The 144,179-nt window shown below is 34.3% G+C and overlaps 1 protein-coding gene across 4 annotated transcripts; it reads right to left on the bottom strand.

Moving 5' to 3' along the window:
* Positions 1-60,464: 60,464 nt before the first annotated feature.
* LOC106135268 (uncharacterized) lies at positions 60,465-143,909 on the bottom strand. Of its 4 annotated transcripts, none has more exons than XM_013335516.2 (8): positions 143,680-143,909; positions 115,439-115,889; positions 69,832-70,040; positions 65,763-65,898; positions 63,195-63,328; positions 62,716-62,831; positions 62,312-62,415; positions 60,465-61,533 (listed from the first exon to the last, which is right to left on the bottom strand). In XM_013335516.2, exons 2-8 carry the CDS (start codon positions 115,488-115,490, stop codon positions 61,439-61,441), a joined length of 846 nt encoding a protein of 281 aa, XP_013190970.1. In that variant the 5' UTR covers positions 115,491-115,889; positions 143,680-143,909; the 3' UTR covers positions 60,465-61,438. The 4 variants fall into 4 exon arrangements, with proteins under 4 accessions (XP_013190970.1, XP_013190971.1, XP_060807819.1 ...); XM_013335517.2 differs by lacking the exon at positions 143,680-143,909 and adding an exon at positions 126,675-126,754; XM_060951836.1 differs by lacking the exon at positions 143,680-143,909 and adding an exon at positions 124,142-124,193.
* Between the last annotated feature and the right edge of the window lie 270 nt (positions 143,910-144,179).

Raw genomic sequence — 144,179 nt, 5'->3', positions numbered from 1 at the left:
AATAAGTAACAATCGTTCTTATGAAAAGATTTGTTAAGTCTTCGGTATCTTATTCCTTGTATGTAGGATCATCAAACATAACAATGAATCGTATGAATACGTGTGTGATGAGATCATGTACATATCACATGATCTCATCACAGACGTATTCACACGAGCGAGCACACAAGTGCGCACACTCTTATAGCACACACACTCACATACATAAACACACTCGCATATGCATACACACACACATACCTTACAAATTATTTAAGTATTACTATTTGTAAATTTTTAAACATTCACAAGTATTTTATAATGTTTGGTAAGAAAAAGCAGGAGTTTCTGATACAGGCATATTTTGCTTACTAGAAAGTCCCAGCAATATATTATAAATTTGTAAATTTTGCAGTGAACGACATAAACGCATTTTTATTTTGATCAAATTATTCGAATCTTCAATTTGTATCTTCAGTCACCATTAATAATACCTACTCCTTTTTCTCATTGTCTCCTAAAAAGCATATCCATCAATACATACAAAGGTCAGGTAGTACTCGCTTCATGAGAAAATCTGACTCACCAATCATGGTCAAAAGGCGTACTCTAAGCTCCACTCCATAGAGGTGATAAATAAGACTTAATTAATAGCAACTCTTAGAAAACATTGACGTGAAACGTCACATCCACGCAATAATTACTCAAAAGTTAGTCCACAGTTAATTCTACCCTGGAAAGACGAATACATTTTAACGTATATCAAAGAAGTTAAAGCAAAATATTAATTCTACCTGCAGGCGAAGAGACTTTGTTTAGAGTTCCCGACCCAGTGATACAAATCGTTGAATGTGCAGAAGTGAGTTTTTTCTTCTTGACTGTAAGCGGCTTTTGCCTTTTATTCTACATGAATCAAATTTAATAAAAAATTATTAACAAGATTCTGAGTTAATTTCTATAACCAAAAAACACAATTATTTCATATTCATAAAATTTATTTAGGTACGGAAATAATTACGTATGTTTGTTACAAAATATATTTCTTAAAAACTAATTCATTATGACAATGTTGTTTGCTTTAATATTTTCTTTCGTAAAAAAAAAGAAATATATAAAGATTTTTTATTTAAGTTAACAATCTAAACTAAGGAAATTGTAAGGATTTATTGTTGGCACGGTTACTATACCTATAAATAGGATAATACATGTAATATAAAAAAAAACTTTTTATAAAAGACTAATCACTATGTCATATCTACGAAAGTAGTATAAAACTAAACATGCACAAAGTTTAGTCTATACCCAGAATAAATAATTATAAAATTGATCAAATGATTCTAATTTGGCCCTGAAAATATTAGTATTTTTTGACAAATTCATTTTTTTTTTGTAAATATTCCTGAAACTTTCCTTCTATACCCTAATCATTTCGTATAGTACGTTCTGAACTTCTGCTAATGTCTTGTGACATACGTATGTTTCTCTAAGAAATATGTTGAAATGGGAAAGTTTGACAAGGTAGGGGTTACATCAAAAGCCTTAACCATTGAAAACCCTGTTCGGGCGTGCCAATACAAATGAAGTTTTGTGAATATGTAATTTGTTGGTTGTTAGAATTTACGTTATTTATTTTACAGAATAAATGAAGGTTCTTATGTAGGTTTTTGGAAAGAAATATTTCTATGAACTCAACCTTACATCGCTCTGTGAATAGGACCATAAACTCCTTTTTTCTTATTACGTTTACTAAATCGATGTCTACAGCATACATTATCACGATTCATCCATTAGGAGATAAATGAAGCCAACAGTCTTGAAAATACTGTAAGGCCACATTAAGTTTATCACCGGGCAGGTCAAAGTGGCACATTCAGAATACTTAAAAATTTCTTATGCAGGGATTTCATTTTATTCCCTTTGGATTATATTCTTAAATTTTAAAGTAATTTTGAAGTACTTGTCCTGCTTAGTTAATCGAATTCCCAATTTTGTTACAATTTTATTCTAAGGATTAATAACATCATTCACATATATTTAAAGAGATATTTTAGCTGTCACTGACGTTAACACTTTCTACTTACAAAATTTTGACTAGTTACTTTTTTTCATCTATCATGTTGCTCACTTTTTCCTTTAATTACAGAATTTCCAATCTAGAGACTGTGGCATGATTTACATAAACATAAAAAAGAATCGCATTGTTTTATGAAACATTTCAAATTAAAATCAGAAAGCTTTTGAATTCAGAATTACAAGGAATTCAAAACAAAGGAGAATTTTATCGAACAGAGAAACGGGGAAACCGCACTACACCTAATTGAGGTGGTGTTTTGTTAAAGTTGGATTTAACCAGTTTTAACCGGTTTTAGCCGACAAAATCCTTTTTGTTGAACCGGTAATTACCGGTGCAGTTTACAAGCAGTTTTGGATCATTTGTTTTTAGAACTGATTGTATTAAACTAAACATTTGTTTTCACTTACGTGCATTTCAAGGTTTCTTATGCTACAACCGTACTGAATTCAACAAATTGGTTAAGAATTAAGCTATGTCAAATTTAAAAAAATATCTGTAAAGACTTCTTTTGTGAAACCACAAAATTATTAATGACTCTTTAATAAATAAATAAAAATATACGGGACAAATTACATAGACTGAGTTAGCGTCGAAATTCGAAACTTGTGTAACGAGATACTAACGCATACTATATTTAAAATAAATACTTACAAAGATATCGTTTTTCATCATACCCTGGCCAGGATTCGAACCCAGGACTATAAATACGTTCCCTATATAATTTTGTTTTACCAACTTTATCACATCGATATATTAAAAGCCTTATTTGCATGCAAAAGCAAATTTATTCGATACTAAAGCCGATAGTGGAACTTTGTAGACGTGTCGTACGTTAGGTATAATAAAATTTATAAACTTTTCATAGTAGATATGTGTGGTTCCGGAAGTGCCGTGTGGTTCCCGGCACCAAACCAAAAAAAATATATAACCACTCCATCTCCTTCTCATGGATGTCGTAAAAGGCGACTAAGGGATAGGCTTACAAACTTGGGGTTCTTTTTTAGGCGATGGGCTAGCAACCTATCACTATTTGAATCTCAATTCTATCATTAGGCCAAATAGCTGAACGTGGCCATTCAGTCTTTTCAAGTCTGTTGGCCCTGTCTAGCCCACAATGGATATAGACGTGACCATATGTATGTATTACTATGTATAGACATATAAAAAATATTCAATGTCACACTTCAATTTCTTACAGAAAATAGATTTAAATACCGAATAGAAGTCCCAAAAAAAAATCCATTGCAACTTCAACAAGCCAACCAGTCGGGCAATGTAGGTTGTACTCGTGAAATTGGTGATCGATGTCGGAGCGCCGCGTCGCGAATTTGCATAGTGATCTGATTCTGGTGTACTGTTACTGATGAAATACGAACCACACTATGTTCTACTACCTTTGTAAGGCTATTTCTATTTTCTAATTGTCATTCCTGTTAATTTAAAAATAAATCTTTGAGAAATTAATACATAGTCATTTATTCATATCCTTGTCCCTTACAGGGTAAACACATCCAAAAGCCAAAAGGCCGAGTTTAGTTCGTAGCTTAATGGTTAAGTGGTTAGCTAAATATTTCACCATGAGAATTTAAAAAAAAAATTGTTTATGCATGCCCTCCGATAATGAACGACTTAAGATTTGATAGAAGAATCTGACAAAGTCATAAGAGTTTTTTTTTAAACATTTGAAAGGGTACCTAAATATTACCAGTTCAATACCCAGTATTCCTATAGGTATAAGTTGTAAATGAAAAAAAAAAACAAACAGCTGAACATGGCCTATCAGTCTTTTCAAGACTGTTGGCTCTGTCTACCCTGGTAGATATATAAATATAAATGTAATTATATGTATGGTCACGTCTATATCCCTTGCGGGGTAGACAGAGCCAATAGTCTTGAAAAGACTGAAAGGCCACGTTCAGCTATTTGACTTGATGATAGAATTGAGATTCAAATAGTGACAGGTTGCTAGCCCATCGCCTAAAAAAGAATCCCAAGTTTGTAAGCCTATTTCTTAGTCGCCTTTTACGACATCCATGGGAAATAGATGGAGTGGTTCTATTATTTTTTGTATTGGTGCCGGGAACTACACGGCACTATGTATGTAGGAAAAAAAGATCCGATATGAGTAAATAAAACAAGGATATATTTATTTAAGTTATTGATGTGTTTGCTTGTTTGTTCTCATGACATATCGCCGTGGTATTACTGCCGTTTCCCTGTATTATAGTATATACAGGGTGTTCAGTTTTGACTCCCACATCATAACGTATTCCCACGCTTGACGGCTTCTGTGGCACAGCGGGAGTGCACCTGCCTGTGACACCGAAGGTCCCGGGTTCGAATCTTGGCCTGGGTCTTGGATGTTTATCTTTATAAGTATTTATAACTAAATACAGTTTCGTTGGTATCTCGTAACGCAATTCTCAAACTAACGTCGAGGCTAACTCAATCTGTGTAATTTGCCCCGTATATTATATTTATTTATTTATTATTTAAGCTTTAATTAGTTGGATCTAGCTAATCCAGCTTATAACTAAGCTGGATTAGTTGGATTTCCTTATTCACTGAGTCGCCTTTTACGAGATCCATGGAAAACAAATGAAGTACTGCCGGGAACTACAGGGCACAAGAAAGCACATTTGAAAATTACCACTAAACTTACTACTTATAATGTACGTATATTTTTGTTGGCGAAATCTAATCCTGATCATTTATCAAAATAACTATCCCAAATCTGAAATGAATCATCCTATATCCGTAAGAATTATAACAAATGACGTATAGTCAATGATGTATGTTCAGATTATGTGGCATCAATCTACTAGGATTGCCGTGATGTTAGGGCGCATGCACACTTTACCAAAATATATATACATAAAAGTGAAATTCTTTTCACACAAAAAAATTGGTCTAAATTAAACTTTTTCCCTGGTGTTAATAAATTATCGACTGAAATTTAATCAAATTAATGATAATTTGATAAACCGAAAAACTGGTATGGGTCTAATTTTGGCTGCAATTAATAGATTTTAAATACTGACACATACAAAACTTAACAGCGTATTACGTAACTTAACACCTATTAAAGTTGTGCACCAAATTAAATCATTGACTCGTAAAAATGTTTTTCACAAATAATGTGGTTTTTAATAATGTTGGATGCAGGTCGCCTTCATCAGAGAGAGGTGGAAATCATTGGGAGGCCGTTCAGCAATATTCATCATATCAGCTATATAATGATGAATATTAAAATACTGCAGCCCATTAATTAAAATTTATAAAATGAGAAAACAATTGTGTGTTTGTTTGTAACTAATAAAGTTAAAAATTACTGCACTGCATTTTTTATGATATTTGGCATCAAAAGAAAATACGTTCAGTATTTTTAATAGTAATTTTTAGCTACAGGTAGTTTCCAGATGAAAAATTAACTAAGTACAGTAGCTACACTCATCATCGAGTAATATATTTGCGCCAAATATAAGTGGTATGTGAACTTACCCTTAAATAACAAGGAGGGGGCTTCCTTTTATAAAACCTGACTGATTTTAGAGCCCATTTACACGGACGAAATTCTTGCAGTAAGTAAATTCTCTCCCGAGAACCATGTAATGAAAACGCAGACAACTTTATTCTTTATTTACATACCCTTAAGGACCATTATTCTAGATTTATAACAATGGTAACATGTTGTTGCGATGGGGTACAAGTGTAAGAGCAAATTGTGATGGAAAGCCATTTTTATGAACCTTTTTATATTTAATTTGTGGTATTAAGGTATAAATGTTTTTATTGTAAAATATTTAAAATTATGTATGAAGTAAAATACTAATAATAAGGTCACGCCACCTTCAGAGAGGGGTAGGCAGGGACTACGTTTTTTTTCATCCATGTATATTTATTTTACTTTATCCAATAACTCAACCCTTCACAATTATTATAAAACTAAATAAACCTGTATACACTTGCCTGTATCTATCGTTATTTCTGAATTTATAAACGTAATAAAAACGTAGTAAATATAACGTAACAAAATATTATTTAGTGGTTTAAGTTTTCATAAATCAGTAATTCAAGAAATTATTAATACAGCTTTGTGTTTCTTCTCACGGTCATTATGTAAAATACTTGCTAGCAGGTGGCAACTTAAAATAGCATTTAAGAAATTATAGACTAAGATCTTACAGCCTAGAAGGTTTGACAAAAAGATTGTGACAAGTAAACACCCGAGTTAGTCGCCTTTTACAAGATCCATGGAAATGAAATGAAGCCGGGAACTACACGGCACAATAAAGCACATTTCGAAAGAATACATAATTAAAATAATAAAAAAAATCACCTAAAATTACCACTGAACTTACTTATGTCCCTATATTTTTGTTGGCGAAATCTAATCCTGAAACGAGATGGAGTGGTCCTATTCTTTTTTTCTTGGTGCCAGGAACCACACGGAAAACTTGTCCACCTAATCTGGATAGTAAGAAACGACAACACTGCCTTCGAAATAAACAGGTTGAATATATTAAATTCACCCGAAAGAAATCGGGATCCTGGTCTATTTAAGAGACAGCCATTCTTCACAGTTCTCCTTGTGGACAAATGTGCTTTTGATATTTTCAATTTATGAATCGTAACAGCATTGAAATAGCGACCTTATAACTGAGATGAAAACATACATTGTTGCAAAATATATGGAAGAAATAAATCTAACTTATGAACCTGTACGTAGATTTAAGTAGCGATTACTATTAGGACTTTTTATTGTAGAAGAATGAGGAAATAATGTTTTACACATTTTGAATGAGTAAGTGACTGAGTGGTTAAGGTATCCGACTGATAAGCGATGGGTTTCCATGTTCGAATCCGTGAATTATTTCAATTTTAGGATGTAACCGAACACTGCATACAAATAAAGTGAATGTATATGTAGTTTGCACAAACGTATACTTAGAAGCACAAAAAACATGTTTATTTTTAATTTTTGATTTAAAATCTAATTGTATAAAGGTCTAAAAAAATGCTAAAGTATGACTTGCATCTGAATTTATATTCTATTTATATATTGAAAAATCAAATGCCTATCACGTCTGAACATCGTATGCACCTCCAGGCACAATGAACATTAAAAGTGACGGATTTCCACTGCTCAAAATGATCCCATAGGTCGCCATCATAGAGGCATAATTTCTATAAGAGTGCACATTGCAAAAAAATATGGATTTTTATTCAAAATGCAATAAAAATGTAAAATTATCTTTATAAAGTTGATAAAAATAGCGACATAGAAATAAAAATTCAGTAAATGCGGACTTATCCCTAAATGGGATCTCTTCCACCTAACCTTAGTCTTTCCAAGAGCCAACTTGTAAGGTGACACAGATAGGTAATTGATTTTACTCAGTTTGACGTTTCTTCTTTCACGCTTTGGAAGTTGTAGTAAATTTAGTTTTAAGTAATTTATCTGACGTCAACCAATGTTGTGAAAACAAAAGATATGACAATTATTAAGTGATGTTTGAAATGTCCCATGAAATTAGTAAAAGTTTTGAATTTGTGAGAAAAATAAACCTAAAATTCTGTAAGTAGAGACAGAAAGCGGTCTTACAATTATTATAATTATAATTATTAATACTAAATTCATATATAATTAATAATATCAGCTCTTTTTCTTAACATTTGTGCTAACTTTGTTTGCAATGCAGTCTCCGTTGCGCACTCTATGCATCAAGAAAACTCGATAGCGGCAATAAATCAAAAGAGATCGCGACCCAATATAAAGGAGTATATATCAAAGAAAGGGTAAAACAATCTACTGCTAGATCGAAGGGCCATAACTCAACATGGCCTTATCGACTTTTTGTTGATATGAACACGCCCTAACAATTTTCGAGTTGTTTTTTATAGAAACGAAATATGGAAGGGTCAAGTTCCATTATAATTTATCAGAGTTAGAAACGTATGGTTTTCTACAAAGCAAAAGAAGAGATCTTCTCCATATCTCCAACATTCATTTCCAAGTCTACGCTAAAAGACCTACATTTTTTTATCCTCTCCCGTATATATTGGCTGATGAGATCTGAGAAGGTAAATTGTTATTGTGTAATACTTTCATTAGTTTTTTCAGATATTTAACTCACTAACTTAATAACTCTTTGTTTTGACATTTTGGCGAGTACTATTTCAAAATAGCCACGTGCTCCATCAAATAGATGCTCTGACACCAAGAGGAACAAAGAAGTTAAAGACATTATATCTTCTACAAAAAATTTGCTTGATAGTTATGTCCCAAAGAAGGTCCGAATTTAAATTTCAAAAAGTGGAGTGCGACTTTCGAAAACATTTTTCAACTAAAGATACCCAAAGGAAACTTTCAATTTACTTTAGCAACTCAAAGTTATTAAATCCGCCGCACGCCAAATAAATTTTCATTTAACGTAATAAAATTTACATACCGAACGCTGGGTTGCACCAAACGGATTTTTGCGTCATGCCTGCATTTTTATACGAAAAAAGTACTTGATTTACACAGGGAAATATTATTTTTATTCACTGTTTATCTTTGCGAGTGTTTTACCAAATTCAGCGCTGCAAATTCGCTGTCTCGACAAAGTTGAGTTAGTAAGTTTTATCTTTGAAATGTAATACATTGTATTTCAGATGAGAAACTTCGAAAGAGGTTTTTCTGTTTTGATTATAACTGAAACGAATAGCAACTGGCCGTATCTAATAACTGAAAAAGCCATTTGCCGTAACACAGCGAAATATTTTCCATTTCGGTGGGAATTTTGAGAAATCTCTTTGTGCTCGCCAAGCTTTGTATTACCTATATTCTGGATGAAAAGCAAAGAAAGAACATAAAATTTGTGTAAATAAATAAATGAATGATTTGACGACAATACACAAACAAAATAAAAAGCTAAAACGTAATTTAAACAGCTTAAAACAATTTCGATATTGATCAAACCATAGACTAATCAGGTAACAGAATATTTAATGACAAGTCTACATTAAAATATTTTCTCTTCATTTGTTTAACATTGAAACCGTTACTGTATTGTTTCCCTTTGATACATTCAACTTTGACGGATCGGCTTTCCGTTTTAAATACCCTTTTTGTTTACCACAAAGCATTTTCGCGTGGATTTCACAGTGATTGACATATATACCTGGGTTTTTGTACTATTTTATAATGCGTCGCATGATTTTTCAGCGTTGAAAGGCGGGTTTTCAAGGGGGATGATGGATGGTCCCTCGGTGAGTCGAGTAAGGGCACCATCTATTGTGTAGGTGGCGGGGTCTAACAAATGGGCCTTTGTAAATAAAGTCATATTATTTTTATTGAAGTTTTGTGCCCGCAAAAAGGTACAAATCAGCGTGATAAATAATGCTTTTTTGTTAAGGTCGTGGGTAGAGCTTCGACGAATTTTGTGGCGTATTGATAAAGATAACCCGTGAGATGGCAATTGATAGAAGTAATTGGAAAAAACTAACATACTGTGCCGACCCCACGTAGAAAGTGGGAAAAGGTAACGACGAAGAAGAAGATTGATAAAGATAGGCTTGTATATTCAAATATTTTTATCCAAAATCATGTACGCCGTAGTCATTATAACTGAATTAGTCTTTTACCAAAATTAAGTCTAAACATGTAATTACATATCATATATCATGTTGATAACATTATCTTCTGTCTTAAAATTCCGTCAAAGTATGAGAATGAGCAAAAATGAACTAAGTTATACGTAAAGTTCGTTATCTTGAAGTAAATTCTGAAATAAATATGATAGCCTTAATATATTCATGGTAGGGTCGGATTCACAAATTTTTGTTCTTAATACAGCGACATTTTGAGATTAACAGAATTAAGTGGAGTGACAGAGTACATTGTAATAATGATAATTTATACTTGAATAATATTAAAATATCTACATTGGATGTCTTGAATAAAAGCGAAATAAATGTAATACATATAATCACGTCTTTATCCCCTGCGGGGTAGATAGAGACAACAGTCTTGAAAAGACTGCTAGGCCACGTTCAGCCGCTTGGATTAATGATATAGAATTGATTTTAAAATAGTGTCAAGTTGTTATAGTACTATTCATTTTAAATCAGCTTTTCAGTGAACTTTTACAACGAATGAAATATACAACTTTTATAGATAATTGATTATTATTCTTATTTAGTACTTTGTAACAATATTTAACCGAATAAATGATATGATTTTTTGGTATGATATGCTGTTAATAAATGTGAAAAAGTAAATGAGCTGAGAGTTGACTTAATTCGTTACAAAAAGGCCCCTAAAAGTATTCTACTTATAATCCTACTAAGACACGAAAGAACTACATATTTAAGAGAATTAAACATAAAGAGATTACCATTTCTGCGCGTGGTATCTTTCCTAGACCCTTAATAAAATCATAAACATGCGAATTTAATTCCAACAGAAGTTCACAATGAAATATATCTTCATTTGGGAGTCAAGCACCTCAGTTTGTCTCCGAACAAAGGCGTCCGATTTGAATTTGAATGTAAAGCTTTAGCTTAATTATAGTCTCCGAATACTGAATTGGGTGTTTTTATCATTTGAAATGTAATAGCTATATTTATTTTGTATTTAATAAAATTGTGACTGGTGTTTGTCAGTACTATTTAATATAAAATATTGAAGGTTGTCAAAGGCCACGCATCAGGCATAAACTAATGATATACAGTTGCCTAAATATTCGAGTTATGTTTGTGGTCATTTACCGCTACCGTCTGACCTTTCCAACATTTGCAGCGGAACATAATATCCCGTATTGTTATCAATTCCTGATTGTGCAATGCAGTTTTCCTTAGAAGGTTTTTCTATCATTATTAAGTACTATAAACTCCGAAAAGATTCATTTACACGTTTAAGTCATCCTACTAATTGATCCATTCATACACTTATATTTCTTAAATATTTAATCCCAACTTATATTATAAATGCGAAAGTAAGTTTATTTGTTTGTTTATTATCTCTTCACGCATTATCTTCTGAACTAATCTCCTTGAAATTTTACACATAAATAATTAAAGAGTCTGCATAAGGCATAGGGTCTTATTCATTCCAGTAATAACTACAGATTTCGTGGACAGAACCTGTATTAATTTGTAAGTGGCGCTAAATTGGCACGGCCGAAGCTGCGAGTAAAAGCTAGTCAGTAATAAAAGACACAAGTTAACAGACACGATATTTAGATTAATAGGCTTTGCCTCAGGGAGGTTCGCTGATATATAGCCTTATTGTTTTAAAGGACGCGGCTCGAGGGAAACACAATATAATTAATTTCCTTAACGCCACACGTGTTTTGTCTTTAACATAATTTTTACCTGATTTCCGAGAATTTGAAGCTTTATGGAATGTGTTATGGAATATATTCATAGATGCGATAATCATTTTACAATTAAAAAAAATGTTACATTCTTATCTACTGGAAGCAGTGCTAACAATAAAAAAAAACACAATTTACTTCTTCTACCGCATTGTAGTGCAAATAAATCTCGCATATTTTCATAATAATTCGTCAAGTTTAAATGTTACGTACGGAAGTGATACTTCCACTTAACTCAAAGTATGGTTCGCAAAAAAGTTACTAAAGAAAACTAAAATAAAATGTAGTTTATAAAAAACAGATATAACTTAAGAAAATGAATTATGAATAGTTGCACTTAGTTAGGCTTACAAACGTAGAATTTTTCTTTTAGACAATATCTCTATATTCGTGAAAGTCGCATTTTTACTCACCAACTGGCATTGTTAAATACCTATTTTGTAGGTAATTTATTTCTTTTACAGTATACAAATCAGAAGAGTGTATCAATGTCAATTTTGGTTAAACCTCATTTTCTTCTTGCAATGTGATTGTTCACAATATGATGTGTGTTTCCCGGCACTAATAGAAAAAGAATAGGACTACCATCTTTTTCCCATGCATGTCGTAAAAGGCGACTAAGGGATAGACTTATATTCTTGGGATTCCGTTTTTAGGCGATGGGTTAGCAACCTGTCACTATTTGAATCTCAATTCTATCATTATGCCAAACAGCTGAACGTGGCCTTTCAGTCTTTTGATGACTGTTGGCTCTGTTTACCTCGCAAGGGATAAAGACGTGATTATGTGTCATGTTTATGTTATGAAAATCCCTTTTAAAGAAAAAAGATTACAAAGTCATGATTTAAATTATAAGGTATTCGTTTTGCCGACGTTACGAATTCACGAAAATCTCTGTTGCCACGAAACTTCATTTCGGGGTGTTGTAGTGACGTCATTTTTTTGTAGTAAACCTGATTTAGAGTTCGCGGTATATTCTGCATATTTTCTTGGAAAACTCCTAATATGCTGAAATAACCTCATTTATTATGTGATAGAATTTTGGAGACACCAACTTTTGAAAATATTATGTAAATATAATCCTGCATTGTTCACAGAGGAGTAGGCAGGAATTATATCTTTCCAATTTCTCACAAGAACAACCCGAATTTAATTAGGAACTTTAATATCCTGACAGATTATAGAAAACAATCGATTGCATATTTTTTTAAACGCTGGTATCGTACTTATGTAAAAATAACATATTTAGTAATAAATTATCCTTGTGTATCACTTTCTATTTTAAACACTAATATATAATTTTGGTTAATTATCATATTTATATTGCATTGCTGTGACTTTATTAAAATGTCGCATCGCATCTAGTCCTCGGTGTGAACTGGCCCTAAGCTGCGGCTAGTGAGGAATGGCCTAACTGCCTCCAAATCTCAAATTGTATCAACTGTATAAATCCTATAATAAAACACAAGTATCGATAAATTCTCTGCACTCCAGATTTCCAAATTTACTTTTATTCGCTAAAGCAAACTTTACGATATCCCCTAGTTTACGAGTTTTCACATTTTAGACTTTGAAACTAGTTACCGGTTTAAAGACCCAATTTCATTTCGCTCATTATCAGTAGGTAAGTATGGCAGAACGAATTATATAATAAAAAGTTTAATCTTCTTCTTATTTTTGCAAACTTTTTATATCTTATTGTTACAAACTTTTTAGAACACATACCTACTTAGAATCTTGATGTAATATAGGAATTTCTACTTACCATGAATAGAATAGAACCTTTTCCCGTAAGAAATTCCAGAATCAAAAGTATGCCCAAGCCTATGTTACTTCTGAAGGTCTATTCTATATCTATGCCAAATTTCGTAAGAATCAGTTCACAAATTTTTGTGTCAATTGGTTACAAACAAAAATACAAATCTTTTCCCTTTATTATTAGTATATATACTTATATATTTTTATATTATGTAGAAGTAGCTCTCGTATTCTCTTTCCAAGTTATTAGTATGGATGAGATAGGCAAAGTTTATAAACCACTAGCTAACTGGTACAAATGCATTGATAACAATCATGTCACGTTTCTATTCAGTCAGTTAAGTTCGTGAGGTTACTGGATGCGTTGTGCTACTCGAAGTTTTAGGCGGGAGTCACATTGGGCGAGTAATACTTTATAGTATACTGGGTTCTGCTTTTCTGTGAATGGGAATTACAAAATAAAAAAAGGATATTAGTAGGTCACTTTTGAAGTTCTTTTCAATGAAAGATTTGGTAAAAATTGGTAATTTTCAAGTTTACTCCTTATTAACAAAATACCACCATTTATGTAAGTGGATATATGTATTAATGGAAAAAGCTACTCAATACTAAATCACTAAAATCGATGGACCAGGAAGTAAATATTTCTTGAGCTACATTAATAAGAGAGTGGCACTAACCCCCCACTGGACCCCAGACTCTTGTAATAAGCGGTCGCAACTGAGACAATCAGTGGTTAATGATGCAAAATCACAAATTATACCAACTTATATACTGTGAATTCCATGCAACTCGCATCGCGTACCTACTCGACCAATTTAAACATAAGTTATGGAGAATTTGCTACGTGGACATCGTGCAGATTTCAGCATTATGCTGATATCATCTTATCGGAGTTTCTGTCAATCTGATGATGTTACTGGTCTTTATTTAACAACGTACGTAATCTACTGTAGCCGTAGCTATTTATGAAAAAAGGCGTTCAGGTTCAATGAACCCTTAATATTGAATGGACCAATTTTAACTCAACGATACTATAGTTTGTAATAAATACTTATATTGATCACTTATTACAAACATCCAAGATCCAGGCAGAGAAAGTTCGATTTTTATCATACTCTAGTCGGAATTTGAACCAGGGACCTTCGGTCATAGTCGCGCACTGCCGCTGCGCCACAGAGGCCGTCAAAGTTTTCAAAAGTGAAAAATTAACTTATAAAATATCTCTCGTTGAAATTGTAAATGACTTTGACAAAGTGGAGTAACGTAGAAGCTCACAATAGCGAATGTGCTCCAGCTAACCGCTTTAATGCATTTATCTGCATTTAAGTGTTATTTAATGCAACATATTCTTATCTTAATGGCTGCGTATAAATTAAGGCATATGAGTTAATCTCCTTTAGGTTTTGTCCCAAATATGGTAAGTTAATTAAATAATTAACTAATACTAGCTTGTTTTGTACTAATCGATCATACGTCGAGGGAGAACATCGTGAGGAATCTCGAACGAACATGGTACCTACATCTTTATCCTTAACTTAGACAGAGCCAATAGAATTTTAAAGATTTAGAAATAATTACTGTTTTGATTAATAATGGAATTAAAGTTAAAAGCTTACGGCGTTAGATGTGTATTTGATACTTACAATGTAGGTTAGAATCCTCTGCAAAGAGTGCAGAGGTCATACGCAAGTTTAAAAACCTGATTTATCCAATTCAAGATCATGGTCAGGTGATAATGTAACCGAGAATTACGCCAATTTGTGACACGATCCATGATTCCCAGTACTTAAATAATTACCTGATTACGTGTTTAATCAACTTGTTAAGGTAGTCTAAGATTTCTTCTATTTCTTACTTGGCGTTTTTGTTCACCAAAGTTAAAGACATTGTATATTACGAATGTATTCTTAAAAGAGACAAAAGACCCCGAATTGGGTCCGCATTGAACCTCAATACTTTCAAACAGCGATGCGTCTTGTTTACCGAGTTTTTGACCAGTTAAATAAAGACGCCACGCGTTATTCGCTCACATCAATATATTTGTTTTGTAAATAACAACCTGCCTACTCCTTCAGGAAAAAGAAAGTATGTATGTACAAAATGACAATGTATTTAACTTACACTTACTTAATGACAATCTGTGTAACCACGCTCTTTGCAAATTGGCGTTCATAAGTAATTATCCTAATCCCAACTAATATCATAAATGTGAAAGTAAGTTTGCTAATTTGTTACCTCTTCACGCGTCATATCTATCTATACATATAATAAATCTGTAGAAAGGTCAATTCTGTACATTGAAAATATTGAAAAAATAAATAGCAGGGGGTGTTACTGGATCGATACCAAATACAAAAATGTGATAAAAAAAATTTTTGTCTGTCTGTCTGTATGTTCAGGCATCACGTGAAAACTAACGGTTCGATTTTGATGAAACTTGGTATAATTATACCTTATTATCCTGGGCGTAAAATAGGATACTTTTTATCCCGAAAAAATACGAAGAAAAAAAAATCTTAATTTTTCAGTTTATCCATAGACGTTGTTCTGTAGAACCGCGAACACACGTTGCGTTACCCGCAGTGGATTTAGCGCCGTAACCTGTAGCGCCTAAAGTCGGCTTTGGCTTGAACCGTTTGCTGCACAAGCGGGCCGCTACTAATTACTATGAAAAAAAATACTACATAGCTACATTAATTCCCATCAAGCTGAAAATGAGTATAATTATTTAAAACACAATCAAAAGCATTATTTCAAAATTCCCCATGATTCCGGTTTAAGGAAAAAAAAATTACTCACGGTCAAAGGTAAAAAATGGGTGTATCGCAATTTTCTTTAAAACGGTAAGTTTTTCAAATCGGAAAATTACCTCAGACATAAATTGTAGATCATAAAGTTATCTATAAAAAAGGTATCAATATTTTTTTTCAACAAAGCTACCGTTTCTGTGATATAACGATGCAAAAAGTTGCAAGCGTCATAATATGCATCCGTTTCCTTGCCACCTCTGGTAGTGTACTATTAGCGCGGTTTTTTTTTACATTTTTATTATTAAACTTGAAAAAGTCTGAAATAGGTTAGAATAAACACGTGTTTTCACTACGCAGTGGCACTCAAGACTAACTTTCGCATTTATAATTAAAAAAAAATAGAATAACCCTAAGTGAAGAAAATCATCTTAGGACAATAATAGAGATTACAATTATCAAATTCAATGCAATAATCAAATTAAAACTAAAACTACTTATAAAAAGAAAAAAAAAGGTGACTACAAACTAAAATTTAATTTATAAATTGTACAGTCCTTGCATAGCATCAACATGCGGGAATGTGCCCAGAAGGCTGGCATCATTGCCAATTCGAATGGCAATGCTGATTCTCTGAGCCAGATAATTTCCAGCCCTCCGGTCAAGAGATACCTCAATTAGCTTTTTCGACAATTGTCGGAAAAGCTGATGGGCAGATAGGCCCCCCGGTCCCAGAGTTTCTACCCCAAAAGCTGGTTCAAAAGTATAGATATTACCGATAACTACATACATATTTGCGCCTTTTGAGGTTTTTGGCCTCATTTGAAGCAGAACGGCCTTAGATTTAGTAACCTGAAGATGAGACGGCGCAAGTGTGTCGACACAAGTAGCATCCCACACCAAAGGCCGCCCCATTCTCCAGGGTACCAAAGTCATACCATCCGGTCTCTTGGCATCATCCTGAGCCAGACCGTTTGGTTCTAGAACGGCTGGAACATGGATGGTGGAAAGAGCACGGAGGATTATATCATTTAGGGCGGCATGGCGCTCTAAACGGCCGGCACTCCTAGGGCATGAGAGGCCGTGGTGTCCATTGCCGACAACGGTATCCCCGCAAGGACAACTATTATTAAAGACTAACGGTATTTCATGTGTTGAGCATTCTGAGATAAAGCAGCTATACGACCCTAGCCACGTACACAATTAAACAGAGAGACAGATGTTGTCTCAAGGTTTCACTATAGTATAAATGAAGGGACTGGGTTTCATTATACTTATGTATATTTTATATTTTGAATTCAAGTTAAAATTACCGACAGAACAATATTTTTACTTATATTACTGCTACATAGAGTATATACGAGACGTGCTTATGCATATTATGACGCTTGTAACTTTTTGCATCGTAATCATCATCATCTTCATTTTCATCTCAGAAACGGTAGCTTTATTGAAAAAAAATATTGATTCCTTTTTATAGATATCTTTATGATCTACAATCTATGTCTGAGGTAATTTTCCTATAAAACTTACCGTTTTGAAGAAAATCGTGAAAATCCCATTTTCTTACCTTTGACCTTGGGTAATTTTTTTCCTTAAACCGGAATTATGGGGAATTTTGAAATAATGCTTTTGATTGTGTTTTAAACAATTATACTTATTTTCAGCTTGATGGGAATTAATGTAGCTTCATTCCTATTTTTTGGTCTAAATTGACCGGACTGAAAATAAAATGGAGAAATAAACCATCTACGCGAAGACCGACATCCGCGCGGACGGAGTCGCGGGGGAAAGCTAGTATTAAAATAATTTTCTTGAAATTTAGCGTGCACATTATTAAGATTCTAAAGACGGACATAAGGCACGTTTCATAATGGTTAAAACCTGTTTTCGCATGCAGGTAGCGCTATATTTGTGCGGGTAACGCTGCAATTTAATTTAATTTAATAATCTAACATGCTTTTAAATCTCTTAAGCAAAATTTGCAGCTAGTATAATAACGTACATGGGTTCAATGAAATATATAAGGCAAAAAAAAATACATACATACATACATATGTTCACGTCTATATCCCTTGCGGGGTAGACAGAGCCAACAGTCTTGAAAGGACTGAATGGCCACGTTCAGCTATTTGGCTTAATGAAAGAATTGAGATTCAAATAGTGACAGGTTGCTAGCCCATCGCCTAAAAAAGAATCTCAAGTTTGTAAGCCTATCCCTTAGTCGCCTTTTACGACATCCATGGGAAAGAGATGGAGTGGTCCTATTCTTTTTTGTATTGGTGCCGGGAACCACACGGCACAAAAAAAAATATAATTAAATTAAAAAAAAGCAAAATTTAAGATATTTTCTTTCACGCTCATTTAATTTTAAACTTTCGCGTTGCATACTCCTGTTGATGTCGTGTCGCTCGGTGACCACGGATCATTTAAACAAGATCCGAAACGTCCGATAAAATAAAGGTATTGTTATATACTCCGTCTTTACTTTCATTGATCGAAGAGCGAGTTTAAACTTTTTCAGCTCCACTGCTTGGTTATTGAGTTATCGGGTAAACTTTGACGGTAGCTTAGTGGTTCTTGTATCTCGTTTCGTATCTACAGATTTTTGTGGTTTGTCTTCTTCTAAAACTTCTCTGCTCTCGTTTTAGTAAAACAAAAACGGCAAATAAGGCAAATTTTATGAAAATATAAACTTTAGGCAAGTCTACAATCTGACTTGAAGAACAGAAGATACCATTGACCGTGGTCGAGCCCATTGGATTTTGACCTCTTTCAATCAATCATTTTATCAATAAATCAACAATTTATAATAAATATTAATCTCTTGCTGTAATAAAAGTTACAATTTGGAATGTATGTATGTCATATGGGAAGAGTACTGGAAGGGAGAAATAGTCCTGAAATTCCCTCGGGAATGAAAAATAAACGTGCCCTTTCGTTTTACACGAGCGGAACTGTATGTACCGTGTGGTTCTCGGCACCTATAGAAAAAGAATAGGACCACTCCATCTCTTTCCCATAGCTGTCGTAAAAGGCGACTAAGGGATAATTTTATAAAACTTGGGTTTTATTTTTAGGCCACAGGCTAGCAACCTGTCACTAATTGAATCTCAATTCTATGACTGGGACTGTTGGCTCTGTCATAGACGTAATTGTATGTATGTAGAACTGTACGCGTAGATCTTAAAATAGAAAAAATTTTCGTTAATATTTTTACAACAAAATGCCTTAACAAGATTTTTTAGCTCAACAATTTTTTATATTGTTTGGTTTCAAAGCATTTTGCATCGCAAGCAATGTTTCATAGTTTATTTCCAATTACGCAGCGACTCTATGAAGCTATGAAATACATATTTGCGTTGTGAGTAGTAACGTAGTTTTGGATAGAATTGGTTCAATGATTTTGAATGTCTAGTTTCAATTATAAATCTGAAATTTCTATTGCTGACGTCATAAAAATGGAATATAATTTTGGTTCAAATAAAATAATCAACAGGGATCGTGAGAAGTGGAAAGATGTAGTTTCTACCTACCTCTCTAGAAAAGCGGTGTGCACCAATGATATCCCACACATATCTCTTTTTTATCCGATACGGGTTAGATAGAGAATGCCGTGTGGTTTCCGGCACCATTACAAAAGAAAGAATAGGACCACTCTATCTATTTCCCATGGATGTCGTAAAAGTCGACTAAGGGATAGGCTTATATAATTGGGATTCTTCTTTTAGGCGACAGACTAGCAACCTGTCACTATTTGAATCTCAATTCTATCATTAAGCCAAACAGCTAAACGTGGCCTTTCAGTCTTTTTAAGACTGTTGGCTCTGTCTATCCCGCAAGGGATATGGACGTGATTATATGTATGTAATATGTGTGGGATAGATAAAGCCACAGTAGTCACTAGTCTGAAATTTAGATACAGTATTTGGTAAAGGGAATATTTAATTTATACATATCTTAACTTCCCATACCCATTTTTTTCATATAATAATTGTCTTAGATTTGTAAACCTTTATAGGAAGTAACAGATCATTCCCATCGCTAGTATCTTTGAATTACTCACTGGGAAATCAAAGCATCAAGTTGTAATCAAGATTACTAAAAATAAATGATTTTTTTCTTCTTTTTAAGTAATAATACATACATACATATGGTCACGTCTATATCCCTTGCGGGGTAGACAGAGCCAACAGTCTTGAAAAGACTGAATGGCCACGTTCAGCTTAATAATAAAATACCTTAATTTACCTAAACATCTAAAAAGTAAAATATAAAAATTACGAAATCCCGTACGGCGAGGAACGAGACGCCGTAATATATTTAAGAGATTTAACTTTATGACGAAACTTAGAGATATACGAAATAAATTGACTTGAAGATTTCAGTGGTCGTTTAAATTTTTGCACCATTAAGTAAGAAATTTCATTGGGGAAACGCGGGCGGAATTTTAACAGAGCGATTGGACGAAATAAAATACTGCGGTATGTATTTTTTTACGCTAATGTTCTGGACTAAATGTTGATTCAGATCATTAATGAGAAACTGGATTCTTTTTTTTATTATTACTTACTCCAATTATTAATATCGATTTCTTGAAAGAGATTTTACTGGATAAAATGTTGAAAAAGACAAACAATTTAGAATGAACTAATATTGGTAGGTGTGCCGTGTTCCCGGCACCAATACAAAAAAGAAGGACCACTCCGTCTCTTTCCTTACAAACTTGGGATTCTTTTTTAGGCGTTGGGCTAGCAACCTGTCACTATTTGAATCTTAATTCTATCATTAAGCCAAATAGCTGAACGTGGCCATTCAGTCTTTTCAAGACTGTCGGCTCTGTCTACCCTGCAAGGGATATAGATGACCATATGTATGTATGTATGTATGTATGTGGTCGACTGAGTAAGGTGCCCGGTTAAAATGAGAGATGCGTATAAAGGCACAGGTTCGAATCCCACCTCGGATATACCAATGACTATTCAAAGTTATGAACCCACATAAGTTTTCATACTAACAGATGCTCTTACGATGAGGTAAATTAATCATCGTGAAGAAACCTGCACATCCAGGCAACTGGATTTGTAACCATGATCAATCCATTATAGGTCAGGTTTACCTGTAAAGGTTTAGGAGGTCAAATAGGAGTCACTTCGTATAAAAAAACATGCTTCACCCAATCCAAGATCCAAGCAACATTATCTTACTCACTATACAAAAGCAAGAAAACCACAAATCAATCACAACAACGCATAATATTGAACCAAATAGATATATAGTCCATAACTTGTCCGTAATTTGCATCACATATAATGCCACATCTAATATAACTATTCTAGCGATGACTTGGCACCTGCAAATGTATCACGGACTTTGAAAACACACGGAAGTATTTTTGGAACTGTTACGAACTTTTTATTTAAAAGATATTTGTTTATTTGACATTATTAAAACTTGCCATGTTTATTTTGGATAACACATCACTTAATCCTTCTCAAGAGCTTGTTTTTTTTTTTTTTTTTTTTTTAAAAATGTTGTTTTAAATCTAATTACTATCTGCAAATGTGATAAAGCAAATTGAGACTGCGAACGATATAATCAGACCTTGTAGAACGTTACAACTGGCCACTTAAAAATGTTTATAATGAGGGTGCACAAAATAATATTATCATTTAAAAAATAATAATAAACGACTTTTTTAAGCTAGAGACGCACGCGACTCCGCCCACGTAATATTTTAAATACTGCTAAGTTCGGGAAATGTCCTCTCTTGGTACACCCCTAGATCACATAAAAAAACAAACTTATCGATTTAGTTATGTCAATCAATCAGTCAGTCAGTATCCTCTTTTATATATTTAGACTAATATGCATAGATATATACACACAGACCCAAAGATTTACACACCTACATAAAAAATCCGTAGGCGTACTTCTCTTGCTGCGACATTCATGGATTTTAATAACGCCGCGTTTCGTACAAAATATACGCCCGTACGTCCCCAACTCGTGAGACATCAGTAATCGCTACACAGGCATCAATGTAACTAATTGGCCGTGTAATTCATGCATCGGCCGCTGACTAATGACCCCACTTTGAACGTAAACCATCCCTTGTGGCCACTTGCTGAGAAGGCAGGCCTTGGATATGCAGATTGGCATATTAGTTAGTTTGTATCGTAAGGAAACTTGCTTATCCAGGCAACTAGATGTGTTATTATGAGCTAATGTGGATAAGGTTCTCCTACAAAGTTGTGGAGGTTAGACGGGAGTCGCTCCGTTTTAAAACCTGACTAACCTAGTCCACAAAGGTGAGTTCTCAACTGTTACTAACGCCTATAGAAAGAGTTTTTTCATATAATAGGGTCACTAGACAGATACAATGTAGGTACCTTTTAAAACTGAAAATATAAATTTTGTAGTTTTGGTTTAAATTACAATAAATAACTGTAATTACAATTATTATTATTAGTTGAAGCCAATATCCCCAAAAACAAGAGAAGGTACTATAGGAAATTTAAATTTTAAGTAAGTATGTACATAAATACATATCATGTCTATATTCCTTGCACGGGATAGACAGAGCCAAAAGTCTCGAAAACATTGATAGGCCACGTTCAGCTGTTTGGCTATAGCATTGAGATTCATATAGAAGAATCCCAACTTTAGTTACGTTTTACGACGTCCATGGGAAAGAGATGTTAAGTAGGTAAGAAGAAATAATTGCATTAATTATTTTTCCTAATTCGAGCTCATTATATTGTTTGACGAAGCAAAGAAATCACTTTCGTTGATGATGTTCTGTCATCTGCATGCTAAAGTTCTTACAATGACGTGACAATAAAAAGTTATTGGCTTTCATTCAAAGCAATTTCCCTTTGTCGTTAAAGTTAATCACTCACTCGATTTCGTAAATCATTGGTTTAACGTTGCATGTCAGAAATATTTCTCGATCAGATTGCTACTTTGAGGGAATTTGATAAAATCTTAATTGTTTCATAATGAATATAATTATAGAGGTTATTTGGGTGTATTGTTTTGTTATCGCTTATTTTGTACATACATATAAACACGTCTATATCCCTTGCAGTGTAGAACCACACGGCACGCTTATTTTGTAAACAAAAAAAAAACGAAACAAAAAATTCTTACTAGGTTATATGAATATGATAAAATGTTCAAATATAGGATGTTTAAAAATAGCTGAAGGACTTACTTAGTTATTTTCCAGACAGATTTTAGTACAGTGAATAGGGACATTTGTATTATAGATGTATAACAATAGCCTTTTTTTGTTTATTGTAATGAATTTTTATATAATTAAGCTGCCGAGTAATTTCTGAACCACTAGCTTATATCTATAGCTTTCTGTAGATATTACAGTAAGCGAGCATCAACAATTCACAAAATGAACACTGGAATAAAGTTCTTTTAAAGTTCTTTACTTGTAGTGAACTTATAAAAAAGTACACCAAAGACCCGGTATTTTGAACTAGCTCTGTAGTTCCCTAAGAGATGTAAATAAAAACCGCACTTCGCCATAGAAATTCTCGGTTTTGTGTTAAAATAACACTGAGTTTTAACCAAAAGGAACCTATCCTTTTGAATTGTTGGCTTGTTCCGTATGCGTCCATAATAAGATTGCTTAGTTAAGAACTGTATTTCTTTTTATTGTAAGACAGTAAATCATACAGTTGACGTTCAATTGGTAGTACATACATATATAAATCACACCTCTTTCCCAAAGGTTACCTACCTTTGGGAAAGAGGTGTGAGTGATATATATATTATTATTATATTGATATGGTAGGCAGATACCATATCTTTCCACTTGCCACGATCTCTGTATACTTCTTTCGTTTCATCCACATCATAACTCTGTTATATATTTATGGACTAGAAAGAGTGGACAGAGAAATTGATGGATAATGCTCCTAATTTAATTATATCAATCTTTAAATTTAATTTAAGGAAAATTTATTGCTTAATTTTAACAAACTTTTAGATAATACCAAAGCCAGGAGAATGATGATAAATAATAAAGTGCATTCATTTGCATTTTATTTATCATTATTTTCCAGGCTGGTTACGTCTTCGCTTTTTTGGATTTTCTGTGGGTGGGTGGTAGTGGATCATGGATGTAATTATTTCTTTAAACATACAAAAAAAGAAAAAGGCACAGTATTATTAAAAAAAAAAAATTTTAATAAATAATTACATAGAGCTAAGCGGAAGAAATTTAAGCAAGTGTAGACTTTCGGTAAGTTCTGCTACAAATTTAAGAACAATGCTAAGCAGCATTGTGTGATGTTGAGATGTTAATTTCTTAATCTCGACGAAGTTTCCGCGTCACAATTTTAATCTTAATTAAAATTTCAATACAATTATGACTTTATGAAGTAATGGGTACATTTTTCTCAGAAATTCATTTATAAAAGTATGTAGTAACAGTCCTGTACCTATTACATAAAAAATACTGATATTATACAATAAATTACTTTAAAAAGTTAACTTTTCGATAATAATTTCTTGTGGGAATATCCAGAAAAAAATTTGCTTGTTAATGACCTCGGTTCATTTCGCACTAATTTCATCAAAATCGTTCAAGCGTTTAACCATGAAAGCATAACACTATGTAGGATGTATGGAAATATGTATTATTTCCAGTTTTATATCCAAAATTGTGATAATAATATGTTATATAACTGCAGTAATGTTAAGTATGAAAAGTGTTGAATTTCACTACTTAATCTCGCTATAAATTAGAATGAAATTAATTTAAAAGCTTAGCGGAGAGGCGGCGCGGGCTTTGCTAGGTAATCCAAATTAATTTTACTATTTTTTACTTTTTGTCCACACTTTATTTACTTTTCGAGTGACATTTTTGGGTTATAATTTAGGAGAAATATTAAGTTAAGACCAAGCTTAGCAAAAATACATCTAGTCATGTTGGAGGTTTCGTTTTAAATATATGATACAATTAATCTGTAATATTAATCGAAGTGGAAATACTCACGAAATTATGTCAATTTATTGGTTTAAATAATATAATAAGGTGTTAATTTTTAATGCTTACATAACTTGTCAAATCAAAAGCTGCTGTATAACTTAATGCAGAAATTCTGATTCATAATGCTGAGATTCGGATTGTGATAGGTTGCTAGCCGCATAATGCTTTATTAATTCAACTACATAATAAGGCATAATAGATAATACATCATCTAGGTAAATTTTAAAACGTGTTAAATTGAATTCCCAAAGTTAAGTAATTACCACACACAAAAATTAATAGGCACGAACATTGCGAGATAAAGCAAATAATTACAGACGAAATAATAAAACTCAAGGGATTGGCAATTATCTCCCAAATTCGACTTGAACTGCTAATCGTTAAGGGTTAACTCCGCAGTTCCCAAGTTTTCACATTTACTGAAATAATTACGTCCCCCCACCACCCTTTAGGTGAAACTTGTACCTTCTATTTACCTTTTGGCCGGTTCTTATTGAAAAACTTTTAGACACATTGCTTTCGGAGGTATAGGGTAGATTTTACACTTGATTGCACTTGATGGGTTAATAATGAGTTTTGGTAGTCGGATTTTAATTTTGTGTTCGTAATATGTTGTTTGGGAGATCGTTTGATGATAAAGTGGTATTAAATTTTATTGTTTTTGAGAGCATGAAACTATTTTTAGACGTTTGTCTGACAAAATACACATTTTTATTTATAACACACGTGTGTATTTAAATGTATCAGAGGCAAAAAAACATTAGTTTTTTTCAGAAGTAAAATACTTATGTAAGTAAAACGAAGTAGTCTCTGCCTACCTGGTAGGTATGCGTATGGCGTATGGTAATAAACAGATACCTACATAATGTAGGTATCTGTTTATTACCATACGCTACCATTTAGTCAGAAAGCTATCACATGGTGTTAGACTGATGGCGTGGAAATCCTGGAACTGAAAGCGGCACGAGGGAAGCTATAAATGCGAATGAAAAGAATTTTTATGTATCTGAGGGAACTGACTGACTGACATAACTACGCACAGCACAAACCGCTAAGGACTAGACATTTAAAATTTGTAGATTCCTTATTTGGTTTTCTTTCTTCTTTTTTTTTCGGCATTATATTGGCCCACTGTTCAATCTTATGAAACTTTATTTTTGTTTTTGGTCTAATAGATGGCGGTGTGCTTTATTATAACGCGCTATGGTTTGTCTCTTGTCATGCATATAGTGTTTTTGATAAGTGATGTCTGTTTGGTCTAACTATTAAAATGCATGGGCATTACACGGTCGTCTCAAATTGAAGTTTTATTAATTTCAGTTGAAACCTCTTTGTGTTTTTTGACAATCAGCCGATTGTACACCCACTGCTGGCCTTAAGCCCCTTTAATATCATTCCACCTAGTTCTATCAAAAGTTCTTCTAGTCGAGGTTTCCTGACATGGGTTTTTATGTTGTCAGACTGGATTATTGGTCTGCTAGTATACCTTTTTCCAGCTCTTGGTCGCTATTCTAGGACGGATTTACTCCATCGACCGTGTTCACGTCTGCAGTCATTGCTGGTATTTGGTCTTTGTAAAAAAATACAGTGTACAAGACCCGTAATACTAGTTTGTGCAAGCAAATTTGTATCGCGAGTTAGCGCGAGTGTATTTCACAAGGTAAATTTGTAATAGCCCTCCCAACTTTAGCCAATAAATTTTGCAAGGCGATTAAATATGCTAGGACATAAACTTCTTGGGCATTTTAAGACTCGGTTACTTTATGGGTTAAGGAAGTCCAGTAAACCTGTAGTTGTTTATTTTTTGTTTATTACTAGATTTTGTTTCAAGTTTCGCTTTCTTTTATTGTTACAAGTTGCCTGAAGAAGAAGGAAGAGATCGCTTTTAGTGATAAGGTTGCCTTTTGCTGTTTTTTTTTGCTGTAATTTATTGTGATTCAATAAAGAGTTTTTGTATTGTTTAGGTTTAAACATGCACATTTTCCTATTTTTAAAGTGGTCAGTTTTCTTTCTTCTTCTTCCAATTGGCTTTAGGCCCGAGTACATCCTCACCTCTCTTGCGATTGCGTGAGTCAGGTTTTTACACTAAGCGACTCCTATCTGACCTCCGTCACCTTTTCTGTGGAAACAAACCCATAGGTATTGGATTGCCGTGTGGTTCCTGGCACCAATATAAAAAAAATAGGACCACTCCATCTCTTTCCCATGGATGTCGTAAAAGGCGACTAAGGGATAGGCTTACAAACTTGGGATTCTTTTTTATGAGGTGGGCTAGCAACCTGTCACTATTTGAATCTCAATTCTATCATGAAGCCAAATAGCTGAACGTGGCCATTCAGTCTTTTCAAGCTTTTGCTCTGTCTACCCCACAAGGGATATAGACGTGACCATATGTATGTATGTTACACAATACATATTCAGTACCCCTAATGTGCCGGTTTCCTCACAAGATTTCCTTAGTCCAGCATCGGATTAACAATTATCTGTAGCAATTTAACTGTAGCGTAAAATTCTTCCACTTGGCTACAAAATGTCGGATGAACCAAGTTCAACGATGCGCGAAACTATTCGCGTACGAGAGTATCTTGAAATGTTTTCAACTGAAATTTTTCTTGAATATTTCTAAGAAATGTATCATCGTTATGAAAATTTAAATACCTATATTTTATTACAATGAATGCAGAGTTCCGGGTTATTTTACCTACGATGGACCTACATGCCAAATATTATATCTATAAGCATATTGATTTAATATGTCAGTGAATTAGTCAGTATCTAATATATATTTAGATAAACAAACAAACATAGGATAAATCCGTGACTATATAGTCACGTCTATATCCTTTGCGGGATTGAAAGAGCCAGAGTCTCGAAAAAACTGAAAGGCTTGGGATTCTTCTTTTAGACGAAAGGCAAACATCCTAAAACTATTTGATAGTTATAGGATGCTTGCCTTTCGTCTAAAAGAAGAATTCCTAAATCTTATTTTCTTCATTGGGCCATACAGCTTCACCTGGTCTGTAATCACAGTAATTTCAAAATACTTGGCACTGTCCACTACATAGGGAATAAAGACGCGATCATATGTATGTGTATATCCAAACTCTATCTTAATAAAAGAAAGAAGACAATTTATCGCGTCGTAGAAGAGAAGATATCACTTGAATGAAAGTTTGTAGTGAATTTTTTGTTTCCCATGAGACCGGATGTGTTTGGCCTTATTAAATCTTGAACTTCGGAGTTGGGAAACTTCAGTTTTATTTTAACCGCCTTGTGTTGAGGAAATTCCCAACATGAAGCCCCGGGATCGTTTGAAATTTTAATGTGATGTGTTCAGTTGTTCTGCTGTTGTTTGATATCCATATTATTAATAAAGAGAAGAGATTTATAATGTACATTTTTCATAAATGTGAAAGTTTTATCGTGTGTGTGTTTTTACCATAAAACTATTAAATCTTCATGATATTTTGCAAACATATAGTACTGATAAGGACATAGGGTAATTTTCACGTGCGTGGGAGAGTCGCGAGCGAATCCAGTAACGAATAAAGTTGACGCAATGTTTTTTTTATATTTTGCTACTTAATAATTAATTTTACTTTATATTCTGACTTAACCAAGTTTTTTTTTGTTAATATAGGTATAAAAAAACTTTATTAAACGTAAAAGTAACAAATACATGCACAAAAGTGGCCTCTTTCGCTTCATCCAAATTCATCACTCTTTTGCGATGTGATGATTGTAAAGTTGTAAAATAAATTATCAACCATATTTTCGTATCTTGAATTTAACACGAAGCAATACAAACAAGCTATACAATAAATAACAATGTATACAAAGTATTCCAATTTAATCCAATAACTTATTTTCCTGAAACCCCTTTTGAAAAACCATCAATAAGTTTTTATTTAACACCCAATAAGGGACAAATAACTCCGGCACCGAATGTTACCAACACTCTTTGCTTGAATAAAATATCTAGAAAACCTGAAAATCTAAAAGCTTCTATTCACGAAGCTTTTATTTCTTCTTAGTACACGTAGCAGGTGGTTAGTTCATAAATGATTCAGATATATGTTTAGTTGGCGTCTTTTCGAGTAAAATTCTTATAATTTTTCTATTCTTGGAAGAATATAATTTTTCTAGTTTTAGTCGAAAAATTCTAGATAGATAGATAGAATAAAAATCATAAAATAGACATTAAAAAACAACATTTGTAAGTATTTGCTAATCCTTTCACTATTAGAATCTCAATTCTGTCATTACGCCAAACACTAGCTGAACGTGGCCTATCAGTCTTTTCAAGACTTCCTTTTAGTCTGTTGTCTCTATCTAACCCGTAAGGGATATAGACGTGACTGTAATGTATGTATGTATGTTATATTTATTGACTATATTATTAATTATGAAGTATAACATTTCACGTTTAAGTTCCTACAAATCAAGAGATTTGTGTTTAAAATAAATTTTTCATGCAATATTTTTCTCGATACGTGTTACATTCTCGTCTGTTTCACCTAGAGAGCAAAACATCGAATATACAGAGACAACGAAGCAAGCGCAAAAAATACTACGTTTTTCTCGCGTCAAAAGTGCTTTTTGTACGTGAGAGACTACGAAAACTTTCAGATTCATGGTATGAATATTATTGTACTCCAAGTCTTAATCGAATTAACTTTTAACATTGAATATCCAACATCCCAAGATGTGCTAAGTTAATTTGTTTCTGATTGTCGGTAAATCATTGGCATCAGAATATGAGATGAGGTATTGCAGTCTTTTCGAGACTGCTAACTTTGTCTACGTCGTAAGGGATAAAGACGTATGTACATATGTGACATCGGTAAAACAACTTAACCTCTATATCTAAATGCTTTCTACCTTAGTGGAGTGATTTATACTCGAACTGAAAGTACAAAGTTTAACGCGACATGCGAATATTTATGTCGCACGTCTTGTTTTGCCAAAAATTCTGGTAAAGCACGCGCTGTTGGCCCCAGAAGTTGTCATGTGATATCATGGTGTTGCCAACTTTTGATGTTACGTTTTGCGATACGGTAGTTGAAATTGTTTTCTTATTAGAGTACGTCGCTTCATGAAATTTTATTAAATATTTTGAAATTATTCCAGTATTTTTCGCGATCATGACAACATTTTTACTTTTTTGTTAGAGCAATAGCCTCATTTCTCATCCATATAAAAAGCCTTGCCTAAAACATAATAAATTTAAAGCAGTGTGTAAGATTGTCAAAAAAACATTATTTTTCTTGGCGTTCGTTCCAGTCACATTCTCACTTCACTAAAACTCGGGGTGTGACGGCCACGAAGCCGGATGTAGTTACTCAGATTTTTACACCACAGCGGTATCTCTTGCACCGTCTTTCAAAGTCCGGGAGCCCTTTATAAGGGTACCTTTGGACTACTACATCGCTCACCAAGTAGCTCGCTATCCTGTGGCGGCTACTAGCTGTCTATAGCTAACGCCCTCTTAAATATTGTAAAACTAGTCCTTATAAAGTTAGTTAATTTTCTGTTGAAATTCAGACACAGAGTCTAATCATTCTTACCTGCAACGTTTTACCTGAACGTCACATCACAATCTATATAGGAGATAGTCTAACCCCAATTAGATCATGATTACATATCAAGTGCCTGAATCTGCAGGTAGGTAATATCAAAATATTTTCCTTCGTTATTAAAAATATTTAACTAAATTAATAAAATAAATGTCAGTTAATAATCAAACGGTTAGCAAAAGTCATTGGTGTATGGCCGCTGTAGGATTTGAACCTCTACCATCCTGTGAATCACGCTTTTAAAATAAACCGTTCAACCGCTGACGCTCTTTGAGTTCTCCCTAACAGTACAATCATTACAAAATATAATATTCATTATATACCACGAGCTGTGCCCCCGACTTCGTCCGCGTGGAATAGTTATTTTGGGCATCATTGAAGCCCTCAAGGATGAATAATTCACCCTGTTTTTTTTTCACATTTTCCATTATTTCTTCGCTCCTTTTAGTTGCAGCGTAATGTTTCATAGCCTAAAGCTTTCCTCGGTGAATGGTCTATTCAACGCAAAAATAATTTTTCAATCCGAACCAGTAGTTCCTGAGATTAGCGCATTCAAACAAACAAACTCTTCAGCTTTATAATATAAGTATAGATGTTAAGTTAGAACTGCTTTAATAGGCTACACAAGATCGCTCAGTGACAACATTTACAACTTACAAGCCAACAGCTAACTTTGCCGCGGCTTCCAAAGCGTAAGTGGAGAAGTTCCATTTATATTGATTTAGCACCTATTCAGTCGATTCTAACTTCCGACTTGAATTAATTTGTTTATAAGCTCTGAACACGCTTAAGATACCACATGATGCCGTGTGACAAATCTCTTTGCGATAATAGTCTAGAGACTTCAAATGTTAGACGAAGTTTTTCCAAAGCAGAGAAGTCAAATGTGCGCCGAAATTTAATACTTAAGGTTTATTGATTGGAAATGACAGCGTATGTTGTATGAAAATGTACCTTAATATTCTTTTGGCACACACATAATTATTAGTACTGAGAAGGACATAAGGTACCATTCCGAAATTCCAACAAGAAAAGTATACCACCAATAATAGTTATTACCCTCCCAAGGCTATGCTGAGATTACAACTGGCAAAACATCAGGAACATGATGAAAAATTAACGTGTCCAAAGTAGCGAACAATAGCTAGTAACAACACGATTCCAGACTTTTTGCGGCCTGCTGCTAAAGATAAACCACAAAATCTCTTTCCAGCCCGTTTTTTTTAACACAAGAATACTAACCGCCTTGAATTTAATTAGTATGAAGTGGTCCCTGACGACGACTTAAATTCAAATCTCATTGAAACAAGCAATGACGTTTATTTAGGACAAAGACTTGTATATTTAAGAAGCCTTATTTATAAGGAATGTTTATTTTAAAAAAGCGAAATGTTTCATGCAAGTTTTTTTCTTTGAATTTGTTAATTTTTTTTTTGTTTTTCAAATATGCGTTCATCTTTATATGGATTTACGGGAATAAACTTTTATTTTACATTACAACATCGCCTTTTCGAGGTGTCTCCTTTCGTCAACATACATGACTTCGATCCAAGAAGACACTGAAAGAGGAAAGTCAAGAAAAAACGTTAATAATATTGAAAACGTTTGGTGAAATGTCTGATGCAGTTGAGTACCCTATACTTAAAAGCTTACATGAAAATTTTGATAAATGTGGATGAAGCGATTAAACGGATGATATTCATACCGATAGAATAGAATAAAGTAGATTTATTTTCAATAATTGGATATAAGGTATCACTTATTGACGTCAACATAACTATTAAGACTAATTATATCTACTACCGCTTCTAAAGCGCATGTGTAGAAGAAGCGGCAGAAGAAGCATTTACCGGTGAATTTACAAATATTATATGTAGATCAACAGCGCGGGAATGCTGCCTGTATAATGGGAACCCTACTAAGGGGTCCAAACTTAAATCATTTTTTTTTTGTTGGTAGTTTAGGATTATTTTTTTAATTAGGTTAATTTATTATATGAATAGTTAAGGTGTAAGGTATTTTATATTTATGTAATGTATTTACGCGCAGTTTATTAACTTAAATCTTAATCGAGGACAAATGCACATCAGAATTTAAAAAAAAAGTGAATAAATGCTATATGGCGTTCTCTGCCAGTCGAACCTTTAGATCAAACTGAGATGGATGTACAGGGTAGTGCGATAATCTACTGATCTCTTCGTGAATGAGGCGTGACCGTATGTATGATTCAAGAAAATCATTTAATACGAAGCAATAAGTATTTAAAGAGGAACTACACCTTCTTTATATAAGATGGTTTGCAACTCGTCCCTAAATTACTAAACCAGTCGACTGAATAACAAATTATGGTTACAAAATATGTAAAATCAAGTTATATAAATTTGCAATCCCACTACGAAGACATCCATTGATAGTAAATCGGTCTGAGGGAAATATAGTTCTTTGTTGTATGTAAAATATTTCTCATAAACAGGGTTGCCACACAGGTTTTCTATTATAATAACACTAACAATTAAACGGGTCGACAGAGAGAGTTATGTGATGACAGTGTCACAGAGTTATGTGATGACAGTGTCACAGAGTTACGAGATGACAGTGTCACAGAGTTACGTGATGACAGTGACACAGAGTTACGTGATGACAGTGTCACACAGTTACGTGATGACAGTGTCACAGAGTTACGTGATGACAGTGACACAGAGTTACGTGATGACAGTGTCACAGAGTTATGTGATAACAGTGTCACAGAGTTACGTGATGACAGTGTCACAGAGTTACGTGATAACAGTGTCACAGAGTTACGTGATGACAGTGTCACAGAGTTACGTGATGACAGTGTCACACAGTTACGTGATGACAGTGTCACACAGTTACGGGATGCTAGTAACACAAACTTGATTTCTAAGGACACAGTCACCTGATAAGTGCCACATGGTGACACGATAAAACGATCGAAAGGTCAGGTCAAGATTACCCTTAACCGCCTAGCTTGCTAGAGATAGAGTTATGAATGCGGGTGAAGCGAAAGATGTATGCAGGGATCACGTAACAAGTGTGGTCTCTGCCTACTCCACCGGGAAAGAGTAGTGTTTTTATGTACCTATGTATTTAAATACTTATTTTATGGATTATTGGTCACCAACCCTGCCAAAGCATTCAGTTTCAAGTATCTTACTTTAAGTACCTGTTTTTGTATTTGCATCGAAATGGCAACTTTCAGCTTTTGTCATTTGAGTCGACGTACTTTCGTAAGAAAAGTGAAGTTGAAGGGAAAATTTTTCTCACATTTAAAATGCTAAGTTGTATTGTTGAGTGATATTTAAATTTGTTATTCAAGTGCTGAAACTTTATTTCTTTTCTGTTAAGAGTAGTTAGCAGTAGTTGATTATTTCTCTTTATCTTAATGTAGGTAGTCAACGCAGTATATCAACTTAAACAAATTCACTCCAAATTCGCCTCAGTTATCACTTCGTAAAGTTTCATGTAGGGTAACTTGATATGTGGTCAACTTTACGTAGCTTTTCCAGAGCTATACTTTCTCAAAAATACTGTCAAGTTGAATTAGAAATTAATTTTTAAATATGCTTATGCCAGTAATATCTATAATCCAAATGATGATAGTATTTTTTTTCATATATTTGCATTTTTATGCTCTTAAGACTACGCTCGGCTTAACTGCTCGGGGAAACTTTTTAAGCTAACTGATTAATTATGTACTTATTATTAAAATCAGAATATTCTGTCAATAGTCTTATGGAGGATAAATAGTATCACTCGAATCTGTAACTATTGGATTTTTATAAGAAGGTTTAGTTTGACCCAGAGCTCCTCTCTAAAAAGCAATAAAGACTGTCGCCAGATGGATAATGATAGATTCCACTAATGTAATATTCTTCCAGCATACTCCTGGTGATAGTCATGGTTGCCACCTCATCTCCTTAAAGAAGAGCCTGAGGTTCACCGATGATTGTGATTCTAAGTCCAGTTTTTACATAAAGCTACTCCCGTCTGATCTCCGTAACCTTTGTTTGGGATATCTTAAATAAACTGATGTCATTGAAGTGATTGATTACTGAAAAATAAATAGGACCAGTCCATCTCTTTCATTTAAAATCATTGAGAAATAAGTCACTGACGTCAATAATTATTGAGTAGGTATTCCAAGTTTGAAACCGTTAAAAAAATCAGAGCGATCGTTTTTCACGTCGGAGGTGGTAAGGTTCGATAGTTTTTTTTAGGTATATGTTTTTCCGAGGTCGACCGAACATCGCTCGGTCAACCAGGTACTATCATTGATCACAAATATTTCTTCAAAAAATCAATGTGGGACATCAAATATCCAATATGACTGTGTTTTTCCTAAAATCAAGTAATCTCAGATCGTATCAGAAGTATCATTACTTCATTTTACGCTCGAAAGGACTCGGTAATAGCCTTACGGACCTTTTGCGTTTACACAAAATTCAGTACAGAGGTATATCGTTGGTTCGAATCCCACGGGGAAAATACAAGTTTGTTTAAATGTCTCCAGTTACGACTTTTTAGGCTCGATTTTCTCTAATTGCCTGAAAAATTTTTTTATTTATTCAATTCCTATACAAAAACTTAACTAAAGGTGATTATTATGAGAACATAAAATATTTTATGCTCAAAGACATCAGATTAGCCATATTTTAATGTGATGATTTACGTTAAATCTTTGACTTTTGTATAAGTTTAAATTCTTGTCGCTCGAATAAAAAAGAAATTAATTTTAGTTTTTCAGGATTATCGGCTATGTCAACTTCTGAAGTCGAGGTGAAAATTGCTTTATAATTAAATCTTGAATAAGGTTAAAACTACATAAATATAAATTAATATATTAAAAATAAAAGCTCTTTAATTTTCAGTAAATTTTCGAATGAACTAAACATTCCTACATAGGTTTCTATCACATAAAACGAAGAAATTATTAACTTTTAAAAACATCTTTACTAAATGTTGTTATGTATGCTATAAATTATAAAAAAGTAAACAAAGCAAAAAAAAATAAAAACAAAAAGGATATAAACAGGCGTCGATATTTTCAATAGCTCCGTAAAATCTTTTTCAATATTCCGTCCATTACCTGTGATCTGAGGTGACATATTTAGACGAGGGTCTGTGGCGTGACATGTTTTGACACGTGACCATTGATGAGGTCCTTAGACATGATCATTTCACCGTATACTGCACAATCTGTAAGGAAAAAAATGTAGAAGGATATAAAGGGATACTAAAAATAAAAGTGCCCTGTTCACGGCACCAATAGAAAAAAAGAATAGGACTACACCATCTCTTTCCCATGGATGTCGTGAAAGGCGACTTAGTAAGGATTAGTAATAAGAGAGTATGTCTCGAAATTCCCGCGGGAACTGAAATTAGCGAGATTTATCTTTCACGCGGGCGGAGTCACGAGCTTACTCTAATGTAGAATAAAGTATTTAAAAACAAATAAACTTAACGGGTTAAGAATGGTATCTTCTACTTGAAACAATTTTACCAAAACATTGTGTTCTTCGATCGTCCAGTCTTCCACTTTAGCTGCAGTAAATTCAATTGCTCGTAGTGACCACATAAATTGTGCTGCCATATCTAAACCTCGATATATCTACGTAGTTTCTAAAGGATTGTCTAGCTCACAAAGAGGCGTGTATGTGAATCTATCCAGTTTTATTAGACTTTAGAAGATTAAGACAGGACAGTTATGAGTTTTCGTAAATGTGTTTTATGTTTTTCTGCCCTTAACTTTGTAATCATGATTTATTTTCTCAGAGGAAATTGTGATATATTTAATAAATTTTATGAAGTTGTTCAATGTTTTTTATTACCTACTGATACTTTTATATGAGAAGTGAGACTACTATTTTAAGTTTTATTTTAAGCTATGTTCTGCTTTTATGGAATAGTTGTAAGTGCTATTTTGTAAATATATAATCACACAGCAATCTGTGTGATTATATATTTACTTATTATTGGGATATTTAACTTACTATGAGGCTATTTATATCAATATAGTAAGTTTACATGTTTAAAACATCAATATGAACCGATTTGTTTTTTCTCAGTATCAAAGATGTACAAATTAACAAAGATATAAACACATTTTCGCATAATAGTATGGATACCGATTAAACGTCGAACAATTTAAAAATGAAAAAAAAAACAAGACGTAAAACAATCCTGGCTGATTTGGCAAACAAAAATTTGAATTTGGAACGCTCGACTGAATATTCAGTACAGTCGGGCAAACATGAGTTGTGTGCCACAGTCACGTCACGTCTATTTGAGCAGAGTTCATAAGTCAGCGTTGATTTTGGTTGCGTTCGATTTAGAATTATCTATGTAATTTGGGACTTTACCTATGTTTAGATTCATATAGTGACAGGTTCCCAGCCTATCGCCTAAGAGAAGAATGCCATGTTGATAAGCCTTTCCCTTAATTGACTCTTACAACCTGCGCGGAAATAGAAGCAGCTGGCATGCACTACATGTTTTATTTATACCAGACTAGCACAAGAACATGTTTATGAAAATGGAACCTTAATTATTACAAAATAGATATAAATATAATAATATAAATATATACGGGACAAATTACACAGATTGAGTTAGCCTCGAAGTAAGTTCGAGACTTGTGTTACGAGATACTAACTCAACGATACTATATTTTATAATAAATACTTATATAAATAAACATCCAAGACCCAGGCCAATCAGAAAAAGTTCTTTTCTCATCATGCCCTGGCCGGGATTCGAACCCGGGATGTCCGATGTCACAGTCAAGCGTACTACCGCTGCGCCACAGAGGCCGTTAAAGAAGTTTAGTTTTTAGTTACGTCAGAAGTTTTCGATACTTTTAAAGTGAATGCGTGAGGACACCTGCACATTCAGACAACCGGATGTGTGACCTTGATTTAATATCGGCTAAGTTCTGCAAGAGTCACGGACATCAGACTGAAGACGCTTCGTATAAAAACCTGACTCACCCAATCCAGGATCCATGGTCAAGGTCTCACCACGGGCTTCTCTCCGGAGTAGTGAGGATGCAACTGGGACTGTAACATTGAAGAAGAATACGAAGATACGTATATATATTTCTTGAAATAAAATTACATAAATATATATAAAAAAATAATATTGATAGAAACAGGCAGAGAATATTAAACAATTCAATCAACTCTAGTTTGGAAAGCTCAATTCAGGATCATAGCCAAAAATGCATCCCGGGCTCTTTCCAGTAAGGTGACAATATAATCGGAACTTTCGCCAGGAGGAAGAAGAACTAAGATGAATGGGTGCACCCTGAGAGGGGCATTCTTTGTTTCGTGTTTACAAGAAATGGCAAACACCACTTTAGTCGGGCTCGAAACCTTAGCCCATTGGGATAGAGTGGACACTGTTAAGTAATGAGAGTGCGCATTACCAAGTATGAACCGTGATGAGTTTCCATACGAATACCGTAAATACTCGTATACTACGAGTATACGAGTAGAAGTAGTAGAGTAGTAGGTATGAGGTATTAAAAAAACCAAGAACGTTCTTTTGTTTAGAAATTTCAATATTTCTTTTTTCAAACTTGCGTCATTGTTATTTCATTGTTTTTTTTTTAATACAAAGAAATCTTTTATATATACTATTTGTTCGAGAAAAATATTTAAAACACCCTAAACAGGACGTCTGACGACTGCTCTGTCAAGAGCATCAGATGAAAATAATAAATTCAAATATTATTTAGATAATGTTTTTATTTTTAAATTTACCCGTGGTGAAGCTGCTTTTCTTTATGGCCAATGCGCACTTTACGCAAAAATAAAACTCGATGCTGCAGCCCCATTAGTTCACGCTCGGCGAAAATAAACGCGGACTTTAAAAACGAAATAACTTAGTTGCGACCTTTTTGTGTTTCTCCCTTTGTTTTCAATCGCCTTCAAAAAGCGGATGTTCTCAATGTAACGCGTTATTTTTCATTCTAATAGATAATCATAGTTCAATACAATTTTTCAGATTTCAGAGATTATATTTTGTCAAATATTTTTATTTTATGTCCTACAATATAGTACTTTTAAACTGATTATTTCCCTTCTCTTTTCTCCATCTGTCTTCTGTAGTGAATAACTTACTTTGTAACCATACTACCTATAAAAGCCATTGCTCACTGCCTATTTTCTAATTGAATTATAACTGGAAAATATAAAAACGCAGCCAATTGCTAGCGGGAAATAAACAGGAAAAATTGCTAGTTGGCGGGGAAGATTCTCGAAGGACGGAATAAAAACAACGTTGTATAATTTCCGATAGAAACCTTGTTTACCTTGCGGTTCCGTTGCGGACCGTCTCTGGAATACTCTGGGCTTGCGTACATACATACAGACATAATACCACGCCTCTTGAGATATAGGCAATTTATATTTCTTATAAATGCATCCCTATTAGAACCTCCTTAAAGAGGTTATTTCAATGGTTGATATAAAAAAGAAAAAAAAACTGTTTATCGTATTTTTTCTCTGCCAATCGAAACTAAGGGTAATATGGCATAATATTAAGAAATTTCCTAAGTTATCAGACCTTGCTTCTCCTTCGGCGTCAATCTGGTGTAACACCTATGTGAGCCATCTTTTCTCCTCCTCAGTCGTTCACTCTTGACAGAATGGTCGTGGTTTTATGATGATGCGTCTTCTTTGGATAATGCAGTCCCAGCGATGCGCCTCCATTTGTTGCGGTCTTCAGCGTTACGGGAACATTGGACTAAAGTGGCTGAGCCATCTTTAACACTCTATAATTATCACTATTTTGAACAACAAAACTCTCGATAAAATGTAGCTGTAAAAACTTAGATCAGATAGAAGACCAAGAAAAAACATTGTCTAAAACGAAAGGTTCAAACCGGAATGTTTTTATTTAGAGTTAGTCTTCGGAAGCCAATAGAGAGAACCTTGTTTACTGGGTTACTGGTCTAACCTTTAACTTTTTTTTTAAATAAAAGGTACTTATATTTAATCTAAGTACCTTAAAGGTACCTAAAGGTAAGTAATAAAAGGTACTTAGAGTTTATCTAAGTACCTTTTACTCGATTTATATTAAGTAAACTTTTACTAACAGCCTTGCTTTTTTTTATTTACTGCGTCGTTTCTTGATTTTTAGCAATAACTACATACTCGTACATACATTCATAAATCACGCCTCTTTCCCGGATAGGTAGGCAGAGACCACATCTTTCCACTTGCCACGATCCCTGCGTACTTCTTTCGCTTCATCCACATTGATAACTCTCTTCATGCTAGCTCGTCGGTTTCGGGTACTCTTGACCAGACCTTTTGCTAGAACATCTCCGATTTGATCAATAACTACATGAGAACTATATTTCCTTTTTCTCAGATAAGATCAGTAGTATAACTAGTAAGTTAGAATTGAAGTTGCCATCTTTAAAAAGAACAAATCGTGAATTCACAGAATGAGAATGAGATGGAAGGCGAAATTGAAATGTTCGAAATGGTGGAAGCACTTAAGAGTATGAAAGCGGGAAAGGCTGCTGGGTGTGATAGAGTGTCGGTCGAGATGCTTAAAGCAGGAAAAGGCGTAGTAGCTAGTCAGTTGTACTGCCTTTTCAATTTGTGTTGGAGAAGCGGCCGAGTACCAAAAGATTGGTGTAAGGCTGTTATCGTGCCACTTTACAAAGGAAAAGGGTCACAGCTGGACTGCAAAAATTATCGTGGTATAAGCCTGCTTAGCGTCGTCGGCAAATTGTATGCTAAGGTATTGATTAATAGAGTCAGGAATGAAACTGATGACAAAATATGGGATGCTCAAGCGGGATTTCGAAAGGGAATGGGATGTACTGATCAGGTCTTTTCCTTGCGGTGCATAGCCGAAAAGTTTTTGGCCAAGAGTCAAAAAGTCTATTGCACATTCGTAGATCTGGAAAAGGCCTATGACAGAGTTGAGAGGAATGAATTGTGGTCAGCACTTTCTATGCATGGGGTGAGCAGTCTCTTAATACGAGCACTGAAATCCTTATATGAGGATTCGAGTGCTTGTGTCAGGATAAACGGAGCGCACACTGAGTGGTTTAAGATTGAGAAAGGCGTTAGGCAAGGATGTGTTGCGTCACCGTGGCTGTTCAACCTATTTATGGATAGCTGTTTGACAGATTTGAAAGAGTCTAAAAGTGGATTAAGGATGAATGAGTTACTCGTCAAATGTCTGCTCTATGCCGACGATCAGGTTATACTGGCGTCATCAGCGGAGGAGTTACAGGAGATGGTAAACTGTATGCATGAAGCTTTAAAAGAGAAAGGAATGAAAGTGAACGTAAGTAAAACTAAAACACTGGTTTTTGAAATGGAGAAAGAAATGACAGCATGTAATATTTTGATTGGAGGAGAAAAAGTGGAGCAAGTGAAAGAGTTTGTATATCTAGGATCAAAGTTTACATCAGATGGCAAGTATGATAGTGATATTGAAAGGAGAGTGAACGCGGGGAACATGGTGAATGGAGCTTTGCATGCCTTTATGAGCAGTCAGAAACTATCCAAAAAGGCTCGACTGGCTGTGCACAGGGGCGTGTTGGTCCCGACATTAATGTATGGGAGTGAAAGTTGGGTATGGCAAAAGAAGCATGAAAGCAGAATAAATGCAGTGGAAATGAGAGCGTTAAGGAGTATGATGGGTGTGAAATTGAGTGACAGGATAAGGAACAGCGTGATAAGGGAATGTTGTGATGTGAAAGAAGATGTAGTTACAGGAATAGAAAAGGGTATGTTAAGATGGTTCGGTCATGTGGAGAGGATGAATGAAAGCAGGTTGACTAAGCAGATATACAAGGAGAGTGTGGAGGGAAAGGTCGGAGTGGAAAGACCTAGACGAACGTATCTTGATCAAATTAAGGACGTCCTGGTAAAGGGTCAGGTCAAAAGTACCCGAAACCGCCGAGCTTGTATGAAGAGAGTTATGAATATGGACGAAGCGAAAGAAGTATGCAGAGATCGTGGCAAGTGGAAAGAGGTAGTCTCTGCCTACCCCTCCGGGAAAGAGGCGTGATTTTATGTATGTATGTATGTATGTGAATTCACCGTAGAAAATCCTTAACCAGAACCGATATTTTATAAAAGGATTGAACGTACGTACATTTGAACGTAACAGGCCACAAATTTTACTATTTTACTTAAAGCTTGCTCAGCGTAGACATATCCAACCGTTTCAGTCACATCTAATATACCATCGGCAAACCTCTCCCGGCGTAAGGCTTAATACGCGACTACGAATCCAAATCGCCTCGAAACTCTTTCACTCCGACAAATTGGAAATGTAAGGAGAATCGACGCGTTTTAGAGATTGGCGAACACAGACGTACCTACACAATTTACTTGATTGCGTGAGAGGTTTTTATTTATGCTTTTGTTGTCAGAATCCGCATGAGATTACCGCATGGGTGCCGTGTGGTTCCCGGCACTTTAGAGTACGGTTACTCTATATTTTTCCCATGGATTTCGTAAAGGGCGACTAAGGGAAAGGCTACTAAACTTAGTATTTTCTTGCAGGGCTAGTAACCAACTATTTGATTAATAATGAAATTGAGATTAAGAAATTGAGATACAGTTGAACCTGGCCTTTCAGTCTTTTTAAGACTATTGGCTCTATCTACCTCACAAAGGATATAGACGTGATCATTTATATGTGTGTACGGGAAAGTGTTGATTTTTGAAGTCGTTTTAGTTTGTTCAGAATACAAAATGAAATTGGTAGCACCTATAAAATATTCTACACTAGCTTTTGCGCATGGCTTTACTTATCGCAAGTTATTCTATTCCAAATCCCACAGGGACTTATATCGGAATTAAAGGAATCTTTCCTTCTTAGCACTCCTAGCCGAGTGGGGGTGACCTGTCACTATTTGAATCTCAATTCTATCTGAACGTGGTCTATTTCTATTTTCGAGACTCTTGGCTCTGACTACCCCGGAAGGGATATAAATGTAATTATATGTAGGTATGCATGTTAATTTTCTAAGTATATTTTACGGAAGCTAGTTCATAAACAGACTAATTTGAACTAGAGATGTTAACTCACATTAGATTTAATATACACCAACGGAATATTTAAATACGGCCACATAAGGTTACACGAGACTAAACAAAAATGTATTCCACATTTGCGCGAGCACTCGAATTAGGCTGTTAGTTTTGGTGTTCGGTCTAAATCAAAGACGCCACAACTTTACACATTACACATCTCTCTCTCTCTCTCCTCTCTCTCTTTCTTTCTCTCTCTTATCTCCGGTTGCACCCTCCTCAGAAGTGTTTCGGAGCAGAAAGTCCTTCTAATATACCTACACACATATAACAGTGAATAAATTATAGAGCTACAAAACTATGCCGTGTGGCTCCCGGCACCAATACAAAAAAGAATAGGACCACTCCATCTCTTTCTCATGGATGTCGAAAAAGCCCACTAAGGGATACGCTTACAAACTTGAGATTCTTTTTTAGGCGATGGGCTAGCAACCCATGTCATGTCATACATACACACGTTCAAAACATCTCTGAAAATTAAGTTAAGTTCGTAAAGTTCTGAATATCTTAACTTAAACCACTATTTAGCCGAAACTATAGAGCACACGCTACGCTGACTGGAGCAGCGCCAATCGCATAAACTGTTATTTTGTGGGACACAGACAGACGCGACGAAATTTGAATTTATTGTTATAGTGAATATAAGGCGCGTTTTGGAATAAATAAGCCTTTAATAGGTACCAAAAGTGGAAAGATGTAGTCTTTGCCTATCCCTCCGGGAAAAAGGCGTTATTTTATGTATGTATGTAGGTACCAAACAGTTCTACTTTCGAACTACCGGTAGGATAAGACTGGATAAAGGGATATTTTGATTTATTCATATATTTAAGTACATCAAGGGGAAAAAATACAACTAGAACTTAGACAAAGGAGAAACTTTGTACAAGGGCAATACTTATTTCTAGACTGATGTCATGAGTACAGTTTAATACCCAAATAGGCAAGAAGGAGTCTATTTCTTCCTCTAGACGTTTCTACATGCATTAGTACATAAAATTATGCCTCTTTTCAGGGTAGGCAGGCAGACATAACATGTTTCCACTTGCTATGATCCCCGCATACTTTTTAGCTACATCCACATTTATACTTTCTTCGTGCGAACTTGTAGGTATGTATAAGGTACTCTTGACTTGACCTTTTGCCAGGACGTTTCCGATTTGAAAAATGATTTCAATTCCAGTTATAGTAATAAAAAGCCATCTAAATTTTTATATTTCTATGTTATGAGGGTTTTCCTTCTATATTAGATTTACGATTTTACCTGTAATTTATGTACAACAAAACTGGACTCGCTTACCTTTCCTCATAAAGATGTAATCCAGAAGCGAACGAGATAATTTGGATGTCAACATTGTCATTCACTTTATTAAACAACAAAATGGCCATTAAACGTACTGAATTAGGCTCATAAACCTTACAATGTCCTCTACAGTAACGATTGTTTATAGAAACAGTGGAAAATGCAATTGCATTACCGACTAGTGGTGGGAAGTTGGTTTTATACTCCCGGGAATAAAATGTCACCAAAGAACGTCCTGGCAAAGGGTCAGGTTAAGAGTACCCGAAACCGCCGAGCTTGCATGAAGAGAGTTATAAATATGGATGAAGCGAAGGAAGTATGCAGAGATCGTGGCAAGTGGAAAGATGTAGTCTCTGCATGCGTGATTTTATGTATGTACCTATGTATGTAGGTATAAAATGTGGTTCCCGGCACCAATAAAAAAAAAGAATAAGACCACTCCATCTCGATTCCATGGATGTCGTAAAAGGCAACTAAGGGAAAGGCTCATAAACTTGGGATTCTTTTAGGCAATGGGCTAGCAACCTGTCACTATTCTATCTTTAAGCCAAACAGCATGGTATATCAGTCTTTTCAAAACTCTTAGTCTGTCTATCCCGCAAGGGATAAAGACGTGACGTATGTGTGTATGTATTTTATTTTTTAGCTGCACTACCCCTGAGTAAGATATATATCGCGCTATCTTTCGCTCTCCATACAGTCGGTAAAAGTTTAATTTGATACCAAACTCCACTTTATTTGCGTAAAACGCCCCAACACTAACATCGAATTAATTTCGAACCACATGCAATCTCTAGTTCGTTAACAAACTGCTATTAAGTTTGTATTGCGATAAAGCTAATTCATTTTCAAAGGATTATTGTACGCATTATCGCCATGTGGCTTGTTTAATTAGGTTGTGCTTGTATTTTGGTGTTTCGCCGGGCAGTTATTAGATTTGGTTTAATATTTGATCGTTTCATGAATGGGTTGACTCCTACTATCAACTGACAGTTAATGGAACTGCTGAACCTTTGTAACCTAGACGATGATAAATTTTTTACTCCCTTTTTTTACGCGGTCATACTTAGAGCGCTGGATCAGACAAACTATTACGGTTGCTAAACATTTACCACTATTATCGCATATAAGTACCTACTGACGTATTTATGTAAACCTAAAGCGATACCGCAATAAATATAAATATAAATAAATAAATATATACGGTACAAATTACACAGATTGAGTTAACCTCGAAGTAAGTTTGTCGTTTGTCATCATGCCCTGGCCGGGATTTGAACCCGGGACCTTCAGTGTCACAGACAAGCGCACTGCCGCTGCGCTACCTAGGTCTACAACGCAATGCTAAGTTTGACAAAACAAAACCATTGTCAGAGTTGGGTAGGACGAATGCAGAAACGCGACTGAACTGTTGAATTAAACACTTTTTCAAAACGCAACAATAAAAGCATTAATTTGCTTTAAGTATGGCGCAGTGACTAAAAGGAATCTTGATCAGATGATCAAAAATCCTTTTAAGTGTGATCTGCACTCTTATTAAAATATTTGTGTTTATTAATCTTTTTTTGAAGGCATCTGTGGCGCAGCGATTATACGGTTGTCTATGTCACCGGAGGTCCCGGTATGAATACCTGTCAGGGTATGATGATAAACTTTCTCTCATTGGTCTGGGATGTTTACTTATGTAAGTATTTATTGTAAAATATAGTATCGTTGAGTTAGTATCTCATTACAAATGTTTCGAACATACTTCGAGTCTAACTCAATTTGTGTAATTTCTCTCGTCAGAAAAAGGAAAGACGGTTAAATTGTTAACATTTGTTTGTATGCGAAATCGAAAATTGAACTAACGAGAAGCCCACTAGTTAAATTCAGTTATCATCAAATTTGTTATGAATATTTTATGCCTATTCTATACAACCATCGTTTAAACTAGAGACATCAAATACATCATAAAGTAAAGCATCCATATTATAATGAAACATTGCGTTGATATTACTAATTGAAAATAAACCGTATGTTTGAGGAACAACGACCAAAATTGCTTGCGAGTTAGCAAGTGAAAATCATATTGTGCGATTTCTATCAATGCTATCAATGCATATGCAATTAATTATACCAGTAAATTTATTAACCATGAAGGTTTATAATCGGACATTGTTTATTTCACTTGTCAAATAACCAGGGATTTAAAGTAGAAAAGAATGGAATCATGGCAATATACAAGTATGTAAATATATGAAATAGGAGTGAAAAAGGCTTTACCCAACAATCTGATTTATAGTTATGGACGGACATCTATCAAGGATTTTTTTTTGTTTTGTAATCAAAGTTAAATTACAATGTAAACACTTAATCATATACATCAACACAAAAAATATCATTATTCTGGTACGTTAAAAGAAAACATTACGGAATTAACATGTTTTACTCAAATTTACCGTACAGTCATCCGTAAAAAAAGTTAGTTGTAGGAATTAAATAACTTTCATAATTATACTTCCTACAACTTCGTCATCAGGTTTTTAATAGCCTCCACTCGCTTAGCCACTCCGGTGCTAACGCTACATTAGTTTACAAATTTACGCTTATTACACGCAAGGCTTCACACAAATATTGACCTCCAAACATCAAAAATAGACACAAAACACTCGCTACTTCCACACATGACTCGCCTAATCTGAACTAACGTGCATTTTATACAGACATAATGGCATAATTCTAGTACATATTGAAGTCTCCTTTATTCGATGCTCGAAGCGTAGAAGTCGTTAAACCCCCGTCTGCTTTACGAGTATATATCCAATCCATATTTTGAAAAGATAATAACATCAGAATTATATGAGATTTGAAACATCGATGTGCAAGTTTATTGCTCGATCAGTGAGTTAAGGAAAGTTTTCTGTATAATTTTACAAGAGGACGTAAAACTCTTTTGTGCAATTTTTATAGACGTATGAGTTTGTCGATTTATAGTTATTATTCAGATGGCACTTTTAATCGGAAATGCTATGGTAGGATAAAATACTCTTAACCGACGAAATTACATGAAAATATAAATAAATGGATGAAATAGAAGAAGTACATAGGGATAACAAGTGGTAATATTTAGTCTTGACTATCCATTGTGCAGGTAACCGACTACACCGATTATGAAACGGTTTAATATCCGCCTTGATAGTTGAAATGGTTCTAGCTTTTTCAAATTTAGATAACAAATCTTCTGAATGTATATTACAAAATGTAACTCAATGTAACATATCCCTACTTTCAATAACAAATTCAATCAAATGAAACGGTTTTGACGTCATCAGAAATCTTGCATTTCACCAGAGTGGAAGTTGAAAAGTTTGGAGCGAAACGTTTGCTGTTTGTGAGTTTGTCGTAACCTCGGTATTCTGACTTCAATTCTAATTTTTTTTTAAAGTTCATGTTTTTTTGTTAATAATAAGACCGTAGGCCACGTATTTATAAAGTTATTAAATAAATAATTATTATAAAAAATATATAGTTTCTCCAGAATTACGATTAATCGATCATAACCATTTCTTTTACAATTACTTCACATAAAGTCGCGAAGGCAAAACTAGCACAAATGAAAATGAGTTCGCTAATTAAGTCTCAGTTTTAATGGGGCATTAAAAGTTCTGTATTTTGATGGCTGCGAATCTTTTAAATAGATCTTTTATCTTATGTCTGGTTAAGTTATTTATGAAGAAAATTATTCATCTATCATACTCCTCGCTTTTGTCCTAGTTGCAACCTTGAAAATGACCATAAGAACTGCTTACGACCACTATCTATGTGAGAAAATCAGATGATTTCCCATAACAACTACTGTCTGATCTTCTTGACGCTGTTAATAGTGTAACCAGACCATAACCATTGTTAAACATTGCATTGCCTTAAAGGTTATGATACTGTTAGGCATTAAAATTAGGTATGATTATTTTTAATTTTTTAATCGAATTAAGATAAGTCAAGTATTTATTAAAACTTAATAGTTAACATGGTGTTTATACAATGGGCACTTATTAAATACTAAAAGCATTTTTTTCTAGCGTTAATCCGCCCAAGGACGCATTTTGATTCGCACTTTGGCGCACATCCGATTTCCGTAATATTTTAGGGGAACCTTAGATACCTATTTTGCTTCATGGTAAGATCTAAATGCATTATCGAACAGTAAAGTAATGACTACCAATACTATAGATGTCTATATTAGGACCGAAGAGCATTCCCAAAGCCTGATAATTTCGAAAATCGATAAATCAGGGAGTCAATGACTTTTATCAGTGATTTTTCAAAGTTTTTCAGTCGACAGACTGTGAACAAATGCTTTAATTTAAAACACAATTTTCTACGAAATAAATGCATTGGCAGCAGCAATATATAAAACAAATGCTAGTTTCTAGTTACGTTTTAACAATGTCGAAGTCTCTCATTGTTTTGATATCATATTGCTGAAAGGCATCTCGTGTTAGTTTTATTTTTAAGAATATGATTTTTCTTTGTTATTACAATTTACAAGACCAATTAAAAATAAGTAGCTAGATCACCGAACATATCCCTGTATTTTTATTATACAAACATACATGCATAAAATCACGCGTTTTTCCCGGAGGGGTAGGTATAGAATGCATCGTTCCCCTTGCCAAGATCTCTGCATACTTCTTTTGCTTCATTAAATTGTTCTCCTCGTCAAGATAACACTACAAATATATAGTTGGGAAACGAACCTAGAAATCTCTCTTTTAGAACCTAGAAGGCACCTATGTTATCTTTGATCTTACTACTAGCATGGACCTTATTTTATCTATCCTGAATGAAAACCTTTGTATTCTAACCCAGCATAAGTTATGACTGACCACATGGACTATATGGCGGTCAGTACTCACACTATACAATTTTCAACTTTAAAGGAAAACGCTACTAAAGTATTCCATTTGAAATCCTAGGTTAGTTAGTAATTATTTGCGCTGTGCAAAAAGATACAGAGAGCTGTAGTTTTTTTTATTTATATTTATATAAAACTTACGGATTCGGATAGCAGTAAGTTGAAAAAAAGAAGGGGTAAACAAACAAAAGTTACAATTCTAGTTTTATTTACATTTTTTAATAATAATGGTCTAAACACAATGAAAGCAAGATACAGAGCACCAAGTTGTAATACAAGAAACTCTTCAAAGTCGTCACACTGCGACGCGGCGCTAGAGCAGTTCTAGTGCGGGCCCGCGTTTCAATTTGATGTGACGTTTTTTTAAAGTTTCTTGTATAGATGCGGGACCGCATTCAAACTGCTTTGCATTAGGTAAAGCCGAGTCTTAACATATTTTTATAACAAAATTATTTAACATCTGCACTGCTTTTCCGTAAAAATCGTAACCAGGTGACGAAGCCTCAAGCATAAGACATACAAAAATACACTATGGAATACATATACCTAGTTCTTATACATAGTAGTTACGGAACGCAATATCGGTTTAATCCATAAAATTTAAATTACATTCTCGAAACAAATTAAAACAATACCGTTTGAAACAACTGCAATATTTTATCAGTCGCGTAATTGAAGTGGACAAGAAAAATTAAGTCAACAGCCAAATAGTTTGCGATCAAGATGAAAGATATGAACAGATGTGTTTTTACGTTTTGCTGTCCCTGTCGGAACTAAAACTTCATTGACTTATTTGGACACAAATATTATTTTATATTTCTCCGTTCAAATAATTTAACGGAGATTAAATTTATGGTGATTGTTTAATAGAAAACTCATCAATAACAGTTAATCCGTCAGGTACCTGTATTAAAATATTAAAATTACATAATTTGATTCGAGAGTCCGATATATGAATGCATGAATAAAAAAAACGTATTTTATAGGTAGCAAATAGTACCACATCTTATTGGTTCCCTGATCTTCTGATCGCTATGCCAAGTGATTTGTTTCAATGAAAACTTTATACATAAAATCCTTTATTGTTCTACTAAATTGTTTTTTTCAGCGTTCAATACAGAAAATGTTTCTAGTATTGCGTCAATTGTACGTATAAAAACATTATTTCAACTTAATGATGTTTAAAAAGTATATCTTTTTCCCGATTAAAAATGTTACGTACCATGTGGTTTCCGTCACTTTAAAATAGGATCACTCCATATTTTTCCCGTGGATGTCATAATAGGCGACTAAGGGATAGGCTTATATACTTAGGATTCCACTTTTAGGCAATAGGCTAGCCACCTGTCACTATTTGAAACTCAATTCCATCATTAAGCTACACAGCTGGATGGGGCCTTTCAGTTTGACCGTTAACTCTGTCTACCTCGCAGGGGATATAGACGTGACAGGGGATAGTGATGTATGTATAAAAACACATCCCTTCTTGGCAGTTGGTTAAAAATAATAGTATTTTCATGACTAGTACAGTATTTCATTATTCAAAGTGCAATTTTCTTCAGTGATAAGACTATCGTTCACTGCAAATGAAATACGTTCATTTGTCTACCCACTGAACTGAGAGTATGGAGGAATGCGGGGAACTAAGATGTGATCTAAATTGGATGTGAATTGTAGAGAAACTGCTGATTTTTAGTAAAAAGAAGTTATTATTTGAATGATAAAAGCACATAGTAAACATTATTTGTCGGTCTTAGAGGCAGTTTAATAAATATTTTTGTTTCCCCAAACATTTTTTGGCTGGATAGAATGATAGCTATTACTCTTGCATGTATAGTTTTTTCCATGGATGTTGTATAAGATGAATTAGGAAAAAAGGTACCATATTTCTACTTGTCATCATCTCTTCATACTTCTTCAGCTTCATCCACATTCATCATCATCTTCAAGCAAGCCCTAACTTTCGCTAGGACGTCAATCAATGTATAACTTTATCCTAATGTGACTGGCTGTATAGCTACTACTACTAAAACAGCAAAATAAAATTAAAGCAATTTGAGACCCTCTCGATAATGAGCAATAAAAAACATGAGTTACAATTTAATGAGTCTCTTAAATATAACGTGAAAAGTCTAATTGGCGTCATTTACATTAAGACTCTAATAGCATACCATTATTATTAAGTTATTAATTCTGATCAAAACTGTTCAGCACTATAATTGAATATCGCTTTATTTCCATTTAGGGCCCGCACCCACTTTGCTTAGAGCAAGTTGTGAATCTGCAAATCAATGTCAACTCTTAAATTTATTTAGATTATTAGCTTTTTGAAAGGTGCTTTTTTCTTGTTAGCAATTAAGTCTATTTTGTAAGCTTATTAAATTTGAGAACAGAATATACGAGTACATAAATCACATACGCTAACAAAAAAAAATTCTCACTTAATTTTTTTTTTCACGAGATAAAACTCAAACTCAAATGCAAGAAAAAAAAACCTTTTGCCAAGACACCATTTCTATTGTTATTGTTCAGCTATTCAGGAACATTAACCGATTCATTTTCAAGAACAAATTGTACCTACCTTAAATGTAAAATAACTATACAGCAAAAAAGCTTCATGAAAATCCGTCCAATAGTTAAGAAGATTAGCCTGTACAAACAAATGTTTTTCCTGTTTTTTTTTTCCGAGAGGAAGTCGGACAAAACCCAACAAAGATGAATGGGGGCGGAACCTAGCTGAACGACAAAGTTTCTTGTTTATTTTGTTCCAAACAACTAGTTGAATGTTATTGATCGTCAGGTACTAGGTAGTGCTTCCTGTTATCAATTTATTAGTTTAAATGCATTGTGTGAGTCAGGTTTTTACACGAAGCGACTCCCATCTGACCTCTGCAACCTTTGCAGGTAAACCTAACCCGTATTGGATCCATGGTTACCAGTTGCCTGAATGTACAGGTTTCCTCACGATGTTTTCCCTCGCCGTAAGAGCATCGGTTAGTATTTAAACTTATGTACATAATGTCCGGAAAAAAAGATATGTTCGGGTTAATTCCCGTTTGCATACATTTATAATAATGTCGCGTTGACCTTTTCTAATTTTTGCAGAATCTAAGACAAGAGTTTCTCTACTCGAGTGAAACTCTTGTCATAGATTCCTCAACCAAAAGGTTTTTCTTCTTCCGAGTCAACATTTTCCTTAACTTTGGCTGTAAAATATGAATATACGGATGTAAGTAATACCTTAAAATATTGAAACAGGCAGACAATGTTAAACAATTCAATCAACTCGATTCGTTTGGAAAGCTTCCCAATCCCATGAATGGCATAAAACATACAAATAACAAAATATCTATACTTAGTTGCAAATCCAATTCATACTTTCATTCCCATAAATAAGAAACTAGCTGTTGCTCGCGACTTCTTCCGCCGTAAAAGTTCACTAACAATTTTTCATTCCCTCTTTTTAATACCACCTCCCCCTTTTTCGCAACAGAAACTAGCGTTTGTTCTTCTTAAGAGTATACTCTATCTCTGTAACCATATTTCATAAAAACCGGCTCAATAATTTAGGCGTGAAAGCGTAACAAAGAGACAGACAGAGTTACTTTGACACTTATAATAATAAAGGGACTTGGTTTGTTCTTTTTTCAAAAACGAAGAAAAACATAGTGTGTGCTAGCTTCATCTCTTACCGCGTAGTTTGTATAAGTAAATAAAAATAAGGGTTTTAAACTAAGGATTCTTTTACTAAGCAAATATACAAGGAGAGTAGGTATGACTGGAAACTGTGATGTGGGAAGGCCTAGACGAACGTACCTTGATCAAATCTGGGACGTACTGGCGAAATTTCAAGTCAAGGGTACCCGAAATCGACGATTTTACATGAAGAGAGTAAGAATGTGGATAACAAGATAGAAGTATTCAGGGATCGTGGCAATTGGAAAGTAGTAATCTCTGCCTACCGCTCAGAAGAAGAGGCGAGGCGAGATGTATTACTTACCTCGTCTGATTTCACTTCAACTAATTATGAGTGACATCGTGAGTTAAAGTTTAATCAAACGAGAATGCAATTATTATTAAATTTTCCTTAGTCGTTAGAACATAGATTTATATCACATGAATTTCTGTAATACTAATCTTCTTTTTCCTGTCCTTAATCCCAGTTACATCCCTACCTCTCTGGGGAAGAAACCGAGGTGCGCTTTTTGACCATATCCTGTCGAAACGTCAAGAAAAAACAGTCTTCCTCCAGGATTTAGTCCCGGTTGTATCCTCACCAGCCCAGAGTATGCGTTTGACCATGGATCTGTATTGGGTGAGTCAGGTTTTACACGGAGCGACTCCCGACTGACCGCCGCAACCTTGGCTAATGGACTTAACCTAATAATGATTATTTTTTCCCCTTGTAAATTTCTGTGACTCTTTTATATAGTAAATAATAGATAGAAACCGACCCCAGTTAATAATTCACGTTCATAATACATTGCTGGGATGTTTTCTTTTTGCGTTTGGTCAATTGTGAATAGGTGCCGAGTGGCCCCGAGCGATAATAACTCATCGATTGTTTACTAGCTAACCAGGTTCAAAGCCTCTTTTCACATCGCACGGGTTTTAATCCTACTAATATTATAAATGCGAAAGTTTGTATGTCCGGATGTCAGTATGGATGTTTGTTACTCTTTCACGCAAAAACAACTGAACCGATTACGATGAAATTTGGTATGTAGGTAGCTGGAGACCCAGAATAAATATAGGCTCCTTTTATTCCCGAAGTTCCCACGGGATTGATTAAATAGAACTGTCTCTTTTTTAAAACGTTTATTTAACTTGACTTGTATACATGTATATTTAGTACAAATATTTAACCTGCTCTTATTAATCGCCTTTTATTAATAGCTAGGTTTTTTTACAATTGCAATGTCAATTTCAACTTAGTAATTTGACGTACACTATAAAACAGCATCGGTATGGTTAACATTATGAACGTCAATCTTTAGGGACATTAAAAATTGTTGTTTGTAGGTACACAAATTTTGTTCCTGTTTAAAATGTTGGAAGGAAAATCTTCTGAGAAAGAATTATTTTTGTAAATAACTTATGAAGGTCATGCAGAATAACTATTAAGCGAATCAGAACTATCAGTCTTTTCAAGATTGTTGGCTCTGTCTACCCAACCTGTAAGGGATATAGACGTGACTTTATGTATGTACTTTAAAAAAAACCAAACTGCTTCCCTCGAGTATAGTGACTATTGCATCTGTCTACCCTGGAAGGTATAAAGACGTGAATGAGTATGGTATATTTACGCCATTGAGTAGCCAATTTCCGTGCTATGTGAATAGGTGTTCAAGTCCTGTTTCATTTCGTATTTTTCATTGCATTGATTAATTGAATGTGTGTGGACTTGCAGAATGGGTTCATGATTTTATAGTGGGTTTTAATATATTTTCTTCTCGTTCTTCTAGTTAATAATGGACTCTGTTCTGTCACTCTTTCCTTACTTCTCCTATCCATTAACATAACTACTTCGGAAATTGATATAATTTTCATATTTATCAGGTACGATCTGGCGAGTGGTGCCTTGTGGTTCCCGGCACCAGTACAAAAAGAATAGGACCACTCCATCTCTTTCCCATGGATGTCGTAAAAGGCGACTGAGGGGTAGGCTTATAAACTTGGGATTCTTCTTTTAGGCGATGGGCTAGCAACCTGTCACTATTTGAATCCTATCTTAAAGCCAAATAGCTGAACGTGGCCTATCAGTCTTTAAAAGACTGTAGGCTCTGTCTACCCCGCAAGGGATATAGACGTGATTATATGTATGTATGTATGTACGACCTGGCGAAATGTCAGGTCAATAGTGAACGTTTCCGGAGATGAACCCGGGATGCACCTTATCAGACCATGATCCTGATTTGGGTAAGTCATGTTTTTAGGGAAGTGGCACAGTAATAAAAAAAGAATAGGACCACTCCATCTGTTTTCTATGGTAGTCGTAAAAGGCGACTAAGGTATAGGCTTATAAACTTTGGATTCTTCTTTTAGGCGACGGGCTAGCAACGTCTCACTTTATATGAATCTCAATTCTATTAGTACGCCAAACAGCTGAACGTGGCCTATCAGTATTTTCAAGATTGTTGGCTCTATCTACCCCGCAATGGTATACAGAGCCAACAATATAGACGTGATTATATGTATGTATGTATGTCACGTTAATGGTAGATAAATAGCTCAATAAAATAACCTGACGACAGACGCGGGTACAAAGTGTGTTTTTTTTTACGGGACAAATTACACAGATTTAGTTAGCCTCGAAGTAAGTTCGAGACTTGTGTTACGAGATACTAACTCAACGATACTATATTTTATAATAAATACTTAGATAGATAAACATCCAAGACCCAAACCAATCAGAGAAAGTTCGTTTCTCATCATGCCCTGACAGGGATTCAAACCCGGGACCTCCGCTGTCACAGACAAGCGTATTACCGCTGCGCCACAGAGGCCGTCTAAGTTACGCCATAGTGACGACTAAGTTTTTATTGTAAGTCATATCTTTACAATGTCTCCCAACAAATCATTATCAAAAATATATTTCCAAACGAAACGAACAAACAACGATAAATCAGTACAATAAAAACGCAATCGCACACGGGAACCCAGTGACCGGGATACGAACTGCTATTTTTATCGTGCTTTCATACCGTTGCCGTGAATGAAGGTTCTCATTCCTGTGACTTTATATGGTGCAACAAAGAAAGTGAAATCCAGGATTGGAAGATAGCTGCAGATTCCATTGGCTGTAGACGCTGAAGATGAGAAGATGAGAAAAGAGAGGTGGTACAAAGTGATTAGTTTGAATACAATCGGTAAAAGGTATAGGAGATATGGTGTAAAAATTAAAATACTGAAGAAAAATTATTTATATTTAAAGTATTATTGAATTATTTGTGTGCCGTGTGGTTCCCGGCACCAATACAAAAAAGAAGAGGCCGCTCCATCACTTTCCTATAGATGTCGTTTAAGGCGACTAAGGGAAGCATATTCCTTAGTCGCCTTTTACGAATTTTTTTTTTATCCAATTCATTAATCATTTACACTTTGTTGTGACATTACTAATGTCACACACCAACTATCAATCACGGCGAAGAAAATAACAGCGAAGATTCTAAATCGCGATTACAAAGATTTCACGGATTGGAGCATAAATACCTACAACATCCGACTGAAGAGGGCCGGAGCCGCGGTTCCCAGGCACAACACCCAGCTTGGCGAAAGATCTTCCCTTTGTGGGGTCGAGCCCGAATCATCGTTCCGGGTTCAACTTAATATAATAACCATGGTTCAGCTCATATATTTATCTTTCATCTTATAGGACATGGAAGCGAGAAGTCAGCGACTCTCAATGTTAATTCCTGACTAACTCTTAAATACTGATCTAATTCTCGGTTCCTGTTTAGAATTGAAGCCACTGAGGCAAACAACACGTCAATATAAATGTGATCATAGAACTATAACAAAATACATACATACATAAAATCACGCCTCTTTCCCGGAGGGGTAGGCAGAGACTATCTCTTTCCACTTGCCACGATCTCTGCATAAAACCAAAGTTAATATTAAAAATGTTCCATTTAAAATTCAATGCCAACGCAACCGAATCCACGGACAAAAGCTAATACCACGTGAACAGCTTACATAACTTGTTAGCAGCATTGATGAGTGATGTCTAACTAACTGAGCAGTCCAGAATGCAAATTTAATTCAAACTGCTGAGATGATCCCTCGTTGTTAGGTATGCATCCGATGCCGCTTTATTTGTTGGCGACAACGACCTTTAGGTAGTCGTAATGCTGGATAGAATGACAGCTAGTATTTGTCATAAGAGGCGATGGAATGAGGCGTGACATGTGGTTAGCGGTACTTTAGAATAGAACCATTCCATCTCTCTCACCATTCAGCCATATAGCTTAACGTGGCTTTCAGTTTATTGACGACTTTTCATTTTTTAAGCTATACGCTCCATCGAACACTGTGGTCTACCTTGACATGGAAAAGACGTGATTATACGTATATTTGTACGTATGCGAAAAAATAAGCACTTGTAGCTAGTGCAACAATCATAACACAAGCTGTTAGGTTGAGTTTAAAAGTTTATGAAGTTATTATGAGTAATAAATAGCGTTGAGAAAATACATGGTGGTGTATATATTTGATTAGTGCTCCTTTAGAATAGAATATATGACCGCTGTATTACTTTCTGCAAACATTATAAGAAACGACTAAAGTGCTAACAAATAAGAACATCAAATTTTTTTTTATTCTCTCTTCAATAATATGCATCTGCTTTAAAAATATTATTCAAATAAACATTTCATCCATTCAAGTTTATCCATCCAAAAATATATATAGACGATTGTTCCTTTATTATAAAGTTGACAGTATATATAAAATTTAACTTATCTAGTACAAGGACCTTTTAGTTGTCTTTGACAATAGCTGAACTTCGCCTTATCGAATTAAACTTGCTTGCTTACTCACGATGCTATGTCTTCATTTATTTTGTGTTTTATGAAGATACTTATTAGTTCTAATTCTTATTCTATCAATAGGTATCACACACAAGTTCTATCATAGAACTTAAAATATCAATTGTACCGTGATAGTAGTGTTAACGAATGAAATTAAGCACAGCTTTGATATAGGTATAAAATAATATATCGTTTTTATAGCCTAGCCACTACACATGAGAAGCGGGGGCCATTTTGGTGCATATTTTATTATTACTTATGTATTTTTCTTATCCAATTTTGTTTTTATTTTAACTCTATTTCATAAAGTTAAAGATTACTCAGTAGATTGTCATAAATTGAGATGAAGAGGAAGTAAAGTTGAGAATGCATAACATTCGTTAACGTATCCAAGTTACGGACAACACGGAGTTAGACGTAATTGTAAACTGAGTCACGAGCCATCTAAACTACGACATTAACGTCGAAGTTTTGTTTGTCTGACCATAGAGTGCGCATTGACTAAAGCTTCTGTAGATTAATTTTTTTCTGACAATTTATTTTAAACATGCATAGTTTACAAAATGTGATGCCATAATTTGGACCATAAAGATGCTCTATTTATATGATTCGAAATCTAGAGTAAGAAACGTAAAGTGAACTGTTTTATGCTTTTGCTGGATTATATACCTACATATATATTATGATACAGGTATTAATTATTATTTTAATTATCATGTACACAAAGTAGTGATACGAGTATATGATCCTCAGTAGGTTGAAATTTCGAAAGTATAATTTATTTACCTCTTCCTTCCAACAAAATAAAAATAAAACACAATGAATTACCTTGTTAACCTTAATTGAATTACTTTTCCTGAAAACTGCTTACCTACTACCCTGACAATGCGCACTCTACTCAAAACAAAAGAGGTTCCATAACAGGTACCTTTACAATACAAGCACTTATAATTGTATTGGAAGTTTGCCGGGAGCTCTGCCTGCTAAATTTTATATACCTAGTACAATTTCGCGGACGGATGAACATACAAACTTTGTTAATAGCTTTTGTGGGATGGTAAAGATTGGAGTTATTGCGTTAGTTAGGTGTTGCAGCCTCGTTATTTTCTACCACACTTTGACCGCGTTCAATAAAAATAAAATATTTTGTAAATCTATGTTTGTTTTAGACGCGTTATCTTTTGAACAGACAGTCTGATTTTGATGAAATGTGAAAGGTATGTTGGTTGGTATCTGATAATAATTTTTTTGGTACGTTCTATCGGGCCACAAAATCGGTCAAGTCGTTTTTGATTTATTCTCAATTTCTGTAAAAATAAAAGGTCTTAATTTGCTACCTAAGATTACCCCTGGTATTATAAATTTGGGGTAATTTGTGTGTGATAAATTAAAATCAATCATAATTACCCAGATGTTAAGTTCTTTTTTTCTTCATTAGGGCGTTTCTCACGAAGGTCATCTGCACTGTTACTATTTATGTAAAAACCTTCTACTGTTATACTAAAAAGCGTTACGATTAAAAAAAGATTGACATTTTTAGTAGTTAATACGTTACGTTAAACGGATAATTGCTGAAGCGATTTTGATGAACTTACACTTCGTATCTGATAATACCAATTTTATTTGTGCAGTCTAGTCTATTAAATAAACATTTTTCAAAAAGTAAATCTCACAAAAAGTAGTAATTCATTTTATAAGGAAATTTGAAAGAGATAATTAAAAAATAAATTACAATTTTTACCCCTTTATTGTTACACCTTTTGTTACAATTAACTAGAATCACTTTCGATTTAATGCACAATTAGGCGAATTTATATTAAATGTGTATGATGAAAACATGGTACATTATATATATATATTGATGAACGGATAACTCATTTAAAGTTTAAAAATACAGAAAACCATATATGAATGCCGTCTGGTCCACTTCATATCTGCCTGTCGTATGAGGTAACTAAAGAACAAAGACATTATCTACAAGAAACAAAAGTTAAAATATGGTTAAATGTCAATAATCTTTTCACAGCATGTAAAATATCAGTAACATGCTGTCTTAAGGCAGACCTTGCCTTTACCGATGAGATTTTATTGTATTGATAAAGACATAATCCTTCGAGTTATTCCGGTCTGATCCCCAAAATCTCATACCCTAATGGATCAGTTTTATTTTAATTATATTGTATCCCATTCTGATCCCTCGTCCCACCTGAAGCACAGAATAGAAAATATTTCAGAGTGGATCAAATCTGACAAAAGTAAAATAATATGAAGAGTGCATCCGATTTGGAGATCAGACCGGAGTGACACGAACTTTCATATTTTCGATCCTACATTACTAAAACTTTTTTTTTCATCAGTGTCATCTCTTCATTATTATTGCTTTTTTTCAGTTTATGGGTCTTATTTTTTTAACCTTTATTTATACTTTGTAAGTAATTATTTATAGTCTATTTTGTTTTTTTTTTTCGAAAATGAGTTATCCGTTTTCAATAGCTACCGAACATTTTTAATCCTCTGTGAGTTCGAAAGTTTATTGGACTACTTTATATACAATCCATAGAGCATTGAAGATTGTCTTTGGATGCCTCAGGTCTATCTTAACTTGCTCTATGATATATTGAAGCCCATAGACATCTGTCCGTTATTGAGAAGGTGCTATGATCTTCAAAACTTGTCTATGAGTCAACATCAATATTTAGATTACATTTTTTTATATATGCACCATCATATTATTTTAATAAACAACAAAACAAATAAATTATACTTTTAACTATAAACACAGCCTCTTCCTTATTTTAAATTAATTCATAGAATAATTATATAGTTCTTAACACCAGTATGCAGAATTATTAAATATATTTAGTGTGAAATTTAATGCTTTTATAATATTTTGAATTAAAAATTAAAAACATTAAGAATTATAAAATGCAATAATGGCCACAATGTAGGATTAAGATAAATTTAACAGAACATTTTTATTAACGTTGGACTAAAATATATTATATAATAATATACATCTTAGCCTTTTGAATAATAATGACAAATTATTTCATTATTATCATATAATTATTTAATTGTAATATTTACAAACAAATGCTTATAACTAACTTATTTCTTATAGTTACAACATTTCTTACCATCAAATATAATCAGTCTATAATAACAATATTTATCTAATAATATTAATAAGATTTGAGTGTATCAACAAATATTCGTAAATAATTTATTAGTAATGTGTAAACAATTAAACAAATAAACAAAGTCTGATTAACAACCATTTACTTTATGAGGGTGTTATGATTCAAAATGTATGTCATGAACATTTATCATGTTTAATACTCAGATTATTTAACATGTCCAAAATAATACTAGCATTTTAAAATAACAGTAATCTACACAGATTTAAATGAACATAGGTACTTCTGGGAAAACAAATTTACATTTACTAATGACTCAAATCTGAGTTATGTACTTAAGTTGGAGTGCTAACTGATGCTTTTACGGTGAGGAAAAATATCGTGAGGAAATTTGCACATCAGGTAACTGAACCAATTTGAGTTACGTTCCCCTGCAACAGTGTCGGAGGCCAGGTGGGAATCGCTTCGTGTAAAAGCTGACTTACCGAATCTAGGAGTCTTAAAAGCGCACGACGGGATACTCTACCGAAAAGTGTGGATACAACCGAGACTAACTTCAGGAGGATGTGATGATGTCCTGGTAAAAACAAGATGTGCCGATGGAAGATTTTACCGTGCTTATGCGAGGGAAGCACTTTTTTCGCAATTGGGCACTATTTTTTTTTTTAATAATGTTTAGTTGTTGTTGTGTTTTTACTATTAAACTTTGGTCGTAATCATAAACTGTGAAAAACAATAGTATTATTGAGATATTTTTTTGCTTTATTTATTTAAATTATTATTTTTTAATTACCTTATTTTGTATTAAATAACAAATTATAAATATTAACAAAAGGTAGCATCTGTTGTTAATAACTGAAACACGATTATTACCTATATATTTCTTTAGCTTAACTATACACCGTTATAACTTTCAAAGAAATTTAAACCCTGGGAACAAACTACTTATAATATCTTAACTGATGACTAAAACAGCTATCTTAGAGTCTCTGCGTAACTGAGAACAATTTGTAAGAATATTTGGAGAAGAAGCACCATTATCGTCGGCAAACATGTCTCGGCAGATGATCCTGTTGAGAAAAAAAACATTTATTTAGAGATTAATTGTAATTTTTAGAAAAAAAGTACAAGTAGTAAAAACCAAAAATATATTTAAAAACTAAAGTGACTTGATAGTAAAGATGGCAGCAGCATTTTAACAACACACAAAACTTTGCACGGGGCTTCGCTTCCATGGGAAATTCCAGAATAAAGTTCTTTTCTCATCATGCCCTAGTCAGGATTCGAACCCGGGACCTCCGATGTCACAGACAAGCGTACTATTGCTGCGCCACAAACGCCGTCGAACAAAACAAAATTTAGTTCCAAATAAAACCAAAAGCGATATTTGTTTGAAAAGTTTCAGTATGTCAGATAAATTAATCAAGTTTACAAGCTTGATTGTAAGTTTGGCAAGTACACTTGGCTGCGCACCAAGAATAGAGCCACTTACACTACAGAGCTTATCTCTCTACTGTAACTCACAATATAACATCATCCTAAGCTTTTCTGTAGGCCGAACTTTACTCTTACTTGCATTAGAATTTCGTTGTCTAATAAAACTTTACTTCCTTTCATCTAAAATCGTAAATGAGCTGTGCGTATTTCTGTATGTTTAATATTTTTGCAAAAATATTTGCAGCAATATATTGTCTATAGTGTAAAATCAACATTTTGAAGTAACTAGTTTTTTTTTTTATATCAGCATAACTTAGGTACAAAAAAAACTCTTAATAAGATAATCGACAATCACGCAAGTGGAATCCGCGGCAAAAGCTAGAAAAAGAATATAAATTGATCATTATTCACCTGTAAAACTTCTACCTAAAGCCGACGCCGGGTTGGCGCTGCGCTCGCGCAGCACAAGCGTGTGGCTCGTTGATTTCCACACGTCAAATATTGCTGCTTCACATCTGTAACAAATAATTTTACTCTACAGTCAGGCACCTGGATGTGTAACTTGCATCCAAGCTTGGTAAGTTTCCATGAGTTAGGGGGTCAGACACTTACTTACTCAATAGCTTACTCGTACTTGACTCGTGTTTGACCATGGTCAGCTTCTGGGCCTCAGGGATAATGCAACCAGGTTCAAAAGCCAGGAGAGCATATCCACGAAGTCGTCACCACGACGAAAACTAGGAAGTTAAAAACAAGTCTACAAAGCCGTAACCTAGGCAAAAGCCAGGAGGTCTAAATTCTGAAAGTCATCTCACCGTATCATGAGCGTCGGCACTGGAGACATGACAGCAGCCTCCAGCTCCAACGTCGCGAGGCTTGAAGCGTAGCCGTTGCTGAAGTTCAAGGTATGACTGGCTGTGAACCCTGGCACCTGGTGGTAAGAAGAAAAAGTCTTTATATAGAGAAACAACTCAAAAACAACAACACATAGGTAGATAGTGTCAGATTGCAATTAACAATATCTGAAGGAATGGATTGAAAGATTAAATTATCCATCAAGATTAAGCCTTACAAATATGGTATTCTTTTTTTAAGCAACACTGTAATTATGTCAACCAAAATTCCATCATTAAGCCATCCAGCTAAATGCGGCCTTTAAATCTTGTGATTCTTAGCTCTATCTCCTCGTAAGGATTGAAGAGTAACTGCCTGGCGAAGAAGTTGATAGGTTGTATCTTCCTCTCTCTATTGTCTAAAGATAGCTGACAAAACAAATCAGGCTTTTCATACTCACCATTTGTTCATTGACGAACCACGTGATGTTAGCAGCGGGTAGAGATGGTGGGGATGAGCAGTTGACGTGTATGTGATCACCCCCCGTATACGTCATCTTATCTGACGTCACGTTGGGGCTTATTAGTGGCGGTTCTGTTGAAGGTATGATAATTTCAATTTGTTGAATATTTGATGCGATGTTTAATTAAAATTCTCCATAACACAAGTCCATTTTCTCTTAAATCTCGAATTTAAGCTAGTTCAATTTGTGTAACTTGTCCCGTATAATCTTAATAGTTCACATCATTAACGATTACTTAAAACTACTAATCATATTAAAGTACGCTCGCGCATGTTTAAAAGGAATAAAGGTCTCGCAGAAAAAGTCAAAACCAAAACCTTGTAATCCAACAGGATTTTAATGTCAGTGTAACCACAATTTGTCACCTATCCCCGGCCATAAATTGAAAATCCGACCAAACAATATTTCATCCAATTTATCCCACAAAAAGTGGAAAATGCAGCCATCTGCCCACTTTTCAATATTCCCCGAAAATTTTCCCCCATTTTCGGGAGTCTTTTATTAGGATCTAGGTATATTTCATATTCCGTACACATCTGGCAATTTGTTGAATATGTCCGGTTTGATTTGAAATATCTCACCACTGGCTTTATTTCCTAGAGAACTATTCTGTTTTTGTCAAAACGTACGTATACGTTTTGTGAACATGTCGCTAAAGCGACAGGATATAAATATTTTTATTGGAAACGTTGCCATTGTTCGCTTTGTTCGAGCGTGGAATATTTGCAACATGTTTTTTTGGGATTGAGATTCATTTGATTGTTTGGTTCTTTGTTATTGCCGCATAAATATTCTTAAAAATTAGAAAATACAAAGTTTTCAGGTAGATTTCGATCGGAGGGACACAAAAACATTGCAATATTTTAATGGCTTGTAAAATTTTAATCACGCAGGCTTTTGCTTTTCATTCGATAATTATTTTTGGGAATCCACTACATATTATGCGATAAAACGAGAAAAAAAGCGACACAAGAGGAAAAGTCGTCAACTTTTGTATCAACTCACAGCTTAATAAAGCTATTTGTTTTTAACATCATTAAAACTAAGAAAAAGGACACTCCAAACTTTTAACAAACAGTCATCTACTAACCCAATGAAAAATGAAATATAAACCACATTTTGTTTTTATAAGGTGATAGAACGGAAGAGTGAACCTGGACACCGCATGCCAATAGTTACGTCCAGTTCAACGCACATCAAACACAGCACGTGATACCTTGCATGGCATACTTTTTATTTAAACACTATTTATAGACCAACATTTATGAGCCGTGCAGTTCCGGGCACATTAAAATGGGAACCAGTCGGCTTTTTCTCATGGATATCGTAAAAGGCTATTAAATGATGAGGCACATTAATATCTTGCATCTAAAATAGGTTACGTGCCCATTCAAAAGTAAAGGGAAGTAGCTTCATGTAAAAACCTGACTTACCCAATCCAGGATTGAGGTTAAAAGAGATCAGGCAGAAGAGAGAAGGCATCTAGAGAGGTGAGGATATATCCGGAAGATCCCGTATAACCTTTTCAGAGAAATATTAGCATTCACGCGCGGAGAAACATTGACAGAACAAAACGAAGACTTAAAAAAAATTACCTATCTGCTGAACGATAAATCGAGTTTTTAATCTGTTTCGTCGTGAAAAATGTAAGAGCACACTCTGTTTCCCTGTTCTCGTAAATAATTACTGTTCCTCGAAAGATATGGGTTTAATGAGTTGTGTAAAGTAAATGTACCGCCCTTAAATTAGCTTTACTTCTTTTTTGCCTTTTAAATATGCTGGAAGACAGATTTATGTGTTCAGACCTCAAAAATTATTGTTTACTTTTAATACGTTGAGTAAATTTACCGAGATGAAAGATATGGATTTGTACAAAATTTTTTGACCATAATCAAATATCGTTGGAAGAAAAAGCCTTATGCGAAAGTACCAGTTCCCGTAGCAAGGCACGCGCAACGCCGCTTTTATCGCGCGAAAAATATTGCTGTTTCGCTTTATATTATGACGTGCGTGAAACAGGAGAACGATAGTTTTTCGCGTGATAAAATTGGCGTCGCGTGTGCAATGCTACGGGGGCATGATCAAATTTTGGACCTCCTGGCGAAAGGTCAGGTCAAAAGAACCTCAAACCGATGAGCTGGCATAAAAGGATTGATGATTGAGGATAGAACCAATGAAATATGCAGAACTTGTCTCCTCCAGGGAGCAGTTGTAGTTCAGAAAGGAGTTCCATTTCGTAAAATGAAGCGACTCATTTAATCTCCGCAGCCGCTTTTATACAATTCTAGGATCGTGATCCTAGGCATACTTTTGGGGGAGCCCAGCTAAGAATGCAACTGGGAATTACGCCAGTAGGATGATATGATGAGGAAGAGAATAATAAGAAAATTTATTATCTACTAATAATAGACGTATGTAAACATGTATCTATAAAAAAAATTCTATAAATAATAGCTATAGAGCACACATTTCTATCAGTATTATTATAAACTACAAAGCACTTACCAACAACCACCATTTCAGAAGACTTGATCTCTGTATGAAAGAGGGGGGCATCAGCGGAGACTTCGCACTGGTATTCGCCAGTCAGCGTCCTGTCCACCTCTTGAAGGACCACTCTGTTCTGGTCTGATGTTGCAACCTGGGAAAGAAACCAAACTTATACTATTATACATAATTATATATATTATTATATTTAATTATACAGATCGTAATTAAAGTTCGTCTTAACTTGAGTTCCGCCCAAGGAGCCTGTCACTTTTGATTCCATCTGTCTTGTCCATATCTGTCAACTCGTTCATTAAATCAACCAGCCTTTGAGTACCTTCAAGATTATGTATAACTTAACTTTTAAGTAATACATTAATGGGTTCACAGAGATCAAAAGAGTTTCGAATCACCCGTTACCCAAGCCACCAATAATCCCGGAGTGGGAATGTTACCCTGAGTGGTAACATGGTCGTAGTCATTGCCCACCCAGGGGTTTTACCTTATAAGGGCGCAACCGGGACAAAACGATGATGTGAATTTAAGAATTAGGTTTATTTCGCAATTGACATTTTAACAAATATTAGTAGCGCTTATTTTGTATCTTTATCTCAAACAATCTTTAAATATCCATTCAACAGTATCTTACCCCCATCCAGAAGTGCTCAGTCAAGATTGAGGAGATCCTTTGTTTTATGACTTACGAACCCCAAACTTGTCGAGGCTCATATAAAAGAAGCAATGGAATGCCCCCATAAATTTTTATCGCTGATTCCGTAAATAACTCGCAACAAATGTACTCGAATCGAGTCGATATTTTATGACTTCGGTGACGTAGTTTGAGGTAATATTTATGCGTCATTTTTTGCACGCACGAGTCGTAAGCTTAACAAAATTCGTAAGAAATCTATTGAAGTGCTATCTAAATATTAGCTATTGGCAGACATGACAATAGTAAATTTTATATATCAGGAATAATTTCAAAAGTGAATCTGTCCTCCTCCATCTGATAATTTCGCAAAATAGTGTAAAAAGGAAACATATATATTCTTGTTACTCTCTATATGAAGACCCTACCGTGCAGGTCTTCGGCACGTCCAATACAGTCTAATGTCTGAATACATTAGACTACGTAATGCGGACGGAGGATCTTTGACGTCACGATATTAATGCCCACGTCATGGTTGGGAATGGAGTGATCCATGGTACTTGAGCTTATTAACTAGCTTTTGCTTGCCGCTTTGCTTCGCCCGCGTTAAGTTTAGGTTTAAACCCCAAAGTAGTGTATGCGCATCACTCATTTCAATTGATCGCCCCATCAAGGCAAGTAAATAGTTTATGTTTTACCTCGAATAATTAGCTGTATGCGCACCAAATTTTATCAAAATCGGTCTATCAGTAATGGACCGCCAGATAAACTTATGCTCTAGTAAATATGCTTAAATATGGAGGTTTAGATGATGGTGTTTGACCTTAATCTCGTCACTACATAGTATAAAGCAAGTCGCTTCCCGTGTCTGTCCCTATGTCTGTTTATATGTATGCTAAGATCTTTAAAACTACACAAGGGCGTTTTTTTTTTCAAGAGGATGTTTTATATATATAAATATTACCCGTGCGAAGCCGGGGTGGGTTGCCAGTATAACAAAAATCGGTTTACCACTGCATCAGTGACAGCATAACAGACAAATAGACAGAGAGTTTCGCATTTACAATATTAGTACGGAAGTATAGGTTTAAGTATGGATACGGTTGTAAGCTTCCGGTAAAAGGTCGGATCAAGAGTAAATCCACAAGCTTGCATGATAAGATTGATGAATGTGGATGAAGCTAAAGAATTTTAGAGGGACCGTGGCAAGTTGCAAGATCTCTACCTTTAGAAAAATGGGGTGATAATATACGAGTATGTTGCATTTGTGTAATTTGTCCCGTATATTCCAACTAATATTATAAATGCGAAAGTAAGTTCATTTGTTTGTTTGTTTGTAACCTCTTCACGGGTAATCTACTGAATTAATCTTCTATAAATATTCAGGTACATATAATTAAGAGTCTGGAGGAGGACATAGGGTACCTTTCATCTCGTTAAAAACTATGACTCCCGTGGAATTTGCGAAAAACTTGAATTCTTTAATTCGGTGCTTTGCGTGTGGTTCCCGGCATTTTATATTAGGACCACTCCCTCGGTTTTCATGGATGTCGTAAATGGCGACTAAGCGATAGGCTAACAAAATTTTCTTTTAGGCGATGGACTAGCAAACTGTCTATTTGAGTATCAATTCCATCTTAAACCATTACAGCAGCTATAATATTTGTGAGGCTATTGGCTGTGTCTACTCTGCGGTGATGAAGACGTGATGATACGTTTGTATATGTAAAGAAAGGGTGCGCTGATAGAAAAAAGCAAACGGGAGAGTAGCGCATGTGGGATGAGTCCCATGATTCCAGCCATTTCAAACCCAGCCAAAGATGACCGGAAGGTTAGTGGAGTTATGGCTGGTGGTGGGATAATGGTATTAAGCTCAAAGACGAAGTAAAAACCCTGTTTCGTGTTTATAGATTCTTTTCTACGAAATTCGAAGGAAAATTCTGACATACTCGTACATACATACATACATAAAATCACGCCTCTTTCCCGGAGGGGTAGGCAGAGACTACCTCTTTCCACTTTCTTATACTCGTACATATTCATAAATAAGCACATTTTCATCAAAGAAGGTCAATATGTTGAATCGGTTCAAATACATTTATTACACGGATAGACATTTCGTGTAAATTCTGAACACTAATGGACGAATGCATTAGCAATGGTGTGGAAAAGCCGAGAATCAGTTTTGACTAACTGAACCTTTTCCTATGACTTTTGTCACATATACTTATAATATAATTCTTTTTTTATGCATAAATAACGTCATCATACCTTACACCTCAGATGTAGACAGAGGCCTAAAGTCTTAAAAATGCTGAAAGACCGAGTTCAATATTACAGCGAAGTTTATTATTTTAAGTGAAAAACTGACATTTAAAAAGTTTCAACTTCCTAGCCAATCGTATAAAAGAAAAATCCCAAGTAAAATAGCATTAATCAAGAAAAAAACAAAAAATCTCTACTTAGGCAAACTTTACTAGAGCATTTGTCTGAATACACTATTAAACAATAACATATATTTTTTGTGTGGTTAACGGAACCAATAGAAAAAGAATTGAACCACCCCATCTCTTTCCCATGGATGCCATAAAAGGCGACTAAAGGATAAGCTTATTAACTTGGGGAATCTCAATTCTATCATTAAGCCAAATAGTTGAACGTGGCATATCAGTCTTTTCGAGACTGTTGGCTCTGTCTACCCCGTAAGGGATACAGATTTTACGTATTTGTCTGCATACGTTTATTTACTTATTCAAATTGTTTTCTCTATAAATCTGATATTAATTATTTCACTTAAACTCCACAATCCGTCAATAAAATATGAGATGTATATTGTGTTGTAACAGTAATCCACTCTTTCTTACATTTAATAATGTACGGAGAGTCCGAGATATTAAAGTTTTCAATTTCCTTTCGCATTACTGGTAAAATGGAAAGGTCAGTTCTTGTTACTGAGCGAAGCGTTCCTTGGAAAATAAAACTGGTATTCTGCGAACTTTCATACGGTTGGTTATTTGTAATGAAAAGGGCCACATAGCTTATTGTCAAAATTATTCAATTTAATTACAATACGCTCAGTAGACAGTTATTATCACCCGCGTGGATGAAGAATATTGATATGAGTTACAATCACAATATATAAATTAGAGAAAACCGACTAAAATCCGGTAAGCCCATTTAGTGTGAATTGCACCATAACTAACGTTACAGATTTTGCGTTAATAATTATAACAATGACAAAAAGTATAAAAAAAAATTAAGCAACACAAATTTTGCTTAAGCGGATATATTTTGGCAGCCTATTACAGTATTGTTGTAGTAACAGTGTCAAAATACAATATTTTTTCTATAACTCCCTCAAAAGTAACCTCTTCCGCTCTTCAACAAAACCGCGCCCTAAGCATCCATACAATGTAAAATCGATTTTTTAATACTCACGTCGACTTTAATCTCTGCTACGGGGAAGACCTTGGTAGCTGGGGACTCTTTGGGTACGTATCGGTAGAATTCCACCATGTTTTTATACCACCGAATTGAGTAGAGCTGCGCCCCTTCTAGCTCGTAGGTGCACATCAGCTCCGCATCTTGACCGGTTAATACTGCCTTTGGCACGTGTATTTGGACGGATCTTAGCGTGTTTGCTGTACCTGTGGACAAACAATTGTTTTGTTAGTTTATTAGTTAAATTAAATTAATGTGCCCCTTGAATCGGGCTTATTCCGACGCAAATAAGCACGGTCAAAAATTTCAAACCCATGACCGTTTTCAGAGTTAAGAACCTATATTAGTTTGATAAAAACTAACCCTTATTGGACGATGATAAAACTTATCATAATCATGATAAAAGTTATCATGATCAATATGGATAAGGTTCCCCTGCAATAGTTGCGGAGGTCAAACGGCAAAATCAAAATGGGTTAGGTTCCCCAGCAATAGTAGAGTTAAACGGGTATCTCTTCGATAATACAGGATCATAAGCGCACCCTGGGCTCCTTTCAAGAGAGTATTTATATAAGTATAAAAATTATCTTTTCTTTTAAACATATTACCTACCAGATTTAACCTAATTTACTTTAATCTAATAATTGAATTGACCAAACATTTTCCCGCATTTCAAATATTTTCGTCAGTAAAATTTCAAGGCAAGGCGAAAACAAGTTGTTTATCCTCCCATCTCCTAAACATTCTCATGAACGAAAACTGGCAATCTGTTTGAGAGACACGTTCGAATAAACATCGGTCACTCCCTCCTCTGTCTGTGAACTTTTTATAGTCTGTTTAGTAAAGTGCCCAGTAAAATACGGAGTTACTATGAAAGTAGAAAAACGTTTATTTTCACAATAGGATACACGGTGGATAAGGTACCACTTATGACGTTAACGCATACATGTCCTGTTACTTAGTATAGTTTGTGATATCAAATAAAATATTTTTCTTTCTTTCTACATTATAATTATATTATTATTTCTTACACACGGTAACAGCCAGAACTAACAGTCCCGCAAAGATTAATAATAACTTACTGCTTCCAAAGCGCAGTGATAAAAGAAAATTTACCACTTATAACTCAAAAACTTAACTATTTTGATAAAGTTTGTCATAAATACACTTAAAACTAGAACTTTTACTTTTGCTTAGTGATAGAACTTATCTGAAGTAGTAACATTTTGCTTATACTTATTGCTTATAAGAAGCATCCAAGCATGTTTCATGATTGACTATTACAATCTAGAAGACAAGCGGCTGGTACATACACTACTTTTTTTCTTCTAAACATCTGTTACTTAGGCTTTTTTAAAAGTAAAATTAGTTAAAAAAATGTAACAATAGGCGGACAAACCCATATTACGACAGTTCTTATAAAAGTTACATTTCAAGGTACTGGAACTTTTAAAATTGTATCCTTAAACGTGCGAAAATAAAAAGAAAATAAGCTCTTCAAGGAACCGTTCAAGAAATAAAAACTTTTTCAACCCCTTTTTAGACGCTGCAAAGAAGTCCAGCATAATAGCCAATTTATTTTCGTCATCTTTCCCGACACCCTATATAAAGTTAAGGTCGGCCATTTTGACCTCTGTTACGGATAAAAATGAAAATACTGCCAAGAGCGAGTTGAGCGCTCGAAGTATTCCATTTCTAAAATGCCCAAATTTCATCTTTTTCCATTAAAAACGAGAAATTTTTGTATATATACACTAAAGCACTCGCGTTTTACATATATTTAGGCTTTAACGATTTCGTTGAAATTTGAAATATAGGTTTCCTAGAAAAACATAATACATTTTTTTGATTTTTGACTACTTTTATTACATATTATAAAGTTCCCCTATTTTCTATTGTCTGTGTGCGCTTATCTGGATGGATTTTGTTCCTGTTCAAAATTATATTATATCTATAGATGCAACCCTTTCTAAGCCAGGGCGGGTTGCAAGTAGTTTTATGAAATAATATGATTTAATGGCACGTTCCTGTAATCATTTGAAATGCAAACAACAACACTTTTTTACGGACCATTACGGAATCCTAAAAAATTAAATTGATCAAAAACCAATTGCCGATCTCTCGCGAAGTACCAGGCTAGCATAGAACCAAGGGAGTTCCATCATAAGATTTTACGATAACCGTGCAGTACATTTTTACCTTGAACACTCCGAGGTGAAGCGAGTAAATATCGACTTTATGGGTGCTCGTTAGAAGTTGGGCCATAACCTTAAACGGCGTCCCTGTTATCGCGCTTTTTGCTCCTCAAATCTGGCACTTAATACTCCCTGAACTTATGATTGCCTGGTTGTACGTGTGCTTTCATCGAATCACTTGGCAGGCTGTTTTGCAGAGATCCTTTTTTATGGTGTTGTTAGCTGTGAGGAAGTGACTTCAGTTTAAAAATTTTATATAAAAGACGAGACAAACGAGGCGCAAGGGTGCTACTTACATTTTCTGGATACATTTTGACCTTTTTTTAATTCGCATAGCTTTGATTTGGATGACCTAAACCTAACCTTTTGTGGTCATGTAGAAATATTATAGCAAATGTTATATATTTGCAAAAAAATGTTCCATTATAAAGGATGTATTTCTGAAATTTAAACTTACAATTACAACACACGCAATTTTATTGTGCGATATTAAAAGTGTAAAAGAAGTCTGTCTTTTTGTAATAAACACAAAAACAAAGTAGATAGATGTTTATTCGGTTTATTCATAGACACATTAAAAGGAAAATTTATATCAAAGTTAGATAAAATTTTACAATCACTCCATTTTAATGCATTTGCTATCAATGAACGTCTTTTCCAGAAAACGACAAAAGGATTTTCCCGAAAACAGCCACATTTCCCGGACAAATCACATACAAAACTGAACTTTGATGCTGATTTTTATATTCGGCGCGGTGTTTCCAACGCAAACAGAGATAAAAGGTTTTAAATCTCCAAATTTATGGTTTGTTTGCACAAATGGAATACTATTCCGGATTCCCAACGCTGGACCAATATTATTTTAATACATACAGGGCTCGCCATATTTTATGCGCGCACACGAAACTTTGCTTTTGTATTTGCAGATTCGATGGGAATTGATGTGAGGACGTGGATACGAATTTGTACAATTTGGCCTCTGATTATCTTTAATTTATATAATATATGATATGGTATTTAGTACGAGTATATCTGAAGAACAAAGCCTAGCTATGCGCCTCCATCGGGCCCAGATTACTCCGAAGATTGGCTGGATGTCGCAAAATGGTGTTAGACGCTGTAGACCGAATAAAAGGAAAAAAAAATTTGGAAAGCGGATTCCGAAGCGAAGTGGCGGAGGATGAATCGGGGAACATGCAAAGGTATTTTAAGAAAAAACACAAAAAAATAACAATTAACTTAAAGGTAGAAGAGAGGAGGTGAAAAACCCATGATGGAATTTGAATATTAATCGTCAGGTTTTGGATTCTTTATGCAATCAGCCAAATACACGAATAGCAAGTACAAATAAACGAGTGAATCACCTTAATTTGCTTAAATTATTTATAGAAAATACCAGATTTATAGCAATATAACTATGAGCTTACAGGTCAGGATGGAATTTGAATATCACTTGTCAGATATTGAGTTTTTTATGCAGTTAGCTGCTTTTTATGGTACACGAATAGCAAAAATACCATCGTAAGCCACGATTGAAATGGTTTATCTGCCAGCATTCAAGTTCCCCACCATCGTCAATTAAAATAGTCCAAAAGGTTTAAAAAAACCATTTAACTACCATTCAACACTCGTTCGCTGATTGAAAACGTATTCAAACTGGTTGGTTTTTTTATTTTAAAACTTGTCACAAAACCGGTTTTGGTGAGCGCGAAATTGCTTTTCCCCTTGTAGCGTAACGTAAACCCTTCAGTTAACGTATCGTATGCGACAGTTCGTCAATATGACAGCTATGTATGATGAAATAGCGGTTTGCGATTCAGTGTCTGTCTATAACTTGTTCTGAAACGATGAATATTTGTTGTAAATATTGTTACTCAAAATAAGTCCGTATGGTATTTTAATATAAATCAAACAATAATCCACCATCGATAGGTTATCGATAGTTATGTACAAGTATTGACAACACTATCGATAGTCTTATCAATTATCGATAATGTTGTCAATGATAGGTCAAAACTATTGATAGTATCGATGGTATTAATCGAAGTTACTACTATACCAAACTGAGCTACGAGTATCAATACTATTAATAGTATCAATAGACCTATCGATAGGGTAAATGATTTTTGAGGTCAACTGTCGATAATAAAACCATCGAAAGTTCGGCGACACTACCCAAAAAACGTGATTAGCTTTCTACTGCTGCTTTTGATGAGGACTCAATAGGGACAAACGCTAGTAGTATTGACGCCAGTAAGAGTAAAAAAACTCATATGAATGTATAAATAAAAACATGGTAATAACATAATGAAAAAACTATGTCATTTGTGTAACTAGTGTGGCCTGTAACCAACATTTTCGCCAGACGAAGGTAATATTTTCCCGTCACGTTAATTATGAAGAGAAGGAAGTGTCGTATTTGTTTTTTGCAAATGCTGGATCATGGGTAGGGTGACCAACTAAAGCGAGTTTCTTAATTTTTTTCGTAAAATATTAATAAACATTATTTATTAATAAAATTCCAAATTTGAGGTAACTGCCTAGCCGGTTGTTATCAAGAGATTTCTGTCTAGGATTGTAATAAGAAAAACTAAATGAAACGGTTTGTGTTTGTCAATTCTATCTCTGTGACTTTCATAATTCAAATTAGGTATTTATTTCTTAAAATTCGAATGTGTTTATTGACGACAAAAATTGCTTACAGATAACTAGCATTTTTTAAAAGTGCAAGAAAATACGAAATACATACACTATCTCCAACAGTGGCACTTACAAAGAGTTATTTTTTTTTTATTTTGAGATTTAAGATTTTTCTGACAATTTCGCTCCGGTAAAGCCGCGGATATGAAGAAGCTTGGTTATAAATACATAACACTGCAAACGACACAATAAGCTGAAATAAATAAAAGAAAAAATAAACGAGAAAAAATAATACGAGAAGGAATAAACAAATCATCAAGGAATCGTGTCTTCAAATTACGTCAAAAACATCACAAAATACTAGCTAAACGAATGCCCTCCGGCTTTTTCTGTTACAGGCTTCTGAAATACTGCCTTCCCCTTCAGTGACGCTATAAAAGCCACCTGCGCCTACTAAAAGAGAATAAAATAGACCTTATTTCATCCTCAGAAGATTTACCTTCGGTTAAATATTCTTATTTTTATATGAAACCGTACGTAGTAACATACCTGGTCGCAAATTAAATTGGCATTGTGATCCATAAAGAAGCACGAAAAAATATGTTGAGTCTTGTCGTAGACATAATTACTGATCAAACGTTATTATAATCCGGTATACCTGATGGCACATATTTTGAATTATTATTCACTTAGATACTTGCTTGAGATAAAGCCGCATTTTGTACTGTTAATATTCTTATATATCGAAGTGTGTGTTTTCTTTTTAGTGCAATCTAATATTTTAACTTACTTACATACTTTTAATCAGATTTTAGTGGACCTAACTGACAGTTTAAATACCTATAAATAATATTTGTTTTTTATCATAATATGGTCACCTTACAATACATACGATGCACGCTTGTCACAAAAGATAAATGTTTTGTCGCGAGAAACTGTGACATTGCGAGGCCACCTTTCTGATTAGGAAACAGGTAATTACGGGCTAATTACAAACGTTCTTTTTTGTTGCAATTAGATGTTTTATTATTTTGGATGAAAGCGAAAAATGTATCCAAACTTCTAGCGCCAAAGATAGAAGTTATGATGTTACCTTATGTTTGAATATTCTAGAACAAAGAAGAAGTTGATTACAAAAGATATTATAAGAGTACTAGTATACGCTTACGGCTCCCGCGTTTCACGAAAAATCATTATTTCTTATCCCGTAGAAATTTCGGAGCGGACTTTGTGGGTAGTTGTCTATCGGCATGCTCAATTTCACTCTGGTCAGCCCAGTATTCTGGACTGTGTGTTAATCGATCAGTCAGTCACCTGTGTTATATACCTTGCGGTATTGTTAGTATTAAATAAAGAAGTGCCTTTTATAAAAATAAACAAATTTATTTTCAAAATAGGATACAATAAAGTATCGCTTATTGATGTCATTGGTATAATTATATTTATTACCGCTTCCAAAGCGCAGATGTAGAAGAGGCGGGGTGACATATTTGAAAATAGATCTTAAATCTAAAACGTGAACCAGTGCACTTTGTCTACATTAAAAAAAATAAGTATTGAATGTTTCAATCCACAGTCCCTCCAAATATCGCTTGTTTTACTCTCAGCTATTAGCTTCGAAACTCGGTTCTACTTAAGCCTATATTAAAGTGGTATTTAACATAGAATATAAATTATTTTGACTCACAAGAGAATTAGTCATTCGTTAACTCTTCTCTATTTTATGCAAAAATTGGCATAACTTTAACAATCACAGATATTCTACTTTCTCTTAATTGTTTTCCAATAAATTTAACTCACCTGATAACATCCCATTTCCAAGTGGGTTAAACAGATCAATCTCTTAAGCTCTGCCTGATCTGTGATCCGTTCTCAGCGGGGTAACACTAATTTATCTGCTTCCACCCCGGTGGCTAAGCGCGTGGAAATGATCCACCCCATTTACCCTGCCTTGCGAAGGAGCGAAGATTATTTTTTATTTAAGACCTGTTTCAAATTATTTTAATGGTGAAATGGTTATGATAAATTCATACTAATAATGTAGAAGAAAGAAGATGTAGAAATGAGACCGTTAAATAGTGATGTGAAAGGAAAAACGAGATACGAGAATTCTTAAAAGTGTAGAGGATGAATGAAAGCAAGGAGAGGTTGATTAGGAACTTTGGAATGAGAAAACCAAGGCCACGTACTAATATAAAATCGAGGATGTCCTGGCGATGGATCAGGTCAAGAATACCCTAAATCTAAGCTTGCATGAAGAGAGTTATGAATGTGGTTGAAGCATAAAAGTATGAAGCGATCGTGGCAAGTACTCTCTGTTCGCTGCCTACCACTGCAGAGAAGAGCCGTGATTTTTATATGTTTGTATATGAATTCTCGAATTATTTTTAATGAACACATATACTATTCAATGATTATTGTAAAGCATCCTCAATGCTTTAAATGTGCGCTGCCTGATTCTGGATTTTTCTTTTTTTTTTTGGTTGACTGGAAGAAAACCCCGATTGGAATAAGTCCGCTATTGTAAATTCTTCTGTCTGCTATTGTTAATCCAATGACTGTTTTACATTTTGTTATATTTAGTTTTATGTGCAATAAAGAGTTTACAACAAATAAACTTGATATTTTTAGTAGTCACATCACATCGTAAGTGAGAGTACTACTTACGAAGTTACATTCACTACAGTGTATTATTCCGAACTCTATTATGATTACAGATGAACAACTGAATTCTTCATTATGTATGTCTGTTGTAACGTTCATTCTTGTAGGTTGTAAGGCACATCTGTTCAATATACGAGAGATTAGCAACAAAAAGATGGGCCGCGTCAAAGGGACGAGATGGGATAAGAATGTGTGATAAACAGGGCCTTTTAATATACGTTTCAGAATAAGGTATATGTAAGGTTTGTATATCTACTCTGCCGCATTTTATCTTAGTTACAATGTTTTCCTGAATAAATGAGAGTCAAAATTGACTTTATATGTAAAAAGGCGTCATCTTTATCATACATTTGACGGCCTCTGTGGCTCAGCGGTAGTACGCTTGTCTGTGACACCGGAGGTCCCGGGTTCGAATCCCGGCCAGGGCATGATGAGAAAAGAGCTTTTTCTGATTGGCCTGGGTCTTGGATGTTTATCTATATAAGTATTTATTATAAAATATAGTATCGTTGAGTTAGTATCTCGTAACACAAGTCTCGAACTTACTTCGAGGCTAACTCAATCAGTGTAATTTGTCCCGTATATATTTATTTATTTATTTATTTATTTATTTTACATACATTCTGCCGACCCCACCAGGATAGAGATGTAAGTTTATGTATGTACCTATACATCTTATAACTATTTCATACAATGTCCATAATTTGTACTTTTTTGCAATAATTAAATTTAAATAATTACATCTCGTGTTTGTTGTTTTACAAGTAGTAATCTTTCTTACTTACTTACATATAAAATACATAGTGTGTTTTATCGGATGGCTATCTAATAGCCAATTGCTATTAGTATCTTCTCCCTAGTAGTTTGTAAAAGTCAATAAGAGAAATGTTACTAAATTTAAAGAATTTTCTTATTTTAGGCGATGTATTGGCAGTCTGTCACTATCTAAATCTCAATTCCATCTTGTAATTTACATAATTTCCTTTTGTTATAATGGAATTTCATTAAGCCAGCTTTTCAGTTGAACGTAGCCTTCGAGTCTCTTCGAGACTATTAACTATGTTTAAAGATGTGATCTCTATGAATGTGTGTCTATTAAAATATCGCGTATCTGGCTTCTGTCTGTACTGACCCTAATTTACAATTAGTACGTTTTTACGATAAAATGTAACTTTTGCACATTCGTCATGACGTCCCGCGCAGCTTTTGAATAATAAAAATCTCGAACTTTCTGAAGCTTTCGAAGGTTTTTGTAACTTTATAAAAGACGTGGAGTAATTTATATTCGTTATACCACTTCCAAGTGTTCAAGGTACTTGGAATTTTGTGAAAACGTGTTTGATCAAAAAATTCTAACCATTTGGTTTAACGAAGCCTAACCTAGACCAAGGTAATTTTGTAAGACTTAGTACGATCACTTCGTCTCTTTGGAACTTTAGCCACAGTTTTTAAACTCTGGTACCTTAGAATCTGGAAAATGCAGTTCTTACTACTAATGTTTGAATTTACGATTTTCAAATTATATAAGGCCAAATATAGCTGTATGGCTAAATGATGAAATTGAGATGGCGAATGTTAGTGTTAGTTAGTAGAGTGTTGCGTGAGTGCATAAAACAAAAATAACAATGTTTAATACGCCTTTCCGAAGCTACATTACTACATATTCTTCAGGCAGCTATCAAATATTAAATACATACTCGGCAAGCCAATGCAAGAAACATGTCAAAACACTCAGTACAAATTTCACTCGTAATCTCAATATTATAAATGCGAAAGTTAGTTAATTTGTTTGTTACCTCGTGACGGGTTAATTAATGTATTAATCTTGAAATATCACGTTTATATTATTAAATGTCTGGAGATATGCGACATAGGATACGTTTCATCTAATGGGATTAAAAAAAACATGTATTCTTTTAATGATGGTGCTAATTTCGTAGCTTTTTCGTAGATGGCATTAAATTCACGCGGGCAAAGTTGCAGGTAAAAGCTAATAAACAAATAAAAAACCCAAACTTCGTATAAGGAATGTTAATGCCGCATTTTCACGTACATATTTCAACACAAGTTAATTCAACTTCCCTAACGTATAGGTTGGGGTATCCAAACTTAAGTGATTAACTGCTGAGCTCTGTAGACAGCGCCACAGCACAATGGATCGGAACTTTTGCAATTCGCATATTTTATAACGCTAATGTGAATTGCAAGGAGCTGTAATGACGGGTGGAGTTGCTTAGTACCTACGTAAAATAAATTAGCTAATTTTAATATTGTTACGATATTGTCATTTACACTTAAGGCATTAAACTGAATGGAGATCAGTGTAGATAATGATTTCCCGGAAAAATAACGAGTAAGTGAGTAAAATTTACATTTTCTTCATCCCCGCTTTAGTCTCAGTTACATCCTTCACCTCTCTATAGAAGAGCCCGTGCTGCGTAGAACCAAGCCCTATTGAATCATCACATTCTGTTGTCTGTAACTGAGTTCAAACTTTCGTGTTGCATTATACTATTTATTATTAGAATAAGTGAAAGCAGAGAGTGCAGTGAGTACATTAGTTTATTTATTTTAGATAAAATCTTAGATACACATAAGACATGACACAGCAGATGACAGAAGAGAATAAGAAGTAGTTCTAATTTTTAATCTATTTGACACAATATACAATGGCCAGGGTGTTCGTTATTGATATTGAAACCATTAAGGTTTAACATATTACATATAATAAATAAAATACATATAATAAAATTGTAGAAAAGTGCTGTCTGTACATTGAAAATAAAAATAAAAAAAATAGCAGTGGTTATTGTTATGTCGATGTCGAACCCAAAAATGTAATTAACTTTTTTTTTGTCTGTTTGTCGGTTTGTCTGTTTGTCTGTTCACGCTAATCTCAGAAACGGCTGATCCGAGTTGGATGCGGTTTTCACGAATATATTGTGGTATGCTTCAGTTATGCTTTAGTGTTTGTTTCATGTCAATCGGTTCATAAATAAAAAAGTTATGTCAAATTAAAGAATCACGTCGAACACTATTCTATGCTTATACAAAGGCACCATTAATCTCCGCAACTATTTGACGGATTTGGTTGAAATTTTGTACCGACATATTTTAGAGCCTGGTGCAACATAAAGACTACTTTTTACCGCGGGAAAACATCCGTTTCCCATGGGAATCGGTAGTTTATTGTTTTTTTAACGCCTGTTCCGGTCAACGAAAGACGTCGATCATTGTTACTAGATAGGTAAATTACAATCATTAATAGAATATGTTATAGCTACTTATTACCTTGGAATTGACTGGATTACCATGGGAAAAAAATTAAAAGGGCTCATCTAAATTCTTTCTACTTAAGTTAGTTTAGGCTGATATCATAAACTATAAGAATAATTTACTGAGGGAAATCATAGTACTCCCATGGGAATGAAAAAACATTGTTCTTTTACGGCTGAAGGTAGTTTGTAAGCTGTTGAATTTTAAGAATAATGTCGATCAGATTCCTTCCAGTTTCCCGTGGGTCTGAGATGTTATCCCGCGGTAAAAAGTAACATAAGTGTTGTTATTTCCAAGCCTAAACTAACTGTTTGCCAAATTTCATCCATATCCGTTCAGTAGTTTTTGCGAGAAAGACTAACAAATATGCGTTTATACAAAGTTTCGCGTTTATAATGACATATATACATAATATTGCTTATTATGTCCCAGCCATCGTGCAATATTAAACAGATGATACTATATATTTAGTTAGTTATATTTATTTAGTAATAGACCATTTATCGAGGAAGGCTTTAGGCTATATAACATCACCCTGCAACTATAAGGAGCAAAAAAATAATGGAAAATGTAAAAAAAAAAAACGGGGAAAACTATTAATCCTTGAAGGCTTCAATGCTGTCCAAAATAACTATTCTACGCGGACGAAGTCGCGGGCACAGCTAGTTTATTAATATAACAGTCATCAAACGCGCACGTAAGAAACCATTATTTTGTCTTGGATGTTTTAAATCATGATACAAAAATACGTGGTCACCGAGCGACTGAAAAACAGCGGGCTACTGCTCCGTCTGCAGGGTAGAATTTTTCTTTTAACCGCCAAGTTGTAAGTAACACGCCAGCCTACCGTCAAAATACACACGAGTCCTTATTCTGTAACGCGACTTATTTCTAAATCAGTCATCATCAAATGAAGAAAAATTTTATGAAAATTAATGTTAAAGCCGGCAACACTTATTATGAAATAAAAAACTAGAATCTCCAGCGAAGAAATCCATTAATTAATTCGCAAAAATAAAAAGAGAGTTCTCAACTTTGTTTAAGGCATTAATCACACCGTCACAGTTCCTCATGAATAATGAAAATATTACGAGAAAAGAGTTTTAAGTGCACTAACTAAAATGCAGTCTTGCAAAGCGAATGCTTGGAATCATAACTTATACTGCATTTAGCGAATAGAATTACAGTTTAGTTTTAAATAATAATGTGCATTTGTTATTGAGTTCATTATGATTGTAAAAGTCAATAAAGGGAAAAGCTGATTCTATTTTATATAAATTTGGCAATCGAACCTTATCTCATAAGTTCCCATCTTCCCAGTTGTACCCTTTGCCACTATGCTTTCGTCCTAAGATCTTACCAATGTAAAAAATAAAAATCTATGTTTTTTGAAACACTCTCCCGTTACTCAGTAACTGACCAACAGAAAACGGACAGCCCAAACCTTGGGTCTAGAAATTATCACATATGCTCTCGAGGTGCTAGAGACTTTGTCGAAATTTCTGAGGGAACGCAAGTTCACGGGATTTTTCGTTATACGCGCTACGGGCGAACGCTAGTATTATATAAACTTTAAAACTTCTTTTTCCTCATGGCTTTAGTCCCGGTCACATCCTCGCCTCTCTGAAGAGGAGCCCGGGGTACGCCTTTGACTATGATTCCTGGATAGGGTGAATTAAGTTTTTACACGAAGCAACTTCATCTAACCTCCACAACCTTTGTAGGGAAATTTAAACTCGTATTGAATCATAGTTACACATCCAATTGCCGAATTGTGGTTATCTCACGATTTTCTCTTACTGTAAGAATAGATAATGGGGCATGCATTCAAAATAATGTAGTTACATAACAAAAAAAAATAGTCATAAACTTTAATACTCGAGCTTAATATTTGAAGTCGCAAGAATACTGCTGAAATTCAAGGCGAGCTTTAGTTCGCTCTCATTTGAGGTTTATCAAAAAGCCAAAAGAGGCTTGAATAAGCTCTGAATTGCTGACACTGTCTACATACAACGGCTTATTGTGAATATGCTGGCAATTATCGGACTTAGTCCGGCTAGGGATGGGCTTTATCGATAATTATGTTACATGAAATAAATTTTCATTTCTTACGCGTGTAAGATTTTATGGTTGTTTTCATTTCTTAACTTTTCACTAGCCACGATCTCTGCAAACCTCTTATTCTCCATATTATGTTATTGATATCGCATTAGTTCTAAAAAAGGCGTTATAGGAATTACATTCTAAAAAATTGTGAAATAGATTTTGTGAATATTATAATTAAAAAATATAATCTATTCTCTCAACCCCTTTAAATATTAAGCCTTCTGTTTGTAAAAAAAAACTTAAATAAAATTATTTATAACCAAGGATACAACAATTAGTTTTATATAAATTAAAATTTCTATGTACTACACTCTAGAGCGGCAACTATACTAAATATTGTGACAAGTGTAGCGTGCACGCACATAGTTACAGTATTATTAAAATTGTATTTAATCCGAATAAATAAATTAAAATAAAAAAATATCGATAACTACAAACCATCACTAGAGTTATGTAAGCCAACAGCCGCGCAGCCAGGTAACACAATTCGGATACATTAACAATTTTCGACGTCCAGTGTTCTCGGATCGACAGTGCGTTGTACAAGTACAATATAGAACTAGATATTGCTTTTTGTTAATTAAATACGTGTATTGTGTCTAATATAAATATAATAATGTAATTGGATTTTTCTTATTGGATTTATCTGATATAAGTAATTAGTAAAAACTAACGAAAATACATTTTTTGTATGTGTGTATATATATATTTATTAAAATGCGATAATTTTCGAACCACTGGTCTGATTTTGAAGGGAATAAAAATTTTGCGAGTCTAAGTTCGTGACGAACGATTCGACTAGTTTAGCTAAACGTCTTCTATGTGTGTCTGTTACTTTTTTACGCCAATCCTACAGGACGGATTTTTATGAAATTTAGCAAAGGGGTAGAATATAACCTGGAATAACATCCAAGGTACTCTTTATCCCGAAAATTCCACGAGACAGAAGTCCCATGTTTACAATATTCAAAACTATATTAACTGCTTTTCTTTCACAAATAAGAACTTGGCAATTTACTAACCAATACAATCGTAAAGACAAAATATAAGTAACAAAACAACAAGTAGACTACTTAGTAACCAACAGGAAACTTGAGGGGATATCAATAAATCTTACAATCCCAGTAAATACAAAGGATTTGTTACTCCCTGGGAGGTTTCCAAAGTGTTTGAGTGGTATACAATAAAAATTGATTCCGCAGTTATCGATACAATTATTGTGTCGACATAATATTAAATATACATCACTAAACATCTTAAGGCTGTATTGAATATTGTCAATATTTTGTGGAAATAACTTCTACTTACTGTCACAAAAGAAAAATATCTGTAATTTGTATATCGCAGTGAGAGAGTGACATGTTACCAATTTAATCAATAATTTAAATTAATAGACCAAAAAAATTAAGTCAATGGTTTTATTAAAAAAATATTGTAGTGGGGAAGCAAATAATAGGTCGCTGTGGGTAAGTCCGCTGTCCGCTGGAAATATTTTCTGTACTTGTATTTTTAATACAAGTATTAAATAAAAAGACTATGTATCCTATCAAGCAGAAGTTTTGCCACTTAAAGGTAGTAAAAAAATTAGTTTTCAAAATTCCCATAGGAGAAAAGCACGGGCCAAAGCTAGTCCCTCACAATCATAGTCAAGTCATAATTGAAGGCATGTTTCTACAAACGGGTTCAAATAAGCTGTGTATTAATAATATGCTAAACACCTGAAGCGTATGACGCGCCGTGCCATTACGTTTCGACTTGGCCGACGGTTACACAGAATCATTGGGAGTTTTAATTTAATAAGTAATTAAGCCAGATTTAAATTAAATCAAAATAATTTATTTTCATTAATATCAGTCATAATGAGACGGCACAGATGCCGAGACTGAATAAGCCAGGCATTAATAGCCTAGAGTGGAAGAAGACAGGAAGCCTATATTCAAGACTTGATCCTCAAAAGGCCACGATTATAAAAATAATAAATACGTGCCAAATAGTTTCGGATCCTTAAGAACGGAGTAGAAGGAAGAGCACCCCATTTCGCTTTCCAAAACATGAGCATTAATCAAAAAAGAAGAATGCGTCCCATTAACATTACACCGAGTGCCCATAATCTGAGTGTAAAGAATTATGTTAAGAAGTTCATAGATGTGTTCCCTCTTCTTTCCGATTTTTGGATACTACGGTACGCTGTAATTTTTTGATCACTTCACCCCTTAACCGACAATGTAGAAAGCGCAACCAGAACTTTTAGAGAACTGGGTTCTGAAGATGTCTTGCTTGGCCACAAACTGATCCAAGTTTCTATATAAGATAGTAGTATATTTTTATATTCTACTAGCGCGTATAACGAAAAGAATTCCCACGGGAATTTTGGAATATCCTCTCTGAGTACGCCTGTAGACGGCACAAGGAACCTACATGATAAAAATTCATATCACTAGTTCAAGCTGTGCATTATTATACGAGTTACTCAGTGTTCCTAAGTAAATAGAACAAAACAAAAAAAAATATTCTGGAAACGCTCAATAGTGTAATAAAAAAAAACTTCTTAATTTATAACGGTGTGACCGCAGCCCGTCCGCACACTTTAAACTCCGTATACCATACACAGCTTTCATCCGAAGTGGGTTAAAAGCTGGCTGCATTAACTCTGATACCACGATACGCCATGTAACACATTACAAATACGCTTTTCATGCTTGTGTTACAGGTTACCTCGCTTTTGGGATATTATAAAAGAGAAGAAGATACGCAAACTATTTTAAGAGTTCTTTTTATTCAATAAATAACTAAGTACTAAATATATATGTGTATAATATATAATACTCTTTCTGTGAATTTAAAAAATACGCATAACTGGTTTGTATAAAATTTTCAGTGAACAGTTTGACAGGAAACCTTTCATAATTTTTGTAAATTTGATTATAAACTTTTCAGACAAAGTAACCTTAGAGATAATTTTATAGAGTTCCATTAGTTAATTCGGAAAAGTAGAATTTTTATATAGCTATACCGTTTAAATAATAGCTTATTGTATATATAATGTTCGAATGTCTATCCTATCTTATTCGATTTCCCTCAATGATAGTTACAAGTTAAAACTTATTCCACAGAAATACCATTTACAAATGACAAGGACACTACCTTTATTACTTCCTAAGTAGTATCAAATGTGTTGCAAGAGAGTCAAATATAACATTTTACATTCAAACAGCGACCTCAAATGAAATTTCTGCTGCGACGAGGCTGTTCGTGTTATACTTAATTTCCATAGTTAATAAGGCGCCGTGTTGCGCCATTTTCGAGCCGCAGTAAACTCCAAGGATGTGAGTCGACCTATGAAAAGTGCCATGTGACTTCATTTTGCACTTTGTTGTGGTATTCTGTTGTGAGAAGTTGATGTCTTGAACATACTTGAGATGTTCGCAGTTAGGTTTGAAGTAGGTACGTAAAAATATTTACAAGGTAAGGTACACAAATTAATGTTCAAAATGAGAGTTTTGGTGAAAGGTCAGGTTCAGATTATCTTTGATGAGTTTACATAAAATATTGATGATGTAGATTAAAGACAAGACACGGGAAAAACATTCAAACATTTTAAAAAAATGTAATTCTATTAAATATTATGAGTTGTTCGCCGGGAACTCTTTAAAATTTTACAAAATTGTGAATAATTCAAAATGATAAGTAAGTAGTTTTATGCCATTATGCCTATTATGGAGCCCCATGAACTTAAAACTTAAACTGTCATTTTGAAACTGACAGATCCTTCGTACATTTTGAAAGTTATCGCGGTACAAAAAAGTATTTTCCTCCAAGTTGATTTGTAGACTTGTGACTATTTGCTCAATCTATCCCATTAGGGTTGGATGACTTTGTAAGTAACTCTAAAGCATGCGCCACAACAGCGAAAAATATTTATTTAGAAACAAGATTGACATATAAAATACTACGATAACGATTCAAGTAACACAAAATATGTCGCAATAATTCTTTAATTTGAACAAAACGTTTTACACCAAAACGTGTGTCTCAACGATACACTGGAGGATACATACGTGGGTTATTCCCGTCAAATGTAAAACGCTACAGGAACCAGGGTGAATCCCTCGGGTCCCAAAATATGCCGGGACTTATGGACTCCCCAAGATTTCATGATTTATGAGACATGGGGAATTTTATTACGCGATTTTATAAGCGATAACCGAAGTGTTGAGGTTAAATAAAGAAACGGGAAGTAATATTTTAAACGGATTTTGGAGTGTTGAAGGTAGGAATATGTAGCGCATATGTTGATGTAATTTGGTACTTTAGTATTATTATAATTTTCATCTTTAAAAACATACAACATACATAAAATCACGCCTCTTACCCGGCGGGGTAGGCAGAGACTACATCTTTCCACTTGCCACGATCTCTGCATACTTCCTCCGCTTCATCCACATTCATAACTCTCTTCATGCAAGCTCGGCGGTTTCGGGTAGGTACTCTTGACCTGACCCTTTACCAGGACAAGGACGTCCTTCGATCAAGATACATTCGTCTAGGCCTTCCCACTCCAACTTTTCCCTCTACACTCTCCTTGTATATCTGCTTAGTCAACCTGCTTTCATTCGTCCTATCCACATGACCAAACCATCTTTAAAAAAATATTATACGTATGAAGTCATAATAATCACATGGCTTAAATAGTACCTATTCCTAGTAAATCCTTTTTCATCGCATCTTTTCGCCTAAATGAGTACTGCTAAAATTTTTTATAAGCCCATCTTAGAAAAACGAATGGTGTGTAAATCGCAAAATTCGCGCCCCTAAGCTTGGATTATCAGTACTTTGAATAAAATAGGCTGATAAGACGACTCTGTCATAACACTTCAGATGAATCTATTTTGAATAACTTCTAAAAGGTTCCTAGCAAATGTAAGTAATTTTTTTTTGTAATGTTAGTATTTTGGTATTAGTGTTAAGAATATTGGCGTGAAGAAATATTCTGTGTTTGTGTCTGTTATTAAATGTCATGTAATAAGCAACATTCGATCAAAAGGCTAATGAACTTGGAAACCTTTTAGGCGATCGACGAACAAATTTTTTACTATCTATAAATCTCACTGGCACCTGCCCGCTTTTCAGTTGGAGACTGTTGACTTTATACCTACGTATAAAGAAAACAAAACGAAAGCGATTATTAATAATAATAAACTATCCCTAATGGGATAGATGGATTATTAATAATCTGTGACGTAACAATAAAGTTTAGCCAAAATCCATTTAAGGCGTCAAAGAGCATTATCGATCTAAACTTTAGCATAGATTAGAAATTTCTCCATACCCAATATACACAAAGGTGTGTCTTAGCAAGAGTTTAGGAGATCGTAACGTATGTTAAGTGGTGTAAGCGCAAAAGCTATCAGACTACCTGATGAATACTTGAAACTTCGCGACTAGGTTTAAAGTTTAGATTGTTTCAATTTAGCTAAGCCGTCTAGAGATTGAAATGTGCGAAAATATATCGTCTTTGTCTAAAATTACCGGGAACCGCGGCTCTGACGATATTGTGACGGAGGTTGTATATATGCTCCAATCCGTGAAATCTTTGCTTGCGCGATTTACATTTTTCGCTTTTGACTGATAGCGTTCGCGTGATTGGTTGTAGTGATTTGGGGCGTAGAGATGTCGCCACCCTTTCACGAATATCTACAGAATATCTTTATCATCCGTTTAGTTCAATATTACTCCTACAGAGATTGGTTCAATAAAAAAATACACAACCTCATCACTTAAAAACTTAGAACAACGCGGGCTTTCTACCCGGTTGGAAGTCCGCGTTCCTCTAAGGTAAAATATAAAGAAGCATGTTAGTATATTACGACGAAGCTTTCAAACTTCGAATACCGTATTCCCAACACGCAACTATTCGTAAGTAAATCCTAATCGGTAATCTTCAATAACACAGGTTCACTCAACGCTGTAACACAAACATGGAAGTTTCCAAGCCCAGAGCCACCAATTACGAGATAAGCGTCACATCCCAACTAGCAAACACTCGAATAACAATAATTACGTATTCCGCCGGCCTCCCAGCGAGTCGGGTAAATTGGCAGAGTCACCCAATTCCGTTCAGTGCCGCAAAACTTAGCTCATATTTAATTTGGCAGCGTTCTCATCTGGGGCCGCATAGATTATCGTGTTTTGGATCACGGTTCTATTTTTAAAAAGTTATTTTTTTTTTCTTTTTTCTGTTTTTGTTTGTACTGCCACAGTATATGAAGATAACTGCCTCTTTAATATTTTTTTCTTTAGGTATGAACTTTGTAATTACATTTATAACCTATGGTATGCTTTATTGTTCACTAAAGGAGTACATTACAAATATAAAACAGTAGTACAATATGAAGGCAGGCTTATCCCTAAGGGGGATCGCTTTCAGCCAACATGTGCTTATTCATAATCGTGTCATCAGCTTATGTTGTGGGTTTTCGCTAAAGAAAGAATTCAAGTTTTTAAACCTAACGTTGAATTTCTAACACAAAGATCTCCCGTTCAGCCAACATGGTTTTGCAATAAAATGGAAATCGGTCTCCAAGATCTTTAAAAAAATGTCAAAATCAATGAGAAAAGGGAAATGCTCTTAAAAAAAATTTCTACAGATATACTTATAAGGTATGTAAACAATGAAAAACAAGTACCTACTTACATTAATTTAATTACTTAAATAAATCTATTATTTATGACCTTAATGTGCGCTGCCTCCTTGATTTTGTATTTTCCTTTTTATTTTGGTTGCCTGGAAGAAATCCCAATTGGAATAAGTCGGCCATTGTACATATTCTTCTAAATCCACCGACTGTTTTGTATTTCGTTATATACTTTTTTTGTGTACAAACAAACTATCTAAATGCTGGCCAATCGTTTTTAAACAATTTGTTACAAATAGCTAGTGAAACACTTAAAGATCCGCAGATAATCACTTGAAACTTATGCGCTAAACTTCCCAAGTGGTCGAGATTGGGCGATAGTTGAATTAATTTCCAGATAACTTTCGTTTAAGTGGTTTTGTTGGGAAGTTTTCACACCTGCCCCGAAGATTAGTGTAATACCGTTAAACGTATTGAAATAATGGAGGCAATTTGGCGTCCCTAATTCTAAAAGGGACGTAGAGTTTCGATCTCGATGTTAGAGCGTACTAGGAAATTGTGTAAAGAGTTTAGCATCATCCTGCTAAATTTAATTATTTTTGATCTTCTCTATAAGAGTTGTAATTACATACAGATAATCACGTCCTTATGCCTTGCGGAGAAGACTGAGCGAACTGTCTTGAAAAAACTGAAAGGTCACTCTCAGCTCTAATTGATGGAATTTAAATTCAATTGGTGCTAACATTTCATTTACAAGAAGAATTCAAAGTTTATTAGCCATGCCCCTAATGGAGTGGCTATTCTAAAGTACCGAGAACCACACGGCCACGAGTTGTAAAGTAAATGATAAAAAATGTTAGTTCATCGTATGCTAGCTGCAAAAATCATAGGCTCCTTGCAGTGTTGTTCCATGTCGCAATGTAAAGTTATCTGCAGAGAAACTTGACAGTTAGAGTTTTAGGCGTTATACATTAAGAAAACTGGCAGCCTACCAGCGCTTATAGGCACTGGTCCACGCAAGTAACCGGCGTAAACATTTACATATATGAACTAGCGCAAACAAGCGCCAAATGTCGCCGACAAGTTCCGACAATCTTTGGCCTATAAGAGCTGATAAGCTGCAGCTTTCATTCTGTATACAGCCTTAGTTTGTGTGAACAGTGCGACATGTTCATCTGTCGTTTACTGTACAAATAAGCCTTGATCAACCATTTTTCACATCTTAATCTTAACGTCATTTTGCATCTTTTATAGGCGGAATATCTTTGTAGTTTAACAAGTAACAATTTATACTGAAAAGAGCAATAAACACTTAACCAATATGTAAGAGCCTTCGCAGTACCACTGTAGTTGGGTAGTTAAACTACTCAACTACAGTCATATATCAAAACTATGTCGAAACGACGCTCTAAACAGTTCAGACTCAAAATGTTAGTGGATTACAAAACTAGCTGTAACTATGCAACTTTGAACATAGAGTGTGCAATAAATTAGACATGGCGTGTGTTTCGAGAGGTTTGTTTCAAGGAATTAATGGAAGGATGTTGCAGCACATAGTTTGACCTGTGTACTCATTGTGGGCAATTGGCTGAAATTATTTATTAATTGGTTATAATATGGATCTGTATGATTTTCCCCCATATTTTCGAATAAGTACTTGTGGTGGTGCGGGGTGGTCCCCAACACTAATATAAAAAAAAGAATAGGACCACTCTGTCTCGTTCCCATGGAGGTCGTAAAAGGCGACTAACTGGCTAGTAACCAGTCACTATTTGAATCTCAATTTTATCGTTAAGCCAAACAGCTGAACGTAGACTCTCAGTCTTTCCAAGACTGTTGGCTATACCTATCCCGCAAGGGAATATAGACGTGATAATATGTATTTATGTATAAAACGTATAGTTTCGAAAATGGTTGATATCCACTAGAATCTTGACTCCAATCCACTCTGCAGTATGCAATATCTGATATTACATGTTTAAATTCAACGTAGCTAATGCATATGAAACATTATCTGCACCGCTCTTAGGTTAAAACGCATCGCACAATTTTGCTTTAATATAAACAGACAACTTTACAAACATAATAAAGTAGGAGTATGTATGTAGGTACTCAGCTTTAAATTTCATAGATTTTTTTAACAGAGCAAAGGAGAAACCCACAGACATTATAAATAAATATAAAGTAGGTAGCGTTTTTGAATCTGTGGAGAAAACTATAAAAAGTCATAGTAAAGTATCAGAGATAGTGGCAGTTGTGTACATTAGTTAGAATACTAACCGAAACTCTTAGGGTGAGGGAAGTCGTGAGGAAACCTGCACATTAAGCAACTGGATGTGTAACCATGAGCGGTTCAATGTGGGTTAGATTCCCCTGCAAAGGTTGCGGAGGTCTGATGGGAATCGCTTCGTCTAAAAGCCTGACTCGCCCAATATAGGGTCCATGGTCAAAGGCATACTCAGGGCTCCTGTCTAGAGGACAACCAACACTATGCATGCAAAAGGATTAAAAAAGGAGGAAGAAAATTTCTATACACAGTAAGGAGACTCAAAAATCAGACTAAAAATCATCAAGGTGAGATTCAGAGAGAGAAGCAGTTGCTAGCCTATCGAATAAAAGGAGGATCTCAAGTCTAATATCATATCTTGAACACTAACTGATTGATATATCCCTTAGTCGCCTTTTACAACATCTACATGAAAGAGATGGAGTGTAACACTTAAGTGCCGGACACCACACGGCACAGCATTTCAGTAAGCTAGCTTATTCTGTCAAAGATGTCTTTTTGTTTAATTTTTTCATGTAATAAATATCAGATAAATAATTCATAACGATGCTGAAAGCAAAAATCTCGTTACTAAAAATGTTTTTACTAGGAATCATACTAATTAAAGATAATAAAATAATGAATATTCAGTTCTGAAAAACTAATTAAGAATAGCATATATATTACATACTCGTATATAGCGGTTCAGCTAAACGTGGCCTTTCAGTCTTTTCGAGACTGTAGGCTCTTTCTACCCTATAAGGGACATAGACTCAGTTATTTGTATGTTGGTATGGATTATTAAAACCTCGTTTGTGTTAGAAGCAGAAAGACAAAGTCAGTGTTCTTTGAAAAAATAAATATGTTTCATAAAGATTTGTCCCTTTGTTCTCTTATGTCGATTACAACAGAAGTCAATAACATGTAGTAGGTACACTACAACATAGTGTAAAGCAAAGTCTCTTCCCACGTTTGTCTGTATGTATAAGATCTTTAGAATTAAACAACGGATTTTACATACATATATACATATAATCACGTCTATATCCCTTGCGGGGTAGACAGAGCCAGCAGTCTTAAAAAGACTAATAGGCCACGTTCACCTGTTTGGCTTTAAGAAAGAATTGAGATTCAATTAGTGACAGGTTGGTAGCCAATCGCCTAAAAGAAGAATTCCAAGTTTATAAGCCTACCCCTTAGTCGCCTTTTACGACATCCATGGGAAAGAGATGATTCTTTTTTCTATTGGTGCCGGGAACCACACGGCAAACGGATTTTAATGCAGTTTTTTTAATAGATAGAGTTATTCAAAAAGAAGGTTTATATGTAGGTATAAATGCTTTCCGTGCAAAGCCGGGGCGGGTCACTAGTGGGTCTATTAAATGTGAATTTTAACATATATGGGTTACATACTTGTTCTAGAGATGCAATAAAAGAGGATTTCACGAATTTCCGCGGCAATAGAAATAACCAGGATTTTTCGTTATACACGGGTGAAACCGCGGCGAATGCTAGTTAAGGTATAAAAATCACACACATATATAATGTTCTACTTCTAAGAACTTTTTTGTTGATTTTCTCATAATGGCCACAGTAGGTAATTACCACAAGGAAGTTTTATTAAGAGGTGATTAATCAACTTGACAATTTCCAGGAACTTGGTAATTACTTCTTTTTTATTTTGTGAAAGGATAAACAGGGAGCAGTGACATTAAGTGAGGTTTCGCTTAAAATAACTTCTATTTAAAATGACGTTTTCAGAAAAAATCATAGATATTAGAACAATATGTGACAATAGAAATGGCATTTCGTAAGTAATTGAAACTAAATTATTTTAATCTATTCTATTCAATTAACATACAGGCGTAAAACAATCACTATAATAATAGCTATTGATCATTTACATACTTTCTTAAAGAACATATCAGAGTACAATCCAACAAAAAACGAATAAAAAACAAAATTAAATTTGAAAAGAGAATAAGACTAAGTATAAGAATGATGTCATCAACATTATTTAAATTTCTATAGGTATGTCTACCCTGTGAAGAATAAAAACGTGATATAGCACTGTGTAGCTGGAGATCTCTATAATCTTGACATACTTTAATACCTAAAACCGCCAGCAAAATATTGAAAAACAAATGAATGCATAACTCAACAATGAGGTTACAACGAAGCAGCATTCAATATAAAACATTGTAGGTACAATATTGGAAAATAGAAATATATTTCTCAAAATAATAGTGAAAAGGTACAAAATGTGGAAAAATACCTATTCAACTTCTCTTTAATTGAACTGTTACAAAACACAATTCAGAATTAAAAAAAATCCTAGGACAAAAGCAGATTTACAAATTAATGAGACCTGTCAAAACAGGAAACCGTTTCTTCATTATCGCGATGCAAAAGTGCATTTCATTAGCAACCACCAATAAAATTGAAGTCGATGAAGACATTAGTGAGATGAGTTTTCTCCTTTCATTGCATTTTAGGGTTCCGTGCCCAAAGGGTAAAAACAGGGCCCTCTTATACTGAGATTTTGATGTCTGTCTGTCACCTAGTTGTATATCATTAACCGTGAAAGGTTGGTGTACAGATGGTGAATGTCTTTTGACACTACAACAACAAACAATGCTAGATTTAGACCGTACATAATATAATCACGTCTTTATCAAGGTGGACAAAGCGAACAGTTTCGAAAAGACTTAATTATAGAATTGAGATTCAAATAGTTACAGGTTGCTGGCCCATCACCTAAATAAGTATCCCAAGTTTATTAGCTCTATAAATAAATTGAATTATTAATATAGATTTAAGAGGGCTCCTTTACAACAAACGTATAATAAACGCATGTAGGTACTATGACAATTAACAGCAAATATAAGAAAAAAAATCATTGCTTATAAATAAATAATGAAAAATTTAATTCCTTAAATAATATGGTTTCCCATACAGCAAACGCGACTTATTTTTTGCCACACACTATATCGTGGTCTCATGATGGTACGGAACTCTTCATGCACAAGTACGGCTCGCACTTTGCCAGTATTTTTTCAAATACAAATCATGGCAATAGTGCATTAATGAAATTGAAGTTGCGGCTTGCCCTTTGACGGGAATGCCATCAAAGCCAGTTTTTATTTCTTCGTAGCTCACGATTATAAAGCTGTACAAGTGCGAAGTAGATATTAAAATTACTTTCAGTCGATAGTACGAACTGACATTTAATGCATTCTAGCAATGAGTGGTTTATTGACGTTGAGTACAACTGTACTTAAAATATTAAGGATAATGATTATAGTTATATGGAGTCTTGTACATCACAACATTATGTCGAAACTTTGAATAAATTCTTTTCACTTCACTTCACTTTAAACTCAGGTTAAGTATGAAAATTGTGTTGCAAATTTAAATTAATCTTACTACGTGTATGGTCATACCGTTATTGTTACTGATACCGTTAAATTACATACATACATACTGTAAAGTATATGCTATTTATACTACGTACAGTCACCGGCTCACTACCACACCAAGTACCAGTACGTCTGTCTGCGATTGCCGCTCGCACGCAACTGTCAACTTGACATTTATAATACCGACTTGTGTGTGTGAGACAGCGTCTTGTATCCATTACTAGATACAAACACTACATCCCTTCCTTATTAATATTTTTTTCAATAAATATAAGACAAATATATTGTTCTACATTTTTACTCATAAAATCAACATACCCAGAATAAGTTTCAATTCATAGACATAAATCAGCAATCAATTATTATAACCACTCTATCACTTTCACAATCATCTTAATTAATATTATATTCATCTGTAACTGCAGGTATTGGACTGGTTTCCAAACCCGCTCTATTTTCTTTAAATGAACTACGTTCCTACGTAATTTCTGACCAGTTACTTTGTTACTAACAATAATATCTCCACCTGAGGTCTCTTCTACTACATGTGGTGTAGGATTAAAGTTAGTCGATAATTTGTTTGCCTTTTCCATTTCTTTAATGAAAACTTTATCACCTTCTTCTATCACATTATCTGTAGCTCTTCGTTTCCGATCAGCATACTCTTTCCCTCTTTCTTTTTGTAGTTTGTCTCTATCCCTAACTTCAGAGTCATCACCTCTTCCATTAATATCTTTCAACATTGGAATTTTGTCTCTATTTTGTTGTTTGAAAAACAACTCTGATGGAGATTTTCCAGTTACAGCATGAGGGGTTGAGTTATACATCATCAAATATTCATACAGTCTCTTTTATATCTTTCTTTTCCGTATAGATAATTCTCAACCGCTTTAAGATGTCTCTGTTTTGTCGTTCTACTTCTCCGTTCATTTGAGGCCAGTAGGGGATAGTATTAAAGAATTTAATGCCCGATTTTCGCAGTGTTCCTTAAATTCTTGACTAGTAAACTGCCGCCCATTATCTGCGGTTATGGAGAGCTGAAATCCTAAACGGCTAAAATATTTCCTTTAACAGGTTAATAATTTGTGTGCTCGTAATTGTACAAATAATTTTAATTTCTTTGTAACGGCTAAAGTAATCAATAATTACCAATAAATAATCGTTACTAGGTAATGATCCTAATAGATCCATTGCAACATCCACACATGGCTCTTCAGGTAGGTCACGGCGTTTCATACCGACTGGATTATTTGGCAAACTCACTAGGGTGTATCCTTTGCAGCTTTTTACTAACTTTCCCACGTCTTTATCAATTCGCGACCACCAGACCTTGCTCCTGAGCCTTAGGAGGATTATATTAATGATAAACATGTGTGGCCCGAGCTTGACATAATGGCCTCTTAAATGCTTGTGCATTTTTGACATGATGTTGACATACTTTGTACAGTGTGTACATATTTTATTTTATCTTTATTTATTTGACGAAATATCGAATTCGTATTGAAATAACTAGTTCTACATTCATTCATGTTTTTTAATGTAGACAATGTATATTCGTCCATGATTTAGATTTAAGAGATCTATATTTGTACATTGACGTCCGATGAAAATGCTGCAGTGTAGTTTGTTCCGCCGCTTCTTCTACACATGCGCTTTGGAAGCGGTAGTAGTTATAATTAGATTTAAGTGATGTGACGTCAATAAGTGATACCTTGTATCCAATTTTGAAAATAAATCTATTCTATTCCTTCCTTTCATAGCCACGACTCCAGGGTGGCCCCCGTGAGCTGCATCTAATACACGTTTCCTGAGGCTACTCGGGATAACTATTCTATTTCCTCTTAGGAGTATGTCTTCATAAAAACATAACTCGTCTTTTACTTTAATAATTTCTATCTTGAAATGTTCTACCGCCCAAACCAAACCCAAGACTTATTTTTCCGTTAGGCTATATTTTCGTTCACATTCATTGAGAGTCCTATTTTCATACGCAATAATTCTCTGACCATTTTTGTCTGTTTGCACCAAAACAGCTCCTAGCCCAAAAGGACTAGCATCAGATATTACCTGTGTTTTTTCATTAACGTCATAGTATCCTAGAGTTCGTATTTGAGTTTAGAAGTACCACCACTTTTACAACATCTCTGGTAATGACCCATTTTTCCACATCCATTACATTTCTTTCCTTTCGCAAGACACTTCAAATCAAGAGATTGGTGCTATGTAGCCCCACATCTGCTGCATCTCTCGTTAGCCTTTCCCTGCCTTCTTTCTACACTTTTCCATCCTGATTGATGTGTACTTTTATTTGTGATTGCGTTTATCTCATTGGTTTTATTTTCTTTAGATTGACTTCCGTACCCTTGCAGTTTATGATTCACAATTTCCAGTGTTCCTTCATCACCCATTGTCAGTATCTTTTTCTTTAGTTCTGCAGATATACATCCTTCGATGACTTGGTCGATAATGTGTTCGTCAGTGTTTTCGAATTTGCATTTAACAGCTTGATCCCTTAGTTTTACTAAATACTTATCATAACTTTCTCCTTCTTCTTGCTTTATGAGACGAAAAATGTGTCTTTCGTATATTTTATTTTGGTTGGGACGGAAATATAAATCAAGCTTTTCGATTGCCATCTTGAAAACATTCACTCCTTTTTTATCTTCGACACTTGAGCCAGGCAGGTTGAAAAATAAAATCTCCTGCAGCCCTGCACCACCTAACACAAGTAATGTTGCTCTCATCTTTTTAGGTGAAGAGATATCGGCTGCTTCAAAATAAATTTCTAACGACCTTTTCCACTTCTCCCACCTTATACCAACAGAAGCGCTGTCTCCTTCTAAGTCCAGTTTATCAGGCGGCGGTAGTTTATCCAAAATGTTGTCTTATGGGACGACCCGTAAGAGTGGAGGGGTAAAGTTTTACCGTTATGACCGTTATGTAACTCCAGTTGTTCTTTAAACATACGCTTCTATGGGCGCTACGTCCAACTTAATGAATACCTCGTCCAATTTAATGGACACCTCGTCCAATTTAATGGACGCCTCGTGCAATTCAATGGACGCTTCTTCCAATTTAATGGATTCCTCGTCCAATTTAATGGACGCCCCGTCCAATTCAATGGACGCCTCGTCCAATTCAATGGACGCCTCGTCCAATTCAATGGACGCCTCGTCCAATTCAATGGACGCCTCGTCTAATTCAATGGACGCTTCTTCCAATTTAATGGATGCCTCGTCCAATTTAATGGACGCCCCGTCCAATTCGATGGACGCCTCGTCCAATTCAATGGACGCTTCTTCCAATTTAATGGATGCCTCGTCCAATTTAATGGACGCCCCGTCCAATTCAATGGACGCTTCGTCCAATTTAATGGATGCCTCGTCCAATTCAATGGACGCCTCGTCCAATTTAATGGACGCCGAAGAATTGCTCTGATCAGTGAAAAACCTAAAACTAGAAATATTGAATTTTATTATTTATTTCTTTGTTCCTAGATAAATTATTTTATTTATTTTATGAATGTATCACTTAAAAAAAAATGAATTGGTGTTTATATACTTGAAATAAGCAATAAAAGTTACAAATTTTATACAATTAAGTATTTAAGGTCATGATAATTATATGAAGTTGTTATTAAAACCGTATTATTTTAGTCTCATAATAATTTGCTCTGTCTAACCCGCAGAAATAATGACTTGGTAGGTTAAACATTTTTTTTTTAATAAATTAAAGTAATAGGAAATTTTGTGAATAGCACTCTTTAATAATAGGCTGTATCGTGAACGCAACCTTCCTATTGTCTGTGCCCATTCACTTTTTTTTTTGCATATTTACACTTTAGAGTTCGCGCCAAATTTGAAAATTTTTTTTAGGTTTTGTTTTTAACTAAGAACATAATTTCATCCTAATCCTTTACGGGCAGACAGAGTCAACAATCTCGAAAAAAATTAAATGCCGCGACCAGCTGTGGCTTAATGTTAAAACAATCCAAAGTTTAAACTAGTACAAATATATACATATACTGTTGTATATTACCATTCTTATGAAAGATGCATAGAAAATATATTAATAAGCATATATTTAGTCCTTAACAAAATTATAAATATGATTTAACTGTCGAAGAAATTTTATTTTTCGTAAACTTATAACGTCTTATTTCGGAAAGATTGCTTGGCTACATGCCGCTGGTACATTGGATAAAACATCATCTAATTATTATGTGTATATATGTATATATAACCAGCAATAATGTTCACGCATCAATAATATGACTTACCTTTTATCTCGTCGCCACTTGTAAAGTATATGCTATTTATACTACGTACAGTCACCGGCTCACTACCACACCAAGTACCAGTACGTCTGTCTGCGATTGCCGCTCGCACGCAACTGTCAACTTGACATTTATAATACCGACTTGTGTGTGTGAGACAGCGTCTTGTATCCATTACTAGATACAAACACTACACATACATTCATATCATCACGTCTATATCCCTTGCGGGGTAGACAGACCCAACAGTCTTGAAACGAATGAAAGGCCACGTTTAGCTGTTTGGCTAAATTTAACGTAAATAATAACAATAGCTATGGTGCAATTAACACTATAAGATTGGATTTATCAGCTAAATGATCCTTATCATGAATTACTCTTGTTGTTGAAAAAATTAACATAGATATTAATTCGACTTGTGTCAAACGAACCAAAAATCAAATAGAGTTGATTCAAAGCCGTAATCTAAATTAAAAATTAAATAGCCACAAATTACTTATTTGTCAAAGTTGCGTCATCAGCGAGGTAAGCCATGCGCAACGCCGTTTTTAGTGATAAACTATTGCTGTTTCGCTTTTTAATATGACGTGAAACGGGACAGCGATAGTTTATCGCGAGATAAAAAATTTGTCAAACAAAAATACTGCGGGGTTACCGCAGGACTGTTCCTGTTCAAAATTTTTGATTCGTCCAGTACGATAAGACATGACCGCACCTAAGGCTAAAATATTATTTCTTGGTCTGTTCATATCCTGACAAATTAATTTAACCTCCCATCTCGGGGACGTTTTGCGAATGCAAAATGTCAACCCAAGAAATTGTTCTTGTAATAACACTATTTCACTAATAATATCATGTGAAACGCTGTGGACAGACAGGGTCCTCATAACAAATGATTTAGCATCTCTTGACCTATATTCGCGCTGAGTTATGACTTCATTTATATGCGGAAAATATGGCGAAGGGGATGAAAACTCAAATTACATTTTTGTTTAATATGTTCGGATTATGACCGAATTCTTGGTCAGGGAATTTTCTATATCGTTATTCGAATAATGCAAATTTTATTAGGATGTGTGGTTAATTAAAGACCACGAATTCAGGTCACAGCCTTATAAATTTGTATCTTTAATTATTGCCATACTTATTCTTTTGATTTGATGGCGGTCATAAATTATTTACTGAATGTTATAGGGATCTTATGTGATCTTTGGGGTTAACTACCTTAAATTTAAGTATGGCGAAAATCTAATCGAACACTCTCCGAAGCTGTTAAGTGACAGCTGCTTTAAATACATAAAATGTTTGCTTGTTTACCTCTCGTCACCGGAGTTAATTCACCAAGGTAATACACTATTGTATGAACTGAATTCAAGTGAACTTAAAACACCTGGGTTCATTAAAACTACTTTGAAAAAACTCTATTCTCCTTTGTGCATTAAATTTACTTTTCAGTCTACTTTATTCTTTTTATGAAGACTACTGTAACAGTGAAGGTTATTCAGATTTTGTCTCTTACTTTCTAATTTATCTAATTCTCAATTAAGTTCAGTCTAAATATAATATGCAATAAGCTGTTGATTCGTAGACACAAAGTTAGCTAAGAATTTAAGCTGGAGGTCGCCATTAGCTTTCATTTAATAATCCACTTTATGCTAAACACGAAACACGAAATAAAGCCTTCAAGTTTTTGCTGATTCAAATCACATTTAACCACATTCAGCACAAATCCGGCCTAATACCTTGATTATGAATGACAATTTAATTATTAATCGACAGTTTACACTCCACATTAATAATTTAACACGTATTTGTGTTGCGTGAAAATGCAAATCGTTACCCCATTAGTTGTTTGTGATGTATTACATAATAGACGTAACCTAGTGTGCTCAATGCAGGATAAAACAACGAAGGTACGGAAAAAAAACAGCAACACGATCAAGCCACTTCAAGAGCTGGGCACATAAAACAGATCAGAAGTAAGTTAGTATAGTTTGAAAACGGGCTCGCACCAAGTTGTAATACAAAAACTTTTCTAACTCGTCACATCAAAATGGAACGCGCGTCCGCGCAGATCAGTTTCTTGAAATTCAGAAATTCAAATTCCAAAATTCTTGGTGTGGGTTTTTTCGCTTTTCTGCGCTGCGTTTGGCCTGCTCGGGCCTTAGGAAGCCTGATCATGTTACTGTTTTTTCTCTATCAACTGGATTTTACGTTTTACGCGAGCTCCCATACGCGTATTCGAAAATTACATTTTATTTGATTTTTAATTTTCTCGTACAGGATTTGCCATACTCTGGCATAGTGGGTTTGCATAACACTAAGAATTTTATTAATTTAAATGCATCAATAGAAAGGCTGATAAACTTGAGATTTTTCTTTTGAGCGATGGACTAGTAACCTGTCACTATACTTCAATTCCACCTTTAAGCCGTACAGCTGAACGTATTCTTTTAATCTATCAAAACTGGTCTCTACTCTTTACTACTGATCCTACTCAAGAATCTACTCCATAAAATTAAAAAATGTGATGGACTATGGAGCTCTGAAGCTTTGCTATGAACTGTGGTCGTGACATGACAAATTTCTGTCTGTGTGTTGTAGTTTGTATTATGTGGAGCTTAACTTTTATACCAACACTGCTTTATGATTGGAGTAAAATAGCATATTAGGCATCCTCGGTTATGATGGGAACACACAGCGTCGCTCGCAGCTGTACAGAACACCTATAGCCTACATAATTGTATCACATTGGTTATTATGTATCTACTAGTTTTAGACCGTGTGTTTTCTTATATAGTACCCCAACGGGGCTAGCATGGCACGCTCGATAAACTATCGCTGTCACGTTTCACGTCATGATAAAAAGCGAAACAGCGACACTTTTTGAGAAGAGGTAGGCAACTTATTAAGTAGGTCAATATAACGAAAAATGGTAACAAAACATATTTGTTTTGTTACCATGTTAGAATATATTACTTCTCCTGACATTTGTACTGGTTGCATCCATACCCGTCTGAAGGCCAGAATCAATGTGCGCTCAAGAGAAATCAGATTTTTTACGCTAAAAGACTCCCGTCTGACCACCGTACCGTAACTACTCCAAGAATCCCCAAATGGCACCATGGTAACACATCCAGTTGTCTAAATGTGCATGTTTCCTCACGATATTTTTCTCCCAGTAAGATCTCGGTTAGCAATCTTTCCCACTAGCCCCATTGAGTAGTCCCACAGTGGGACTAGACGATTTTGTCCGGTAGAAGTCCCATGGGATTAAGTCAATAGTACATGGCCGTGGTTGAATTTGAATCTATGTTTCATTTATTTTTGTGTGAGTGTCTTAACCGTTCGAGCAGCCACGCTCTAAAATATTGTACTAAAACCATTTATGAATAATAGTGTCATAAATATTCTCTAATCTTATTATACCTAGTAGAAATTATGACAAACAACAGGTCGACGATCCGACATAAGGGTGTTCGGTAAATTTGAAACAAAACCGTTTACAATTTATGTTCACTATTATGTGATGTTTAATTGAAATAAAACAAAATTTATGGTTTTTATGTTTTATTTCAATGATGTTTTATTGAAATAAAACAAATTTCAAAAATTATATCAACTGTGTTTGACGTTGATTATTGATTCGTTCTGAGATTAAAAATTTATTCTTAAAAATGCTATTGAAATTTGTAAACCATAAACTACAGTACACGTATTCACATCTGTACCCCTCAAAGGGTAGGCAGAACTGTTACCTATATAATCACGTGACTGAAAAACATCGTTTGAGATTCAGAGATATTACAAAGTACAATCCATCGCGTAAATGCAGTAAATTAATATTGATCGAGCGATACGAGTGAGGTCTACTAATCAACTTAGGACCAAATTGCATTTTTTGTATGTACGTGTTTATGTTTATTAGTAACCCGGTAACTTTTGGACCGTTGGTTTAATTTTGATTAAATTTAAAATATAATATGTTGGATCTGTAAATTAAATATTTAAATTTCGTGGGTCAGTGGTAGGTCAGATTTGTGAAAATTTTAAGTGTTCTCCAAGTTCTAAATTCGCAGCGTACTTCTAGTAGTAATGTTTCTCCAAAATAAAGTAACGATAATCGGGTATTACAACAATGAATAAAGTTATGAAGATTATTTCGCATTAATTTTATCCATGGCATTTCACTTTAAGATCTCGTTCAATCGATTTCAATCGATTTCAATCGAAGACTCGGGCACACAAGGCTTTTCTGAGTTTCCTTAAATGTCGGACGCACGGACACACACTCCTTTAACTGTGTAATAACATCGTACAGTAGGAAGTATGAAAAGACAAAGCTATTTTTATATGAGACTACTACTATTTAAAAAAAGATTTCCAAAAACAAAAAAAAACTAAACTTGTTTTTTGCTATATGCTTTAAAAACAAACTTTAGTAGATATTCAGAGGAACATCGAATTCATAAGAATTCTTGAAAGGTTATATGTCTATGGATGTCGTAAAAGGCGACTAAGGGACAGGCTTATAAACTTGGGATTCTTCTTTTAGGAGATGGGCTAGCAACCTGTCAACCTATTTACCTAAATCTCAATTCTATCATTAAGCCAAACTATAGCCATATTTCTGAGTCATTGACGTTTATCACTACGTAAATTTAATATCATGAGTTTCACACGTAAATCCTCAAAATCTAAGTCACACACTTAACTTCTCATCTCAAAGCCAATGTTTTGGGCCGTGCGTTGATATAACATCAGTCAGTCAATCAGTCGGTTTCTTCTCTTATATATTTTGTTTTAATATCGCTTGTCCTCTACACCACATTCTTCTCCGTAATAACGTCTTCAAGCGAGGAAAATCTAAAAGCCCATATTTCCGAGAACACCCCCTATACACCGTTTCCATTGTTTGTGAGTACCTCTTTTGAAGGTTATGTCGCATTCAATTACGGTCTAGAAACGTTTGACGATGTAGGATCTGCGAAATTACTTTTTTAAGAGTTAAATTGGAGGCAGTCGAGTGTACCGAAGGTAGATTATGTTGTTTACATAGGTACATACTAATATCACGACTTTGATCTTTACGAAGTTAAAAGGGTCAGATTGCTAACCCGTGGAACCAAAAAACTGAAAAGATGTGAAAGATTAAATTATTCGTACAACAAAGATTGTGATTTCATACTTGAAAGATATGAGTAAAAACTATTAAAATTAAACTGAATATATGAGTAAGAACGGAGGATTGAATCTCATAAACAATTCTCAAGTCTCATAAAACTTCTTCAGTGAGTTAAAAACGATTCGAAATACAAATTAAAAAAATACTGACTGCTTAAAATAAATTATAGTTAAACAAAATGAAAACCTTCTTCAGTCAGTTTAAAACAATTCTAAATACAAAATAAAAAAAAATACTGGCAGCTTAAAATAAATTATAGTAAAACAAAAGCCCAAGTACTACCTTAAAAAGTCACTCATCTGAATAAGCGAAAGCTTTGCATTATTTAAAACACCCTGGAGTGAGGGCACCTGAGGGAAACATGCAAATTTTACTTTTATTATTTAGAAATAAACGTTGTTTCTCTAATCTTGTTTTGGAACTTTAATTGAATAGTAGCTTTTACTGTCGACTTTTTACATAAAAATTAAATTAGATAAAAAAGAAGTTTCGGAAATTGTACTTGTTAGTGAACTCTTACATTACCTGTAAGTAATTTAAGTTAAGCACAACAAAAAAAAGCATTTATTAGCAATTCAGCAATTCATAAAAATATTTTCTCCTGTAGATATTTAGGCAGATATTTTATAAACATACCTTATGTAAATACATACATCTAAGCACGTCTATATCCGATGCGGATTAGACAAAGACCACAGACTCGTATAGACAGTAAGGCCACTTTCAGTTTTATGGCTTCATAATAGAATTGAGATTTGAATACTGCTAGCCCATCGCCTAAAAGAAGAAAAAAGTACCTGATACTTTAAATAAAATGCATAATTCCGTCGACGGACAAAGGATACCGACAGAAAAGAATGACCAACTGAAATCTAGAATTTCAATCAAAATGGCGACTAAACTCCAAGGAAAATGGAGTTTGTTAAGAAAAATGCATTTTTTACTACAAAGACCTGAGGCGGCTTTGTAAATCTAGCGTTCGGAGCGGAATAAAAGACATTGTTAGTTATACTGATTTCGAATTGACGATTTTTAAAAAAGAATGTAATGCTTAGTTGCTGTTATGAGACACAAGTTCTGCTTAGATCGGATACTAGACTTTAACAATCCTCACAATATATCAAAAATAATTTATACATGTATTTAATCTTAGTTTTATCCCTAATATACAGAGCCAACAGTCTAGCAAAGACTGAAAGGTCCAAAACAATACACGTGCAATCTTCGTTGTAGAAAGCTTTTAAAGAAATAAAAGAAATTTTGACTTTTGTTTTTTGTTTTCTTCTGCTAATAAAAAAAACCTTCAACATAATGAATTTTGGTTATTATTTGTTTAACCTTTCAGGAATAACAATGACTATTTCTGATACTTCCAACAATAGCGTAGCCTTGCGCAAGAGCCTATTATCAGCACATACTGGTACTGAAAGTAACCTTTTTTTTGTGTATTTTTTTTCGCTTTTTCCAGAATAAAGGAAGAGACATTACATAAATAAGAATCATGCCAATATTTTACAGATAAAAAATTGCGTTTCTTTTCATATAAACAGTAGATTGTTAAACAATAAGAAGAGTAAACGAAATAAATGAACTTTCTTAAGCAAACGCAATATTTTTATAGCAGGTACACTCACCGTGAAAGTAATCACAAAGACAATTTCTTTTATAAAATGGTGAAAGTCGGAGGTGGTTTTCTACTGAACCCTTACCTTTGAACCCTTGTATATTGAAGCGAGAATATTAACCAAAAACCCATACATATTAAATACAACAAACCTATTAACCCCTTATGTATTTCTCATTTTATCAAATTTTTAACCTGATCGAATTTTGTAAAAATATATATTTAATAGTGCGAGTATTTTGTAGCTCTTATTGTAGTGTGTATTTTTTTCACTTTTTCCATCATCTTCAATTATTTTTATAAATACTTATGTTTATAGAATCTGCTCCCCGAATGTAGAAGTAATAAAAATAAACACCATTTTCTTCGGTCACTTATAGAAACTTCAAAAATAAATTTACCAAGAGGAATCCCAAGTGCTAATTTACAAACTTGGGATACTTCCTAGAGGCCTTTCCTTGATGGTCTTTCCAGCAGTCGCCTTTTACGACATCCATCGCCGAGAAGTCGACAAAAAAGGAACAAAACAAAAGAGCTCAAGGGAATACACTCTTTCGGGCCCATCGTTTTTTAGGGAAGCAAGGACAAACGCATTTTCTTCGTGCTGCAGAATTAATGAGGTAATTTGTCTACGGCAAGGAGTCATATTCGAAATTGAAACAAATTCAATTTATTGGCTTCCCGTGATAGTCGTGTTTACTTACTGGTATGATCGATTCTACCTTCACTCTCGGTGTTAGGGTTCCTTCGTTCTTTTATTTTTTCAACAATATATATGTTCAATGCAGAAAAATATTTTTATTTATTAATTGGCAATACTCATAAAAAATTAAGATTACTAACGCCAAAACGTAACTCGTTTGTGTCACTGAAAAATGTTCGGTATCAAAACTTTTTATACATATAGTCACATCTATATCCCTTACGGGGTAGACAGAGCCAATAGTCCCGAAAAGATTGAATGGCCACATTCAGCTGCTCGGCTTAATGATGGAATTGAGATCCAAATAGTGACAGGTTGCCAGCCCATCGCCTAAAAAAAGGATCGCAATTTTATAAGCCTATCCCTTAGTCGCCTTTTACGACATCCATGGGAAAGAGATGGAGTGGTCCTATTCTTTTTTATATTATAGTTAAAACATTAATAACAAAAAATTCTACGCTATTACATTATTATTTACATACGAACATCTATATAATCACGTCTATATCCTTTGGAAGGTAGACAGAGCCAACAGTCTTAAAAATATTTAACGTCCACGTTAAGCTGTATGGATAAATGATGGAACTAAAATACCAAAATGCCACTAAAGAAAGTAATTAATAGTTAGCGATGTGACTAACGTATTATTGACCTACAAAAGTTAGGTAGATAAATCGGTTGCCTTATAAACTTCCGAGACATTGGATACGGAAAAGGTGTAAAGAAAATCTAAGGAAATTGGTATTGATTGTTATATTTCGGATTTGTACCGAAAACATTTTTTATTAGCACATATTATGTTACCACGCATTCATTTCTCCTTTCTATATCACTTACATCTTCTGTAAACATTAATACGAGATGTTCAAACTCTTTCATGGCATTTATTTATTTTTGCAACAGTCAAAATATTACACTGAATCAGTTGATGTCGTATGGTTCCCAGAACTTCTGAATACATACTTGTACATACATACATATAAACACATCTATTTCCCTTGTGGGGTAGACAGAGCCAATAGTCTTGAAAGGACTGGTATACCACGTTCAGCTGTTTGGCTTAACGATGGACAATTTATAAGGCTTTCACTTAGTCGCCTTTTACGACATACATGTTGCTCACGGCACCAATAAAAAAAAACACTTTTTGCCATTTATGTCTAAGAAAATATAATAGTATGGATTTAAAGACCTAGGAAAATGATAATGGGTTATAGTTTTGGTAAAATCACGCCTCCTTTCCTGGGTAGTTCATTCGCTTCGTCTTCATTCATAACTCTATATGTTCAAGCTCGTCGTAAAAAAGTAACCACAAATTCTCTCAAGTTTTCTCATATAACACAGCAAGCGAAAAACCTTGTATCTACCATTTTCCAAACGGAATTGAGTGGTTATAACCCATATACTTTTTACGATTAGTATCGCAACAGTAAATTAGAAGTTGGTATTAATAATGGCCACTCGGTGACCGCTGCTCCCAGCATTTTATACCTACATTACCTTAATGCGTGGGCCGTTAGGGCCTTTATTGCTTTTAATATAAATTAGGGGTTTGTAGTGTTGTTGAAGCATTTTATGGTGTGATAAAGCTGCTGTGATGTTCTTGAAGTGAAGAAAAACTGTGTGCCAGCTGTTAGTCAATGCTATCATTAAACCAGCCGAGCGTGGCATTTCAGTCTGTTCAAGACTGTAGGCTCTGTCTACCCAGCAAAGTATATGGACGTGATTATAATATTATGTGTAAGTACAAGCAGCTTCTCTTCCTGCGTGGATTAAGTCAATTAATTCTTCATTTGGATGTTGTGCTAGCAACTGTTCACTATCTCTTTTTCAATTCCATCATCAAATCTTCATTATCCTGATTAACGTGGTTCTCAACTGTTATTCAATATGGGATTTTTAAATGATACACTGTGATTATTTTAGAGTAAAACCATTATGGATGTCATGGTCACGGATCACGTCATATTATGGAAAAGAGAGAAAAATGCTTAATTAAAAATGGGTAAGATTATCCCATAGCAATATTGATAAAAAATAATAATAATAACAATAAGTGAATAATATATGTACATCGGAATTAATAATTCTCACGATAATGTGATTTTTGTTTCTTTTCCGAACTTTTTGACACAAGTGTGTATGTGTTCACCCCACACAAAAACTATCTAAGTGGATGCCAAAACTGTTAGATTTTGGAGTCAAGCCAAAAAATATTCGCGTAAAAGGGCTGAGCTACCGGATCAATTAATAAAATGGAATGAAATATGGAGTAACTTTATGATATTTCATAGAGTTTTTATTGTTTAATATTGACTTGATTGTTTATTTGTCAGCTATTAAATCATCATCTTATTAACTAAAAAATAAAGTACTGTTTCTACGGATTTAATGACAAACGATATAATGAATACTTATTCCTCGAAGCCATGTGAAAAATCTAGCAAATTATATACATATACTGTGTTGATTTTTTTATATTTCCAAATTCACATCCGTTAAAATAATCTTACATTATTTTAGAAGCATTTTAAATAAAGAACAGTTTTCCCAAACTACATACACACATTTCTATTACTAACTTTTTATTGCCAAAAATAACCGATACGTCACGACGCGAACCTCTCCATCCAATAACAATAAAAAAGGTAATAAAACCTTTATTATTTATTACACCACTGCTTGCCTATACTTGCGGTTCTGGTGCCTGGAACTATGGAAACTTTCCAATGATTTATAATATAGATCGCTACCTAGAGAGTAACAAAGTGAAAACGATATTTCTCATTCAAAACAATATGTTATTGGCTTTTTCTCGGTGTCTTAATAGAAAATTAGATGAGACTTTTTTATATAACATTCAAAAGAAACATTTAATTAAGTTCTGGCGAAAGGTCTAGGTTATAAAAAGAGAGTTAGGAATGTGGATGACGCGAAAGATTCATGCATACTACATGGATCGTGGTTAGTGAGAAGATGAAGTCTCAACCAACCCCTCGAGAAAAAGGCGTCAAAATTGTTATCATAACGACGTAAACAGTAAAAATATGATCAAGGTAAACATAATATCTAATATGACACTCCTTGAACGGACACCTTGGAACTTGCTACAAAATGTTTAGTTTAACAATAAGATAACCAAAATGAGTTGAATCCATGGTTGCTATATGTACAAGTATTATTCCCGGACCTAAGGCCTAGAAGCATCGTAGGAAATGGTGCAACTGGGACACTCAAGGATGAGAAAGAGACAAAAAATCCTACGAACCAAAAAATCCCAGAAACTCACACGACACGAAGAATCAAGTTAATACGTTAATGTTACAAAATAAAGAGCATGTATTATTTACTACGACATAAAAAAGATAACAGATTCCCTTACAAACATTCAGCGGCAACATACAAAGAAAATAAACGATGGCTGCTTTATAAAAAAGTATCGCCTTATAGCTGTTATCCCGCGGGAACACATAACTTTTCCGGGATTAAATGTATCGTATGTATTATTCCATGGGAAACAGTCCCAATGCAAATCCATATAGCGACTCTTGGGGATAACGCCAAAAATTATGGCTATTTCTTTGGTGTGGCCGACTTCTTAAAAGTATTGTTTTTTTATAATAGATTCGAGTGCGTGTGAACTCAATCCGGTTGGTGGTAAGCAAGATGAGGCTTAAAGCTCAAATATTGCCTATTCACTCTTGCCTTGAAAATTCTGAAGTTGTTTGACTACTATAAAAGAAAGGTTGTTGTTTTTGTATTCATGTGTACACTAGTTTTACAGAAACAACCTGTGTAAGTTAATATATTAACTGACATAAAATTACTAATTACTAGTTGCGCTCTGGGGCTTTGCTCGTGTGATAATTCCGGGATAAATACTACTTGTTGTGTTACTCCAGGTTATATCCAAATGACTGTTAGAGAATGCTAAACGGCATTAAGTCCGCCTTTTGTACATTTTATTGGTGCAATAAAGTTTTATATAAATAAATCCCACTACCAAATTTCATCAAAATCATATGCCTTTTATGCATCATGCATTTTAACCGGGCACATAACTGATTCCACCACCGACGTTCTCAAATTTATTAGTAAGATTATATATACCTACATAAAATAATAGATCGTAATCGGAGGTAGATAAGGTTGAAGATCGGATGATCAGAAGCGCTCCTAGTTAAAGGTTCCAGGCGAACCCTAGGCTTCTTCCAGGGGAGAAGCAACTAGTACACATGATAGGATAATATCGATGGCTTGTTCAAATATAAACACATGTCGTGGAAACAAACATGTTTCCTTTTGTAAATATTGTTTTTAATTCGTGCCGTGGAGGTATGTTGATTTTATAAATGCGACGGTTTGAACGAACAAAGGTCTTTTTTTACAAACAACTCTCCAAAGCTTTAGTTTTCATAGGAACTTTCTAGGTAAGCTTGTAAACACGTACCTAGTTTGTTTTTTGGGAACCTTTATGGTAAACAATCTTTAAAATATATTTTTAAAAAAGCATTTCATATAATTTATATAGTATTAAATTAAAAAAAAAAACCATTAAAAGGTAAAGGGATAGGCTTGTACTTGGGAATCTTCTTTTAGTTGATGTACTAGCAACCTGTCACTTATTTGAATCTCAATTCTATCATTAAGCCAAATAGCTGAACGTGGCCTATCATTCTGTTCAAGACTGAATGACTCTGTCTACCCGGCAAGGAATTTAGACGTGATTATATGTATTTATGTACGTATGCATATTTTTTTTACTCTAATGGTTAGTATTTCTCTTCAGAAATACACTCAAGATGCCAAAAATCATTGGAAAACTTTTCGCTTAAATAAATATACCTTTCAACACGTTTCCGCAATTTGCTCTATTGATGGTTACTTTTAGTGCATGCCTTTAGTGAAAGCTTTTAACTGGAAATAAAGATTGACAAATGACAAGAACCAAGGTAAAGTTGTTGGTGAAAATGTAGTACGAAATTTTATTCTAAAATAAGAAATATAGAAGATGTACCCGAAACCAACGAGCTTGCATGAAGAGAGTTATGAATGTGGATGAAGCGAAAGAAGTATGCAGAGATCGTGGCTAATGGCAAGATATAGTCTCTGCCTACCACTCCGGGAATAAGGCGTAATTCTATGTATGTAGAAGAAAGACGCATAGCAATCCGAATGCTATGTCGTAGGGTTCCCGACATTTAAAAATAGAGTAACTCCATCTCTTTCCCATTAAATTTTGTTACAGGTGTCGAACGGAATAGTCACATTCATATTTTAAATTTAGTTTGTTCCACCGCTTCTTCTACACATGAACTTTGGAAGCGGTAGTAGTTATAATTAGATTTAAGTGATGTGACGTCAATAAGTGATACCTTGTATCCAAATTTGAAAATAAATCTATTTTATTCTATGCGTTTACCGTGATCCGATATTATTGTGACCTCACGGAAATCGCTTCATGTTAAAAATGTGCCTTTTGACAATGATCTTAGATCGAATAAGTCAGTCAGCGTGAGTTATCTCTAGAGCTGAGGTGGCAACCGCAACTAACGTGTGGAAGAACGAGACGACATTAAAAACAATAAAACGAAAACAACCCATTTTTGTTGAACAGTTAAATAATTATGGTTAATGGAAACTCAAAGCTTAAATTTAATTACCTCCGAACCTTATTTCACCGAATTGGATAGAGAAAGGATCTTACAATAACTCAAAATTTCGCTGTACATTTGGTAATCATATTATGTATCTCCGTTTATTTTGTCTTGGAACCAGAGCTATGGAACTCAGCATAAATACGTAATCATATTAAGCGGGCTGATTAAAATAATACAGAAACCATGAAGTGATAAAAATTGTAAAGTAAAAGCTTTATATTGTAATACTAAAAAAAAAAGTTCTTGAATTGCATGAAATTTGGTTCATGCAAAAAAAGTATAATAAAATATGCATACCATAGATCGTGGTAATTAGAGAGATACACACACACACACACACACACACAACCACACATACACATAATCACGTCTACATCCCTTGCGGGGTAGACAAAGCAAACAGTCTTAAAAAGACTGGAAGGTGGTGCCTTCCAGTATTCCATAGCAAAAAGAATAGGACCACTCCATCTCCTTCTCATGGATGTCGTAAAAGGCGGCTAATGCTTATAAACTTGGGATTCTTTTTTTAAGCGATAAGCTAGGAACCTGTCACTATTTTAATCTTAATTCTATCATTAAGCTAAATGAATGTGGCTTATTGGTTTTTTCTAGACTTTTGGCTCTGTCTACCCCACAAGGTATATAGATGTGATTATATGTGTGTATGTATATTTTTTCTTCGTATAATAAAATATTGAAAGTAACTCTGAGATTAAACAAAAGAAAAAATGCGTAAAATTTTATTAAGATTATAAAGTTAAGTGCTAGAATTTTCCAGTGAACATCTTTCAAAGAGAATGGAAATTTCAAAGGGAAACTTCTAATTGGGTGTTACATTTTAAAACCATCTATTACCTTAAAGCTATCTGTTATTCGGAAACAGAGAGGATTAGAATTGTTTTTGTAAGAGCAATTCTCAATTTGTTCCTTTAATTTAGTAAAGAATTTGTCACAAAATGGAGCACGTAATTGATATACATAAGTCTTTCGTAAAGATTTTACGACGGAAATATAACCGTCATGTTGCTTTTATTTCTTTCTAGATCTTGTCCAGAAGCCTACATGCTTTAGATAAAGAATTATGTCTTTTTTCCGTTTCTCCGTAAATTTAGGCAGAGATTTAGAGTTTACAAAGCAAACTTGAAGTTCGCTCACTTTTTGTAAAAGAAAGTGTTTATTTAAAAATAATAAAATGTATTATACAATTTTTTACTTTCATAGAAATTAGAATGCTTTATTCGTTCCGTTTGACATAAGTATACGAGACAAATAAAATTACAATGGTAGACTGTTAAATAATTCTATTAGCATTAAGTCCACATATCGTACTGAACAAATTGTAAATGTTACAATAAATAAATAAATAGCTCAATTATATTGACCGAGGTATATATTTTATTTAAAACCGTTTTCAAATAGCGAAACAGGATCTTTCCAAGATAAAAGGCAGTGAATAAAATTAATTGCAAAAGATAAAAATAAAATAGCTAAAGTTGTACCTCTTCAAACAAATTAACAACAAGATATTTTGTGAGGAAGTTAAAAACTCCGAAGTTATAAGGAAAGTAATTAAGGATCTCATTATTATTAATCAAACCTTGGATTTATCGGGATTCGGTATAAAGAGAAGAAAAAGGATTTTTTAAGGAATCTACGTTCACCTTCGCGTCACCCGGCTCGATATCCTTCGGTTACTAAATGACCAAAATAATAATGTAATAAGTTACTTAAGTAAGTACTATTTTCTTGTTACTGTGTAAATTACTATGCAATAAAGATATTACAAACAAACAAAACAAAAAAACGGACAATGTTCGGTGCAAACCGCTGGGTCCAGAAATTTGAAATTGTAAGACTAAGAGAGGATTTCCCGAAATTCCCGTGGAACGAAAATTACTGCGAATTATAGGAATTATATAATACTCTTCCGTTACTGAGTGACTTAAAGACAACGTACAGCTGAAATTACTACTGGGGGAAGCTTAAATTTGGCATATTAGATCTATGAGAACACTTTCCCGAGAAGATTTCTCAAAATTCCCGCAGGAATTTTTAGTCTTACGGAATTTTAAGTTTTGCGCGTGGCTCCCTTAGCTCCTACGGGCGTACCTACGACAGTTATTCCATATTTATTTAGTTTTAACGAAATATCCGCTATAAATACGCTTATATTAATTCGACGAATTAAATACTATTTGATGTATTTATCATACTCGTAAAATACTACAAATTGAATATAGATACCAACATGCAACGCGTTATTAACACCAAATGAAACAGAATATGAAATTGGGAAACATGAATTGAAAACAAACAATATGTTAACAAAACATTACGACATTTCAACAGTACTGTATCAATTATTTTGATTTCCGTTCACGTTTATTGGTTTACTTTATAAAATCGGAACAGGTTTTTTATTTCTGATGTTATCCCTTTTTTTACTTTATAATACAGTATTTATTAATATAATTATATTTTTCAAATTTGATTTCAATTATTTTGGTTAAAAACTTCCTTGGAAACACAAAAATGGAGGTTCTTCATTTTTATTACTTATTCAATATACGTCATTTGTTTTTTTATGTATAAGCATGTTTTTATTACTAATACGAATAAAATGAACATTTCATTACTAGTCCAATCTATTTTTACTGAATTTGCCGTTTTAGGTTAATATCATTTTATTGAATACAGTCTGTATAAAAATATCTCAGAGTCTCAACCTCTTTTTTTATTAAATTATCTAATTGGCTAGTTATAAAAACAATATCAGCGCGCAATTTTATAAGTAAATATCGAAAGGAAATATGTAGTCAGTACTAGTTTCATTTTTATCATTTTGGTAAAACATTTGTGCAATATACGTGTAAAGTTAAGTTATTATTTCTAAGCTCATAAGTCTCTAAATCATTATCATCAATTCACTATTTTCTACGCTCAAAATTTACTTACCAATCAACAGCAAAGCGACAAAGCTTACAATCTTCTTCTCCACCGGCGTCATTTCGATTACTTCTTTATTTCCTCACTTATTATTTACATTGTCACGTTCACTATCATTCAATTCTATCATATTTACACTTAATTTATATTTTTAATCTTTATCAATTTCAGTTTTCAATTTTTCTTTCATTGTAACTACATAAGTTCATCATTCTCCGTCAGTTTTGTAAACACATATATCATCACGTCTAAAATCAACTGCATCATATTACCTTACATCTATATCTTGGTTTATATTTCTAACCATTCCATTTTCGTGAATTTATCAAAGCAGTTTACTCTCAACCGCCAGATTTTCATTCAATCACGACAAAATATGTTTGTCCAATCGCGTATCAACATCAGCTAAATCTGCATGAAGGTCGTTTCCTTGATCGTTGTGGTTTTCGCGCCGAAATTTCTGGAACAAACAAGGGAAATTCTGTAAAGAGACTGCTCGCAAAAAACTCTTTATCTTGGCAATTGATAATTTAAGTGTAAAGATAAAAATTACTTGGTAAACTTAATAATAAAACGAAGAGCACAATTGTTATTATTATCTAAATTTAAAATTTAATTGTACCTTGTTCATAATCTTCAGGCGAAAGGTCGGGTCTTTATATCGCGTTAGTATTAAGGGTGTAATAAATTTAAATCTATAATAGTATGCAGGGATCATGGCCAGTGAAAAGATGTGAGTTTGTTGTCCTTCCGAAAAGAGGCGTGATTTTGTGCATATATGTAAAAAATATAGTCGAATTAAACTATACTGTAAGACGTGAAGTGGTTCCTTAAAATCAATTACCCTATCTCTTACGAGGTAGACAGAGCGAAAACTTGAAAAGACCGTACATAAAGATATAGATAGATAGATGATTATAAGAAACATAGACAAGATACATATATGGTTCAAGTTGATTTATAAGAAGAATGCCTTTAATCTATGAAAATGGTTCTAAAACATTACAATAAATAGAATCTTCTTAACGCATTATCTTTTATGTGCCAGAAATGAGCGCAACATATTGTACATTGGGAAACTGCTCACTGTCATGCGAGCTACGCATTATACATGTACTAACATGCTTTGTCTGTTTGTCACATTAATATCACTCTTTTGCCGTGTGGTTCCCGGAACCAGTACAAAAAAGAATAGGTCCACTCCATCCATTTCCCATGGATTTCGTAAAAGGCGACTAAGGGATATGCTTAAAAACTCTGGTTTCTTCTTTTAGGCGATGGTCTAGCAACCTGTCACTATTTGAATCTCAATTCTATCATTAAGCCAAATAGCTGAACGTGGCCATTCAGTTTTTTCAAGACTGTTGGCTCTGTCTACCCCGCAAGGGATATAGATGTGACCATATGTATGTATGTATGCCGTATCACAAAAGCACGTCAGTTTCGGGTACTCTTGACCTGGCCTTTCTCCAGGACATCCCTGACTTGATCAATGCCTCCCTTCAAAGACAAACGTTTTACAATTAGGCCGCTAAGCTGACGGATGACCAATTATTTGAACTACCTACGACTTGATGGATGACCATTTATTTGAACTATGTGCTAATAAAATGTTATTTTCCGAGTACTCATAAATTTATCTTATGAGTGTATTAATAACTGTTACATATTCATCTCATGAATAAACGAACAAATACTTTTATAGCGCGGTTCCATTAAGACGATTGCTCCAAGAGGATTATGTTCTTACGAACAACTACAATAGCCGTAATCCATATTTTGACGATTTACTTACGTAATAAATATGTATAAATTTATTCATGAATTGTACTTTTGTTCATTGAAGTGTATATTTATGGAATAACAACAATATACATAGATCGGACTTTAAACTAACATTCATACATATAGTACCTAAAAATAATAGGACCACTCTATCTCTTTCCCATGGATGTCGTAAAAGGCGACTAAGGGGTAGGCTTATAGACTTAGGATTCTTCTTTTGGACTAGCAACCTGTCACTATTTGAATCTCAATTCTATGTTAAAGCCAAACAGCTGAACGTGGCCTATTAGTCTTTACAAGACTGTTGGCTCTGTCTACCCCGCAAGGGATATAGACGTGATTATATGTATGTATGTATACATACAGTCACGTCTATATACCTTTTGGGGTAGACAGAGCCAACAGTCTTCTAAAGACTGATAACGTTAACTTTTTGGCTTGATGATAGAATTAATATGTAATTAGTGACAGTTTGCTAGCCCATCGCCTAAAAGAATAATCCCTAGTTTAAAAGCCTGTCCCTTACTCACCTTTTACGACATCCATGGGAAAGAGAAGGAGTGGTCCTATTCTTTTTATTGGTGCCGGGAACCACACGGAACACTTTAAACCAAAAAATAACATTGTCAGCGAGCTGCTTCTTTATCTGCGCAGATTATAAGTATCAAGGTGATTTGGGATTCTTTCACTTGCTTTTGCTCCCTGTCCTTTAGTATCTTTGAATCATTCAATCATTAAGTAATCTATTTAAATGTATGTAGTCATAATACCATAACATGACATAAATAAAAACATAAACAAAGAATTATCTTCTAGAATAAAGATGTAATATATAAGGAGTATATGTGTTTTTTAACAGGAAGAAATTTAATTGTATTATCCCGACTATATTGTTTTATGCTGTATTATTATTTTTTTGATTCTTGATTTGGTACCTAACCCAAGTTTTAGGTTTTCCCCCAAAAGTTATAAAGTCTAAGGTTTACAGGTTACACGATAATGTTCAAGCATGTAATTTACCAGAATTGTATATTTCCCAGCGGGCTTTTCCATAAAGTTGTAACTCGAAGCCTGTTTAGTATTTACCAGAAGTTGCGCAAGACTTCACAAGTCGTTAACAAGTTTCGTCCAAATTGACTCCGCTGAATTAGCGTGAACATGTTTCAGTTTAAAGGGCTGCCGTAAAAAATCGTGTTATCGGTGATCGTTTCTGTGCCTACCTTTTCGTGAGAGAGGTGTGATTTTATGTATGTTTATTACGTAATGATGTATTACTTTAATTTATAGAATATATATAGGGCGGTTCTGGTTTTGGGGGATAAGCCACGAGAGCGTGGTCTTTCTACTTTTCCATCAAAATAGCTTTCTTTTGACGTATATAATATATATTATTGGTATTGTATTGGTTCCGTGTGGTTCCCGGTTCACCAGTTCACCAAGGAATACAAAAAAGTATAGGACCACTCTATTTCTTTCCCATGGATGTCATAAAAAGCGACTAAGGAACAGGCTTACAAACTTGGGATTCTTTTTTAGGCGATGGGTTAGCAACCTGTGAATGAATGTGCTGTGTCCAGATGTACTGCCTTCCGCATCTGATCCAGTCATCTAGGCTAAGCCTCTTCAGACGTTGGTCGGGACTTTATTTTTATTATAACGTAGGCAGAATTTTAAGTCACTCAAAAGCAAATTCATTCTATTCAATTTTCTACGCCCTAACCTTATTTCTCCTCACTGTAAGTACTCAACATCATTATTTTCCTAGCGCGCGGACATTAAAATTCAAAACGTGACCGTGATAAAAAATGTCCCTTTAATAAAGTACTTACAAACTGAAAAGTTTCCCGTTATTTTGTTGTGGAGTTCGCGCAAAATTAAACTTCTGAGAATGGACGGTATTTCAATTAATTTTTTACGCGGCAAATGTGTCCGATCGAGTTCTGGAAGTTTCCAAGTTTTCAATGTTGTTTGAGTTACCGTGTAAATTATACGCGCGGTGGTTTTTTTTAAGTTTCGTTACTGTTTGCTGTAACTTCGGTGCATGGAAATTGTAAGCTCCGTGGTTTGACTACGGATATGGTGCAAGAAAGGCTTTGAAATTGATTATATTTATTTCGTCATCTTTTTCCGCTCTTGTCAGTATCTCTGCTGCTAAATTAGTGAAGATCACGAAGTAATAATATCTAGGCTAGCAATCTGTCGCTATATTTAAGCTTGTCTAGCCCGTAAACTAAAACAACGTTGTTGAGTATGTTTCATGTGTAATACAAACCACAAATAGAAAAATCGTTAAAAGTCAAAAAGCAACATTTATCTAATCAAATAACCTGTCGCATAACAAGTCGACATTCATTTTCACTTACCAACTTCGAGTTGACTCGATACGATCGATTTAAAACACCGGATCGGTCGGATCCAATACCGGCTAATGTACAACTGATGCTGAATTCATTACGCCATTCCACGTTCATCGCGTTTATCGAGAATTGGCATTTATGTTCTTGGGCGTTTGATCGCTTTATATCGATTCTGTTTGCGTGTGTATTTTTTTTCTGTTTTATAATGTTACGCAAAATATTATCAAACTAGTGCCATTTACATAAAGCGATGAATAAAGCGCCACTTACAAAAGTATACAGGTTTTTCGCAAATCCCAGCGGTACAAAAGTATACAGGTTTTTCGCAAATCCCAGGGGAATTTTAGTCTTTACCGGGATGAAAGGTGTCCTTCTCCAGACTCTTAATTATAAATACGTAATATTTTATTTTATTAAGAAGGTTAATTCAGGAGATTACCCGTGAAGTGGTAACAAACAAGCAAATTAACCTACTTTTACGCATTCATAATATTAGTTGAGATTTGCTTCACTCTCTCATCTATGCGTGTGTCTTAACTTTTAAATATTTTAGGTGACATAACTTAAACCCATTAGTTATTATAGATGAAAATAAGACTGGATATTCCGAAATATCTACGGAAGCAAAAAAATTATTAATTAAATGTTTTTGATAACACGCAGGTTAGGTTGCGGACTAAAGCCTTATTTCAAATAGTTTTATTTAGATATTTTTTTTTGTTACATTAGAAACCAACACCTCTCTCTCATTCCGTGATCTCTCTCTCTCTGCGTGTTCCTGGTTGCACCCTCCACAGAAGTGTTTCAGAGCCCGGGGTCCGCTTATTAAGTATACTTAAACACATCTAACAGTGAACATATTAAAGGCCTACAAAAACTATTCATTAAATTATTCTAGGTATTAAAAGCGCACGTAATTTTTGAAACCACCACAATTAATTAATAAAAAAATACACTAATCCATTTTCTTTTACGAACCAAACACATAAAACATTTGGACACCATTTTATTTGCCATTATTTAAGGTCAATGAAAATATACTGTTCTGATACTAAGAAGTCAGTATATAAACTTGTGTACGTTCGTCCTAAACAAACTCTCCGATCTCCTAAGGTCACGTCGTAAATACCGGCTAGGGAATCAGGTATGTGAACACAGTAAGTACGTAAAATTTGACTACAACTATAGCACCTTCAGTTATGATCATACATACATATAGTCACATCTATATCCCTTGCGGGGTAGACAGTCTTGATAAGACTGAATGGCCACGTTCAGCTATTTGGCTTAATGATAGAATTGAGATTCTATCATTATAACTATCATTTAACCATCGCCCAAAAAAAGAATCCCAAGTTGTTAAGCTTATCCCTTAGTCGCCTTTTTCGACATCCATGGGAAAGAGATGGAGTGGTACTATTCTTTTTTTGTATTAGTCCCGGGAACCATACACGTTAGTTATGATCAAAAGACAAAAACGCTTAAAACATATAAATATCATATGTTCGTAAAAGGCGACTTGCGTATAAAGGGAAATGCTATTTAAATTGGGATTCTTCACATAGGCCAATTGCTTGCAACTATCTCATTCTCAATACTTTGGCGCCCACTGTGGCGCAGCGATAATACGCTTGTCTGTGACACCGGAGGTCGCAGGTTCGAACCCGGTTAGGTCATGGTGGAAAAAGAACTGGTTCTGATTGGCCTGGGCCTTGGATGTAAATCTATCCAGAATAAGTGTATTAGTGTGTTCCAAATGCATCTCTTACTGCGAAGATGTAATGATGTAAAATTTAACTGTACAAATTGAACACGCTTTGAATTCGAGATGATTGTTTTCTATGTTACACTTGCTGCAAGTTCCAAAATAGAGGTGCTGTCTAAGGTCATAATTTAAAAAAATACCAGCGACCCTGTATGAGTCGCTAAGTATTTTTACTATCATCCGATCTTTAACACGTCCCAAAAATCAGAATACAAAATTTTAAGCAAAAGGTACTACTAAGCAACAGGAACTGACCAACTGGCGCATTTGTACAAGTTACTTGCCCAAACTAAACGCTCCTCGGCCGATATCTGATCCAAGTCACGAGTGCAGTTTCGCACTAAAGCCTCGGGCGGCTTTAAACTTATGTAACTTTAGGTATCACTAATTACTTTATTTAAATTCCAACTGTGTAGTAGTCACTGGCCGTACACTGATCAATATTAGTACCTAAGGATTAATAAGTGTTTCACAAATGTATCTTAGTGCACGTTAATTAGGTTTATTATTCCCGTGAGAATTTCGGGAAATTTTCACTTAGTGCGGAAGTGTTAGTACTTTAGTATAATGATAGTGTAATAAGTATTACAATTTTCAACAAACCATAGAGTTCCTGGTTTTATTGAAATTAAGTTACATCCATTTAAATAACAAACTTGTCTTTAAGATAATATTATTATCTTATTCCACGATAACTATTATCTTACTGAAAGTTAATAATTCTGTCCGTTCCGTTTACATATTAAGGTTTGTTTATATAGGTAGAGTCTAAATGTAGAGAAAGTTAATTGTTCAATCAAAACCATATTTCCTATCCCAAAATACTCAGGATTTTCATTAGAAAATAAATACTTAATAAACAAAATGTCAAATTGGTAAACTACATAATTGATAATCTAAATTTAACGATCACCGTTTTACAATCTTACGACAAGTTCATCAGTCCTCGCGCTCCAAATGCACCAGTTAAGTATGCATAGTAACTGGCACAAGTCACTAACCTAATTCAAACGCTCCCGAAGTTGGTAATACCCTATTCCAGTCAGCGTCGCTCTCAGAAGCTTCAGTTCACTTCAGATACACTAAGTAAAAATCTGAACAGGATAACTAGTTAGAGATTTTGTTAAATAAAAGCTTTTTATTATACGACTCTATGACTTGAGCTCAGCTAACATGACATTGTATTATCAAGAAGATTGACAGGATCATGGTCAGTAGTCACGATTTTAAATAAACAGTTAGTATAAGTAATATTCTTACAATTTTAAGGCATTTGATGAGAAATGGATCCTAGGAACAATTGTTTAATTCTTAACAAATATCTGGTGGATTATTTATGTCAAAATAAAAAAATGAAAAAATTTAATGTAGATGTTTTTTTATTTAATAACTTGTACAAGTGTTTTGTCTCATTCAAACGCTCCTCAAGTAATCCCTACACCAGTCACGGCGCCTATCACTAGCGCCCCCAATCGTTGCAGTCCGGATGCACAGAAGATTTCGATGATGAAGTGTAAAAATGTATTTCTCGTATCTCTATCCACGCCCCGACACGTACAAATTTCAATAAAAAGGAATTGTATTTTTCTTATAGATTAGAATAGCTTAAACATCTTGACGGAGCATGCTGTGAATAATTTTTTTGATTTCTGAACTGTGAGCGTCGGTGGTCGAATTGGTAAGGTGTCCGGTATAATGCGTGATGCGCAAAAAGGCACAGGTTCAAATCCCACCTCAGTTATGTACCGATGACTATTTTCAAAGTTATGTATATTAATTTGAATACTAACCGATGCTCTTAAGGTTAGGGAAAACATCGTGAGGAAACCTGCTCATTCAGGCAACTGGATATGTAACCATGGAGCCAATACGGGTAAGGTTTACCTGCAATGGTTGCAGAGTTCTTAAAAATTTTATCGAATTACGCTTTATATTGCTTTCCGCAAAGATTTTGACAAAAGACGTTGTACCTGTTTTATTTTTAAATAGACCATTATTAATTATTTGCAACAAAGATAATTACAATTACGTACTACAAAGTCTACCATTTTGGAAACACTTGATAAGAAAATAATTTATCATCACAATGATAAGCTACTTGAGATATGAGATTTGGAAGTAAAAGAAAAAAAAAGTTAAGCAGGATTTTTTAGTTAAGTTTAGTTAGACAAATACAAGTTAATACAAGCCACAAAATATGCAATATGAAAACAGCTTCCTAAAGTACCTGTTGCTTAAGAAAAAAGTCTAGACAATTAAACATACGCAATATTAACTTAAGGTACTGTTATCCCCGTTTCAAATGCATTTTCCCGTATTTGCTATCGTTCCAACCGACGCCGATAGCTGGTACAAAATAAATATTTGTTTTGTTATCAAGAGCTCGGCATCCATTAAAGAACCACAAATACTGTCTTTAATTTTCCAGTCTACATATTTACTTATTTATTTATACTCTTACATAAGTTCATACATACATACATACATAAAATCACGCCTTTTTCCCGGAGAAATAGGCAGAGACGTTACGTTGATGACAGATGTACATATATGTATGTAGTACCTATTTAACTTTTCATTTGTTACATTCTAAGTCTAAAATTTTACATAAACACATATACATCACGTCTTTATCCACTACTGTGTTGGCAGAGCCACCACTCACAAGACTCTAACCCGTTTAGCTGTATGACTATTGACATTTAAAGATAATGACAGGTTGGTAGCTCACCGCCTAAAAAATTATAACCCAAAAATGTCATTTTTATGAACCGGTATTACAAAAAATGTGCATAATTCACTCACGATCTCTATACAAAACGAACACTGCAAAATCAAAACTAACGAATACTTAAACAGTCAATTTACCATCAAGCATTTACCTTAATCAGCAAACAGCAAGCGATGATACACCGGAATCCCGAGCGAGATGGCAAGATTTGGATTCGCTGACGCAGAAAAGAGAGGGACTCTTTGTTTTTCGACGGCTAATCTATCTAGATTGATAGAACATTAGATAGGGTATTTGCGCGATCGTAAGTTACGGCCTTATTTGGCAAGTATAATTTATTGTCTTCAATTCAATCCGAAGAGGAAAGGTTAAGCTATAAATTGGGCACAGCTGCGCTTCGAACATAAGCCCCGAATTAGGTAACAAAGGGGGGTGATTTGAGAAAATTTCTATGCTATTTGTTACGTGGAGTATCGTCGGTGTTTTGTTTCGCCTTTTGTTGTGGAGTGGCCTGTTTTTTCTAAAGTGTGACTGGCGGAATGAGCATTAAGATTACGTGTATTGAGACAGAGATAGTCTTATAAACTTGTGATTCCTCTTATATGTGATGGGCTGGCAAATTGGCACTATTTGAATCTCAATTCAATTATAAGGCCAAACAGCTGAACGTAGCCTGTCAGTGTGGTTTCCCGCACTTAAGAATAGAACCACTCCCTATTTTTATTTATTTTTATTAAAAACTACTCGACTGATTTTGTTCTTCATACTAATCGAATTCTATATATACCAACTAATAAAATGATTTTCACAATATTGAAAGTTATGCAGAAGCGGGGATAGGGTGTAAATGAAAAAGTTGGAAGGACAAGGCTTAGACTAGACGAACCTTAAACTACAATCCAGGACACAATTTCTTTCCAATGATTAAATTATATCATATCATATTATATTTGATCAAAGGCATACCTCGGGCTCCTCTCTAGAGAGGTGAGAATGCAACCGGAACTAAAGCCAGGAGGAAATAGATAATATTTGAAACCATCGACCCAAACTGCCCTCAAATTCAAGACTTTCATATCAAAGCAATCTTTATATATCTCAACACATTCCAATTCAATCTATTCAGCGGCTCGAGTAGCATCCATTATTTTTCAGCTGTTAGACGCTGTCAGCCTCGCACAATGTTATCTCCCTGGCACCGTTCCATTGAAACACTTCACGTACTACTCTATTAAGGTCCGATTTACTAACAGAATGTGTCGCTTTTAGTTTTAACCGATAGGAAAAAGAGAGGTGATACATGTTTGACCTACTTCTATTTGCTTTAATAGACTTTTGATAGCAAATTGTGTTTATTTGTTACCATTTTATGATATAGCCACGTGATGAATCTTCAGTAATTTCGATGGAAAAATCGATTCAATTAAAACATAACACAGTTTTCACTGCTAGATGCTGTTAGGTAAGCTAATATCCATCCATCTTTCTAATAATATGAAAGAAGAAAGTGATTGATTGACTCCATGACTAACATATCAACACAACCCAAACCGCTGAGGCAAGAGATTTGATTATAGGTACAGGTTCCTTATGTGTAGATGCGCTAAAAGGGGATCTCCCCAAATTCCCGCGGGAACGGAAACAAACGGAATAATTGTTTTACGCTGGCTACCTTCCTGGAATTGACATAAGGTCTTTTAAAATTAAAAGATTTTACAATACACTTTTTACGGAGAAGTTTTTTTATAAGTCACGTTTTCACTCAGAGAAGATTTCTCTCGTATCCAAGAAATTTGCAGACTTCACGTCTCGTAAGTAAACAATTTACCTTCAAACTTATCGTTTACCTTTATGCAAATGGCGTCCATAAATTACACAAAACGTTCCTTGCGAATTTATTGGCTGACCCTTTGCAAATAGACTGTGAGAATGCAATATACCCGCCCGTCACTAGTCTAAAATGGGACGATCTTAGAAACATTTCGTTTGACAAGTCGGCCTTGATCAAGAAATGACCATGGGCCTTATATCACAATATCCAGCTATTTCCGGTCAGGTCAAGATAAACAATAATTAAAGTTTACTCATAACCTTCCTGGTAATTTTCTCTATTAAGCTGAACCCTGTGTGGATAGTGGTTTTAGGCATTAAGTCGCTTGAATGTGCAGGTTTTATGAACTTTCGTCTTCGAAGCCCGGTATTTGGTAATGCTGAATATTTAACAACTATACTGTCGACTCTCTTGACATACGAGTACATTATGATCAAGCCAATTTCCACCTACAGCCAAGTCGTAAATTTAGGTATCCTAGTCTTGAACTTGCCACATTACATAACGTCCCCGATTTGTCATTCATCCTTTCAATAATTATAACCAAACCATCTAAGCATCTTCGCTTTTATAAATACAAACACTTAACATCTTTATCCCTTACAGGGTAGACAGAACAAGCAGACTGGTAAAGACTGAAAGGTCACGTTCAGCTGTATGGCTTTTCTTCTATTCCTGTCACTGTATATTCTTTCACGTCACAACATTATCACGCTGTTCCACGTCACTCAATTTTACACCGACCCTGTCGACCTTTCCCCAACTCCATTACTTACGTATAACTAACCACACAACACCTTAACAATAAACAGGAAAATGTAACATCACTTAACAACAATGATGTGTAGAAAAAAACACCTATAACAATGGAATCGTCCAAATCTCCGAAGCCATTACGAAATCAAAGGGGCGATATCGATACAAAACAATAAAAGTATAGAAATAAACCGCAGTCATCGTCCTGGAGAGGAGTCCAAAGTACGACTAAGACTATGATCCTGAATTGGGTAAATGAGATTTTTACACGAAGCGATACCGATTAGTCTTTGCAGAGGTCTGTCTACTATAGTTTAATAAATTAAACTTTCTTACATAGTATAAATATTAGTTCATCTGCTCTAAGTGTACCCACACTTCACACACATGGCACGTTCTGCACATAGATAACCTAAACTTAGAAATGCGAATAATTAAATGTCTTCACCCAATAGACTTAATAAGGTATCACACTCATCAGTTGCGACGTCACATTTACCAGACCATTTCTATTGTAATTCTCCAGGCAATAAGTCCCAGTTACAACCCCACCCTTCTGGGAGTAGCCGAGGGTGTGACCACATTGAGACCAGACCACTTCTATATTATTATATTTTTCGAACTATATAGTCATTAATCATTTTTAACATCGATATTGTAAACCAGATATAACCGGTTATAACCGGCGACGGTTAGATATAACTCAGTCAATCAGCGAAAACTCGGCGCGCATTTATCAGATCCTCGATAAATTTCAGCCGCAAATCTTAGTCCAAGGGTAGTCATCCTTTTTAGTCATATACTAATATAGCTCTGGAATTTAAGAAATGGAAACTATTCTTAAAACGTCACAAACATGTGTATGGTTTTTTATAGTAGAGAGAAGGAAATAGAAGATTATAAGCGCGTCAACGGTAAAGGCGTCCAGATTTTAATCATGGTGGCTTTTCTCTGAATAATGTATATGAGTCTGAGTGATAGCGAAAGCTTTTGCGGTGAGGAAAATGTCGTAAGGAAACCTTCAGGTTCAGGTTAGATTTCCCTGTAAAGGTTGCAGACAGGAGACGCTTCGTAAAAAAAATGACTTACTAATCCAGGTTCGTTATTACGGTCGCCCTTAGGAACAAAACGTCACAAACTATATAATATTTCGGATCAAAATCAACACAAGGGGACTGACCCAAAACCTTTACTGCCGGTCATAGGAAGCTGAAATTATCATATAAGTTTTTACGGGAACATAAAATAATCAAATTTACCCGAAAAAGAAAAAAAATATTTGCAAATGCAAGCTCTTAGACTATCCGAAGGCGTTCATTTACCGAAACCGGTTAATGGAAAAATCAAATGAAACGGAACAAACGTCTGTTGATACAGGGAACGAGGGAGAAAAGGGATTTGTGTTGGGCAAAATTAACCTTTTGTCTTCCAAGCGATTGTAAAGGCGATGAGCGTTTTATGGGATTAATCGGCAAAAGGAAGTTTTCATACATAAAATCACGCTTTTCCAAGAGGAGTTGGGAGAAAGTACATCTTTCGCCTTGCAAAGATCTCTGCATACTTCTTTCACTTCATCCAGATAACTCTCTTCATGCAAGCTCGGCGGTTTCGGGTACTTTTGATCTTCTTGAAAAAGACGGTTGACAATTTAATTTATTTTTCTTTTCGGTTAAGGTTTTTGAAAGAGGGCCCTGGGTCTGCCTAAGACCATGATTCAAGAATGAATGATCAGGTATTTACCAAGTATATTGCTCACAATACATGACACAAAATTATCTGTAGCCCAATTGTCAGGTTTTAAACTAATAGTAGTACCAACAGTACTATCTATCAACCTTTGGGTCATATTAAACGCGCACTTAGGTGAAAACAAAACGGTAAAAAAAAAATTGTGTTCATAAGTAAGAATTTTATAAATAAACTAGCTGTCCCGGTAAACGTTGTTTTGCCATATACTTAAATAATTTTTAAGTAAATTCTTGTTAAAAAAATGTTAAGGATGAACAACCCTTATCACTAAGGGGTATGAAAAATAGATGTTGGCCGATACTCAGACCTACTCAATATGCTCACAAAATTTCATGAGATACGGTTAAGCCGTTTCGGAAGACGTACGGGAACGAACATTTGACACGATAATTTAATATTTAAGAAGATTTCAGCTCATTAATTTCATGAAAAAGTCCTAATCGCACTTGACCTTTATTTTTTAAATACCTACCTACTTGCTCAATTTCAACATCTTCAAATATTTGTTCGCTCCAGTGTTACTGCAGGCGATTTTCCTCACGTAAACGTTATTTACCTTACTATTTTAAATCCCCGTGGAATTTTCGGAGCGCTAGTAAAAACAAACATATTCCTTTTTTGGCCGTGTTGTACGCCTTCTCGTGGGAAAAATAAATGAAACTATTTCCATGGGATGGTTTTTTGAACAAAAGTATAAGATGTGTAGTAGACAGTAAATAATTTCACAATAAATTAATTTTATTATTACCTAGTACAATGACTGATATTTTCGCTTATCAATAAGTAATGACTCCGCCAACTACTTAGTCGCTTCGATTTTCAAAATATGTTATTAGCTATATAATCAAACAATTATTATTTGAATCCAGCCAGTTCTCCCGGGGGTACCAATTTCTTTCAGACAGCCAGTCGAATGGATAATGGAAAAAAAAGATACATGTTAGTTTCAAGTTACATATCCAATCTATAAGGTCGTAATATGATTGGAGTTACTATTAACCACACAAAATACATTTCAAGAGATGTTTTTCTTACAATATTGGCGAATTAGCGTTGCCATGGCAACGTATTTGGGAAATTGGTGAGTGAAAAGGGTTGGACTAATTCAATTATTTGGAATATCCGCCCGCCGAATTAGATTTGACGAAGTAACCAAATATTTGTTCATATTTTGGAAAAATACACTAAAAATGGTTGGTGTCAGAGAGGCAAAAATTAACAATTTTTTTTTCATTTTATTTAAAATTTCATACTCATTTTTAGGAGATCTCTAAAAATGTAATCGGAAAAAGCGGTTATAGAAAATACTTTTCATTCATGTCGAGGGGTAGACAGAGGCTACATCTTTCCACACCCGGAATTTTGGCGTGGAATTCTGCAACGCCATGTGCCTAATTTAATGGCGAACCGATGCTCTTACGATGAGACCATAATCTTTAACCATGTTTCAAAATAGATTAAAAGTCCTATAGGTATAGGTTGCAGTACCTAGTTGCAGCAGTTTAAGGGTTAAGCCCTACGAAAACACCTGAACAAATCATACAAAAAAAATATATGTACCTCGCTCTCTATAGTGTATGAAATTAGCATTTGTGATGAAATATCATTCCTTTCGTGTGGTGAAACTAACTTTACAAACTGATTAGAGAATAGAATGTCACATTTTTCGTGGAATTTCACTTTCTAATGAATTTAAAATTTTCCATCCTAGTTCACATTGTGCCGTAATTTTGTAACATTACCAAATGTAAAAAAAATTGCAATATTATTATTATTAGTGACTTAAATTTATGAAATGATACCTATTATAATATTATAAAGTTTTATTAAAGAGTTTATTTGTTTATTTGTTTGAGCGCACTAATCTCAGGAACTACTGGTTCGAATTGAAAAATAATTTTTGGGTTGAATACACCATTTTTCGAGGAAGGCTTTAGGCCACGCACGCTGCAACTATAAGGAGCAAAAAAATAATGGAAAATGTGAAAAAACGGGGAAATTTATTCATCCTTGAGGGCTTCACTGATTCCCAGAATAACTATTCCACGCGGACGAAGTTCCGGGCACAGCTAGTAGTTAAATAAAACGGAATACAATAATTATAGATAGCGTATGTGTGCAATTTTCATAATATTGATTTTTATGTATTTTGTATATTGTAATTCCCGACACAACGTGTATTGTTATATGGAATAAATTAATTGAATTGAAATGGAAACATATTTACATTGACTATTTATTCTGAATTTGGTACATTTGTTTATTTTTGTACTAGTATCAATATCACATCACTAACTTTTTGTTTATCGTATTATTTTTGACGGCGAGTGTTATAACGTCTATTTTATACATTTTCAAATATTTCTACATCATAAAATCGTGAATGATTATTTTATTACATACATATGGTCACGTCTATATCCCTTGCGGGGTAGACAGAGCCAACAGGTTTGAAAAGACTGAATGGCCACGTTCAGCTATTTAGCTTAATGATAGAATTGAGATTCAAATAGTGACAGGTTACTAGCCCATCGCCTAACTAAGAATCCCAAGTTTGTAAGCCTATCCCTTAGTCACCTTTTACGGCATCCATGTGAAAGAGATGGAGTAGTCCTATTCTTTTTTGTATTGGTGCCGGGAACCACACGGCTTTTCTATTACTCGCCTTTTATTATTAGTTCTGTCTACCCTGCAGGGCATAAAGACGTTATTAGATATATTAATGTATGTATGTATATCGTATACGTATAACTTAATAGTTTAAAGGACTGCAGCTGTTGCTAAGACGAATCTCGAATTGTAGCGGCTTACAACGGGCTTAGCCAACTATGGTTTCGGTGTCTGAGCTTATCACAATTTACTCTTAAGATGAGAGAAACTATCGTGAAGAAATCTATATATTTTCAGGCGATTGATAGTAGTATTTAGAGTTTTTTATCATTCTCTGGTGTATTGAGTGCCAAAGTAAAAACATCGTGAAGAAATCTACACATTTTCAGACAACAGATTTTTTTATTATACATACATACAAACATTTGGCCACGTTTATATCGCTTTTGGAGTAGACAGAGCCAACAGTCTTGAAATGACTGATAGGCCACGTTCAGCTTAATGATTTGAATTGAAATTCAAATAGTGACAGGTTGCTAGTTCATCGCCTAAAAAAAGAATCCCAAATTTGTAAGCCTATCCCTTAGTAGCCTCTTATGACATCCATAGGAAAGGGATGGAGTGGTCCTATTCCTTTTTGTATTGGTGACGGGAACCACACGGCAGCCGGGAACCACACGGCACATTATTGTTTAATTATGATGTATATAATTAAGTTTGTGCGGTAGACGAGAGTAGCTTCGTAATTACGTGAGTTACCTATTTCAGTATTGCAATTTCTGGGCTTCTGAATAAGGAATATCGCAAAATGTACATGCAATAATGAATTAATTTTGCTATTAAGTGACTATTTTCAGTAAAAAAAGGGTGTTAATTTCGAATAATCAGTCCTCTTTCAATTCTCTTAAAATTTCAGGTAGCTTTTGCACCCGCCTTTGCTTGGGTATATAAATTTGTTTATCGTAAATACAAATAACGTGAAAGTTCAGTAACTTTGGATTACTAGTACAAAACATGAAGAGGTTAGAAACCACTAAGATACAAACTCATTTTTCCCATTAAAACGTTTTATATTAAGTCGAGATTATAGGATAATATCCAGTATTACACAATAGTTCCAAGGATTGCAGATGTTGCGACTATTCTCAAATTGTGCCGGCTTTTAACCAGCTTAGCGCATTATGATGTTCTGTGCTATTAAGTTTTACATTAGAAATATATAATTTTATTTTTGAAACACCGACGTATTTTTTTATACGTCGGTTTTTCAGCAACGGTTAAGAAAAACGTGAACCAGTTAAGACTCAAACACATAAAGTTCAAATTCAATCAGTGTTAAATTTTCAATATCGGAAAATGTTATCACAAAGTGATTTAATTTAGAAAATTCATTTTAGATTTCAGATAGGTCGCAGTTTTTGCATTTTTAAACATGACGCTTAACTGGTACTATATTTTTTAATTCAATAAAAGTAAATTGGTAAAGGAAGTGGTTTGTGGTATAGGAAGACCATAGAAAATCAAGTAAGTAGTTAAAATGCAAGGGTAGTATTTAAATTATTATTACAAATAACTAAAATATTAATTTTATTTTAGTTATTTGTATTGATTCACTAGATATCAGTCAATTAGTCTTTCCGTCGTCTAGCAATTGTCCGGTCTTTGACATGCTCACTTTTAAATCCATTGGCTCACCTATAAACTCATCTTTCGAAGCCGGGATTAATTAATTTATATACTGACAAATCACACTGATAACAGATTATTAAAAAAAAATATATAAAATCGAATTATCCATTATTTAAAGTCTGCTAAACATACATAATAATTACAATCATGATGGCAAATTAATGTGTAGTGTAAAATTATACGTAGCTGATGCTACGGCTCGTAGCGAATTCGTAGCGCGGAATGCTACGAAGCTACGACCGAGCGAATTGGGAGTAAGTACACTCCAACTTTTGTGTAAATCCACACTAATTATGTGAAATAACTTTCTCATCATAACGTGTGTAATGTGTGTTCAGTTGAGTTTTCTGTTGGTTTTTGATAGAGGGCTAAAGACAAATATAAATGATACCAATGTGAGACTAGATTACGCCTCGGATCCGCGCGATATTTTTCAATAGATGGAACCTAGTCTGGTAGTCAAGTATAACATTGTATTCTTTGCCAATGCCCGCGCAGATTCTAAAATTTAGTCAAGGGAATAGTTTTTAAACTTAGGTTTTTCTTTAAGGCGATGGGCTAGTGACCTGTCACTATAATTTAATCTGAATTCCATCATTGAGCGTCCAACTTAATCTTACGACTCTGTCTACCGTATTTGAGATAAAGGCATCTTTTTAAATATGTATTTTAGGTTTTTTCAAGACATCAGAAAAGACGAGAAAATGTCAAGAAACAAAGAATAAATATTTTTTTATCAGATGACGAGTTTAAAGATTCTCAAGGGTGCGTAAGCTCATCTTTATTATGAAGATATTAAAAGAATGTGCCAATCTCGAATTATTGAAAACCATTTATTTGGCACTCTGTCAATCAATCATATCCTACTGCATTGTAGTATGGGGTAGTGCAGCGGCTACTTACCTAATAAAACTGGAGCGTGCACAGAGAGCTGTACTGAAAGTTATGTTTCGAAAGCCATATCGTCACGCTACAACCCTTCTATATGAAGAGGCCGAGGTACTAAGCGTTCGAAAACTATTCATTCTAAGGTTAGCTCTGAATAAACACAAATTAGTTTTGAAACTACCAAACTATCAAGATATGCTTAGGAAACGAATATTCATGGTTAACTTGCCGTGTGTGAATACTAAGTTTGCCCATCGGTTTAGCCCGTTCATTTCGAACTTTGTATATAACAAAATAGCGCGTCTTACGAACATCAGAAGCTCGAGCATTTTTAAATGTAAGCACCAAATTAAATCGCTCCTAATTAAATGGGATTATATTGATACTGAACAGTTTTTACAAATTCCAGTCTAATTTACTGTCAGATCCTGCGAAGCATCTTCACTTGTAATTTATATATTTGTTTTCTTTTTTCACCTTTTTTCCTTTAAACAAACGATATCTATGTAATTTAGAAGTTTGATTAATGTCTTGTATAGCATGTAACTATTAACTCCTGTAAACTTATTGTCGGCTACTTTTAACGTTATATATATGTTCTATAACATTGGTTACCATAGGACAGGCATGTTGCCTAGTGTGGGACCAATAGCAAACCTAAATGTTAATAAATAAATTTCAAATTACAAAAAAAAAAAATTTCAAAAAATTATTTCAAAAATCATAGACAAAATAAAAAAGCCACAAATCATTTTAACTGCACATTCGTACTCGATAGCCAACATATCCTTTTCTAACTACCGATTAAGCGATGGAATTAATTACACCCGTATCAAAATAAAGTGCTGTTCCCAGTTCACGGATCTTTTTCCCGGCCGTCCGTTCCGGAATTCCGTACGGCATTAGCATAGTAACGAGAACTATCGGAAATACGGCAGTCGAATTTCGTGAACCTTAATTGTGGTGGGGTAATACATGCCGTGCGGTTACCGGAATGCAATATGTAACTTAAACCCTACCAAATTTCATCCCGCTGATATATTTTATGTCTTTGAAAAGACTGGAACAATGTCGTGTGCAAATAAAAAAAAAAACGTATGCAAAATTTTTGTCATGGAGAATATAAAATTATTCTATCGCCATTTCAATCAAAATGACTTGATAACCAAATTATTCAAATCGGATGTTCTCATTTCTCTTTTATGATTTACGTATAAATAACCGGAAGGAAAACTCCTACGTCCTCCTACGGGAACAGCATTCTTAAGGTCATGTTCCATGGCTTTGACTGACAAGTTACGCTATAAACATACATCTTTTCTCATATTACATTTGCGTGTTCGTAGTAGCGTTCTCAATCACTACATATTGAGGTCCGAGGTCTGATCTCCCATGTTGTTATGTCCCTTTAGAACACCTATAGTAGACGATAGACCGATTTTGCTACATTATAAATGAATGACGCGTTGTGAAGAGATTTGGAAATATTTGTTTGTTTGTAAATACTTTATTGTATAAAATTTTGTCGTAAATACTATATATTATTATATAAAACAGAAATTTTTAAGATCTTTTATTTCCACACATAAAATCTTTTTCCCGAAAGGGTAGACAGAGACTATATCTTTCCACTTGCCACAATCCCTACATCTTTCACTTCATCCAGTTTCATAACTCTCTTCATATAATGTTGCTGGTTCGGGAACTCTTGACTTGAACTTTATTGCATTCATTTAACAGAATATTTTGGAATGGTATCTTTACGTACAGCATAATATGATTACACTATGCAGAATTATTAACCACATACAATTTCACACTAAGCGAAGCGTGGTACGCTATGGAGTGCCGCCCTTAAACCTCAAAAATATTGCAGGAAGGATAATGCTACAAATTTACATATAACTCATTTCTATGTAATTTTTCTTAAGCAGATGGCTCGTTCACATGGGAAGCGTATGAAAAATTGAGCTCACAATAAGTTTAAAGGATAAGCTGGGAACAATATGAATGCTAAGAAAAGTATTTCATCGCTTAATAAGTTGAAACATTATTATTGAATTTCTCATGGGAAGTTTCGTTATTAAAACGTGTGTCTGTAAATTTAATATATTAAATGTATGTATGTTGGTACTAGCTCATCTTCAGAAAACTAAGACGGATTTTGATGAAACTATTTTACTGTGTTATAATTAGGCGGGAAACATAAATCTTATCTAGGAAACTTTTAGCAAGTACTTAGTGAGGAACCACTAAATTAATAGAAACATTTTTGCTAAGAATAGGAAATCATTTGGTTTCTTAGCAAAAATGGTTCAGTCTGATTAGTAGTTTCTTTTGACCAAAATTAAATAAGACATTAGCCTATCCCTTAGTCGCCTTTTACGACATCCATGGGAAAGAGATGGAGTGGTCCTATTTTTTTTTATTGGTGTCAGGTACCATACGGCACATACATATGTATGTTTAATAATATAACATTAATATGATGATTTCATACTTGCTTTCTCAAAATAAAATCAGCAGTGTATGAATCACGTTTTTCATCGTAGAGCTTACTAAGCTTCATCACAAGAAAAAGCTTGTACGTGTTGCGAAAGTTGACGAAAACCTCGCTTTTTGCAAGAGGCCTGAGGTTTCGTAACTAGCGACCCATCCCGGCTTCGCACGGGTAGCATTGATAGATATAAACCTTCCCAGAAAACTATCTTTTCAACATTTCAAACAGGAACAAAATACATCAACTGTTTTACTAGATTAGCGAATACATTCAGAAGGAGTTAATAAGGAGACTGTATAATATGCAGTGATGATTAGAATAGTTTTCAATTTAGCCAGCACCTGTGTAGATTATAAAAGGAAATCAAAGGAAAGGCTAATAAACTTAGGGTCCTTCTTTAAGGCAATGGACTAGCAACCTGTCACTTTTGAATCTCAATTCCATCATCATTTTCTATCATAAGGCCATACAGTTGAGCGATGTTGTTAAATGGCGTGTTCTCTTTTTTTAGTGTTTACGTTCCGGAATCTTAACTACATAAGGAATTTCGATGCAAAATTTAGTACTTAATGACTTAAGCTTCTTTACCACTTTAGTGGACCTGTCCTATTTCACTAAACTTAGAACTACAAACCTGTATAATATTATTTATATTATCTGTTAATAATATTAGAAACGGGTATCCCATTATGTAATTATATCATTATACTATTTTTATTTATAAAAACTAGCCTTTTCTCGGAGAGCGCCATTTGACCCAGAAACGGGCGTTTACGGCAGACTTGAAAATAAATAGGGAGAAAAGAAATTATTACTGTGAAACTTTATTACGAGTCATTATTAATTTTAATGCTCCTTCGCTGGCATTTCTTTATGAAATGGTTACGTTTTTAAGAAGTGCATTTTTTACCCCGATTTGACGACCACGTTACGTTTATGTTAGTTATTATTTATAGTTTTTCTTTCTTATGTTGGGAAATCTGCACAAGGTTTTCCTCGTGATGAGAAGTAGAACTAATCCGTCGCTTTGAACATAGACCCCGCGATCACTGTTTTTGTTTTCGGAAAACTGACAATGTTTCACTGAATTGGCGGCCATTTTGTCTTGTCCTTTGGTATCCAGTTTGAAATGCCGATTTCGTAGCCACACAAATCTAAAAATTTTATTGACAGATCCTACTTGCCTTTAAATTTTATCACAATCGGACCAACGGTTCGAAAGTTACCGCGTCACAAACATACATAAAAAAATCCCCATGTTGATGGTAGATAATGACCAAATGTCATCTTCTCATGCAAATTAATAGGTTTAGGTTATTCTTGACCTGACCTTTCACCAGAACGCCGCTGATTTCATTAAGGTATGTACTTTGGATAGACCTTTCCGTTCCAATCATACTGCTGTCATGTTTTTATAGCACAAATCCCTAATTCATCTTCATATTGATCGTCTAAAAATAAATATATTTTGATGAGTTCTTAAACTTTTTTGCCTATGAAAGTTATTTTAGTCTGTCAGATCTGAGAAACAGAGTAAAGTACGTGAATTTCACAGTATTTCTTCTACGCACGCCTTCGAGCGCGTTCGTATGGAAATATAAACACTCATATTTTCAGTTCGTTAAATGCGTACGTGCATATATTTTGTAGCATGTAATCTTAATTTTTGCGAGGCCTTTTAGCTTGACATTCACTACAATTTGTCGATTTTAGTCTAGGCTTCAAACATCTTTTAATGTAAGAATTTTTACGGAAGAAATTAATCTCTGGTATGAGGATGCGACACTATAGACCCATTGCACAACTGTTATTATCCATTTTAAGATTTTCAGTATAAAGGTGCGGTTTATGAAGTTTTCTAGTCAACCTTTTAACAAAGAAAATATATATATTTTTTTTCATTTATTGTAACTTTACCTAATCATTGTGATACCAGGAATCCTTCAAAAACGTACACAAATCGATGGCGGGCGAAGGCACTCGTAACACCTTCGTGACTGCATCATAATCCATATTTTTCCCAACAAATATTTGTCCCGAACTACCGGCTCCAATATCGGTGTAGACATATTTCACGTTGAGCAAACGGAATGAAATTTTACATCGGTGTGCGAACCTTGCCGGGAAATGCAATTTCTCAAAGAAACTATTCTAATGTCGACTAAGAGAAGGGAATAATGTTTCTTTTCTGATATCAGATGAAAATTGTTATTGAAATAGTATCTCTCTTGCCGAAAAAATCTTCCCTCGTGTACCTCGTTTCACTCGCCACGATCCCTGCATACTTTTTTTGCGTAATCCACATTCATAACTCTCTTCACACCAGCTCATCCGTTTGGGGTAATACTGACCTGACCTAATAAATAAAATAATTACATTAAAAGTTTTTAAGAATGGGTGCATCGGGTTGGTTACTCTTTTACGCAAAATCTTCTAACAATTCATAAAACTTTGCAAAATTTAAATAACTGAAGAGATAATGGTAAATAACTGACGTAGAATTTGTTTAAATTTTAATTTATTCATAATTAAGTTAATGTTTTAACAAAATGAAGTAAGTAGGTTAATCTTTAATATTTACACCATCACAATTTTCGAATCGATTACATAAAAATTGCTTGTCTTGTAACATTTTTCTCTATCAAAATTCATTTTATTCATAAAAATATCAAGCAACCTTGCATATTTATGAGGGAACTATCAAGAACTACCTGAAACTGAACTGAGATTTTCAAAATCGATTTATTATTCATGCACTAAAGTTAGTGAGCTTAGAATAAGTTGTATGAAGAAGTCTTCATACAACTTATTCTAAGCTCCAAAGGTAGCATTCAAAATTCAATGCACTTATTTTATTTTTACTTTTGACTACTTGTTCTACTTATATCTTTTACGTGGATGTTGTAAAAGGTGACTAAGTGAATAATAGATGCATTCTTATAATGCAAGTTTGCTGGTCGGATAGAGAAAAAAAAAACAGTGCCAGCTACTTCTCTTCGTGCAGATTGTAAAAGGCAATCAAGGGAAAGGCTAATTTACTTGGGATTCTTCTTTTTAGCAGATAGAAGAGCTATGTAGCTACCTGTTACTATCTGAATCTTAGCAATTGAGCAGAGTGTGGCTTTAGAGTATTTTCTAGAACTGTTATCTCTGCCTACCCTGTTAAGGAATTATTCGCCCACGGCCCCTCCGCGTTAAAAGTACTCTGTCCTTTTACATACGTCACACTTTAAGTATAAAAAATGTCACAGAGATGTGTTCAGTGGTTTTAACGAGAAAGATGGACTAACATATGTATTATCAGTTTTATTATATTTGTATAGTATATTTGTACTAGTCGGCAAGTTAACAACTCAGTAACAAATCCTTTTAAGTAAGCAGTACCGACGTGTGTTTGTTTATGAAATTTCTCACAGAAACAATATTTTCCACGAGAAATGTTCCAGGAAGCATATTTAGTTTTGATTACTTTCGGGAATCCCTTTTGGGTATAAATTCTCAACTTTTGTAGCCCTATTTCAGTGGTACACTCAAAAATGTTTGTTTAATTAGAATGAGGTTTATTCGATACGGTCGTTAAACTATGACAGAGTACGTCCGTGTAAAACGAAATTCCCTCATTAATTTCTTATTTCGGGATTATTATTTAATTTCTTAGTGCACCTCTTAATTCCTCCTAGACAGACCACTTTAGAGAGGAACCCAGGGTGCGCATTTTGATTATGATCTACTATGGGATAGATCAGGTTTTTACACGAAGCAAGCCCGTCTGAAATCCGCAATCTTTGCAGGAGACCCTAAGCCATATTGAGCCGTGGTAAAAGCTGCAAAAGATGAAGCTGCCTTTTCCCTTAGTCGCTTCTTTTACGAAATCCATGGAAAAGTGATCGAGTGGTCATATCCTAAAAGTGCCATGACCCAATAAATAATTTTCAACGACAATCTCAATTTCTCGACAAGATCATAAAAAATTGACCAATTTGTGTACCCTCGCTTTGATAGAAGGAAACATTACTTCAGCACGATAACCATTATTCTCTGCCGGTCAGACCACAATAGAAGTGGGATTTATAGAGTTTTTCCTTTAATTTAATACCTCCATCGTAAGCTCCGAACAGTATCATTCATTGGTACATGCGTCAGCAACTTTACGGGATAAATTGGGCTTCTTTTTTCTTTGTCGAATATTTTTGTGGATTACGGATATTTTGGACCAATGGAAATAGAGTGCAAATAGATTTCACACGATAGGCTTGTAACCGATCGTGTCCATGAATCTCAATCTATCATTAAATCGTCTAGCGAAACGTTGCTTCGAGGTTTTTAACTATTTTCTCTGTCTAGCAAATAAGGGATAATGTCTGCTTTCAGAAGCACGGAAATATTTTCGCACCATGAAAGTATTTTCCGCAAAAGATTTTAAAAAGCTTCGAAGAAATTTAAATATACATATGTGTACATACATACATACATAAACTCACGCCTCTTTCCCGGAGGGGTAGGCAGAGACTACCTCTTTCCACTTGCCACGATCCCTGCATACTTCCTTTGCTTCATCCACATTCATAACTCTCATACATATGTATATTTATAAATTTTATTCAGGAGTGATGAAGTCAGTCAGGAGAAGTGACTTCCATCGAAATACTTCGAAGAGATGTACCAGGTTAGATAATGGTGATATTCTCTTGAACGAATGTAAGAAGGTATCCTCGATATTTTACCTTACTGTAAAAGTTGTACAAGTAAATGAGAAAAAAATAAGTAATATTTATAAACATAATTGAAAAAAATTATAATAAAGAGCACCTACAAATGTAGATAACATAAGCAATATCAATTTATGAAATGAACCCTGTGCCTCTCACGAGCCACTTTAACCACTCTGCCAATGAATTTTTACTACAGCCAATATAGGTCAAAGAGGCAATATTTAGTGAGTTATTAATACAAACAGCCCTCCCAGTAAATACTTCTATATAAGCACACCGTCATACAAAAACGGCAAAAGCATCCTAAACAAATACTACGTAGCCAGCCTTCTGGCAGAAATTCTATCGTATAAAGCGTTTTATTTATTACTGAATCCCTTGTATGTATAGGCGTGGAACAATGAGAATATAGAAGTTAAGTTTGTTTAGAGAAATTAACAGAATAATTTGAAAGATTGGCTATTGCCCTGCAAAGCTTTTTTTCGTATAAATTGTTTGTATTTCACAAAATGCGGATTGCAGTAAAGTGGATAAAAATAATAATTCCATCCTTTCAATCCATTTATTCGTACTTTTAAAGTTAATGATCATTTTAATCTGTTTTACATTTAGATACATAAAACTGTTTGTTTTCCTAAAAAATTAATACTTATACTATGTTTTATATGTTTTCACGTGGTTATATTAAGGCATACATCATCACATCACATTTGGTTTTAAATACAGATATAATATAAAGGTAGGTAATTTGGCAGTAGACAAAAATATTTGCTTGTAACGAAACTCTGATAATGAACTTTTTATTGATTTGATGACTTATGACAAAAGAAACAACACACACACATTATATTTTACATACTTTACCTACAGAATTGTATCAATAGAGGTACTACACTACTGACGTACGTACGCACACGTGTAATAAATAGTTAGGTCTTTAACTAGCAGCTTAACGTTTGCACAATCACTATTTTACGATAACAAGGCTCTTGAGTCACTGTATGTGGGTTCGATTTCTATGCGAGCTAAATATTTGATCGGGAAAGATGTTTATTGTTTGAGATGTGGAACAATTAGATCGGAGATATCTCATCGGGTTTGTATAGGACACGACTCTTCATATGCTATTGAGGAACTGGTGTATTGAAGCCAATATTCATAACTCCAAGTACTTTCGGATATATCAAATATTCTAGATAAGTATCACGTCTTTATTGACTAAGAGCCTTGAAAAGACAATAGTCTTGAAAAGACTGAAACACGATCAGCTATATGATTTAATGATAGAATTGAGATTCAGAGAGTTGCAGATCGTCTAAAAAAGAATCGCCAACAATTTCCTTGATTTTAACAAGAAACTACAAGGTACAGAGGTAAGAAAAAAAAATCACTGAGAGGTAAGAAGAAGGATTAGCAAATAAAATGATGTAGGCGTGAAGGTGAAGTTAATCTACAAAAGATTATTTTCATCCTCAATGATTTTCCTTTGTATTCTGGTTGACTGGAAGAAATCCCAATTGGGATAAGTCCGCTATTGTACATATTTTTCTAAATCCAATAACCGTTTTGTAATTTGTTATATTTATTTTTATGTTCAATAAAGAGTTAACAAACACACAATCAAATTATTCGTTAATAACATGTTTCAAACTGAGAGCCCAATCTTTAAAAAATAAATGTGTCGATAGTCTCAGCGAAATATTTTTTGTATAATTACTGTGGTAGGTATAAACCACCTAAAGAATAAAGACTATTCCATTGCGACGCTATCGACTCTATAAAGACACACTATTGGTACATACATTTTTTATATAGACTCTTGTCTAAGTTCACTGAATCAAACCCGATTAAAAAAGTAAAGCTATAGTTAAAAAAAAAGATAAAAACGTCTATAGCAAAATTTTAAACGACATGGATTATTATTAACACGTCACTCGTTAAAGGGTTTTATGAAGCATTAAAATAAAATCTAAAAAAAAAACGCCGTGCGGGGCCCTTCGCGGCCCATTACCCACGACCAATGTGTGTGATTAAGTGCTTCGATTCAATTGCCATAACAGGGTTATTACTTTGAAAAAAAAAAGCATGTGTTTATTATTTTATCTTTGAAGAGAAGTTAAAAAAAAACAATTTATGTAGAATTTTTTTACAGAAATGTTTAATAAAAAATAGCTTGCTACATTTGTGTGCAGTGAGCAAGTACTTTGATATTTTATTCATTTATTTAAACTTTAATGCACCTTAAATAATGTACACTTGCTGGACTTAATTACATGCTCTACCAGTCGAACCTTAAGACCAAACTGAAACTGTACCTAATTAATCTTGTTCATTATTGTATTTATATATTTTGTCAAGTCAAATAATTTATTAGGTACAATACAAGTGCAGTGATATACGCGTATGCTGCCAATGTATTAAATGTATAAATAAAAATATCTGTCCTTATATAAACATAATTGAATTGAGCTTGCATGAAGAGAGTTATGAATGAAACGAAAGTCGGTATGCAGAGATCGGGGCAAGTGGAAAGATGAACTCGGTGTCTGCCTACCTCTCCGGGAAGAGGCGTGATTTTATGTATGTACGTGTGTGACATTATTAACCTAATAAAAATTTCTGTTTTAATGGGTTCGTCACTATTTTTTTCAATTATTTTTATTGTAAATAAATCGTACTCAGTAGCGTAAATTTTTAACATTCTCGTTCCTATTTTTTAAAATATTATACATATTACTCATAATTTATAAGAAGAATATATTATTTATTTTAAGTGTATGGTATTAAAACACTTTTAATATTTTAACTCATTTTAGAAGTGCCTTTAAAAACATTTGTAACTCTATTTAAAATATTACCAATAAAATATAAGCTTACCGTATCAAAAAGTCACTTTAATTCACCTGACAGACGCACAATAATTGTATTTCTTTTTTTATTCACAACACTCAGATCAAAGGCGAATTAACATTACAGTTACAACCAACGATTAATCCATACTGGTTATCTTCCAAAACGATTTCTATGCAAATCGTCTACCCGACTTACTACACACAGCTATCCCGAAAATCCAATTAATAAGGGAATCACGTATATGTCAATTATCGAATCCGTTTTTCCCGGGCGACGGAACGTCCTGCCGCGCCGGAGTATCGCGAGAGACTAAATCTGAACTGGTACACTGTCAAAGCAGTTTGTAGAAGTCCGCTTTTGTCTTTGCATTGAGGTTGTTGAACAGTTGCACTTTTCTCGCCGAATGTATTTTTCCATTTTCAAACGTTTTCTTTTTTTTCGCCTGTATTTTTGGGTTAAAAACAGGAATATAAGATTTACACTAAATTCGTAATAGGTAATCGTTCTTCATCTTTCTCGAGAAG

The sequence above is a fragment of the Amyelois transitella genome, chromosome 26, assembly GCF_032362555.1.
Source record: "Amyelois transitella isolate CPQ chromosome 26, ilAmyTran1.1, whole genome shotgun sequence".
NCBI lineage: Eukaryota > Metazoa > Arthropoda > Insecta > Lepidoptera > Pyralidae > Amyelois > Amyelois transitella.
Note: the sequence above shows the minus strand (reverse complement) of the source record. Positions and strands in the feature narration are given on the sequence as shown.

Excerpts from the sequence above, each read along its gene's own strand:
- LOC106135268 (XM_013335516.2), bottom strand. The coding sequence starts at position 115,490 with ATGACGCCGGTGGAGAAGAAGATTGTAAGCTTTGTCGCTTTGCTGTTG. Across the intron at positions 63,329-65,762 it reads TTCTGAAATGGTGGTTGTTG|AACCGCCACTAATAAGCCCC; the intron begins GTAAGTGCTTTG and ends TACCTTCAACAG. Across the intron at positions 62,416-62,715 it reads GTGCCGACGCTCATGATACG|ATGTGAAGCAGCAATATTTG; the intron begins GTGAGATGACTT and ends TATTTGTTACAG.